The following is a 126,579-nucleotide window of genomic DNA, read 5'->3' on the forward strand; positions in this document are numbered from 1 at the left end:
TGCATATTCCTGTATTTAAGGGAGTTGAACTAGATGATTCTCAGGGTCCCTTCCAGTTCTACAATTCTATTATCCTAAGTGCCCTCCTTTCTTTCTAATTTGAGAACAAGTGGAAGGGTCAGTATTTTATTTTATTAAACATGGATTGATTTTTTATAATAATAAAAAACACCAATGATCATAGAGCTTGGGGAAAAGAAGAACCCCCCCCCCAAAAAAAAAAGCTGTCTGAGAACAAATTGGTAGACTTCTGCTGTTCATGTGTGTGTGTGCAGCACACTAAATTTAGAAAACAATTACTTTCACCTGCTTTTGTCTCTATTCTTATTTGAGTATAACTCCCTCAGACCATGGTGGCTTATAATCCGAGGCAGCCATGGTCAAAACTGAAACAGAGCAATCTTTATTCTGGATGAGTCCTTCCAGAACCCTTTGCCTCTGGCGCCCTGCTGGCATGCAGCCCCACAACTTCCGCCTGGGGAAATGGGACCCTTGACAGCAAAAGGCTGCCCATTCTTAAGGAAGGGCTCAACGGCTGAGTGTCTGTATTGCATGCAGAAGGTCTCTGGCTGAGTCCCTGGCATCCCCAGGCAGAACTGGGAGAGAACTCTGCCTGAAACCCCGAAGAGCGGCTGCCACTCCGTGTGGAAAGTGCTGAGCTAGTTGGACCAAATATCAGACTCACTAGAAGGCCACTTCCTACATGTTCCTATGTTATCACAGAGCAATAAACCCAATTAGTTTAATTTTTAAATTAATCAGGATATCTATCAGAGATGCAGCCAACCTTTTACAGACATCAATTTTCACAAATGAATGAATTTTCAAATAAAGTTCTGGAAAGTTTATAAATTTTGGCTACATTGTGTTCTGACATTTTAATTTCATGAAAGTATTTCTGATACCTTTTTGTTATAATAGCTTCCCTCTAAAAAAGTGTTAAAATGTCTTCTAATCCTCAAAATAGCAATCAGTGTCAAGGCTTCCCGAATTGAAATATCCCTGACTGTATTTAAGAGAAGATATAATAAAGGAAAGCAGTATATTCATGGTCTGCAAGCTGGCTGAACCACAGAGACACTGATAATTCCCTAAGTTTTGGATAAAGTTGCATTATTCATCAGGTGGCTGATAATGAGCTCACATTACTTGAAACTTTGCATCTGTTTATAAGCCACATTGCACTTTATGAGAGTTATCATGATACAGAGTCAGGGCGGCTCTTCAGTACAGAGCCCTGGGCCTGACCTCTGTTTGCCTAACATACGCTACCACAACGCAAATAATGAATTCCTCACTATGGAGATAAAAGTGTGGTGCAGAGTATATTTTTTCAGTTATAAAAAGTCCTTTGTTGCCAAGCTAATAAAATGTGATAGCTCCCCCACTCCCAAGATTCTCTCGGTAATTTTAAAATTTTATGAATGCTCGGATGTCTGAAAAGGAATAAAATGGAAATTGTGAAAAAGGAATCAGATGTGCTTTGTGTACCAATCAGCTGTTTTTCATAGCTGGGAGGATCTGGTTTAGGGCTGTGAATGCAGACGTGAAATGAAGAGTCATCAGCTTCTGATGTTGCTACGGCCACTCAAAAGCAGCATAAGTGACTGCACCATAGAACTTGAGCTAAAGAGACTTCACCTTAGATTGGCCTCCCCTACCCAATGTCCTCCAGCTGTTGTTGAACTGCAACCCCATAAGCCCAGACCACTGGCTAATCTGAATGAGGCCAATGGAGCTGGCAGTCCAACAACATCTGGAGTTGGGGAAAGCTGGGTGAGATGCCATTCAAGAAAGGACTTACAAAAGTTGACAGATTTAGCAATGGTTGTTTAGCAATGCCTTATCCAATGTTCTCTGCTAATCATAGAATCATAGAGTTGGACCACAAGGGCCATCGAGTCCAATCCACTGCCAAGCAGGAAACACTATCAGAGCACTCCTGACATATGGTTGTCAAGCCTCTGCTTAAAGACCACCAAAGAAGGAGACTCCACCCCACTCCTTGGCAGCAAATTCCACTGTCAAACAGCTCTTACTGTCCGGAAGTTCTTCCTAATGTTTAGGTGGAATCTTCTTTCTTGTAGTTTGGATCCATTGCTCCGTGTCCGCTTCTCTGGAGCAGCAGAAAACAACCTTTCTCCCTCCTCTATATGACATCCTTTTATATATTTGAACATGGCTATCATATCACCCCTTAACCTCCTCTTCTCCAGGCTAAACATGCCCAGCTCCCTTAGCCGTTCCTCATAAGGCATCGTTTCCAGGCCTTTGACCATTTTGGTTGCCCTCCTCTGGACACGTTCCAGTTTGTCAGTGTCCTTCTTGAATTGTGGTGCCCAGAACTGGACACAGTACTCCAGGTGAGGTCTGACCAGAGCAGAATACAGTGGCACTATTACTTCCCTTGACCTAGATGCTATACTCCTATTGATGCAGCCCAGAATTGCATTGGCTTTTTTAGCTGCCGCGTCACACTGTTGGCTCATGTCAAGTTTGTGGTCAACCAAGACTCCTAGATCCTTTTCACATGTACTGCTCTCAAGCCAGGTGTCACCCATCTTGTATTTGTGCCTCTCATTTTTTTTGCCCAAGTGCAATACTTTACATTTCTCCCTGTTAAAGTTCATCTTGTTTGTTTTGGCCCAGTTCTCTAATCTGTCAAGGTCGTTTTGGAGGAGAGATGGGCTCAGGATGCACAGGTCAGAGCCACCCCGATAGGGAGGAAGGTTCAGGGGCTGGTACACAAGTTTGGTGGAAAGCCCCAAGACTACAATGCCTTCCGAACGGAAATTCAGTATGCTTTGGAATTGCAGAAAAATGACTTTGCTGATGACGGGGAGAGGGTGGCTTACATTGTGGGACATCTGCAGGATGGGGCGCGTGAATGGATCATGCCCCTAATGGCGACGCAGAATAATGCATTGAAAGATCTTAAGAAATTCTACCAGGGGGTGGATGCGATGTTCTCCAGCAAGGTGGACCAAAGCGTGATGAGACTGGAGCTGATGGGGTGCAAGCAAGGGAGCCTGTCCGTCAGAAACTAGGGGCATGATCCATTCACGCGCCCCATCCTGCAGATGTCCCACAATGTAAGCCACCCTCTCCCCGTCATCAGCAAAGTCATTTTTCTGCAATTCCAAAGCATACTGAATTTCCATTCGGAAGGCATTGTAGTCTTGGGGCTTTCCACCAAACTTGTGTACCAGCCCCTGAGGAGAGGGAACACTGTAACGAAGCCACGGAAATACTCGATTCAAGGTGGTGAGGTCGCCAGGTAGAGTACTTGGTAGCCTGGAAGGGGGAACCTAGGTCGGAAAACACGTGGGTCCCTGCTGAATCAATCACTGACGGGTATCTGGTGGAAGAATTCCACAGTTGTTCCCGGATAAGCCCAAACCATTAGCGAGACTCTGGGAGGAGGAATTTGGACCCACAGACGACGAAGGGGATTTTGTGGGTTTTCCTGCCTCCGAAGAGGAGGGAGAGGAGGTGTCCGAGGGAGAAGAATCAGACTGGGAAGTTCAACCAGCGGGAAGGGATCCGAGCGGATGGGAGGCTGGTTTTGAATCCTCAGAAGATTATGCCAGTTCTTTCAGGGGATTCCCTGCATCGTCGGCCGAGGAGAGGGAGGAGGTTGTGCCGGAAAATCACGCCCGGGGTGGGAGGGTTCCTGAGGAGGAGGTGGATGTCAGGGAACTGCCATCAGTGTCCGAGGGAGAGAGCAAGCTCCAAGGGGATCCCAGAGAGCGTCCCGGGAGTGGGAGAGGCAGCGTCCCGGGAGTGGGGAAGGGAATCAGCGTAGCTCCAGTGGAGAAGGGGGGAAGATGGGGGAATCGGCGAGGCGGTCCCATGACTCCTTGCCGGGGATCAGCGGGGAGAGGAAGAGTCCTCCGCTGCCTACGCCCTCCTTGCGCAGAAGGCTTCCGCGCAGGGAGAGTAGGAGGAGACTGGGCGTCAAAGAGCTTCTTTGCTGGAAGAAGTTTAAGAAACGCCCACTGATGGATTCTGCCAGCGATTGAGACAGCCACGGGTGAGTGGCTGCTCGGACAGGAAAGGTTCACTCAGGCAACCCAGCCAGGTGTTGGGACAAGCTTACGCACGAGCAACCCCTAGAACCATTACACCTAATGATCCTTCCACTTCTACCCCACTAACCAGGTCATCAACATTGGTTAGGACCAGATCTAAAATGGCTGTTCCTCTTGTTGCTTCTCCCACTTTCTGGACAATGAAGTTGTCTGCAAGGCCAGTGAGGAATCTGTTTGACCTTATGCTCTTGGCTGAGTTTGACATCCAACAAATATCCAGGTAATTGAAGTCCCCCATTACTACTATCTCCCTTCCTTTTGCATGCTTGGCCATCTGTTCCAGGAAGGCATCATCTATGTCCTCCGTTTGGCTTGGGGATCTATAGTAAACTCCCACAATGAGGTCTCTGTTATTCTTCTCTCCCTTAATTTTGACCCAAATGCTCTCACTTTGGCTTTGAGGTTCTAAATCTTGGATCTCTTCACAGGTATACACATCCCTGACATATAACGCCACTCCTCCTCCTTTCTTGTCTGGTCTGTTTCTCTGAAATAGATTGTATCCCCCCATTATTACATTCCAATCGTGGGACTTATCCCACCAGGTTTCAGTGATGCCTATTATGTCATATTTAGTTTGCTGTACCAAGAGCTCAAGCTCATCTTGTTTATTTCCCATGCTTTGCGCATTAGTGTACAGACATTGAAGTCCATTAATCATTCCCCCGTGTCTCTTATTTAAGGATTTTTTCCTCCCACCACTAGGTCTGTGTGCTGTTTGCTCCATTTGGTCTATGACATTTGGATGATCATCTTCATCAATTGATAGACTCCTACCTTCAGGAGCACTGTCTCCCTCCCCCACTTTAGTCAGTTTAAAGCCCTCCTGACTAAAGCCGAGGTTTCTGAGATTTTTGGCAAAAACATTCCTCCCAACCGTTGTGAGGTTCAACTGGGAGGACCCTGGGCCACGTCGTTCAACTGGGAGGACAGATGAGATGACAATTTGTGCATTTAATTGCTTCAATTTCCTGCCCAGAGCCTCATAGTCTCTTATGATCTTCTGGAGGCTATTGCTTGCAGTGTCATTGGTTCCGAGGAGCTCTTGTGCTAGAGGCAGGTGAGCTTTAATTATATAATTGTAGAGTTGAAAGAGACCGAGGGTCATCTAGTCCCACAAGGCCTGTTGCACAACAGAGGAATCCAACACAGCAGTTCACCTTGTGGGAGCCAGTGTGGTGTAGTGGTTAAGAGTGGTAGACTTGTAATCTGGTGAACCGGGTTTGCATCTCCGCTCCTCCACATGCAGCTGCTGGCTGACCTTGGGTTCATCACACTCATCTGAAGTCTCTCAGCCTCGACTTCCAGGGTGGCGCCACCGGCAATGGCGGATTCCCTCTGAACTGGAGGGACTAGCTCCGCATGAAACGGGTCTTTTCTGCTGCGGCGTAGCGGGGACCCTTCTGGAAATCACAGGCGGATGAAGCCTGTGACCGTGGGACTCGGCGGGCACCCTTAGCGCCCCCCAACCCACAAAGGAACCCATAAATGGGCTCCGAAGTGAAGAGGGGGAAGTGGCACGGTGCTGTGAGTTAATTGCTTTTTCTGTGGAGCGAAGCCGCATAGCCGTTGCCGGAGAGCGCTGCCTTTTTCCTGGGACAATTTGGCATCTAAAATAACCAACCGTGAGTACTAGAACATTAAATATTTGGACTTCAAATAAGAACTGGCGAAATAAAAAGGAATTTGGACTTTAAAATTAACCCTAATTTGGTACTGAAACGGGAAGGTTTAAACAGGAAGTCACCCTTCCGTTTCCTTGTAGTCAGAACAAAGCAAAGACAACGCAAACTAGAGCCTTAAAAATCACTTTTAAAGGATCAACTTTCATCATTTAAAATCGCTGAACCCCCAAATCGGTAGCTGGAGAATAAGAGGGACTTTTTCCTGAGCCGTTTAAACCTGCAGAAGTGAAGCTAAAGCAAAGTAATTTTCCACCGTCCTGACCCTGGAGCGGGGTGTCAGATTTGATGTTTGAAGCTCATTGACCAGAAATAAATGCTTTGACAGATAGTAAAAAGAAGAGAAACATTGTGACTCCATTGTTTCCTTTCGTCTTTTAAAAGAACAAATATGGACAAAATATCTTTAAAAAGAAACTTTGTTGCTATTGTTTTCAAGGAAAAGAACAACCAGAAGTTTTTCCCCCTAGAGGGGAACTGTGAAATTGTAACTAAATCCTGGGAACTTGCAGCTGTTACTGATTACAACTGTGGGAAAGGATTTGTGACCTTGTAGGACAATGCCTTCAGAAGCACTGTTGGGTGTTTTCTGTAAAATAAATGCCCTATTGGATCAGTTAAGTCAGAAGACAGATTTTATGACTAATGCGGCCAGAACCTTTGAACAGGTAGTGGGAAACTATATGGAGCCCACCCAGGAACCAAAACAGGAGTTTGCCATGACAGAACAACTGAAAGAAGAGGACCTTGCTGAATCTTGGGCGCCAGGGTTGGAGGGACTTTTGGCCCAGCAGGAAAATGAGCCTTTGGATTTGACAAATGAACTTGGAAAAAAACAGATTTGGAAAGACAAAGTTTGGCTGGAAATGGGGGGTTGGACTGACCCCCCTATGCAGGGGTGTTTGGACTTTCCAAATCTGGCAATGGGCCGTCAGAGGTTTGGAGCTGTTGGGACTTCCAATCTTGGAGGGAATTTGAAACATGTTTTAAAATACCACATGGAGTCTAGTCTGGACTATGAGAAAGGGGCTGATTTGTTGAAAAGGGTCAAAAACACTACAAAGCTGGAGTTCCCACGAGTGAAAGGAAAATATGAAGAAGAACTGCGGAAGGGACATGGAAGAGATTTGAAGGCCTCGGATATAAGATCACCAGGTTAATGTGCCAGACTAATGGGATAAAAAGGACTGACAATCCCGGGACTGGGGGGAGGGGACGCTGGAAGAAGATTGGATTGTTTTTATTCTCTTTTTTTATCATCAGAAATGTTTTATGAACGTTGGAAAAATGTTGAAATGAAATTACTTGGCTCTTGTAAGAATGTTTAAAGAACTAGGTAAAAAGGTAATGGTTATGAGAAGCTGGTAAAAATAAGATTTAAGTTTTAAGTTTGAAGGTTTTTTATAAGATAAGATGAAAATAGAGCAAAGTAATGTAATGACAGAATATTATGAATTATGGAAAGGATTTGCTGTGACAATTATTAATCAAGATACAAGAGATGGGAGGAGGAGGAGGTCATGGAAAGAAGGTAATGAAAGTGGAGAATTTGAAAATGATGGTTTTATTTTTTTATTTTTTTATTTTTTTGTTTTTTTTCTCTGTAATTTTGTCTTTTTTTCTTTGTAATTTTAAAAATTCTTTTTTCAATAAATATCATTATAAAAAAAATGAAGTCTCTCAGCCTATCTCACAGAGTGTTTGTTGTGGGGGAGGAAGGGAAAGGAGATTGTTAGCCGCTTTGAGACTCCTTAAGGGGAGTGAAAGGCGGGATATCAAGTCCAAACTCTTCTTTTTCTTTGTGGAATTCCACCGCCAGTTGTGTTACAAGGTTATCAGCAACTGTTCATGCATTCTCTTGCTAAACAACATTCCACTGCTGCAAACATTTCACAAGCAGAGCAAAGTATACTGCTAAGTTGCTTTAACTTAGCACTGCCTTGGATAAAACCCATGTCTAATAATAATAATAGTAGTAGTAGTAGTAGTAGTAGTAAAATTTATACCCCGCCCATCTGGCTGGGTCTCCCCAGCCACTCTGGGCGGCTCCCAACAGAATTTTAAAAACACAATAAAAGATCAAACGTTAAAAACTTCCCTAAACAGGGCTGCCTTCAGATGTCTTCTAAAAGTCAGATAGTTGTTTATTTGCTTGACATCTGATGGGAGGGCATTCCACAGGGTGGGTGCCACTACCAAGAAGGCCCTCTGCCTGGTTCCCTGCAACCTCACATCTTGCAGTGAGGGAACTACCAGAAGACCCTCGGAGCTGGATCTCAGTGTCCAGGCTGAATGATGGGGGTAGAGACGCTTCTTCAGGTATACTGGGCAGAGGCCATTTAGGGCTTTAAAGGTCAACACCAACATTTTGAATTGTGCTCAGAAATGTACTGGGAACCAATGTAAATCCTTTAGGACCAGTGTTATATGATTTTCGCGGCCACTTCCAGTCACCAGTCTAGCTGCCGCATTCTGGATTAGTTGTAGCTTCCAGGTCACCTTCAAAAGTAGCTCCATATAGAGCACTTTGCAGTAGTCCAAGTGGGAGATAACTAGAGCATGTACCACTCTGATGAGACAGTCCACAGACAGGTAGGGTCTCAGCCTGCGTATCAAATTGAGCTGGTAGACAGCTGCCCTGGACACAGAATTAACCTGCACCTTCATGGACACCCTTGAGTCCAAAATGACTCCCAGGCTGCGCACCTGGTCCTTTAAGGGCCCAGTTACCCCATTCAGGACCAGCACTGTCCGGGCTCCATGCAATTGGAGAGGGCACTTCGGAGCCAGACAGTCAATAGCCCTGGTTAACTCCGCATTCCAGTGGGCCACCAGGGACTCAGATGAAAGGCCATCAATATGGGATAAAGCATCCCTTACCACTCTCTGGAAACCATTTGGATCCATTAAGTGGCGGGGGTGGACTATCTGAATTGATCCCACCTCCCTGCAGAGGGGAAGGGTCGCGGAGAAGTCCAGTTGTACCAGGAAGTGATCTGACCTTGACACTTATTTTGTTTCTCTTTTACTTAATGTCAGATCACCCACATCAATAGAGGTGAACACCAGGTCTAAGGCAACTATGAGTTGGACCAAACTCATTCAGGGACAACCCCATGGAGGCACTGCTTTGCACGAAGTCCCAAGCGGCCCCTTGTAAGGTTGTGTTGACATGGATGTTAAAATCCCCTAGGACAACCAAACTAGGTGTCTCCAGGAGAACATCTGCCACGACCTGAAGCAGCTCGGACAGGGAATCCTTGGTGCAGCGGGGAGGTTGGTACACCAAAAGGAATCCTGTACTGCCCCTATTGCCCAACTTCCAGAACATGCACTCAGAAAACTGGGTCTCCCCGGCAGGACGCCTGGTGCAAGCTAATGACTTCCTAAAAATCACTGCAACCCCATCTGCTTCATCCAACCAAGTCTCTGTTACACATCAAAAGATGGGGCTGCAGAATTTCTGGTTTGAAACCCTGGAGAGTCAATAATATCAGACCTCTCAAGGATTACTCATTCTGACACATATCTGGTCCTATTACCTCACTCTCATGTTTACTGAGGCAGGTTGCCACACTTGCCACAGGCTTCTTCCTATGTTCCAACATGAAATGCCCATTATCCCTAGAAGCATCTGTCTGGCCCTTGTGAGAACGCTGAACAAAATAGATCTCTGTCCAATCTGAATAGGCAATTATTATACCTTTCATAACAAAATATCCAACTGTCTTCCATATTTTACTTGTCTGCCTGACTTAATCTTGACATCCTGGATGAGCACCCAAATTTGACTATATTTATCCTATGGGTTTCATGCCAAATGCATGCACTGGAATAAGATACATATTCAACTGTAACATGCATATGTAAATCTGGTTTTTGTTTTTGCTTTGTATGGACTTTTGTTTTAAAAAATGACAGATTAATGCAGAAGGACAAAATCAATGCAAAACTGACTGGAAATGGACCACTTGTGGGATCAACAGGGCGAGCTTGCAAATTTCTGGCTTCAGCATTTATGAACTTTGAGAGAAAGATTCTCAAGCACTCCTGAGACCTAAATGTATCGGAATTTATAGAATGAAAGTACCTGTCTCTGCACATTTTAGGCTGCCAGTATCCAACTCAGGTCACCAAGAAAAGAAAAAAAGAAGCTTCCATTTGAGCCTCTCTATTAGAGCTGGAGATTGTTTTCATTAGGTTGCTGGATGTGTTTAGCCAGAGGGAAGTATTGCTCTCACCCATATTAAGTCTCTGCCTGAAATGAACATCAGAAAATGCTATAGTTGCTGGCCAGAAGCAAGGGCTCTCCCTTCCCTGCGTTTAGAGCTACACTAGAGCTCAGCTGTAGGTGTGGGTGAGGATTATTCGCTCACCAGAAGACAGGGTGCTAATGAACACTCCATGGCTTTTTGTGACCCGTGTCAGAGGTTCTACAACCCCTGTGGGGTGGGGCACCAATTCCTGTCACACTCCCTGATGGGCTGCAGCGAGGGACCAGTTCAGGTGCTAAAGCTCAGGAGGGCAGTGAGAAGTGACCCACAGATGGGCTGGAGGTTAGGTAACAGGTCAGGCGGGTGAGAAGCAAAGACCAGCAATAAGGACAGAGTCAGAACAGAGTATGTACACAAAGGGGCATGTTCCTTCACCTTCAGTGGGAGTGCCTGGAAATTAAGACATTCTGAGATTAAATTGGATCTGAAATACAAAAACATCATACTTGGTCATGTTGAACTTACACCACAACTCATTTTACTACCTATCTTTGATGGTGCTAATAAACAATGTGAAACAAAAGAGCTGTTAACTGCAACCTGTCTATCCATTGCTCCAAAATGGAAAGAATTCAAAAGGATTCATACAAAAACATCTGGAAATGGGCTAACACACAATCTCCATGTTGCTATAATCACAGAGAAGCCAGACACTTTCTTTATGATTTGGTGGCCTTTTATTTCATATATTAATGGCAATCATGGGACAGACAAATTATCATCCATTCAGCCACAGATATGGATATCATAGCATAAACAAATGAACATCAAATAGCATTGCTGTGACAGGCTGCTGGCCTTTCTCTTCATTTCTTTGGGAAATTGTAGTAAAACATAACTATGCATGTGTGCTATGTTAGTGCACAAAGTAGTTAAGACAATACAGCTGGATTCCTAGACTCAGCTAAGTCACACACACCCCTTCTCTGACAAGGGAGGAAGTGAAGCCTTCTTTTGCTACTCCCTCTCTCATCCGTGCCATGTAACTCACCAAGGAAGATGTGCCTAAGCAAGCTCCAAGCTTAGAGCATGAGTTTGAAACTATCTTTCTGTATTTTCTAACCAATAGTTTCTGCCTATGTTCTCCTTGCTGCTGCTTGGATAAATGCATGAATTTGACCTTTACTTACTCTGGAGAACAGGCGAAGTCCCGGCAGACTGGAGGAGGGCAAATGTTGTCCCTATTTTCAAAAAGGGGGAAAGAGAGGACCCAAATAATTATTGCCCAGTCAGTCTGACATCAATACCAGGGAAGATTCTGGAGCAGATCATTAAGCAAACAGTCTGTGAGCACCTAGAAAGGAATGCTGTGATCACCAATAGTCAGCATGGATTTCTGAAAAATTAGTCATGTCAGACTAACCTGATCTCGTTTTTTGACAGAATTACAAGCCTGGTAGATGAAGGGAACGCAGTGGATGTAGCCTACCTTGATTTCAGCAAAATAAAAAAAATTCCTTCCAGTAGCACCTTAAAGACCAACTAAGTTAGTTCTTGGTATGAGCTTTCATGTGCATGCACACTTCTTCAGATACCTGGAACTAACTTAGTTGGTCTTTAAGGTGCTACTGGAAGGAATTTTTTTATTTTGACTATGGCAGACCAACACGGCTACCTATCTGTAATTTGATTTCAGCAAGGCATTCGACAAGGTGCCCCATGATATTCTTGTAAAGAAGCTGGTAAAATGCGGTCTTGACTATGCTACCACTCAGTGGATTTGTAACTGGCTGACTGACCGAACCCAAAGGGTGCTCATCAATGGTTCCTCTTCATCCTGGAGAAGAGTGACTAGTGGGGTGCCACAGGGTTCTGTCTTGGGCCCGGTCTTATTCAACATCTTTATCAATGACTTGGATGATGGACTCAAGGGCATCCTGATCAAATTTGCAGATGACACCAAACCGGGAGGGGTGGCTAACACCCCAGAGGACAGGATCACACTTCAAAACGACCTTGACAGATTAGAGAACTGGGCAAAACAAACAAGATGAATTTTAACAGGGAGAAATGTAAAGTATTGCACTTGGGCAAAAAAAAAATGAGAGGCACAAATACAAGATGGGGGACACCTGGCTTGAGAGCAGTACATGTGAAAAGGATCTAGGAGTCTTGGTTGACCACAAACTTGACATGAGCCAACAGTGTGACGCGGCAGCTAAAAAAGCCAATGCAATTCTGGGCTGCATCAATAGGAGTATAGCATCTAGATCAAGGGAAGTAATAGTGCCACTGTATTCTGCTCTGGTCAGACCTCACCTGGAGTACTGTGTCCAGTTCTGGGCACCACAATTCAAGGAGGACACTGACAAACTGGAACGTGTCCAGAGGAGGGCAACCAAAATGGTCAAAGGCCTGGAAACGATGCCTTATGAGGAACGGCTAAGGGAGCTGGGCATGTTTAGCCTGGAGAAGAGGAGGTTAAGGGGTGATATGATAGCCATGTTCAAATATATAAAAGGATGTCACATAGAGGAGGGAGAAAGGTTGTTTTCTGCTGCTCCAGAGAAGCGGACACGGAGCAATGGATCCAAACTACAAGGAAGAAGATTCCACCTAAACATTAGGAAGAACTTCCTGACAGTAAGAGCTGTTCAACAGTGGAATTTGCTGCCAAGGAGTGTGGTGGATTCTCCTTCTTTGGAGGTCTTTAAGCAGAGGCTTGACAACCATATGTCAGGAGTGCTCTGGTGGTGTTTTCTGTTTGGCAGGGGGTTGGACTCAATGGCCCTTGTGGTCTCTTCCAACTCTATGATTCTATGATTCTATGATTCTAAGTAAAGCATTTTTTTAAAATATTTTTTATTAAGTTTTCAAAAGTTTAACATATATATTTCAATACATAATTTTATCTTTTTCTGAATTCCCATCCCATTTTCCATGGTGTTTCAATTTCTCCCTTCTGCTGCATAATACCTTCTAAAGCATGTCAAACTCACTTAGCATTAGAGAGTGAGTTTATCCCCCTGTGTTTTGAATCCAGGCACCCAGCTGATTCTTTTGTTATTTACTCCACACACAGTGATTCATATTTTCCACCCACTATTTCCACTACGATGGCAAATGAAACTCTACCCAGACTCATTCTGATTACTTGTAGTTGCACGATGAAATGAAACCAACAAGCATTAGAATTTTTAAATGACTTGTATGTAATTAAACAGTACCACCGAGGGCTACAGAGATGGGAGAGTGGGGGGATCTGTGGTGTTTCCTTTTAATTATTATGTTTTCATTTTTGGCTTTTTAAACCTATAGAATCCAATCATCTTTTTTAAAAATAAAGAATAAATTGAAGGCTGCATTCCAAAAAAACAAACATAGGGTTGGAAAGGGGCAATGACCACAGGCAGGCAGGGTGGTAGTGCTAAAGGTAAGCTGTTTGGACATAAGCTAGCTTGGCTTTAAGGCATTATGGGGCCTGGTGTGTCCCAATCAGTTTGCAAAATCAGCTGCCACTGTGCAAGCCCCGGAGATCATCTGATTCTCTTCTGTGGCCCTCCATTTGCTGCTGGACCCCAACTCCCATCTTTCCTCTGCCCATTGGCCATGCTGAATGGGACTGATGGGATTTGGAGTCCCAACAACATCTAGAAGGTCACAAATTTCTCATTCTTGCCCTACAGCCTCATCTACCTGACCTCCTGAAGAGCCAGAGTGCAGCTGCTGCATGAAGGAAGGCTCTAGAGACTGGATACTGGCTGCTCTAGTGTGAGTCCCCATATGCTTACATTGCTAGCGGCGGAGTTCAGCTGTTCAGTCATGCTCAGACGGGGGTGGGATTAGGATATCATCAGCTCTGCATTGTAGTGCATGTATCATCTTCTGACTCACAGCGACAACCACCAGTAAGGCCATTGACTCCCTCTCCTCCAAGACACCTCACTGGCTGCCATCATTGTTTTTGCCCTCACTGCTGCTTCACAAGATCGTGACCCTCCCTGTGTGTGAGTTGACAGGTGCCCCCCCCCCCCCGAGATTGTAGAAACTTGGTGTGGTTCAGAGAAATGGATCTTGAATTCAGTAAGAGCCCCGTCTTTGGTCATTCATTTGTGATAGCGGTTTACTCTCACCAACATCTCATCATTTGATGCTTACCATCTAATAAGCAATGAGCATCCATGCTCATGAACTTGATTCTGAATACTCATTGAAGACATCCAAATGACTAGCATTAAAAGATTCCAAGGAGCATCTCTGTCTCTCTATCTAGCTATGAATCACAGTCTCTTTAAATTACTTCTGTCCATTTGAGATTATAATGCTAGTAAATTCCTTATCACATTCCTATAACAGCTAGCAGCTCTTTAGCACATAATAGTGATTTCTCTGTAAAATCTCCCTCTATTTTCAAGTCAGCACATGTGATTGTGTTCCATTACATTTGAGTGTAAGTTCATTGCATGGAGTATACTGTAGCTCCTTGAGGAACAGAAAAACTGGGTCTTTTAAAGGTGGGATGTAATCAACTTGTGTTCTTAAACTTTCATGTCTCTTTAGGTAGAAACACATGGCCAAATATGGTGACAGCTACTTTCCCTTCTGTTGGACTGCAATGATTTGGCTTGTTTAGTTGCTTTCCCATTACCTATACTCCAGGGATGGAGAACATATGGCTCTCCAGACGTTATTGGACTCCAACTCCCATCAGCCCCCACCCAGCATGGCCAATGGACAAAGATGATGGGAATTGTAGTCTGGAGGGATCATCACTTGGCTTAGAATTCCCATCATCTCTGAACTGCATATCCAGCTATTCAGTGTTGCTGATATGTTTAGATTTGCAAATGATATATAATAAGCACAATCCGTTTCATTCTGAGGCAGAACATTCTATTAAATGTTTTTCCCCAATTTTTTAAAAGCTATTTTTGAAGTTGTCGATACACCTCAATCACCGTGAAGAAAATGAAAATGATTTGTTATTTATGGCTAAATGCTATATAATTATTTCCCACAAAGGGCATCAAAGTTCATTCCATAACTACTACTCTGCCATGAAAGATCCTCTTTTTGCTTGAAGAGCAGGAAACAGATAATTTAGGTATTAATAAGGACTGCATAATAAGTACACCAGCTCTTTGACGACAAGAAGGTTACACAACCAGATGGCTGGCTACCATTTCATGATAGCACTGAGAGGAGGGGGAGATATATTCCCCAAATGTTTATACAGACAAAATCTGAAGTGAAGGTAATGAAACATGAAGAATTGACAGGAGTAATTAAAGCCAGGGGAATATGAATGAGACTAGTGAAGGGCATGGCAGCCAATTCTTCCCCATATCATCGTCAAAATACTTACACCAAACGACAGAGAACTTGGAAGAGGGCGACTGGTTAGAGAAAAGATTTATGCTTTGCTGTACAAGTAATATAATCTACCTTCTTTAAAACTCAGTCATAAAGGTATCATAAAACCCTTTAAAGCCATCTTCAAAAATGCGTACAGAATGATCATTATGTGGCCATTGTTAATAATTTCTCTTCCACCTCCAACCCTTTCCTTGCACTTCCATGTGTCAGCAAAGGAGGAGTGATGTCTCTTGAAAAGAGGAGCATCAGCAGGTGACCATGTCAGACCACTGGACCATCTAGGCAGGTTTTTTGTATTCTGACAGGCACCTGTTCGCCAACACATTAGGCAAGTGGAACCCTTTGCCGCAGGTGGCAGATTGTGAGGGCCATGAGTCAGAGTCCCCTGGCTCATTCACATCTGCCACCTCCACGCACCAAGAGAACCACTCAGTGCTGTTTTGCCAGCTGGCCAATTAAGTGTTGCTGTGGTGAATGGGACCGCTGGTCAACCAGCCACTCCTCCAGGCCAGATACAGCTGCCTAGGACTCTAAGAGCAGCAGCACTAGTGGCTCTAGTGCTCATAAATCCCTGCCTCCCTTACCCGTGCCTTAGTCCAAGGAAGGGACCTTCTGTGGAGTGAGGTGTTTGGAGTGAGGCAACCCTGGAGAGCAGGAGGAAGGATACCATGTCTTTCAGAGCAAGACAGTACTGAGGTTGGAGGAGGAGGTGGGGGCAGGTGGTTAATGGGGGGGGCTATAGCTGTCACTGTGTATAGGGAAGCGGAGGCAGCTGGTCTGCCTCTGCTCAGGTGGCAGAATGTCTTGTGCCAGCCTTGGAGGCCTTTATAAGCATCATCCTTTTTAACTGAAGGTGCCTGGCGTTGGATTTGGGTCATTTGGCACACAAAGCCTGTGCTCTGCTACTGAGCCAGGGTCTCTCCCCTTGATAGGAGTTTGAGCTGAAGCCCAGGAGTTGAGGTGCTGCTTCTTCTCATACTGCGGCTAAGCACTTAACTAAAGAGGAATGTCAACAGCTGCATCTGTGATTAAAAGAAATGTGAAAGTTGCTTTGGTTTCTCAGACCCCCTGTTCTAGAGAATGGAATCTACTGAAAATATTTTTTTCTCTCTGCTCCAACCTAACCTTGTTTTCTTGTTTAAGAAAACCAGAAACTTAAACTGTCATCAAAAACCAATATGGCAAGGCAGAATGAAACTCTAGAAAGAGAGAAAAATATTTCCTTTGGTGCATGGGGCTTAAAATAACCTATTTGCTTGTGCAATTTATTTCTCTATTTACTCTGTTTCACATGCCTCATATTGAGAAATATTAAAGACTATAGTGTGTAAATCGTTTTACACTCCATCTGAAATGTAAATGTGTTTTAGAAAGATTTCCCTGTCTGACAGCAGAATATAAAGCCACTGATTGTTCCATTGCTGTGGAGAGCAGAAGGCTGCAGAATGTAAATACTTATTTACATTCATACTAATTATATGAGTCTTCAAGATATTTCTGATACAGTTGTGCTCTGTTTTCATGTGAGGCAATCAATACTGCTGTTTTTATTTTCCTGCCTTACAGAGAATTTGGGGGGTGTCAGTAGGTCTTGGGAGAGATTGTCCCCATCTGTTGAAGCATCAGCAGAGGGCACTTGAGCACCTTCAGAGACAACCAGTTTAACTAAGGCAGGAAGGACTCATTTCATCCCCAGCCATTTGTGATCTCCCCACCACTTGCGGGGCAGTCCTATACATATACTCCCCACTGAGTTCATATATGCAGCCCATGTGGTTCACAGGGGGGAGAAGAATGAATCCCACCCATCTTGTAAGTCCCCATACACACATTGAACATCTCTGCAAGAAGGAGGCCTATCTCCATACAGTTCAGTCATGCCACACAAGGCAGCATTTATTTCCATGTGCAGCCAAAAACATGGAATATGGGGAGTGTGTGGTTGCAGTGAAGACTAGCTGTGCCCTGCCCTCTGTGTTTTGCTGTCTTCTTTGAATGCCCCAACAACCCTTTCTCTTCTTGCTAGAGACAACACTTTCAAATCTTCCTCTATCTTCAACACCATTTCTTGCCTTTGACCACTGCCCCCGATGATGATGGTGGTGGTGTTATTTATACCCCACCCATCTGGCTGAGTTGCCCAAGCCACTCTGGGCAGCCTCCAACACATATAAAAACATACTAAAACATCAAACATAAATAACTTCCCTGAGCAGGTATGTCTTCAGATGTCTTCTAAAAGTTGTATGGTTATTTATTTGCTTGGCATCTGATGGGAGGATGTTCCACAGCCCGTCCAGTTCAGCACTCTGTCCTCACAGTGGCCAACCAGATGCCTCTGTGGGAATTCTGCAAGCAGCACCTGAGCCCATCCGCATTCCCTTACCTGCCTGAAGTTCCCAGCAACTGGTATTAAGAGGCCTGACACCTCCAACAGGAGAAGATTCAGAACAGGTAAAAGGAAATACTTCTTCATACACCACATAGGTAAACTATGGAACTCACTCCACAGGAAATGATGACCATTAACCTGGACTGTGTTAAAGGAGGATTAGACAAACTCATGGAGGAAAGCCAGTGAATGGTTACAAACCAGGATGGCTCTGCTCTGCCTCCACAGTCAGAAGCAGCAATGCTTCTGAATCCCAGTTGCTGGAAGCCGCAGGAAGGGACATCTGCTTTTGTGCTCAGATCCTGCTTGCAGTTTTCCCAAAGGCATCTGGTCAGCCACTTTGAGAACAGGATGCTGGACTAGATGGGCCAGTGGTCTGGGCTCCTCCCAGGTTCTTATGAGACAGTGCATGAGGTTGAGGTGCTAGACCACCCTTGTGGTCCCACCCCTCCCTGCTTGAAGACTACATCCTAAAACTTTGTCCCATCCCATGCCCGCCATCCGCATAGGAAGAGATCATGCCTCTGAGGTGGGAATGAAATTTCTCCTAATCCCATTACCATTTTAATTTTTCTGCATTTTAACTGTATTTCTGGTCCAATGAGAACTTGTCACTAGAGATTTGTTATCATTCCCCACCCCCACCCCGGCGGCCTTTATTTATTTTGCTTAAGCAGCTTGATTTTTAAGAAAGGACAATCTTCAAACCAAATCCCTTCAAATGATTCTCTACTTCTCCATGCCTTCTCTCCTACTCCCCCCTATGCCTCATTACATGAGATAAAGTTAGAAAGTCAGAAATGTCTATTTTGGCAAACACTATGAGGTAAATGATAAAAGTTCTGGAAATATTGTGACTTCAAAAAGAATAAAGTAAAGGTAAAGGAACCCCTGACCGTTAGTTTCAGTCGTGAATGACTCTGGGGTTGCGGCGCTCATCTTGCTTTACTGGCACAGGGAACTGGCGTACCGGCGAGTCATGTGGCCAGCATGACTAAGCCGCTTCTGGTGAACCAGAGCAGCTCACGGAAACGCCGTTTACCTTCCCACCGGAGCGGTACCCATTGATCTATTTGCACTTTGACGTGCTTTCGAACTGCTAGGTTGGCAGGAGCAGGGACCGAGCAACAGAAGCTCACCCCGGTGCGGGGATTCGAATCGCCGACCTTCTGATCAGCAAGTCCTAGGCTCCACCTGCCACCCACATCCCTCAAAAAGAATAGATCTGCCTTAAAACATAAGCATAAAATTGTCATTAATGGGCTGGATTTCAGTTGTTAAGATGAATGTATTGCCAAAGATGTTATTTCTGTTCTAAGCCCTCCCAATTATAGAGAATGTGAAATGTTTTAAAGAATGGCAGAAAGTTTTATCTAGATTCATCTGGCGGGGGGGGGGAATGACAAGAATTAAATATAAACTACTTATAGACTCTAAAGAAAGAGGGAGATTTTCCCTGCCAGATTTGAAAATCTATTTTGAAGCTGCGGCGCTTTGCTGGATTAAGAAATGGATACAACTAGAAGATACCAACGTTTTAGATTTGGAGGGATTTGACAATGTGTTTGGATGGGATACATATTTATGGTATGATAAAGTAAAGGCCCATAATGCTTTTAAAAACCATGTAATTAGAAAATCTTTGTACAATGTATGGATAAAATATAAAGATCTCTTGGAAAGGAAGACAGCCAGACAAAGGAAGACATTGGCTTTCGCCAATGGAGGTGAAGGCCCAGAAAAAGTTAAATATAGACACCAAGTGGATGAGATATTCAGATTTGCTAGTGGAGGACAAAGAAAGTTATAAATTAAAACCGTTTGACCAAATTAAAGACAAGTTAAATTGGTTACATTATCACCAGATTAATGAATTGTACAAATTAGATAAGAAAAATGGTTTTGCTTCAGAAAAATCTAAGTTGGAAATGGAGTTGTTGGACTCTAAAGTTAAAGATTTGTCTAAAATGTATAATTTACTGTTGGAGTGGCATACAAAGGATGAACAAGTTAAATCAGTAATGATAGACTGGACAAGAGATGTGGGACTTAATATAATGTTTGAAGTGGGAAAGATTGTGGAAGAAAGGGGTCAGGTTCACTGCATGTACGGTGTTAAAGAAAAATATTATGAAAATGATGTATAGATGGTACTTAATCCCTGTAAAATTAGCAAAGATTTATCACAATAGTGATAATCAATGCTGGAAATGTAAAGAAAAAGAAGGTGCCTTTTTTCATATGTGGCAGTGGCGTAGCGTGGGTTGTCAGCACCCGGGGCAAGGCAAGTAATTTGCGCCCCCTAACCCGTGGATTTGCGCCCCCTAACCCTAACCCCCAGATGTTGCGCCCGGTGTGGCCGGCCCCCCCTGCACCCCCCACGCTACGCCACTGATATGTGGTGGACCTGCCCCAAGGTGAAAGACCTCTGGGAGAATAGTTATAATGAACTGGGGGGAAAATGTTGAAATATACACTAACTAAGAAACCAGAGGCCTTTCTTCTTGGAATAACAGGTTTGGAATTGCCCAATAAAGATGTTAAATTATTTTTGTATGCCACAACTGCAGCAAGAATTTTGTTAGCGAAGAATTGGAAAACACAAGAAGTACCAACAGTGAAAGATTGGCAGATGATAGATTTTTTGGAGCTGGCCGACCTGACTGGAAGAGTCCGTGAACAGAAGGAGGAGGAGTACCAGGAAGAATGGGTGAAATTTAAAGACTATTTAGCTAAATATGTTAAGATAACTTAATTGGAAAAGCTTGCAAATAATAGATAGGTTTAGGATTTAAATATGTAAGGATAGGATTTAAGATGTTTAAAGCTAAATTAGAAAGAATGAAAGATGTTAAGTGATCAAGTTAATATTATGAGAAAATCGATTTTGGAAAACTGTTAAAATAATATATAATGAAATTCAACCAAGGGGATTTGAGGATGTATGTTTGTTTGTTTGTTTGTTTGTTTGTTTTAAATTTTTGGAAAATCAATAAAAAATGGGGGGGGGGACCATAAGCATATGAGAGAAACAGCATGGATAATACTGTAATATGCTATTCAAAGCTGCTATCTGGGTTTTTAAAGAAAGATAACAAGTTTGAATGATATGAAATGCATTTTGTAGTGATTCTACAGTACAAGCTAGCTGGTTTAATCCTCTCCCTCCCCACCCCCTATGACCACCATCCAGGCAACATACTCTGGGCTTAAATTTTAATTTTGTTTTTCTCCTAGAAAATTGGAAACATGTATACAGTAAGGCAATCTATGTGACCTTTCCAAAGCAGCAGTTATAAATAAAAATTTTCCCATTGATTTCCTCACTGGAAATTAGTACATTATTACCAGTCCCCCCTTGTTTTCCACAAGGAAGAGTATGCATTGGCAGATCAGGCATTTACGGTCTATGAAACTTTTGCATGTGATCAGTCATAAGAAGGGCTTTTTTTCAGCTGGAACTCAGTTCCGGCACCTCTCAGGTGGGCACCATTGCCATTCTAAGAGAACAAGGGAGGCGTTCAGGGTGAGTTCCGGCACCTCTTTTTCTAGAAAACCCCAAGGAAGGGGAACCTTATGCCCAGAGGTGAAATGCCACCTTCTAAGTCTAAGCCTCTTCATCTGGCTCCCAGGACTTCCCCGAGGCTATACGTCCGCCTCAGCCCCACCCCTTACCCCCAGGCCATGCTGCTCACCAGCCCCACTTTGCAAAAGCAAAAATGCTACCTTTTAGTGTTTCTTCCTGGCTGCACACTTTCCCTGCACCTCGGAACACTTTCCCTGCACTCCGATAATGACTCTTGTTTCCCTGGGTGGGCACCTCACCCGCCCGACCCTGTTCTGCTGCTCTACTGTCCTCCTTGCCAGGCCCCTCAAAGGCCATTTTAGTGGCAGGGATGTGCATTCCAAGTCACTGCATTTGGGGTAAATTAAAATGGCAGATAAGCATTGTCAATGGCAGTTGAACCGGCTGCCCATTCAAAAGTGTTGCTGGCCCCCCTGCTAAAATGCTGCCCCATGTGGAGGGGCATAAGTGATGCTGCTGCTGTGGTGAGTGAGATGGTGGGAGGGGTTGACAACACTCCCCCCCCCAAGACATGCCAGTGTGGTGTAGTGGTTAAGAGTGGTAAACGCGTAATCTGGCGAACCGGGTTCGTGTCTCCACTTCTCCACATGCAGCTGCTGGGTGCATGTTGGGCTAGTCACACTTCTTTGGAGGTGCATTATGTTGGGAAACTGCCAGGGAGATAACGTCCATCATGGCCCCCAAGCCGGAGTTCGGAGTTTCCATCGGCCTCCCGTAGTCACGCAGATCCAACAGTTAGGGGCACAAAGCCTTTGGAAATTCTTAGCCACATTCCTAGGCTGGTGCACCCTCTTTCAGCAGAAACACAGCCAAAAGCTTGCATCACAGAAGAGCATAATTTACAGACTTTATTTAGCGTTTAACAGAACAAAAAAAAGTGACCGTTCTGTGTCAGCATCTCTGGCCAACTGAAAACGAAAGGAATATCAGAACAAAAACATCCTGTGTATAGGACATGCGCAGACTCTGTGACTCCCCAAAGCCTGCTCCCTTTTAAGGTGGAACGGAAATATCCTAACATCCTCCCCCTTTCCGTGTAACCTGTTGTACCTGTGGTTCACCCAATTGCAACCTTTGTACATAAACCTTATGTTGTTCTCTGTTAACAACCTTCGACAACAGATCAGCAGGAATTTCATTTCCTGGCATGTAGGACACCTGAATCAGTCCTTTCTGAATACACTCTCTTGCACGATGTAGCTTAATCTGCAAGTACTTGGTTCTTTGCTTGCAACTCTCCGAGTTCAGCAAAGCCAAACACGATCTATTGTCTTGATACACTTGTATAGGACATTTCACAGACACCCTGATGTCCTTAAACAGTTGCATCAACCATTCACAATCCATGAGTGAAAATGACAGAGCATTGAGTTCTGCTTCACAGGAACTTAGGCTCACTGTTGTCTGCTTCTTGCACAACCAGTCAAACAGGCAGTGGTTGTACATGTAGCATACTCCAGAAGTGCTTGTACCATCCGTGGTGTCACTTCCAAAACTTGCATCGGCAAAGATTTCAAGACCTCCAGTCTTCTGACTGGTGAACCTCAGCCTGTAGTGCATAGTCCCTTTCAAATAGCGGGCTATGCGCTTCAGAGCTTTCCAATCCTGAACCGTAGGATTGTTGGCATGTCTGCTAAGCAGATTACAGCTTACAGCTATGTCAGGTCTTGAACATCTGGCAATGAAATTCAGCTTGCCTAGAATGCATCTGTACAGCGTTGTGTCAGAAAACGCTTCAGCAGTACTGTCTACCTGGTAACCTGTCACCATCGGTGTGTCTGCTGGGTTTGCATCAACCAAATTCAACCTGGTTAACACATCAGCAATTTTCTGTGTTTGGTGTACCAGAAAATTACCTGCTTGGTCCTTCTCCACCTGCAGAGAAAGATAGTTGGATACCTCACCAAGATCCTTCATGTCAAAGTGCTCCTTCAGCTGAGCTAGGGTGCTTTGGTAAAAAGCCTGATTCTTCCAAAACATCAGAAGATCATCAACAAAACATAAACAATACAGTTTGTTTTGCCCCTCCTCCTTGACAAACACACATGGATCAGCTTTGCCCTGGTGAAAACCTAGAGAAAGCAATGTCTCAGTGAGTTTTGTGTTCCAACACCTGGCACTCTGCTTAAGACCATATAAGGATTTCCGCAGTTTACAGACCATTCCCTTCTGTATCTGCAACCCATCAGGTGGAAGCATGAACAGCTGTTCATTCAAAATCCCGTACAAAAAAGCTGTATTAATGTCGTGGTGGGAAACATGCAGTTTCTCCTCCGCAGCGACCTTGAGCATCAGCCGAATGCTCTCATATTTGACTGTGGGTGAGTAGGTCTCGTGGTAATCCTGTCCTGGTACCTGTGAAAAACCTCTGGCAACCAATCTGGCTTTGTGTCTGACTACCTTGCCATTCTGGTCTGTCTTGGCCTTGAAGACCCATTTGCTGCCAACCAGTCTCTTTCCTGGGACTACCGGTACCAATTCCCAAGTTTGGTTCCTGTTTAAGGAATCAACTTCAGCCTTCATGGCATTTAGCCAAGGCTCAGCATCTTTAGAGGTTAACTCCTGAACCTCTTTGAAGCTTGAAGGTTCCCACACCTTCTCTGAGCTACTAAGAACAGCAGTTGCTGTCTTAGCAAACTCATCAGCATACCTCTTTGGAGGTCTGCCCTTGGTCGCCCTTTCAGATCTGCGTACTAGACGCAAGTCTTCTGGACTCATTTCCTCTTTCTCAGGAGAAAAGTGACCAATGGTGAACAGTGGTTCTTCCAGTTCATTGTCAGATGCATCAGATGGTCTGACTGAGGCTTTTGCGCTCTGGTAGTCTGCTGTGTCGTCACTGTCACTGACATCAGCAGCAGCAGCAGCGCCGCCCACTGAACTGGAATCCGAACTCTGATCATCATCATCATCATCCTCATCATCATCATCCTCAGCAGCTTCCTCAGCTTTAGCTGCTTGCTTGACATCACCTTCAACCTCCTCTGGGTAACACTGGAAAATTCCCACATTTTCCCCCCACTTAGGATTGTACTCAACACTCCTTGTGAACTTAATGGACTTAGAGTCAGTCATCCATACCCTGTATGCACCTTTTTCGTACCCCATGAACAAACCATGTGCCCCACGCTTCCCAAGCTTGTTGGTTTGTTGTGTGCGTACCCACATGTCCGAACCAAAGATTCTCATGTGTTTGGTGTTGGGTTTCTTGCCAAACATCTTCTCATAGGGGATACAACCAATGGGTGATGACAATCTGCGATTAACGGTGTAAACCAAATTCCCCAGAGCTTCCCCCCAAAACTTATCAGGGAGATTGGCATCATGCAACAAGGTTTTTATTCCTTGCAGCAATGTTTGATTTGCTCTCTCCGCAAGTCCATTCATCCATGGCGATCTGGGCGTTGACATGTCATGCTGGATTCCCTTCTCAGTCAGGAAAGCTTCAAACTGCTGAGAAGTAAACTCCCCGCCCCGATCAGTAAAAAAACAAGAAATACGTTTACCGTGCACATTCTCCAACCAAGCACAGAATTCCTTAAACTTCGGAAACGCTTGCGATTTCTGTTCGAGCAAATACACATGAATGTACCTGGAAAAAGAATCAATCAGAATCATGAAGTACCTTGCTCCTCCTAAAGAGGGCGCTAGTGGCCCGACCAGGTCCGCATGCACCAGCTGGTAGGGTTTGGAAGCCTGCCTGCTAGACTCCTTGCCTTTTGGAGCAACCTTCACCTTGTTCTCTGCACAAGATACACATTTCATGTGAAATTTACAAGGTTTGATGTTCAAACCTTCAACCACCTCTGGCATCTTGGCCAGTGCCTTCCAAGAGAGGTGACAAAACCTTCGATGCGCATCATGAATGCAACCTGCATGAAGAACTTTGTTAGTTTGTGCAACACAACAGGAATCAGCATTTGACACAACAGCAGTGTCCTCATAAGTTATATGGAACAAACCATCCATAAACTTTGCATGCAAATAGTCCTCTTTGCCTTTACTGATGACACAGACGCTCCTCTTGAAGGAAATCTGAAAACCACGCCCAGTAAGCTGTGGGACGCTCAACAAGTTGCTCGCCGCTCCTGGAACATATAAGACACCGCTGATGGTTGTGTGCAAACTTGCAAGTTTCACAGTCCCTTCTCCAGCAATTTGCAACGTCCTTCCATCAGCCAGGTGGATCTCACCTTCTTGGGGCTTGAAGGAGATAAAGAGATGCCTGTCCTTGGAAATATGGCGATTCGCACCTGAATCCACAATAAATCTGCCTTTGGCTGTTGGAGCAGTCTTTACAGCAAGCAAACCCTTGTTTTCCAGCGGTTTGGGCTTTTGCAGCTTGCCCCCCTGCTGCTCCTGGCCAGCAGACTTGCCTTTAGCCTTTGGAGAAGCTGTGCCAGCAAGCAACGCCTTGCTTTCCACTGGCGTGGGCTTTTGCAGCTTGCCCCCCTGCTTCTGGTCAGCAGACGTGCCTTTAGCCTTTGGTGAAGCCGTGCCAGCAAACAATGCTTTGTTATCCCCTTGCGCGGGCTCTTCACCCTCCCTCTGCTCCTGGCCATCTGCAGGTGTCTGCCTGTGGCTCTGTTTACCTTTGCCTTTCCGGCCTCTGCAAAGGCGATGGCCTTGGTTCCCATGAGAAACAGAGCTCTCAGCTGCCGACTCCTTGGCTCCCCCTGGAGGCTGGAATGCTGCCTGGGATGACGTGACGGTCAGCTCCCCCTGCAGCTTGCAACTGGTGCCCTCAACATCCCTGCATTCATTCGCATTCTGGGAAACAGCTAGGACCTCCGATGCAGTCAAACTCTGGGCTGGGATTATTGGCAAATGAGCTTTTTTCAAAGCAGTCCACATCCCACGTGCAGTGGTGTTGCCAGCCAGCGTCTTAATTTCCTCAAGAGATACGGATAGGACTATTACGTCCATCGCTCTCGAATCATGCGATTTCCATTTCTCTGTCAGAGGAACTGGGGGGGCTTGAGAAACAACATGCCAGACCCCAAACTGACGCAGCAAAGATTCACACCATTTTGCCCAGGATTCATAATTCTGCCCATCCAACTTAGGGCACTCAGCATTTCCATAAGCTTGGAAAAACCCCATTTCCAGCTTTTTGCTTTAGCCGTGAGTCTTCTATGCCTTCAAAGACTCCTTATCTTGGCAGCCCATTAATCACGAAGCCTTTCTGGCTCGGCTCCCAGGCCAATTAATCTGCCGGAGATCAAAGACTCACTGCCGAGGTATAACAGAAAAAGCGTCCGTTTTGCTTTTCCCCCCTTCATACCTCTCAAACGCAGTCTGTTGCAGCTTTACTCTCCTGTAGGTGCCGTGAATCTGGGCCCGAAACCTTGTTGTTGGGAAACTGCCAGGGAGATAACGTCCATCATGGCCCCCAAGCCGGAGTTCGGAGTTTCCATCGGCCTCCCGTAGTCACGCAGATCCAACAGTTAGGGGCACAAAGCCTTTGGAAATTCTTAGCCACATTCCTTTCAGCAGAAACACAGCCAAAAGCTTGCATCACAGAAGAGCATAATTTACAGACTTTATTTAGCGTTTAACAGAACAAAAAAAACGTGACCGTTCTGTGTCAGCATCTCTGGCCAACTGAAAACGAAAGGAATATCAGAACAAAAACATCCTGTGTATAGGACATGCGCAGACTCTGTGACTCCCCAAAGCCTGCTCCCTTTTAAGGTGGAACGGAAATATCCTAACACATTACCCATACAAGTTTTCTCCAAGGACATCTAAAAAGTATAGTCAGAATTGAGACTAAGGACTGCAGTTCATGAGTTTCCCTTGTGCCATAATTAGTGACCTTGTTTTATGTGTTTTTCTTACCACTGGTGGCAAAGCCATGAAATTCAGAAAAGTGTCTCCAAAATGAATAATTGGTTTATGTCAGTACATAAGTTCTTTAACCCTTGTAGGTGTTTACTGAGCACATGTGGATTAGTTGAGCTTTAACTGTTATTTTACTAGGCTGTTTAAAATTCAGCCATTGCCCAATCTGATATACATTCTTTTTATGAATCACAGATGTTGGCTGTCCTTGTTCAAGTGATACATCATTGCTGCACACCTCACAAGAAGGCAACTAACATTGGTGAGCACAAGTGCCATCTGAATGAGTCAATGCAGTGTAGTGGTCAGTGTGCTGGATTAAGAGCAGAGAGATCTGGGCTTAAATCCAATTTGTACATGAAGCTTGCAGGAAGATCAGCTGTTACCTGTCAGTCTGACCTCTCTGGCAGGGTTGTCTTGAAAATTGCATGGAGAGAGCACCTTGTCCCTAGAGGCCCTACAAGAGCAGAACAAAGCCAAGGCCAGTCTCCCCCAGGCTGGTGTCCTCCAGATGTTCTGGACCACAACTCCCATCCTCCTTGGCCATTGCCCATGCAGGTAGAGGTTGCTGGGAATTGGAGTCCCAAGCAACTGGGCTGCACTTAGGCTGGCCTAAGACCTGAATATTTTCTGCTAGCTCTCTATTTTGTATCCATCCCCTGGAAAGAGCTCTAAAGCCTTCTGGAGTTATTGGATGGACTGTGGGAGACCTTTGTCTTCTTTGATATATTTAATGTAATTGTCCACCCTCTCTTTCCAAGCAGATTTAGTCAATGAGCTCTATAAATAATGGTTCCTGGTGACTAACTGTCATTTCCATCCTCACATATTTCCAAGGCTTTGCTAACTCAGCAAGGGCACATTCTGCACTTCGCCAGGAAATAACAGCCTGATTGCATCCTTTTTTTTGCAATGTGATAACTGAAATATATTAGCACATGGTTTCCTCTGGACTACTCTTCTGATGAAAAATAGAGCTGGCATCCATGGGTTTTTTCTAAATGCAACCTTTGGACATCTGTTTCTTGTTCCAACTGTCTCAGCCATTTTATCATCCTCTGTTAAACACAGCACAAATCAGAGACATACCGAAGGATTGCAAGTGTTTAATTCTTATGGGGCTGGGAAGAAAGATCACAAGGAAGATGAAATAATGGCTTTATATGGAGGTGCTCATAGCATCAACGCCCCAGCAGAGATGGCTTCCTGCCTAGTCACAGCTTAGGAGGCAACATACAGAGCAAGCCTGCTTTCTAACCCAGCTGTCACACAACCAACCTAGCTGTTGTCCTTCTATTTGCCACCCAGGGGGGAGGGAGGAGCCCACCTATTTATCCTCCAGCACAGGGTAATACTAATGAAGGTACTTAGCTAGCAAGCTGAGTCATTATCTTAGAATTGCCTAGTTCAACCCAGTGGCGTAGCGTGGGGGTGCCAGGGGTGCCAGCCGCACCGGGTGCAACATTTGGGGGGGCGCGTTTGGCCGGCCCTCCTTGAGGAAGCAGGAACCCCACTGTCCAGGCGGAGAGACCTCCTCCCGCTGCCAGCCTTCGGAAGGCTGCTCCGAAGCCTGGCGGTGGGGCAGAGAGCAGTGGCATAGCGTGGGGGGTGCAGGGGGTGCACGCCGCCTGCCATGCCGCCCTGGCTGCTTCAACCGCGTCCGACAGCCGGCTCGAGGCTCCTTCCGGCCGGGTCTCCCGACGGGGCGCTGCGGGCGGAGGCTCCGGCACCAAGCGCCACGCCGCCCAGGCTCGGGTCGCTGTCTGGACGCGCGCAGCCCGCCAAACGCACCATCGGCGGCGCTCTAGTGCCTGCGCGCCAAGACCACCCACCCGCCCCGACGGGGCCCCCCCTCACCCGCGCCGGAGGCCGGCTGACGCACTGGCCCCAGAGCCGCCCCCTCCCCGCGCCAGAAAGAAGCCCCCTCCCCGCGCCAGAAAGAAGCCGCGTCGGGACTAGCCGGGCCAGGGAGGGAGACTGAGAAGGCTGCGCCGCGACGCCCAAAGATGCGCGTCTTGGCGCAAAGGGGACCGCGGCACCCAGACGTGGAAGGGACCCTCTCCCCCTGACCCGCCACTGAACTGCAATTTCCAGCTCCCTTGGCAAATCCCAGTCCCCAATCCCCAAGATGCTTTATTTGAGGCAGGGGTCCTTTAATTGCAAAAACAACACCACGGAGGGCAGTAGTCACCAGAGTAGAGTCGTCAGTATTAATGACCATGGTTAGGGGTTAGGGGGCGCAAATTACTTGCCTTGCCCCGGGTGCTGATAACCCACGCTACGCCGCTGGTTCAACCAAAGACTCTTCCATCAGATTTTAACCCTTGATGAGTACAGGACCCCAAGAATTGGGAGGGACTCAAAGCATCGTGCAGCCTGACCCCCTGAACCTACAACACTCTTTCTGTGTGTATCTCTGTTTATATTCTGCGATAGCTCAGTTGATAGAGCACGAGACTCTTAATCTCATGTTTGTGGGTTCAAGCCCCAACATTTGGCAAAAGAGTCCTGCATTGCAGGGGATTGGACTCCATGACCCTTGTGGTTCATTCCAACTCTACAACTCCTTGATTCTATGATTATATCATTCTGCCCTGTCCCAAGATAACAAAAAGCAAAGCAGCAAACAACAACCCTACAGCAAAACAGAGCACAATTCAATTTAATCTGATGGCATTTCTCCTTTGTTCCTCTACTTCAGGGGTCGGCAACCTAAGGCCCATGGCCGGAAGTGGCCCACGGAGGCCATTTAACCAGCCCACAAGCCACCCCCGAACCAAGCCACCCACGCGGCGAGTCCCCACGTGCTGCACTAAAGCAGCCCAGCACGGTGTGAGGACTGTCTTCCGTGGCACCGGAAATCACTTCTGCGCATGCCCAGATGCCAAAAATCGCTTCTATACAGGTGCAATTTTTGGTATCTAGCCATGCACAGAAGCGATTTCCAGTGCGCAGATGCACTGGCCTGGACCACAGAGGATCTCTATGGGAGTGATCCGGCCCATGCCCGGTAAGCCTTGCTGACCCCTGTTCTACTTCATCCTCATAGGTCAGACTCTGAAAAACCAGTTACTCAAATCTGGACTTTGGTGGATCTTTGGTGGGAAGAATTTCATAATTTGGGGTGGGATAGTGTAGCAGCCACTGAGAACAGCTGCTCCTCCCCCCTCCCCATAACCCTTCAGGGTCTGATTCCCTGTGTATGCAAAAGGGACCCTAAATTGTATCCTTTCTCATTATTCTTCCAATATTGTCAAGGGTGGACCACTAGAATTTTTAAAACAAGTCTCATTCCAGCCTCAAGTCAAGGCTTAAAGTTGGGTTCCTCTGCCATGGGCCTTGATCTATTGCATTCACTCATGCCGCTTGAGTTTCAGTCAGATGAATAGATTTGACACTTTCCTTATTTAAGGAGAAGGGGAACATTTTCAAATGGTTATTATGGCATGTCTAGTTTCCTCCCCTCTCCCCCCGAGGAGAATGGGAAATCAATGTTGCTACCATCTGTGGAAAGGGGCTATAGATTATTTGTAGACTTGTGACAGTTCCTGGCATACATCATTTCGCAATTCAATTATGCAGTTTGTGACGCTGCAGCAAGGGATATTGATGGCTTCTGAACTCAACTCATGGAAGGGATCCGGGCCAAAAGTTGGGCCAAAGAAGCAAAAAATATAGCAGGGGATTTTGGGGGCCTGGTGAAATCCTGAGGTCAAGAGACTGAGTTCTCAACTACATATCTTGTTCGAAATCTTTATAAATTACTTAGATGAAGAAATCTTTATTCCTTACTTAGATGAAGGAATTGAGGGAATGCTCATCAAATTTGCAGATGACACCAAACTGGAAGGGGTAGCTAATATGGCAAAAGACAGAATCAGAATTCAAAATGATCTTAGCAGATTGGAGACCTTGGGCCCAAACTAACAAAATGAATTTCAATAGGAACAAATGTAAGGTTCTGCTCTTAGGCAGGAAGAACCTGATGCACAAATATAGTATGGGAGACACCTGTCTTACTAGTAGCATATGTGAAAAGGATCTAGGGGTCTTGGTGGACCACAAGCTGAACATGAGTCAACAGTGTGATGCAGCTGCAAAAAAGCTAATACTATACTGGACTGCATCAACAGAAGTCTAGTGTCCAGATCAAGTTATATTACCTCTCTATTTTGGCTTGTTTCAGTCCCCGTGTGGGGACTATGTCCAGTCATGGGCACCACAGTTTAAGAAGAATGTTGCAGAGGAGGGAAATCAAAATGATAAAGTGTGGGGTAATTGAGCATTATGATGAATGGTTAGAAGAATTCAGTATGTTGAGCCTGGAGAAGAGAAGATTGAAAGATGAAAGGATCTTGTTCCAGAAAGTAGGACCTGAACCAACAGATACAAATTACAAGAAAGGAGATTCCAACAAAACATTTGAAATAAGTTTTAGTTGGTAAAAGCTGTTTGACAGTGGAACCAGCTCTCTTGGAAAGTGGTGGACTCTCCTTCATTGGAGATTTTCAAACACAGATTGCATGGGATTCTTTAGCTCTGATTCCTGCATTTAGGGGGGTGGACAAGTGACACAGGGTTCTTTCCAACTCTACAAATTCGATGATTCTGTGAAATCAAGAATTCCAGGTTCAAATTGTACTTCAGCCATAGACCTACTAAGGAAACTTAAACCTGGCTGCCCTTCTGTAATATTAGGAGAAACTGCCATGTATTACGAGTTTATTGTAAAGATTAGAAATTAATATTTCAATGTTAGGTTTTTTAAAGAGGTCTTTTACACCTAGAATTTTAAATTTTTGATGGCTGTTGAAATCTTGACTTAAAAAACCCAACAACATCCAGCTTCCTGGGAGTTTGTTAAGAGGGAGATAGTAAAAGCACAACGTCAGGCAATACCAATGAGACGGAAACATGGAAGGTGCTTAAAGAAGCCAGGGTGGCTATCTAAAGAACTTTTAACTGAGTTAAGATTAAAAAAGGATGTGTACAAAAAATGGAAAAGGGGGGAAACCACCAAAGAGGAATTCAAACAAATAGCCAGCACGTGTAGACACAAAGTCAGAAAAGCTAAAGCACAGAATGAACTCAGGCTTGCTAGAGAGGTTAAAAGCAACAAAAAAGGCTTTATGGGTATGTTCGTAGCAAAAGGAAGAACAAAGAAACAGTGGGGTCACTCAGAGGAGATGATGGTGAAATGCAAACAGGGGACACAGAAAGGGCTGAACTCCTCAATGCCTTCTTTGCCTCAGTCTTCTCCAATAAAGAAAACAATGCCCGACCTGAAGAATTTGGAGCAAATGATTCAGCAAAGGAAACACAGCCCAGAATAACTAAGGAGATAGTACAAGAATACTTGGCTAGTTTAGATGTATTCAAGTCTCCAGGGCCAGATGAACTGCATCCAAGAGTATGAAAAGAACTGGCAGATGTGATCTCAGAACCACTGGCAGTCATCTTTGAGAATTCCTGGAGAACAGGCGAAGTACCGGCAGACTGGAGGAGGGCAAATGTTGTCCCTATTTTCAAAAAGGGGAAAAGAGAGGACCCAAATAATTACCGCCCAGTCAGTCTGACATCAATACCAGGGAAGATTCTGGAGCAGATCATTAAGCAAACAGTCTGTGAGCACCTAGAAAGGAATGCTGTGATCACCAATAGTCAGCATGGATTTCTGAAAAATAAGTCATGTCAGACTAACCTGATCTCGTTTTTTGACAGAATTACAAGCCTGGTAGATGAAGGGAACGCAGTGGATGTAGCCTACCTTGATTTCAGCAAGGCATTTGACCAGGTGCCCCATGATATTCTTGTAAAGAAACTGGTAAAATGCGGTCTTGACTATGCTACCACTCAGTGGATTTGTAACTGGCTGACTGACCGAACCCAAAGGGTGCTCATCAATGGTTCCTCTTCATCCTGGAGAAGAGTGACTAGTGGGGTGCCACAGGGTTCTGTCTTGGGCCCGGTCTTATTCAACATCTTTATCAACGACTTGGATGATGGACTCAAGGGCATCCTGATCAAATTTGCAGATGACACCAAACTGGGAGGGGTGGCTAACACCCCAGAGGACAGGATCACACTTCAAAACGACCTTGACAGATTAGAGAACTGGGCCAAAACAAACAAGATGAATTTTAACAGGGAGAAATGTAAAGTATTGCACTTGGGCAAAAACAATGAGAGGCACAAATAGAAGATGGGGGACACCTGGCTTGAGAGCAGTACATGTGAAAAGGATCTCGGAGTCTTGGTTGACCACAAACTTGACATGAGCCAACAGTGTGACGCGGCAGCTAAAAAAGCCAATGCAATTCTGGGCTGTATCAATAGGTGTATAGCATCTAGATCAAGGGAAGTAATAGTGCCACTGTATTCTGCTCTGGTCAGACCTCACCTGGAGTACTGTGTCCAGTTCTGGGCACCACGGTTCAAGAAGGACACTGACAAACTGGAACGTGTCCAGAGGAGGGAAACCAAAATGGTCAAAGGCCTGGAAACGATGCCTTATGAGGAACGGCTAAGGGAGCTGGGCATGTTTAGCCTGGAGAAGAGGAGGTTAAGGGGTGATATGATAGCCATGTTCAAATATATAAAAGGATGTCACATAGAGGAGGGGGAAAGGTTGTTTTCTGCTGCTCCAGAGAAGCGGACACGGAGCAATGGATCCAAACTACAAGAAAGAAGATTCCACCTAAACATTAGGAAGAACTTCCTGACAGTAAGAGCTGTTCGACAGTGGAATTTGCTGCCAAGGAGTGTGGTGGAGTCTCCTACTTTGGAGGTCTTTAAGCAGAGGCTTGACAACCATATGTCAGGAGTGCTCTGATGGTGTTTCCTGCTTGGCAGGGGGTTGGACTCGATGGCCCTTGTGGTCTCTTCCAACTCTATGATTCTATGATTCTATGATTCTATGATTCTATGAGTGACTGAGGCCGTTTAGGGCTTTCAAGGTCAGCACCAACACTTTGAACTGTGCTTGGAAACGTACTGGGAGCCAATGTAGGCCTTTTAAGACCAGTGTTATGTGGTCTCGGCGACCACTCCCAGTCACCAGTCTAGCTGCCGCGTGACCTTAGACTGCAATTTGTACTGTGATGTATGGAACATATAAAATTGTCTTATACAGAGTCATACCATTGGTCCGTCTAGTTCATGGGTAGGCAAACTAAGGCCCGGGTGCTGGATCTGGCCCAATCACCTTCTAAATCCAGCCGGCAGATGGTCCAGGAATAATCATTTTTTACATGAGTAGAATGTATGCTTTTATTTAAAATGCACCTCTAGGTTATTTGTGGGACATAGGAATTCATTCGTGTGTGTTTTTTCAAAATATAGTCCGCCCCCCCACAAGGTCTGAGGGACAGTGGACCGGCCCCCTGCTGAAAAAGTTTGCTGACTCCTGGTCTAGTTCATTGCTGTCTACAATGGGGTGAGCTCCTGTTGCTCTGTGCCAGCTCCTGCCAACCTAGCAGTTCAAAAGCATGTCAAAGATAAATAGGTGCCACTCTGGAAGGAAGGTAAACGGCATTTCTGTGAGCTCTGGCACTTGTCATGGTCCTCTGTGCACCAGAAGCGGTATATGACACGGAAAGCTGTCTGTGGACAAACGGTGGCTCCCTTGGCCTGAAGCGAGATGAGCGCCACAACCCCATAGTCACCTTTGACTGGACTTAATCGTCCAGGGGTCCTTTACCTTGTTTACCTTTACTTAGGGCGGTCTAGTTCCCAAAGTTGTCAGTGGAATTTCAAATCAGACTTGGAAGCATCTCTTTGAGCAAAATCTTTAACGAATATTGAGGAAAGCCAAAAAATTATTGAGAGTAAGAATATTTTTTCAGTAAGATTTCAAATGCCACATCAGTTATTTATTCATGATGCATTTATATCCTGACCTTCTTATAGATTAGAACTCAGGGCAATGGACATGAGGTTCCTTCCCACGTGGTTGACTTGACTTCCCAGGCATTGACTTGAAACAGACATGCTTTGCTTCAGAAAGTGTGGTTAGATATGCCTTCAGACCATAGCTATCCTTTGTCATCAATAAGATTTTTATCATGAACCAGGACAAAATTCAGGATACGAAGCCATGTACAGTACATGAGTGAAGTGTCAGAGGAGGAGGAAGAACCAGCTTCAGTGATGAGCCCAAGTGACACCCCTTTGCACCAAGAGCCCATCTCTCTACCATCTCCCAGTGTGAGGAGGTTGTACTCCCATCATCCAAGGCTTTTTGCCCAGAAGTCCCAATGAAGCCACAGGGGCCACCATCCCAGTGAAGCTGATGGTTGCTTAAGCAGGCAAAGCCCCTTTAACTAAAAGAGCTAACCATCCAGACAGGTATCACTCTGGGACTCTAGCTGAAGCAACATTTGAACCTGCTCATACAATTTTCCAACTCGAGAGCCTGCATGGGAGCGCTCTCCAGGGCACTAGCTAGAACCTGAACTAACCTTTGCATTGCTTTGCCCTGAGCTTTGCTTTAGTTTCATAGAATCATAGAATCATAGAATCATAGAGTTGGAAGAGACCACAAGGGCCATCGAGTCCAACCCCCTGCCAAGCAGGAAACGCCATCAGAGCACTCCTGACATATGGTTGTCAAGCCTCTGCTTAAAGACCTCCAAAGTAGGAGACTCCACCACACTCCTTGGCAGCAAATTCCACTGTCGAACAGCTCTTACTGTCAGGAAGTTCTTCCTAATGTTTAGGTGGAATCTTCTTTCTTGTAGTTTGGATCCATTGCTCCGTGTCCGCTTCTCTGGAGCAGCAGAAAACAACCTTTCTCCCTCCTCTATGTGACATCCTTTTATATATTTGAACATGGCTATCATATCACCCCTTAACCTCCTCTTCTCCAGGCTAAACATGCCCAGCTCCCTTAGCCGTTCCTCATAAGGCATCGTTTCCAGGCCTTTTACCATTTTGGTTGCCCTCCTCTGGACACGTTCCAGTTTGTCAGTGTCCTTCTTGAATTGTGGTGCCCAGAACTGGACACAGTACTCCAGGTGAGGTCTGACCAGAGCAGAATACAGTGGCACTATTACTTCCCTTGATCTAGATGCTATACTCCTATTGATGCAGCCCAGAATTGCATTGGCTTTTTTAGCTGCCGCGTCACACTGTTGGCTCATGTCAAGTTTGTGGTCAACCAAGACTCCTAGATCCTTTTCACATGTACTGCTCTCAAGCCAGGTGTCACCCATCTTGTATTTGTGCCTCTCATTTTTTTTGCCCAAGGTTTCGTTTGCTGAGCCTTCAGCACTAGTCTGTCCCTCCTCAAATTGCTTGGTTTAAGGGAGCTGTTTGCTTTTGCTGTTGAGTCTGTGTACATTTTTCCACCTGCTGTTCAAACATTGTTTTTATTTGGTTGTTTTATAGTTATTGTACTTTCCCTTTTATGTTCTCTACACGGCTTCCAGAGGCCTTTCTGGGGTGGTTTATAAACTATAATGTCAACTATCAAATAATAAATAAATGTGATGGGTCTGACCTAATGTAGGCCCATTAGCATCTGGTTCAACATGAAGGTGTTTTGACAGAGCCAAATAGCATTATTGAGCCAAAAAGAGCTGTTAAAATGTGGTTTTTAAGAAGGCTGACCAAAAGGTTATCCACAAAAAGCTTCACACCTAAATTTGAGCACAAGAGACATGGAAAAGCGGGGCTGAATGCTACCTGGCAATTTTTAAGGGGGTAAAAATGGGAAAACCATTACTTCACATTACTATTGAGCTCCTCTCAGAAGCCCCATTGGTGACCACACTTTTCTCACCTCAAAACCCCTCTGATGTTACATTACTTGGTGATGTAGTGTCACTGTGATGGAGGCTTCTGGGGGCAAAAAAGGGTGCAGCCATTTTGTTACAAGAGTCCCCACCAGATCATTACTTTGTCATGATGTAGCATAGTTCCTGGGAGGGGGAAGGCAAAGAATATCTCAGTGCTGAACATTATTATTATTATTATTATTATTATTATTATTATTATTATTATTACTACTACTACTACTACTTATTATTGTTATTATTTATATCCCGCCCATCTGGCTGGGTTTCTTCCAACACTCTGGGTGGCTTCCAACAAAACACTAAAATACAATAACCTATTAAACATTAAAAACTTCCCTAAACAGGGCTGCCTTCAGATGTCTTCTAAAAGTAAGATAGTTGTTTATTTCCTTGACATCTCACAGGAGGGCGTTCCACAGGGCGGGCGCCACCACCAAGAAGGCCCTCTGCCTGATTCCCTGTAACTTGGCTTCTCACAGCAAGGGAGAAGGCCCTCAGCGCTGGACCTCAGTGTCCAGGCAGAACGATGGAGGTGGATACGCTCCTTCAGGTATACTGGGCCGAGGCACAGAAGAGTGACTACTCACAGAAGAGTGACTAGTGGGGTGCCACAGGGTTCTGTCTTGGGCCCGGTCTTATTCAACATCTTTATCAACGACTTGGATGATGGACTCAAGGGCACCCTGATCAAATTTGCAGATGACACCAAACTGGGAGGAGTGGCTAACACCCCAGAGGACAGGATCACACTTCAAAATGACCTTGACAGATTAGAGAACTGGGCCAAAACAAACAAGATGAACTTTAACAGGGAGAAATGTAAAGTACTGCACTTGGTCAAAAAAAATGAGAGGCACAAATACAAGATGGGTGACACCTGGCTTGAGAGCAGTACATGTGAAAAGGATCTAGGAGTCTTGGTTGACCACAAACTTGACATGAGCCAACAGTGTGACGCGGCAGCTAAAAAAGCCAATGCAATTCTGGGCTGCATCAATAGGAGTATAGCATCTAGATCAAGGGAAGTAATAGTGCCACTGTATTCTGCTCTGGTCAGACCTCACCTGGAGTACTGTGTCCAGTTCTGGGCACCACAGTTCAAGAAGGACACTGACAAACTGGAACGTGTCCAGAGGAGGGCAACCAAAATGGTCAAAGGCCTGGAAACGATGCCTTATGAGGAACGGCTAAGGGAGCTGGGCATGTTTAGCCTGGAGAAGAGGAGGTTAAGGGGTGATATGATAGCCATGTTCAAATATATAAAAGGATGTCACATAGAGGAGGGAGAAAGGTTGTTTTCTGCTGCTCCAGAGAAGCGGACACGGAGCAATGGATCCAAACTACAAGAAAGAAGATTCCACCTAAACATTAGGAAGAACTTCCTGACAGTAAGAGCTGTTCGACAGTGGAATTTGCTGCCAAGGAGTGTGGTGGAGTCTCCTACTTTGGAGGTCTTTAAGCAGAGGCTTGACAACCATATGTCAGGAGTGCTCTGATGGTGTTTCCTGCTTGGCAGGGGGTTGGACTCGATGGCCCTTGTGGTCTATTCCAACTCTATGATTCTATGATTCTATGAGGCCGTTTAGGGCTTTAAAGGCACCAGCACTTTGAATTGTGCTCGGAAACGTACTGGGAGCCAGTGTAGGTCTTTCAAGACTGATGTTATATGGTCTAGGCAGCCGCTCACAGCCACCAGTCTAGCTGCCGCATTCTGGATTAGTTGTAGTTTCACCTTTGTAGGTCACCTTCAAAGGTTGCCCCATGTAGAGCGCATTGCAGTAGTCCAAGCGAGAGATAACCAGAGCATGCACCACTCTGTCAAGATGGAGCTGATAAACAGCTGTCCTGGACACAGAATTGACCTGTGCCTCCATGGACAGCTGTGAGTCCAAAATGACTCCCAGGCTGTGCACCTGGTCCTTCAGGGGCACAGTTACCCCATTCAGGACCAGGGAATCCTCAAAACCTGCCCGCCTCCTGCCCCCCCAAAACAGTACTTCTGTCTTGTCAGGATTCAACCTCAATCTGTTAGCCAACCATCCTCCAACCACCTTCAGACACTCACACAGGACCTTCACCGCCTTCACTGGTTTTGATTTGAAAGAGAGGTAGAGCTGGGTATCATCCGCATACTGATGAACACCCAGCCCAAACCTCCTGATGATCTCTCCCAGCGGCTGCGTGTAGATGTTGAAAAGCATGGGGGAGAGGACAGAACCCTGAGGCACCCCACAAGTGAGAGCCATGGGGTCTGAACACTCATCCCCTACCACCACTTTCTGAACACGGCCTAGGAGGAAGGAGCGGAACCGCTGTATAACAGTGCCCCCAGCTCCCAGCCCCTCTAGATGGTCCAGAAGGATGTTATGGTCAATGGTGTCAAAAGCCACTGAGAGATCCAGCAGAACTAGGAAACAGCTCTCACCTTTGTCCCTAGCCCGCCGGAGATTATCGACCAGTGCGACCAAGGCAGTTTCAGTCCCATGATGAGGCCTGAATCCCGACTGGAAGGGATCCAAATGGTCCGCTTCTTCCAGGCGTGCCTGGAGTTGTTCAGCAACCACTCACTCAATCACCTTGCCCAAGAATGGAAGATTTGAGACTGGGCGATAGTTGGCCAAATTGGCAGCATCTAAAGATGGTTTTTTAAGAAGCGGTTTGATAGCCGCCTCTTTCAGCGGGTCTGGGAAGGCTCCCTCACAGAGGGAAGCATTCACCACCCCACGAAGCCCACTGCCCAGCCCTTCCCGGCTAGCTATTATAAGCCAGGATGGGCAAGGATCAAGGAGACAGGTGGTTGGTTTCACTCGTCCAAGCAGCCTGTCCACATCCTCGGAGGTAACAGATTGGAATTGATCCCACGCAACTTGACTAGACAGGACTCCAGCACTCTCCCTCCCCAGCCCTGCTCCCACGGTGGAGTCTACCACTTCCCGAATCTGAGTAACTTTATCCACAAAAAACTTTGCAAAATCATTGTAGGAGATCATGTGGCCCGTACTAGGCCCCAATGTAGCAGGTGGTTCCACTAAATTGCGAACCACCTGAAAGAGTCTCCTGCTGCTGTTTTCTGCAGATGGAATAGAGGCGGTGAAGAAAGTCTTCTTCACCATCGCTACCGCCACGTGGTAGGCTTGACATTGAGCTCTAACCCGTGTCAGCTTCAGAATGAGTTATCCGCCACCGGCACTTTAGCCGTCTCATTGATTGTTTCATCGCCCTCAGGTCCATGGAAAACCACAGGGCTGTCTGGGCTCCATGCAATCAGAGAGGGCGCTTCGGAGCCAGACAGTCAATAGCCCTAGTTAACTCCGCATTCCAACGGGCCACCAGGGAATCAGCTGAAAGGCCATCAGCATGGGATAAAGCATCCCCTACCACTCTCTGGAAACCATTTGGATCCATTAAGTGGTGGGGGTGGACCATCCGAATTGGTCCCACCTCCCTGCAGAGGGGAAGGGTCGTGGAGAAGTCCATTTGCACCAGGAAGTGATCTGACCATGGCACTTCTTTCATTTTGCTTTTACTTAATGTCAGACCACCAACATCCATAGAGGTGAAAACCAGGTCTAAGGCATGTCCGTGGCTATGGGTTGGGCCAAACTTATTCAGGGACAGCCCCATGGAGTCCATGCTTTCCACAAAGTCCCAATCGGTCCCTTGTAAGGTTGTGTCGGCATGGATGTTAAAATCCCCTAGGACAACGAAACTAGGTGTCTCCAGGAGAACATCCGCCATAACCTGAAGCAGCTTGGGCAGGGAATCCTTGGTGCAGCGGGGAGGTCAGTACACCAAAAAACGAATTCTGTACTGCCCCTATTGCCCAACTTCCAGAACATGCACTTGGAAAACTGGGTGTTCCCAATAGGATGACTGGTGCAAACTAGTGACTTCCTAAAAATCACTGCAACCCCCCCCTCCCCGCCCACATGACCTGGGTTGCTGTGCGTAAGAGAAACCTGGTGGACAAGCAGCGGCAAGGACAGGCCCATCTGCTTCATCCAACCAAGTCTCTGTTACACATGACAGGTCAAGTCCTCCATCCATGATGGCAGTGGATGGCAGTGGTCTTATGAATCAATGACCTGGCATTGCACAGCAGCACCTTCAGGTCATGTGGGTATCCCTTGCTGATTCTAGTATCCGTCCGGTCAGGACCAGACCCGGAGGCAGGAATAGTCCTCAAACAATGACTAAACCTGCCTCCTCTGTAATGACACGGTCTGGTCTTAGCATAACTCCTCCTCCTACCCGTGATCACTGAGATCGGTTCTCCCAGTGCATCCCCCTTGTGGAACATGCTCCAGCCATTTTGTTAGCTGGGACCCACTCCCCAGCAGCCCTGACCCCTCCCCTTAAGAACAAAATAAAACTCTTTTTTTAAAAAAAAACACACAATAAAACAATACTAACAAAAAACTAAAAATTACAAGCACATCAAAATCAAACAAATTCCCGAGCCCAACCAAACATCCATCCCACCCACCCCCTAAAAAAAATTCAAAAGGGAAAAAGAAAATTTCAAAACATTTTAAAAAGAACTCTGCGCCCCTCCGAGTCCTCCTGGACAGCAGCAGCCATAGCAGCAACCGTCCTTATGAGGCAGCCCCGCCCTGGGCCAAGTGGTGAGTGGCAGGAGCAGGGCCCTCAGGCACTCACGCAGGAGTCCTTCCTATGCACTGGAGATTGCTGTCCATTGGGATTTGTGGGGTGGAAGGAGGAGAGGCCAACAGGATGTGGAGCCAGAGCCAATGAAAGGCAGAACCAATTAATAGCTTTGTCCCAGTCTTCCTCCCTACTGCTGAGATGTAAAAGGGGCAATACTGAGATCAAGGAGGATGGAGCTGGCAGACAAGGCAAGCCCCTTGACTACTTGTAAGTAGGAAGGAAGGCAGGTGGGGCTGGCTGAGGGCAGGCTGAGATTGGTGGGGCAGTTCCCCCTGCCCCCCAGTGGGCCAGCCTCCACTGTTCCTATCAGTAGTCATCAAGACCAAATCTGGTAACCATTTGGCAGGAACACAAATGATCAGAGTTGCCTATATTCTGTATGTACTCCAGGTATGCTAGCTTTCCATGTATGGAAATGAGGACCCGGCCTCTGGTTCTCATCTCTTTTGAAATAAAGACAGTGTCTAACATGTGGGGTGGGAAAGTGTGAAGGCATATAGGAACATAAAAATAAACAATGCAAGGAAGATGCAAATAGACTTAAATAATTTATTCTGGGCACCAGATTTGGTAAATTGGCGAGATGGTGCAGTATACAGAAGGCCCCAGCAGTTGCCAAGGCTATTAACACTGATACTGTCCGTTTCTTAGACTGTACCTCCCAAAAGTAGTTTGCATCCAATCATCCTATATAAGTCAAGTGCACTGAATATACTATTGCTACTTAACATATTTTAATAGATTGCCAACATAAAAAAAAAACTTTTTTGCAAGTCCACAAGTGCAGGTCAAGCAAAATCTTTAGAAACAGCCTCTACAAAATTGGGGGCCGACATTAAGATGCCAATGGTACAAATTATTGTGAAGACCGAAAAAGCCATCAAACAGAGGCGGTCCACAACAGAAGCAGCAAACTTCCATTCATTGCAAATGGCTTCTGCCTCATCCTGGTCTCGGAACCGGTTGGCAATATATCGGACCTCCTCTAGGATCTTTGCCAGTTCTGGGTCAGTTTCAGACGGATGTCCACTGTGAAGGAGGTTGTCTTCGTCAGTCGGGGAGCAAGTCATTCTCCCACAGATCACACCGGAATCAGTGGTAGGGGTGCAATGGACACCTTCCAGGCCTCTGAAGCCTATGTAGAGCATATTCCCATTACTGGATTGCTGCCCACTCACAGTGTTTACATCTATGCTGGACATACTGCATCGACGCTGTTTATGCTGGCATGCTGGTCGCACTTTGTCCTCCCCTGGTCTTTTCATTCTCAGGAACCAGGCACACCAGTTGAGAAGGATGATTCTGGTCTGGGAAACATGTATAAAAACACACCGTAGCTATTATATCTTGGAAGATATCTGGCCCCTTGCATGTTACTTGCTTGTCTAGCAATGGTAAGGTCATTGACCAATGAGCCCTGTGCCTGCACTCCACTCTGGTTCATACATTCAGTTGGGGGCTAGCACTACAAGAGTGTGGAGGAGGAGCAGTCTTTAAAGGGGAGCCCAAAGCACAGTGGAAGAGCACATTCTTAGCATGCAGGAGGTGCCAAGTTCAATGCCTAGATTATCCAGCCGAAACAGGGATGGGCGCCTGTGGCTCTCCAGATGTTGCTAGATAACTTTAGGAAGAAAGTAAGTGCTGTTGGACTATGAAATGGACTACCATAGAAGGTGGTGGACCCTCCTTCACTGGAGGTTTTTAAATGGAGGTTGTATGGCCATCTGCCAGGGATTCTTTAGCAGTGATTCTTCATTGCAGGACATTGGGCTGGATGACCCCTGGGGTCCCTACCAACTCTACAGTTCTATGATTCTTTCCATCCCTACCTGTGACCCTCCAGATGTTATTTGACTCCTGCTTCCATCAGCCAACATGGCCAATGGTAAGGGATGATGGGAGTTTTAGATCAGCAACATCTGGAGGGCCACATGTGCTAGTTACATGACTAGCCAGTCACATGAAGGTCAGCTTACACAATTCTCCCCTCAAAAGAGTGAGGGAAAGATCATATTAATTAGGTACACACTTGGATGGCCCGGGTTGTACTAGATGCTACAAAAAGGCTCCTGTTGCTTCTCTACTTCTACTGCCAAACTGTCCTAGCTGAATGTATGAGCAGGGCTGGCCCACCCATGAGGCAAGATGAGGCAACCGCCTCAGGCAGCAGGATCCATGGGGGCAGCAGATTCCAATTTAGATCTTTCTCTCCCCTCCCCGCCCCATTCCTGATGTAGTTCTTCCCTCACCTTTCTTCCCTAGTGAGGAGAGGGGCTCCGTTTTGGGGTCCACCTCAGGGGCCAAAATGTTTTTGGCTGGCCCTGTGTATGAGCCAGGGTCTTGTGAAATCAAACCTCCCCATTGGCTTCTGAGCCACACATGTGCAAAGTGTCTTCCAGATAAACTACTTTACAAAAACCTTTTTGTTCAGATCTCTCTTTCTTAAGACAATAATGTCTAGGCTTTGCAATTTGCCCAGTTTCCTCCTGTTTTCATCTCAAACTCTCCAAAATCAAAATACTGTTTTCAATCAAATTTAACACACTATTTTTAATCATCTTCAGTTTTGCATTTTTTATTGACAGTTCAAACTCTCTTGGTGCAGGAATGTTTAAAAGCTATTCTTAAACCAGATGTCGGGGATATATATATCACCTAATGCAAAAAAAAAGATCTCACAGAAACTCATAAACCACTTTTGAATATCCTGTCTTCATCCTCTTTACTGTTTGTTTGTTAAGAAACTACCTGGTGATTAGCAAAATCAATGCTCCATCTTGCCTAGCACACTCAGCCCTGACTGGTAATAGCTCACAAAGGTCTCAAGCAGAAGTCCTGAGATCATTTTTATGGGAGGGCATCATGATGGACCTTGATGCCTTATTCCATACAGCCTAACATACTGCCTTTCATTTGACAACATAGAAGGAGTATGTATTTAATCATAGTGAAGTCTGAAGACACAAATGCATACATATGTTTGTTGGGGATGAGTAGAATCTGCTCCAATGGCTGAGATCTGACTGCAGTTTGAAGCACGTCCAGCCACTTCATAAGTAAAGATTTTTAGAAACGTTTTTTGAAGTTAGAAGGATAGGAGACCAGGGGCCAGGCAGAAAAATCCAAGGTTCAGGTCCCCTGAGCCACTCACTAGCAATGCTCCTGACCTGTTGCCTCCAGAACTCCACCTCCCATCATCCTTGACCATTGGCCATGGTGGCTGAAGGGCCACAGGTCCCCCATCTCTGATGTATGGCTGAACTATGCTTGCAAAGATATATGTGCTATCAAACCATTTCTGTTTGCTGCCTCATCCAACTAATATCTGGGGAACAAGAATGACTTGCCTGCTCCTGTAGCAGGACTGTGATCTGCAGGGTTTCAGTTATATAGAGACAGGGAGGGGAAAATATGCATCATCTGGGCTCTTACCCACTTGGGCATTTTCCCCCCATCTGGATCATGGTGGTGATACTGCAAAACGATCACGGTAACCACAACTGAAAGTCCGACAATAATCATGGTGCTTGCAAAATACTGTGCTGCAAATGGAGAGGAGAAGAAGATGAAGAGGAAGAGGAGGAGGAAATAATGACCAGGTTATGGGGAGAATTTAGGCTGCAATGCCACTTCAAATAGCTGTCATTCACCTAATAGTCTAACATTGTAGTCCAAACGCTGTTGGACTACAACTCCCAGCATTCCTGGCCATTGGCCATGCTGGCTGGGGACTGTTGGAAGCTTGAGTCTGGAAAGCCACGGGAGAGAGGACAGTGCAGTTGGTAGAGCATGAGACTTAATCTCAGGATCAAGGGTTTGAGCCCTACATTGGGGAGATTCCTGCATGGCAGGGAGTTGAACTAGGTGACCCTTGTAGTCCCTTCCAACTCCACAATTATTGGATAGCCCTACATCCTGGATCCAAAGGATGGAGTGCACAGAGCCCCCTGTGAATATGGGCATTTTATTCCATCCTGCCAGAAAGTTAGCACAGGATGAGTGCAAGACAGGAAATACTTCTGCACATGTGCAGTATTTAATTCCTTTTATTTATTCATTGCATTTATACCTCACCTCTCCTCCAAGGAGCCCAAGGTGGTGTCTCTGGTTCTCCCCTTCTCCATTTTATCCTCACAACAAATCTGTGAGTTGGGTTAGACTGAGAGGCAGTGACCCAAGGTCACCCAATGTGGATTTGAACCCTGGTGTAACCAAACTGACTCTCTTTTTATAGAATGAATGAAGAGATTAGAAGCCCCTACATGTTGGAGGCTCTGGGTCATGGCAGTAGAATTAACCACTTAATTGGCTCCCAGCACCACAGCATAAGCCTTTTACTTTTAAGCATTGTAATTTCTTCCCTCACCAAATATTTGCCAACTGTGCAATTTCCTACCCCCAAACCATAAGCCAAGACTTCTAAACCAGTAAATCTACTGAACACACACAATTCCTGATCTATATTATTGTGGCCTTGTTGCAAGTTTGAATATAAAATTGCTCACTGAACATTAATACTGCTGTTACTCACCTATTAATGGCACTGAATCAGATGTCGCTGGCATAATTTCGGCCACCAGGAGCATAAACACTGTGAGGGAGAGTAAAACGGTGATTCCTGAAAGGCAAAGTATTGGTATGGAATCAGGACATAAAGGCACTCTCAGGGTTGAGGAAAAGAGGAATGAAATTATTAAGAGGCTCACATACTAATGAAAATATGTATTTCTTCCCCTACAAGGAAAGGTTGCAGAGCTTGGGGCTTTTTTATTTAGGAAAAAAAGGCAAGTAAGAGGTGACATGATAGAAGTTTATAAAATTATTCATGATCTATAGAGAGAAGATAAAGAAAAGCCTCACCCTCTCATATAACACGTGGGTGAGGTCCTGTGGTCAGAAATAGTCAAAAAGAAGGGAGTCCAAGAAGGATGGGAGTTTCTACAAGGAGAAATATTGAAGGCAGACAATTCCAAAGGCAGGCAATTCCAACAAGGATGTGTACGAAATGGAAGAAAGGGGAAATCACAAAAGAGGAGTAGACACAACTAGCCAACAGTTGCAAGGTGAAGGTCAGGCTGGCTAAAGCTCAGAATGAGCTTGCAAGAGAGGTTTAAAATAATTTAAAAGGTTTCTGTGGCTGTGTTTGAACCAAGAGGACCAACAAGCAAGTGGTAGGTCCTCTGTATGGAGAAGATGGAGAAACGCTATTGGGTGACAGAGAGAAAGCAGAACTGCTCAACATCTGCTTTGCCTCTGTCTTCACCCAAAAGGAAAGTGATGCCCAACCTGGTGATAAGAGAATAAACGATGTAAGGAGGGAGCTGCAGCCCAAGATTGGAAAAGAGGTGGTAAGAGAGCACTCAGCTACTTTAAATAAATTCAGATCTCCAGGACCTGATGAACTTGATCAACCTGATGAAGAAGCTTGCGGGTGTAATCTCAGAGCATTTGTCTATGACCTTTGAGAATTCTTAGAGAACAGGTGAGGTCCCTGCAGACTGGAGGCGGACAAATGTCCCCAACTTCAAAAGGCGGGAGGCAGAAAAACCAGGTAACTACTGACCGGTGAGCTTGACATCAATACCATAAAATGTCCTAGAACACATAATACAACAGTCTATCTGTAAGCACTTAGAAGAGGATGCTGTGATGACTAAGACCCAGCATGGGTTTCTCAAAAACAAGTCATGTCAGATGAATCTCATTCCTTTTTTTGATAGAGTTACAAATTGGGTGGATATGGGGAATGCTGTGGACATAGTGTATCTTAACTTCAGTAAGGCTTTTGACAAAGTCCCCCCTGAGGAAGCTAGTAAAATGTAGGTTGAACGAGGTAACTTTTAGGTGGATTTGTAGCTGGATGACTGACTGAACCCAAAGAGTACTCATTAATGGTTCCTCACCATCCTGGGGGAAAGTGACAAGTGGGGTGCTGCATGGTGGTGTCCTGGGCACGTTGTTGTTCAGTGTGTTTATTAAAAAGACTTGGACAAAGGAATTAAGGGAATGCTCATGAAATTTGCAGATGACACCAAACTGGGAGGGGTAACTAATAATGCAGAAGACAGAATCGGGATTCAAAATGACCTTAACAGATTGGAGAACTGGGCACAAGTTAACAAAATGAATTTCAATAGGGACAAATGTACAGTTCTGCATTTAGGCAGGAAGAACCAGACGCATAAATATAAGATGGGGGACACCTGGCTTGCCAGTGGTACATTTGAAAAGGATCTAGGGGTCTTAGTGGACCACAAGCTGAACATGAGTCAACGGTGTGATGCAGCAGCAAAAAATAAAATAAAATCCAATGCTATTCTAGGCTGCATCAACAAAAGCCTAGTGTCCAGATCAAGGGAAGTAATAGTACCACTCTCTTCTAACTTGGTCAGACCACATCTGGAATACTGTGTCCAATTCTGGGCATGCACCACAATTTAAGAAGGATGTTGACAAGCTGAAATGTGTGCAGAGGAGGGCAACCAAAATGATCAAGGGTCTACAAACCAAGCCTTACGAGGAGTGCTTGAAGGAGCTGGGTATGTTTAGCCTGGAAAAGAGGAGAATAAGAGAGATATGACAGCCATCTTCCAATATCTCAAGGGCTGTCACATGGAAGAGGGAACAAGCTGTTTTCTCCTGCTCTGGAGGGCAGGACTTTCTGACAGTAAGAGTTGTTCAGCAGTGGAACAGACTCCCACAAGTGGTGGTGGACTCTCCTTTCTTGGAGGTTTTTAAGCAGAGGTTGGATGATCATCTGTCATGGATGCTTTAGCTGAGATTCCTGCATTGCAGGGGTTGGATTGGATGACCCTTGAAGTTCCTTCCAACTCTACGATTTTATGATTCTATGAGTTGTTGGAGGCTGAAGGGGCAACAGGATTTGGTGAGCAAGGAGAGCCTGTGACAGAGAGCAGTTCTGACTCAGAGGCTGAAGCAGAGGTGGGGGTGGGGCAAAGGCTGCAGAAGAACACAGATTGTCCTACTGTGACAAGCTCCCCTCCCCACTTGTCTCCAAGGACACAGAGTGATGCACAGAGTGGAACAGAGATTGGAGATGCCCCGTTGCAGTTTGAGACTGCTTGGGAAACTTCTGGCAAAGTAGGAGGCTTAGAGGTGGGTGAAGGGGGAACCTCAGTCCTGGCAACTGCTCTACTGGGGCAAAACTTGCTGGGATGTATTGCTGAGTTGTATGCCGTTTCTTTGAATAAAGAGTTAGCTTCTCGGAGAAACTCTTGTTTCTTGCTTGCTGACCTGCATCTGACTCCAGTCCTGACAGCAGGCTTCCTTTGTTTCCTATATGTGCAGCCTTAATTGCATTACTACTACTACTATTACTATTATCATATTCATTATTGACTTGGAAAGAGCCCAGAATGTTTCTCCTGACAAATTGTCATCTCATCTGTCCTCCCAGTTAAACGACGTGGCCCAGGGAGAGAGGGAAAAATAGTGGAAGTGAACAGCTGGCTTCGCAAATGGTGTAAACAGGAACGGTTTGGATTCTTAGATCACGGACTGCAGTTTCTTGAAGATGGACTTCTGGCAAGCGATGGGCTGCACCTCACAACGGTTGGGAGAAATGTTTTTGCCAAAAATCTCAGAAACCTCATCAGGAGGGCTTTAAACTGACTAATGTGGGGGAGGGAGACAGTGCTCAAGAAGGTAGTAGTCTATCAATTGATGAAGATGATCATCCAAATGTCATAGACCAAATGGAGCAAGCAGCACGCAGACCTAGTGGTGGGAGGAAAAAATCCTTAAATAAGAGACACGGGGGAATGATTAATGGACTTCAATGTCTGTACACTAATGCGCAAAGCATGGGAAATAAACAAGATGAGCTTGAGCTCTTGGTACAGCAAACTAAATATGACATAATAGGCATCACTGAAACCTGGTGGGATAAGTCCCATGATTGGAATGTAATAATGGGGGGATACAATCTATTTCAGAGAAACAGACCAGACAAGAAAGGAGGAGGAGTGGCGTTATATGTCAGGGATGTGTATACCTGTGAAGAAATCGAAGATTTAGAACCTCAAAGCCAAAGTGAGAGCATTTGGGTCAAAATTAAGGGAGAGAAGAATAACAGTGACCTCATTGTGGGAGTTTACTATAGATCCCCAAGCCAAACGGAGGACATAGATGATGCCTTCCTGGAACAGATGGCCAAGCATGCAAAAGGAAGGGAGATAGTAGTAATGGGGGACTTCAATTACCCGGATATTTGTTGGATGTCAAACTCAGCCAAGAGCATAAGGTCAAACAGATTCCTCACTGGCCTTGCAGACAACTTCATTGTCCAGAAAGTGGGAGAAGCAACAAGAGGAACAGCCATTTTAGATCTGGTCCTAACCAATGTTGATGACCTGGTTAGTGGGGTAGAAGTGGAAGGATCATTAGGCGCGAGTGATCATGCTCTTCTGAAGTTTACTATACAGCGGAAAGGAGCAGCCAAGCATACTAGGACTCAATTTCTTGACTTTAAGAAAGCCGACTTCATAAAACTTAGGGAAGTGCTGGGTGAGATCCCATGGTCAGTAATACTAAAAGGAAAGGGAGTTCATGATGGCTGGGAGTTTGTTAAGAGGGAGATAGTAAAAGCACAACGTCAGGCAATACCAATGAGACGGAAACATGGAAGGTGCTTAAAGAAGCCAGGGTGGCTATCTAAAGAACTTTTAACTGAGTTAAGATTAAAAAAGGATGTGTACAAAAAATGGAAAAGGGGGGAAACCACCAAAGAGGAATTCAAACAAAAAGCCAGCACGTGTAGACACAAAGTCAGAAAAGCTAAAGCACAGAATGAACTCAGGCTTGCTAGAGAGGTTAAAAGCAACAAAAAAGGCTTTTATGGGTATGTTTGTAGCAAAAGGAAGAACAAAGAAACAATGGGGTCACTCAGAGGAGAAGATGGTGAAATGCAAACAGGGGACACAGAAAGGGCTGAACTCCTCAATGCCTTCTTTGCCTCAGTCTTCTCCGATAAAGAAAACAATGCCCGACCTGAAGAATTTGGAGCAAATGATTCAGCAAAGGAAACACAGCCCAGAATAACTAAGGAGATAGTACAAGAATACTTGGCTAGTTTAGATGTATTCAAGTCTCCAGGGCCAGATGAACTGCATCCAAGAGTATTAAAAGAACTGGCAGATGTGATCTCAGAACCACTGGCAGTCATCTTTGAGAATTCCTGGAGAACAAGCGAAGTCCCGGCAGACTGGAGGAGGGCAAATGTTGTCCCTATTTTCAAAAAGGGGAAAAGAGAGGACCCAAATAATTACCGCTCAGTCAGTCTGACATCAATACCAGGGAAGATTCTGGAGCAGATCATTAAGCAAACAGTCTGTGAGCACCTAGAAAGGAATGCTGTGATCACCAACAGTCAGCATGGATTTCTGAAAAATAAGTCATGTCAGACTAACCTGATCTCGTTTTTTGACAGAATTACAAGCCTGGTAGATGAAGGGAACGCAGTGGATGTAGCCTACCTTGATTTCAGCAAGGCATTTGACAAGGTGCCCCATGATATTCTTGTAAAGAAACTGGTAAAATGCGGTCTTGACTATGCTACCACTCAGTGGATTTGTAACTGGCTGACTGACCGAACCCAAAGGGTGCTCATCAATGGTTCCTCTTCATCCTGGAGAAGAGTGACTAGTGGGGTGCCACAGGGTTCTGTCTTGGGCCCGGTCTTATTCAACATCTTTATCAACGACTTGGATGATGGACTCAAGGGCATCCTGATCAAATTTGCAGATGACACCAAACTGGGAGGGGTGGCTAACACCCCAGAGGACAGGATCACACTTCAAAACGACCTTGACAGATTAGAGAACTGGGCAAAAACAAACAAGATGAATTTTAACAGGGAGAAATGTAAAGTATTGCACTTGGGCAAAAAAAAATGAGAGGCACAAATACAAGATGGGTGACACCTGGCTTGAGAGCAGTACATGTGAAAAGGATCTCGGAGTCTTGGTTGACCACAAACTTGACATGAGCCAACAGTGTGACGCGGCAGCTAAAAAAGCCAATGCAATTCTGGGCTGCATCAATAGGAGCATAGCATCTAGATCAAGGGAAGTAATAGTGCCACTGTATTCTGCTCTGGTCAGACCTCACCTGGAGTACTGTGTCCAGTTCTGGGCACCACAATTCAAGAAGGACACTGACAAACTGGAACGTGTCCAGAGGAGGGCAACCAAAATGGTCAAAGGCCTGGAAATGATGCCTTATGAGGAACGGCTAAGGGAGCTGGGCATGTTTAGCCTGGAGAAGAGAAGGTTAAGGGGTGATATGATAGCCATGTTCAAATATATAAAAGGATGTCACATAGAGGAGGGAGAAAGGTTGTTTTATGCTGCTCCAGAGAAGCGGACACGGAGCAATGGATCCAAACTACAAGAAAGAAGATTCCACCTAAACATTAGGAAGAACTTCCTGACAGTAAGAGCTGTTCGACAGTGGAATTTGCTGCCAAGGAGTGTGGTGGAGTCTCCTACTTTGGAGGTCTTTAAGCAGAGGCTTGACAACCATATGTCAGGAGTGCTCTGATGGTGTTTCCTGCCTGGCAGGGGGTTGGACTCGATGGCCCTTGTGGTCTCTTCCAACTCTATGATTCTATGATTCTGTGATTCCTCCCTTCTGTGTATTTTTGTAGGGTTGTGAATTGTGACCTTTGGCACTTTTTTTTCATTGCTCATCACTTGCACAGGGAAAGATGCCAATGTGAGCCATCTTTTGCAGATGTGTCCTTTCCCAATAATAGCAAACAAAGCAAGAACAAAGGTTTAACCCTGAACAAATGCCCATTATTGTGGTTGTTTAGTTGTTTAGTCGTGTCCGACTCTTCGTGACCCCATGGACCAGAGCACACCAGGCACTCCTGCCTACCACCGCCTCCCGCAGGCTGGTCAAACTCATGCTAGTAGCTTCGAGAACACTGTCCAACCATCTTGTCCTTTGTCGTCCCCTTCTCCTTGTGCCTTCCATCTTTCCCAACATCAGGGTCTTTTCCAGGGAGTCTTCTCATGAGGTGGCCAAAGTATTGGAGCCTCAGCTTCAGGATCTGTCCTTCCAGTGAGAACTCAGGGCTGATTTCCTTCAGAATGGAGAGATTTGATCTTCTTGCAGTCCATGGGACTCTCAAGAGTCTCCTCCAGCACCATAACTCAAAAGCATCAATTCTTCGGCGACCAGCATTCTTTATGGTCCAGCTCTCACTTCCATACATCACTACTGGGGAAACCATAGCTTTAACTATACAGACCTTTGCTGGCAAGGTGATGTCTCTGCTTTTTAAGATGCTGTCTTGTTTGTCATTGCTTTTCTCCCAAGAAGCAGGCGTCTTTTAATTTTGTGGCTGCTGTCACCATCTGCAGTGATCATGGAGCCCAAGAAAGTAAAATCTCTCACTGCCTCCATTTCTTCCTCTTCTATTTGCCAGGAGGTGATGGGACCAGTGGCCATGATCTTCGTTTTTTTGATGTTGAGCTTCAAACCATATTTTGCTCTTTCACCCTCAATAAAAGGTTCTTTAATTCCTCCTCACTTTCTGCCATCAAGGTTGTGTCATCTGCATATCTGAGGTTGTTAATATTTCTTCCAGCAATCTTAATTCCGGCTTGGGATTCAGTACTTTTATTTTTTTACAGAATAACTGTTTCTCTACAATATATTTTTGAAAGTTATTTGTTCACTATGGATTTGGACACTTCTTAAAAAACCAGAAGCAAATTTTACATGATTGTTTTTGAGATCAAGAAGCCGGCTTTCTTCTATGTTGGGATACGGTTGGATGCCATTTTGAACCAAGATGATGGACTGGGGCTGTGTATACACCATACATTTTAAGTACGACTCCTCCCCCCCCAAAAAAAATCCCTGGAAACTATAGTTTACCCCTCACAGAGCTTGAAATCCCAGACTACAGCTCCCAGGATTCTTTTTGGGGATGTCATGTGCTTTCATGGTATGTACACAGTTTGGTCCTTTCAAAACCTGCAATTTTTGAGGGGGCGGGGAGGCTGCTGTTCTTTTCCTACATCTATATTTCCCTGGGTTCATGGCTGTTGCAAGAAGTACCTGTGGGGCACTGAGAGCCTGGGATTTGTTTGCTTTTTTCTTAAATTCAGCCACAGTAGACTTTAAAAAAAGAATTAAAGCTTCATCTAAGTTATATAGAGAGAGATAATATAGATATAGATATAGATATAGATATAGATATAGATATAGATATAGATATAGATATAGATATAGATATAGATATAGATATAGATATAGATATAGATATAGATATAGATATAGATATCTTCCATTGCTCTGCTATAATGATGGTGGTGGTGATGATGATGATTGTGATAAAAAAATCCACACGAAGAGCTCTTGTGAACTCCACAAGGAGAATTCTAGACAATTGAAAGGCCTATATCAGAGGCCTGTGGTCTTTGGAGGACAATTACAAGGCCTCTACAATCCATCATAGAGATGTAGAGTGGGAAGGTATCCCAAGGGTAATGCACTTCAACCCCCTGCAACGCAGAAATAATTATAACCAAAGAACCAAATCTCTTCCCATCTGAAAGTTATTCCTATTGTTGAGCCCAAACCTCCTTTCTTGTAATCCATTGGTTCAGGTTTTGCCCTTTGAAGCAGCAAAAAAGAAGCTTGCTACATCTTCCATATGGCAGCCCTTCAGATATTTCAAGATAGTTCACATCTCAGTCTTCTCTTCTTCATGCTAAACATACCCCGCTCCCTTAATCATTTCTCATAAGGTTTGGTTTCCAGACCCTTGATCATCTTGGTCATCGTGCTCTGCACACCTTCTAGCTTGTCAATACCTTTTTTAAACTGTGCACGCACAGCCGCCAGAGAATTTTGAGGAGGTCCCTTCCTTGAAAGAAATTGGGGGGCCCAATGGCACACCTGCCCACACCCACACAGCCCTCTCACACCTTCCCCTAATTGAAGGCGGTTGGAGTATCTTGACTTCTCCTGTGGTGGGACTGAGTGGCTGTGCAAAGAACAAACAGCAGCACCATGTTTCTGGGTCAGAGGGAGCAGGTGGTGGAGGTACGGGGTGCTGCTATTGCCTGGGTTTAGGGTTAACGAGGCATGGAATGGGGTGCAGCCAACATCATCCTAGGAGAGGGAGGGGAGACACTTTATGTCTGTTGTCCCTACTCAGCCACACATCCCAATACATTAGCAGAAAAATAGTACAATATCCCTCATGAGGGTGGGGATACTTGAAAAATGTCTAGCCATAATTCATGCAACAAATGGATGAATTTAAAATCTGCATTAGAACTACAGACACATTTCCTTCTTTTTAAAAAATGCAAACTGGTGCAGAAATGTAGTGAACTGAACTTCAGAATGGGGGGGGGGGTGAAAGTGAAAGAAATTGCATTTGACAGATTCATCCATCCGATTTCCAGGGTACATATACAGTCTGCACTGCAGTATCCCTCCTTCTGTGATTGTGCCATGAATAGGTTCTGTCCCCTTTTCATTCATCTTCCTTCTCTCTCTATCCCTGGGCCATTCTGTGACTTCTTGAGAGTTTCCACTTGTAACTACTTTCTCCTTGCCAGAAACTGACTGTGACATTTAAGCTGAAAATGCATGGAAAATAGCTTTGCTTATAAACAAATAAAATAATATGTTTACCGAGTGAAATCTTCTCCCCAGAGTCAGCTGGAAGCAGAAAAACGAGAAGGGCAAGAGCTGAGATCAGCACACAGGGGATGAGAAGATTGAGCCCATAATACAGAGTCCTCCGTCGCATCGTCACCGTAAAGGTCACATCTGGATAAGGCTCTTTGCAACAGTCATAGAAAGATTCGGTTCTTTTCCCGGGAACACCTGTGGGGGTGGGACAAAAGGTCTCCTGTGAATTTCACCAAAGCAATTACTAAGAAAAGTCTCCCAGGGTTATTGCTGAGAGCAGATGTGGGCACCTCATGGCTCCCAGGCCATCTGTGGCCCTGGCAGAACTTCTCTGAAGCCCACATGGATCCTCCAGCTGCCCCTCTGTTACCACCAACATCACTACCTGCTTCCAAAGGTTGCTGCCTCCCCATTCAGGGAGCTTAGCAAAGGACAGCAACTGATACAAATAAATGATTATCGGTCATCAGAAATTATCGTTCTCCAGCCTACCAAATACTGCTTTGGTTGTGTGATACTGGCACCCTGTCTGGTAAGCCATTGAGGCTACAAGTCAGAGTAGCAGTATGATTGTGATGGGGATGACAGTGTGTGTCAGGAGAGTCATCCCATGTGCTTCCCCCACATGTAAAACTGCTCTGCCTCCCATCACCCCACCAAGCAGAGGTTTAGCAGCTGAGGGAGCACATCTGTAAGGGGGAAGATAAGGCTAGCAGTGACTACTAGCCATGATGACTATGTTCTGCTTCCACTATTGGCGGTGGCAGGCCTCTGAACACCAGTAACTGTAAATCACAAGTAGGAAGAATGCTGTTGCCTTCATGCCCTGCTTGTCTGGCATCTAGTTGGCCACTGTGAGAACAGGATGTTGAACATTCAGCAGGGTTCTTCATATGTTCTTAGGATGATGCAGAGGTAGCAGGGCTTAACCAACACTCTCCTCCCTGCATATCTCCTTCGTGTGTGTGTGTGTGTGTGTGTGAACCCAGGTCCCACTCACTGCTGACTCCAATCATAGCACCCCTGATCACTCAGCCACTACCTAGTAGCAAAAAAATGTTACTCCTTCCTGGTCAAAATACTCTTGAGGTATCCACCTTGCTGAAGCTAAGCAAATCTAGCTCTGGTCAGTGGTTGGTGGAGGAAACTGCCTGGATTTTGTCAAGCTTTGCTGCCGCTATGTGTAGGCCATCCCTTGGTAGAAGAGGCTTCTTTGTTCTGTTTTAATTTGTTTTGCTAACACAACAGGCAGTGCTGCTTGTAACGGAACAATTCCACTTTCGCTGTCCTAACCACCATATTGTTAACCCCCAAATGACCAAGATTTGTCCTGAGACGTATTGGGGAAGGCAAACTTTTGTGGCCATCAGTGGAGGGTGATCACCCAGATGTTACTCCGACTTGTAGCCTCAATGGCTCACGAGACAGGGCATCAGTATGAACAGTGGGCTCCTCTTCCTCACCCTGGTAACTCACTCTCTTTCCTCAGAGTTAGAAACACCTGGGAGATGTACTTCTACAAGAGACTTCTCAGCACCCGCACCAGTCTACAGTTCCCAGGTTTCCTTGGGGGAAGGCCAGGTCATTCTGGGTGTGACCTGCACACAAGGTGACCAGAAGCCAAGAAAACAAGAGGGAGGTAGAATTACATCTCCTTGGCAGTACACGTCTAAGGTCTTGCAGAATAGGGATCCCCCTGTGAGATCTCATGAGGAAAGGGAAGGCTGTTTTGCCATGAGAATTACAATTTCACTGGGTCTTCTAGGCCACTGGTTGACAGGGTTAGAAAGGATTTCCCCCTCCCAATCTCAGTTGGCCCCCTGGTTGGGATGGGGGTCCCAAGTGGACTTATGTTTAGCATTGAATGAATTCTGTATAATTTGGCAGAAATGACATTGGGCAAGAATAGCATTGGAAAGGTGGGCCCCCATAAGGGGCCTGAGGGGAGTGCTGGCTGAGGGATGCCCTAAGCTCATGCTGGGGCCTCTGCCTGACTGGAATCTCTGTCTCTGGATGCCCAGTGAGAACCTGGATGCTTGGCTTACACCTCAACAGGGTTCAATGCTGTGTGATTCCCATGGAGCGAGGCTGGCACTTCCCCAACCCAGTAAGGTGCCTTTGCAATGGCAGGGGCTGAGGGGAAGGAGGAAGTGATGCTTACCCTACTGCCATGCCAACTCTGCTTACCTTCTGTATTCAAAAAAGATCGGGCCTGATTTCACCCAACACCTGTGCCCTTTCTCAGTTATTACATCACTCTCACTGGGCTGCAGTTTGCATCTACCTGGGCAATGCAAACTCCAGGTAAGTGTGTGGTGCAGAGCAGCATGTTCAAACTGTTTAGCCTGTTTTGAAGACTTGTATAATGCAAGGGGCTAAATTCATCTTCAGGCTTATGAGAATTAAACACTGATAATGCAGGCAATGTATAAGAGCATTAACTGAGATTCTGCTTATCCTTTAGGTGCTTTAGAGAAGAAAGGCCCAAATCCCTTAGCCAATTTTTGCAAGTCTTACCCCTAAGCCCTTTCATTCAAACAGAGCTGTAGCTCTGCAGTAGAGCATCTGCTTTGCACGAAGAATGTCACAGGTTCAATTCCCAGTGGCATCTCCAGGTAGGACTGGGAAATCCCCTCACCTGAAACCCTGGAGAGCAGCTGCCAGTCAGTTTGGGAAACACTGAGATAGATGAACTAAAGGACCAGCTCAGTATAAAATAGCTTACTGTGTTTTAGTTTACTTTCGTTTAAACTGTTCTGAATATTTCATTATAAATTGCTACAATACATTCTGGGAACTTATGGTGAAGGGAGAGTAATAAAACAATTAATAAAGTTTCTACTCTGCCAGACTCATGGACATGCCATGAAGCTGAATGTTGGAAGAAAAAGTACTTCTTCATCATGCAGCACTCTGAACCTTCTTCCCCCAGGAGGCAGTGATGGCCACCAACTTGGATGACTTTAAAAGAGGATTAGATCAATACACAGAAGAGGGCTATCAGCAGCTACTAGCAGGGATGGTTATGCTCTGCCTCCTGTCAAGGGCAGCAATGCTTCTGCATATCAGTTGCTGGAAATCACAGGCGGAGAGAGGGCTCTTGTGGTCAAGTGCTGCTTGAGGGTTTCCGACAGACATCTAAGTAAAGAAGAGCCTGGGCAAAGAAAAACATGTTGACATGATACTGGGTGAGATGGGCCATTGACCTAATCCAGCAGGCTCTTCTAAGGTTCTTCCAGCAAAGCACTGGACCACTGAGGGCTAGCATCCTATTTTATTTTTAAATTAAACATGTAGGAGAAGGAGAGAGGACTGGCCCACCCTCGTATTGTTCAAGGAATATTATGATCCTTCCCTAATCCTTGGAGCACTTTCCCGCAATCTGAAAATCCAAGGAACAGAAATGTGTGTGAACATGATGACAATGATCTAACACTACTTGTGTTTCAGATGGAATTGAAGATTGACATAAAAAGGCTCAGCTAAACATTTAAACAGGACCCAAGAGAGTATCCCGATGCCACTGACAAGGTTCATTCTAAGGCACATCAGTTCCATCTCTGGAAGCGAATCTCCCTGACTGAACTGAAGGCAACTGCATTTAGGAATATCCATACAGCTTACCGACTAAATCCCACTCGCCATTTGAAATGTATCCAGATATTTCTGCTTCTTGCATTTGCAAATCCAAAGACCATCCACCGTAAGTCCAGGATCCAAACTTCAATTTACATTTCTGGACATCAAAAGGAAACCAGCGCACATCTATGGAGCAAGAACTCTTGAATATTCCTAGATGGATGTTTCGGATGAAGGGAATATATGTATATATATGAGCAGACATTTCTCAGCAATTCTCTCTCTCCCTTTTGTATAGCTGCTCGCAGGAAAATGCCCCCACCCTCTGACATTTAAAACAACTGATCTGCTTGAAAGTGTTTTCCCCCAAAGCTGAATGAAAATAAGGGTATCAAGGTCAGCACCGTCGTTATCAAAACAGTGACATTCTGTACTCTCTCATTTGAGGATTGTTGTTCATTTCGCTTTTATTTCACAAAACAACATTTCCACTTACACCCAGCCAGCCAGCCACCACTGAATTATTTCATACGCACATAAATGCTCAACCTCAGGTATTTCCAAATGTGAACCTCACAGATCCATTGCAGCTGCAGGAACAAAGGCATCACTTCACATGATTATTTGCAGTTGTGACTAATTCACACCTTCAGTGAATTCAACACACTGAAATGATCTTGTGTGAATTGAGATGCCAGAAAAATTCATATGGTTAGAAAATGAACTCTCATAAGATTTATTTATGTATGTTTATTGCCTGTCCATAACTGAATGGCTCATGGAATATCACAATTTAAAACAACATATAAACTGTTCAAACTATTTCATTGAAACTACAAAGCTTGATACCATTGCAAGGGCAGCAAAACTGGAGGGCAACCCAAGCACACCAACAGGGTAAACATCCACTCACCCAAAGCCCTGGGTAAAGAAAAACACTTTGACATGATGCCAAAAACGGTTCCATGATGGTGCACCTCAGAAGGGAGGGCGTTCCACAATCTGGGGGCCACCACCACCAAGAAAGCATTCTCACTTGTGCTGAAATCTGTCCTCCAATTTCTCAAAAATGTATTCCCCTGAGAAAGAGGCTTCCATTTTCATTATTAAAGAACATAATATTCTTTCTAGCTTCTTTTGAATACAGTATTGGGGATAATGTTGAATTCATCTGCTCATTGCAGATGAATTCTGTGACCAAGGTATTTGCATGTGTGTCTATTTCCAGGAAGCATTTCCATCACACCCATAAAGGAGACCCAAGGCACAATGACTAAAGTGGGGAAAGGTTATATCCATTTAAAACATAGCAATATAGAGGATCTGCAGAAAAAAAACCATTCACCAAAATTGAACGTAGTCCAAGCAGAAAAGTTCCCTAAGGAGGGAGGAATCATCTCCCTCCCAACTCCTGGGCATGTTTCCAGGTGTCCCATGTGGCCACACAGCAAGGGCTCAAGCGAATTCTTCCTCCCTGCTGCCAAGACCTTGGGTCTGTTAACCTGACAAGCGCATCATGGCTCTGCTGGCTTATCATTCATCCTGTGCACATGCAAAGCCCACAGGGCATCCCCAATAACCCGCCAAGCAAATGCTGTGCAGGGTGGCCAAATAGTGCCCTCACTGCATAAATGCCTCAGGATTTTAGCCCACTAGATCTTTAATTTCTCTTTCCTACCCAAACCAGACACCAGATGGAAAGAAATTAGATGCCATTCTGAATACATTACTCCCAACTGTATGAAGCAGGCAAAAAGAGGAATTCCAAGGCCAATGAGGAGCTATAAAAAAGAAAATCCTACTCAGTCCCTTTTACGGGTGACTAGCAAAACCCACACTGCATGGGGAGGGAGGGTGCCACAGTGAAGAAGAGGGGGAAGTTTGGGGAAGAACTGGCTTATAAATTCACCCCAGGAGTGGGAGTGGTCTTTCCCCAGCACTTTGCAGCCTCCCTGGCTGTCTAGACTTCCTGATCTGAAAAAGGAGGCACTTCATGATTTGACTGACACATGGGCACCAGGAAGGCTGCATAGAGCTGGCAAAATGATTTGAAGAATGAAAGGAAGGACAGTCACAAACACCTCTTGGCCACCTCAAAAGAAAAAGAAAAACACGACACACACAAACAAAATATTCCACCCAACCCAATCAACTAAATTTTCTCTCTCCTTGCATAATTTTTGAATGCAATTTCATTTTTCATTAAATGATGGGGAATGGTTGGGTAGGAAACACAGCACTACCTTCAATAAAAAGGCAACCACTGATGCTTTGAGTTTTCTTTATCTTGGGTTGCATTTAATCTGAGCCAAAGAAGAATGTCTTTCTTCTTCCATCTTGACATTGCTGAGGTGGTGGCAAAAGCTGTTATGGCTGTATAAGGGACTTCTGTCTGCCTATTGTCTGACTGATTCCTGATCTCCTCTCCTCATCTATGAAAACACACCAGGTTCCCTGCAAAGCAGAATTTTCACACGGCAAAATAACATTCTTACCTGGGGGGAGATACTGGCAGTATCCTGACGAGTTCACCAAAACATTGGTATGAAATGTAGCATCAAAGCGCTCATCAGCACTAAAATGAATAATGAAGAAAAGCAAATTTAGTCCTTCAGTTTAAAAATAAAACATGGTTTACTGCAAGGTGTGAAGCCTGGGTGGTATAGCAGTTTGAGTCTTAGACTAGGAACTTGGAAACCAGGGATCAAATCCTTCCACTTGGCCAGGAAGCTCAATGCCTCTCACCTTTGGGCAGTCATAAAATCATAGGATTGTAGAGTTGGAAGGGATCTCAGGAGTCATCTAGTCCAATGCAGACAATGGAGGAATTTCAATTAAACCATCCCTGACTTGTGGCCATCCAACCTCTGCTTAAAAACCTCTAAGGAAGGAGAGTCCATCACATTCCAAGTTCCACTGTCAAACAGCTTACAGCCATAAAGTTTTTCCTTTTTAATTTATTTTTATTGAAACTTTTCAGCATATATTACAATAAAAAACAGACTAGTCTAAATAAAAATGAAAAAAGAAATAACAAAAAAGAAAAAAATACAAAGCCCTCTGTCAGAGGTAGATCTTAACCCTTGTCTCACACAAAGGGTGTGCCCCCTCCCACCTCTCACCTGGGAGCTTCCCTTTCTTCTCCCACCCTGGGAAATCTTCCCTTCCCTGCCTCTCATGCAGGGTCTTTCACCCAACATTCATCACCTTCCTGTGTGTACTCTCCTTAAACCAGAATAGAGGACCTCAAAAAACAAAACATAGGCAAATAGAATGCATAGGAGAAAGAAAAGGCACAAGAAATAAAGAAAAGGGAATAGAAAAGGAAAGCAAGAGAGAAGGAAAATAAATAAAGAGAACTTCCGATTCACCATCTGTCAATTATGTGTGTAAGTTATTCAAAGTTTTCACTCCAGAATGGCATCCAGCTATATTCCAAGGTAATATCCAGCTGTTCCTCAATCTGCTAGACAGTATTTTCCTAATCTTCAACCCCATTCATTTTCTTTTCCACACAAAAAGTCCAAAGGGGGCTCTTCAATTGTTATTGTTGCTAAATGTTGAGAATAGTCTTTTTCCAGTCCAATATAATGGCTTTATCTTCAAGGAATTCCAACACCCATTATTAGGATAATAACCAATAGTTATTTATTTGTTGTATATTCATTCATTCATGCCATATCTTCCAATCCCATTTCCTGTTGGTCATGATTTCCCATCCTCATTTAGAAAAAAGTTCCTCCCATTTCCTGTTCTTCCATTATTTTTCCAGAATAATTGCCAGAGGCTTGCCAGGTTTTTCCTCTGAAGTCACTCCAACTTGTACACAGGATCCTTTCTCTCTCGGCTCGATCTCTGCCATCTCAAGATGTTTCTTACTATCTCTGTCAATAGTTTCATCTCACTCCTTTGGCATCACAACTCTGTCATTTGTCTGTTTCACTCCTCCAGGCAGGTGGAGGTCTTCCATCCTCTGCTACCATTTCACTCTCCTGCCCAGGCAATCTTGATCAGTATTTTCCCCCAAAGGCCCGGTTTATTATTTGGTCTGAGCATTTTACACATCTTAGCTCTGAGCTCTTTCAGTTGCTCATCGTGTAATTGTCACATGATACCAACAGTGGGATATTGGGAAATATCTTTGCCATATTGGTCTCCACCTTAACCGTCTCTGCCTTGAAAACTTGTGTCTGTCTCTTTAAGACAGAAGTGGCTTCCCATGCTCAGGAATGTAGCTTCACTTCTGTAGCCAGCATCCCAAAGAAAGGATGGTTTTCAAAGTAATATAAAATAACCATTCTTAATAAGCAGAGAAACCTTATCCATTTGTAATCTTTCTTACTCTCAAATAATTAGATACACTTTCGCATTATTTTTCAGCCTGCTGGTTAATGTTAGTTAATGTATGTTTATGCCAGCATTCAATTCACTTTCTAGGTGAAGTTTAATTGGCAGACAGATTACCCAAATCACAGCTAGTCCCAATTCCAGAAGTAGTTAAAACAGTGGAGGCTTAGCTGACCTGATGCTAACCTTCAAGACTATTGGTGTCTGGGCACAAACCTATTGTCCTCAATTTGAAGAACAGTCTTCTTCAGAGCATGTGAGGTTAACCCTTTATCTCCCTGTCTCCTTTTATGTCTTGGTTGTCATTAATCACCACATAATTACCGTATCTCTGCCAACAACTAGCCAGGGATCTTTTCCTCCTGGAAGTACAGTCAGAAAATTCTTCCTGGTGCCACTCATTATAACCTACCTCACAGGGTTGTTGGGGGGATTAAATGAGGATGGGGAAAGCATGTACAGTGGTACATGCGGAAGTTGAACAGAATTCGTTCCGGAAGTCCGTTCGACTTCCAAAACGTTCAGAAATCAAGGCACAGCTTCCAATTGGCTGCAGGAAGCTCCTACAGTCAATCAGAAGCCACAGAAGCCCTGTCGGATGTTCGGGTTCCAAAGAACGTTCGAAAACCGGAACACTCACTTGGCGTTTGGGAGCCAAAACGGACAAGTACCAAGGCGTTTGGGATCCAAGGTATGACGGTATTGCACTTGAGCTCAGTCAGTAGAGCATGAGACTCTTACTCTCAGTGTTGTGGGAACAAACCCCATATTGCACAAAAGATTCCTGTGCTGCCATCCCATCAAGTGCCTTTATCTTCCATGAATTTGTCTAATCCCCTTTTAAAGCCAAGTTGTTGATATCCACTAGTACATACTGTGGTGGAAAATTCCATGGTCCAACTATGCACTATGCAAAGAAAGTGCTTCCTTTTGTCTGTTTCATTGGATGACATCCACCCCCCTTTTGAAAGATAAAAACTTATTTCTGCCTACTTTTTCCACACCATGCATGGACACTTCTATCATGTTCCCACTTTCTTGCGTTTTTTCTAAATTAAAAAGCTCCAAATAAAAGAATTATTGTTGATGTAGTTGCTCCAGCATCCTGATAATTTCTTTTGCATTTTATGCAACTTTTCCAGCTCTCTCTCTCTCTCTCTCTCTCTCTCTCTCTCTCTCTCACACACACACACACACACACACACGAGGTTGACCAATGCACAAAGCCCCTGTGGTATTCCTTCAGTTTTCTTTAACTTGGAGAGAAACCAAATTTACAAGGGGGCAAATGATTTCAACAAGATTAATCTAGAACAGAACACCTGCTCTGAACATCTGCTAACCCATCTCACACCTGAAAGGTTTCAGAGGACTCTGATTTCCTCTCCTCCGAAACTTATCTATGCAGAACCCAAGCCATGACCCAAATGCTTAAGCTTAAAACAGCCATTGGACTTGACAGATGGATGTGGTAGGCACAGTGAACCTTAGAGCAGGGTTCATCCCAAATCATTTAACATAAAGCACACTGCAGGGAGAGGTTCTCAGAGTATATCAAAAGCAAAGTGGGTTTGTCAGCTTTGAGAGAAGGAGCATTCAGGAGGGTGACAGAAGACCCATCTTCTCCACACACAGTGAAAGCAATATTACGAGTCAACACCACCTGGAAGAGCAACATTAATCAAGTGGGTGGGTGGAAGGAGAAGGCAGGTGCAGCTGTAGCTGACATACTGGCTATTCTAAGTAGATGGGAAACCCAAAGAAAGATGCTGTTTGAGATGGAGAGAAGCAATGTGGTTTCTTTGTACCCAGCAGGGACGCATTCAATCAACAGACATATGGCAAAGAGAATTGAAACCTCCACAAGGCAGCAGGGTGACCACAGAGTTGTGTTGCACCACAATGGATGAAAAACGGTGGAAGAAAAGCATACTTTTGATGTGGTGCAAAAACAGATGTCCTGATTGTTTTATCCTTTCAGTCTTGGACCTGGGACATGACAGGAGATGGGAAGATAGTGTCAGTTGCTCAGGGCCTTTGGCGTGGTTCCTCAACTGCAGTGTCCAATCAACAGTGCTTCTCGTCTTGGACACAGATCCTAGATAAGATGTGCAGCATCTGCTTCAAAGCCCTGTTGAGCCAACGCGGTGCCAATGCTAGAGGGTTGGGCTTCGATGGGAGAAGGGGATAGATAGAAATGCCCAGTACCAAATTGAAAAGTTTTAGCCGAGGCAGGAAGGAATCCATCCTCCTCTATCTAAAACAGGGATAGCTTATGAACATCATCCCTGACCATCTGCCTTGACAATGGCCATGCTGGCTGGGAATGACAGGATGTTGGAGCATCTGGAGTGTCACTGGTTCCCCAGCCTTGGTATTAACATGGCCTGGGGAACCTGTGGCTCTCCAGATGTTGCAGGACTCAAGGTGCTATACATGGTTCTCCCAGTCCTCATTTAATCCCCATAACAACACTGTGAGGTAAGTTAGGAGGAGAGAGAGTGACCAGCTCAAGGTCCCACCTTGTTCCCAGGGCCCCCACATTCAAATTTGCACTAAGTAGCTTGTTGCCTGACTGCAGCTGAGGTTTTTTTGTGCACCCCACCAAGCTGAAAGGGACTTGTTTCTCTGTTAGAGGGCAAGGGATTGCTGTCCAATCCCCTCACAGCCTAAGATGAAGGATGAATGGGAATCTTAAAGCAGCCTCACCCCCACTGGCACTGTGGCACTTTCGCTTTCACCAAAGGTAGCAAGTAAAATCATATGAAAACTAACAGGGGCTTTTGATCTTCAGCTATTCAAAGCCAGTAATAAATTAAAAAACGGTTCAGTGCAGAACACAGACTCCAGATGAATCAAGGGCTATGCTGCTATGGAAATGTGTTGAATTGCTAAAGAGAAGCAGGGATCCCTTTGATCCTGCAAAAGCTACCCAAGAAGAACTGACATCCCCAAAAAGCTTATATTATTCTATGTTTTTACTCTAGCCAAGGCAGGACCAAAGAAAGCAAATTTTCTGTATCCTCACAAAGGCAGGCTCCAAATTATAATGCAGTTCTGGTAGTTCACCTTTAAGGATGTTAGCCAGGCAGTGTCTGCTCCAGGTTTAGGGTGGTCCTTGTCTTCAGGGACCTCCCTTCCTGAGCAGACTGTAGCTGTAGCTCAGTGGTAAAGCATTTGCTTTGCATGCAAAAAGTCCCTGGAGAGTACAAAGGAACAAAAGAGTGAAAAGCAAGAAGACAAGCGACCTGGGAATATTTAAGCACCCTGTCAAGCTTAATCCCACTCTCAGACATGCAGTCACAAGGCAGGCACTTCTCTCCAGCGCATAAATATCAGTCACTGTGCATGGATACAGTGTCCAGCTTGGCAAGATAAATGAGCATGGACAGCCATGAATGCAGAACATCATTTCCAAAGGGCAATTTGCCAGCTAAACAGCAGGAGATGAGAAGGCAGCTTTGGGGAAGCTATGGCATAAGTTTTTAAATGATGTGCCTCAGATGTTTTTATATATGTGCACACACAGAGGGAGGGAGAGAGCTTTGCCGTTTCTCAGCATTCAGCAAGGAAGTTTGAAAGAGCACAGGGGTTCCATGCTGAGCACCCAACTCTTGCATCCCAATAACTGCACTTCCCATCTACCAGTATTTGCAGAAGCACAGCCTGTACACGGTGGCGGAGAGCACCTGTGGGGGCAGGGCACCCAGCGCGGGGGGGGGGCAGCCACTATGGAACCCCACCGGGATCGCGCTGCCCGGGGCAGTGTGCTCCCCCCATCCCCTCTTCCTCCACCAGTGCCTGTACATGTCACAGGAGCGATCAGTATAGATCTATAGATCTGCTAGGCTTAGAACTGCTGTAGCTGCCCTCCAAGCTGAAGGTTTGCTGCCTCTATAAGGGATTTCCAACTGCCGGGGGGGGGGGGTCACATACATAAGCTAACATAAGTCCGCATGCAGATACTTGCAGATATATGGGTATACAGTGGTACCTTAGGTTACATACGCTTCAGGTTACATACGCTTCAGGTTACATACGCTTCAGGTTACAGACTCTGCTAACCCAGAAATAGTACCTCGGGTTAAGAACTTTGCTTCAGGATGAGAACAGAAATTGTGCTCCGGTGGCGCAGCAGCAGCGGGAGGCCCCATTAGCTAAAGTGGTGCTTCAGGTTAAGAACAGTTTCACATTAAGAATGGACCTCCGGAACGAATTAAGTATGTAACCACTATATGTTTTTCATTTATTTTGTGTTTTCTTTTGTAGTTTTGTAGTTTGTTTTCCACATGCCGTGTGTGTATGTGCTGTAATAATAAGTTAATAAAAAGCATTTACAAAAAAAACAAAAAAGCTACATGAGAATCTATGAAATTTCATGCACATTTCTCTGAACACACACGTTTTTGTCCAACAGATGCATTTTTGCAATCCATTTCCCCCAATATTATTCATTTTTGCACACCAGTGGCACTAGTATACATTTTGTGCATTCTTTCTCCTGAACTACACATCTTTGGTTGTCGAACTGCATCAGAAAATTCAAATGTAAGAATTTTGAACAGCAGTTCCAGTTTCTCTGGACAACCTGTTTATTCAGCTTTCATCCAGAACTGCTTGCATGAAGTTTGCATGGTGGGTAGGCTTTGTCTGGTTGTTCTTGAGAATTCATTGTCATTTGTTTGTAAGGAACTTATACATCCTAATTTGCTTGCAGGTATTTATCTGGGTTCCTGATCATCATTCATTCATCCCACACTTTTCAATGCATTTACTCATCACTTTCAAAACCAAAGTGGATTTGCTGTGCTAGGTTGAAAAAGCACACTTAGGACTCTTCCAGACTTCCACACAGGTCTCGGCTTTAAAACTCCTTGTCCAAGCATTGTTGCTTTTTATCCTGGTGCTTTCCCTGGGAAAGCCCATGTTTTACCACTGAATCAGAGCAAATGGCAACCAGGTTTTCCATAGATTGCTGTTTCCACCAATTTAGTGAGAAAATGAGGGTTTTCCTAGGGAAATCACAGGGATAAAAAATTACCCATACACTCTCTATCTGCCTTCCATGCTGCAGGTATTGGATTTCTTCACAAGCGTACACATCCCTTACATATAATGCTGCTGCTTCTCCCTTCCTGTTTGGTTGATTCCTTTTGAACAGATTATACCCCTCAATTCCTACATTTCAGTCACGAGTCTCATCCCACCAGGTTTCAGCAATGCCTCCAGGTCATATTTGCCATCCTGTAATAAGAGCGCAAATGCTTGTTTCCCATACTATGTGCATTTGTGTAGAGACAACTGAAACCATGAGTTGTTCCCTCCAGCTGCCTCCTTCTTGCAGTTTCCTCCCCTTTAGCAGGTTTCAGCAGCAGCACATCGCTTTCCTGTGCATCAAAGAAGCTATTATTCCCGGTACCAGGTATTCCCCTTTTATCTGTAATACTGTCTCCATCCTCCTCAGGATTTAGTTTAACACTCTCCTGATCAGGTTCACAAGAGTCTTAGCAAACACATTCTTGCCAACCATTGTGAGATACAACCTATATCTTGCCAGAAGTTGTTCCTCATGGAATTGGGACCATGGTCCAAGAAGCCAAATCTTTTCTGACAACATCACCTGGAAGCATGGATAAAGCCAGGAGGCAGCTGCCCCCCCCATCAAGTAAATAAATAAAAATACCGAACTAACTGCTGTCCTTGCTCCTCAGCAAGGTGTCTGAGGTGAAATCGATTTTGAAACTACAGTGACATAGCATGGCTCCTGACAGTCCCACTTCTGCGTGTCACATTCTTCCAGGGATTTGTCTCCTGCATGGAGTGAACGCCCTCCTCCCTAGAGGCATCCCCCCTGCATCTCTGTCCCAAGAGAGTCCACTCTGGTATCGTGATAATTTCTGCATCTTGCCCAGTAGCTCGAAGTGTGGGTAGGAAGACCTCAGGTTGCTGTACTTTCTCTTCCAGCAAGGCAACCAGCTTGCACCTGCTGCAGGTATAGTTTTGCACTTTCGCCAGCAGAAATAGAAACATGGCACAGGTGTGGTAGGTCACTGCAACAGCTCCCTCACCATCCATGTTTCTTGGCCCTGTACACACAGTGAGGCCTCCTTCTCAAAACGCCCTTGCGAATGCCCTTCTTACAAGTCCTGTTTGTGAGCTCCCAGAAGCTGTATTCAGCTCAGTATAACAGAAAGAGATGGTACTTATTACTTGATGCTGCAGATTTGTGCTTAAAGTGTCTTTGATCATGGATTTGAGACTGATTTTATTGTATATTTTTTGTACTCTGTTGCATATTCTATGTCATCAGCTATCCTGTGTTCCTATCTTGGAGTAAGGGCAGGGTATGAAAACTATGTATAACAACAACAACAACAATTCCCACCTTTTGCACCATGTAAGCCTACCTGTTATATAGAAGGATATCCGGCTTCCATATCTGGCCATCAGGAAAACGGACGTTCTTCACTCCAGGATATTCTGACATATTCCACTGTAAATAGTAGTCTGTCCAGTACTGGCAAATTAAGAATAATAAGCAAACACGCACAGGTTAATTTAATTTTCTACTAGCAGTAGCTTGTTCCTTCCAGAGTATGGCAGAGTTAGGACTCAGATGAGTGTCTTGCCTGGAACTCTCAAGAAGTGGCATTTTACTTGCAAAAAAGCCCCAGATTCTACAAACTGTGCATTTAGCAACTGAGGCGGGGGTAGAGGGTTGGGAGAACAACTGAAGGCATTACAATTTCATTTTTAGGTCACCCAGTTGCACACAGCAGCCTGTAAAAGAAATGCCACTCTGCTTGTGCCTTACAGTTTGTGCCATCTCAAGCGTGAAATTGGAATATATATATTAAAGGTCCCACAGAGGAAATAGGAAGCTGCCTCAGATGGTTCATCTAGCTTCTCTCCTGCAGCCTTCCCCAACAAGTGTCATCCAGGGGTTGCTCAGTTACAGTTCCTATCAGCCCCAGTACGACTACTGGTAAGGGATAATGGGAACTGTAGCACGCGGGAAGTGGCTGGCACACCAGCCCCCCACTCATGATGTCAGCCTGATGGGCAGCTGTAGAGAGATGAACCAAACAAACCAGGAGAGGCTAGGCAGGTTGGCCCTGCCAGAGAAGAAGCAATGCTAAGCCAGCTGGAGGATGAAGGTGTGGTGCGTGGCACATTAATAGAAGGACTCAAGCTGGGCGGAGGAGAAAGGATGGAGGTGGAGTGGTAGAATAAGGAAAGAGGAAAGAGCTAGGCTGTTTAGCAAGCCTTGCCACAGTGACTTAGGACACAGCAGGAGAGAAAGGAAAAGCCAGCAGTTCTGGAGCTAACCAGCCCAGTGGTGAGTCAAAGAAGAACATAAGAAGAGCCTTCTAGATCAGACCAATGGCCATCTAGTCCAGCATCCTGTTCTTACAGCGGCTGACCAAATGCCCCAATGGGAAACCCACAGGCAGGATTCAAGTACAAGAGCAGTCTCCCTTCCTGTGGCTTCCAGAACCGGCATTTAGAAGCATTGCTGCCTCCCACTGTGGAAGCAGAGCAGAGCCATCCTGGCTAGTAGCCATCACTAGCCCTCTCCTCTTTGTCTAATCCTCTTTTAAAGCCATCTAGGTTGGTGGACATCACTACTTCCTGTTTAACCATGTTTAACCATGTTAGCTGAAGAAAGCAAGTGGCTTCTTACACACCTGATAGAGGACTTAAGGGGGAAGTGCTTAGCTAAGCAGATCTCAGAAGGGCATCTGAGTGAAGAGCTCACGTGTTGTTTTCTGAAGGAAAGTTAAGTCCTGGGGCTCTGAAGACCCTTGAGATCCCTAGTGGGAGAGTGGAAGCTCTTAACATAGTCTGACTTCATTCAGAGAGCATCAGGTGGAGAAGACTGGTCTACTCTCACCAGCAGTGAATCTCCAACATTTCATACAAGGGTCATTTCCCAGCCTTGTCTGGACCTTTTACACATCAGGCCCTCCCATTGTGGCATGTGATGTCACACATGTGTGAGATGTCACGTGTGTATGCTGGACACCCACAATGATGGATGGAACCTGGTGAGCCTAACCTGAGTTGCTGTGCTCATTAAGCCTGACACTCCTGTGCAGATCCTGTTCTGCTAATAAAGAGTTAACTCCAGTTTGCTTGGTTATTTACTGCTGGCTCACCCTTGTTGCTATAGGAATGTTAAGGATTGTAGGAAAGGATATATTGAATAAATATTATCCTTCCTTCACTCACACTAGTGAGTGATGTAGCAAAGCAAATTCCCCTTAATTTAGCTGGAAGCTAGTTTGCAGATTTGTTTGAATCTCTTAGTTAAGATTATTTCCTGGTGTCCCCTTTGATTCCTCTTAAAAGAATAAAGACACAAGTCTTCCTGAGTAAAATAACAAAAAGTTTACTCACATTTCGGTTCACGATTTGATCCCTGAAAGGCAGGCTTTTCTTAGCAGTTACAGAAACAAAGGCAAGCAAGAGGCCACCTTCCAGCCAGGCAAGAGCACTTGAACAGAGCATGGTGTGGGGCTCATGAGGGGCAGGGCTTGAAGAGAATCCTGTGGGCCAGAAGAGGAGCCTGGCAGGCCACATTCCCGCCCTAAATGTTTGCAAGGCTCCTCCTCCTTTGCATTGTGTTTGTCTTGACTGCAGCCTTGTGAGCTACCAACCTCAACCAACGGGGGACAAAGAAACATGGTGGGCTGAAGATCCTGTACTGATTTGCACTACCCAGCCAGCTTCTGCGCAAGGTTAAGTGGAGATCACCTAAGGCAGGTTCCTATAATTTCACACCAGTGCTCCAATCATTGGTTTTAGCTTCAGAAAGTCACACATTTCCCCCAAATGATTGTTTTGCTCCACGCAATGCATGAAAGCCTCATTCCGGCGAAATTTGACCTCTTCTTTAGCTCCAATCTGCACTATGCTTTTTCCTTTCATTTGTATTGGGCAGTTCTTTTGCAACTCAGTATGCTGTTTACAACCCTGTCAAAGCAGCAAATGACCAAAGCGGTTCTCCTGTGTGTCCTCCAGCTCTACAGATGTCAACTGCTGGAACTCGTCTCCAGTCAGGATGCCCAGTGATTAGCTCTTGTCTCTCCCAGTGCTTGTGACACTGATAAATCTGTCCTTGATTAAACTGCCTGGGTTCTTCTGGGACCAGTTTTTAAAGCTGATGAAAAGTTTTCTTACTTTTATAAATAACTTGTGCCTTTTCCACATCTTCTTTTAAAATGCAATGGCAGCAAAAGACAAACTTCTTTTTTTGTCTCATCAGTATCAATCAGCCAATATGTTTAACTATGCAACACATGGTTAAACCTTGGAACTCACTGCCGTGGGAGGCAGTAATGGCTACCGAGCTAGATGGCTTTGTAACAAAAATAAATATATGAATAAAGGACTTAACCATGTGAGGCTGACATAAAAACCCTGCAGAAGCACTATGCAACAGAACGAAAGATCATTATTTCCCCTCCTCTCACTTTCCCCCCCAATAACGTACAGTATATAACAGTGTCTCATACTGAATGCAAATGAACTGTGAAAAAGACTATGAATTGAAAGTGGAAACACTATAGGTACCCCTTTTTGTTTATTTGTTACAGAGGAAAATCTTTAATAAAAACTATAAAAAGAGGATTAGAGAAATTCATGGAGGAGATGGCTGTCAAAGGCTCCTCTCCAGGATGGCTCTGCTCTGGCTCCACAGCGGAGGCAGAAATGCTTCTGAGAGCCAGTTGCTGGAAAACAAGAGGGGCAGAGAGCCCTTGTCTTCAGATCATGCTTTCCCCCTTTTCTTCCTAATGTAACACTAATGTCTCAACAAATGAAACTGATATGTAGAAAATGTAAATTGACATTGCACATACTTTTGTAAACCAAGAAATCTTTAATAAAAAAATGTTTTTTAAAAAATCCAGCTTGTATACTCATATTTCAAATAATCTAATTCAAAGTAGTGCAAAAGCCTTGTCTTCATTTTTCAATAAATGCTTCCTAGTTTGTTTCAAAAATATTTTGCCACTGTCTTTTTCTGGTTTATTTTTATAAAATGTGTTAATGCTGTCATTGACACAAATTCCCAGTGTTTATCAATCCATTCTATTGATTGGTTGGTTTGTAATCTTCACTTGCTTGCATACAGTAACCTTGATGCTTTCAACATATAAGAGACAAGTTCCTTGTGTCCATTCCTTACAATGCAGTGTTTTTTAAAATCATACATTGATAAAAGTGCTGTGAGTGCCAGCACAAAATGGCTGCCATGGGCAGCAAAAACAGTACTTGGTACTGGGGAGGACTGTAGAAAGAAAGGGGAGGAACCTTGCATATATGTAGCTGGTCTCTTATTAAACTATCAACTTTTTCCCGTTTTTAAAATATACTGGTGTTTCCACCACATATGAAAATAATTCCCATTTTTTTGGCATTTCCAGTTGAATAGTTCTTTATCTTCCGCAGTGTCCCCTGTTCTGCATCCTGTAACACTCCCCTCAAATTGTTTAAAATGGAGTTGTGTAAGTACACTTCATGTCAATTTATAGTAACACCGTTATGTCACTGTGTCCTGCTGCTCAAAGCACCGTGCAACATCTGAAATACAGTCAGCTGTGAGCAAAGAGCTCTTTGATGTAACTGATGGTTGATACTGAAGGTGTTATGTACTGAGCTTGGATCCTAGAACAATAGGTAGGTAAGATCCTAGAAGGCAGCAACTTGATTGGTCTGCAGGAGCTGCCCAATCCGGGTCCAGGAGGAAGTCAATCAGCAACCTGACTGGGCTGCAGGAGGGGAATTGAATCAGCCAATCATGCGGGACCCATTGTGTAAATAATGTATATATAGCCAGAGGTTTTTGGGGGAAACTCATTCACTCACTGATGACCATGAGCTGAAATATAGAGCATGAAATCAACACTCAACTCCAAGTATATTTCAGAAGGAAATGAATGCAGTGAAAAAAGTGGTGGGATGGGGAAAGAGAGTAGAAATTTATGAAGTTAACTTCCAGATTCAGACGAACTCAGGAGTCCTTGTGAGCACTCCTCGCTTTTGATTAAGGGATGTTTGCTCATTTGATGTGTGTACTATCCATGTCAGTGGCAGACCTTGGGGTTTCAAATTTCAGTGGTGCTCTGTACAACACCAACATTTGGCACGCCCCCCCCCCCCCGCCTCTCACCTTCCATTACACATCGTAGTTGTGGCGCCACCAGAGGAAGGTGAAAGTCAATACTGTCCATTTGGGACAACATCTGATAGCTGGCCTACCATAGTATTTGGGATTTCACAGCTGACTTACTGACACACTCAGCATGTCTGACCATATTTGACAGCTGGCATGCAGTAACAGTTAATGTCTGACACTCTCTGATATATATCTTACAATGGAAAAGAATCAATATTTTATTAAATGAATTCATTCACTAAAGCAATCACAAGGAGCAAATATTGGGCTTGTCATGTTCTGTTAGCCTTTAAGGTCTTTTTGCTTTTTTTACTGTAGAACATCTGCTTTGCATGCAGAAGGTCCCAGGTTCAATCCCCAGCATCTCTATGTAGGACTGAGGAAACACTCCTGTCTGGAAAACTGGAAAGCTGCTGCAGGTCAGTGTGGATGATACTGAACTAGATGGACCATTGGTCTGGCTTGATATATAGCAGCCTTCTGGGTCTCTGCAGTTTCACTTTCCATGGTGCCCACATGTTTCTGTTAAAGGGAGGAGCTGTAGCTCCATGATAGAGCCTCTGCTTTGCATGCAGAAGGTCCCAGGTTTAATCCCCAGCATCTCTGGGAAGGATCTGGAGCTAGATCTTGGCATATGAGAACTTCCTAAGTTACTGATAAAATCACCCTCTTAAAGGAAACTTCTAAACTTTAACACTCACCATGTGTAGCCAAATGTTGGTGGTTAAAACTTGGTTCTTTTCATCCTGCCAAAGGAAAGGAACAAATCAATGTTGGTTGTTGTTCTTTTTTTTATTTTTAAAAAGCTGTTATGAAGAGTTATTGAAATAGCTTTCCTCTGCTATGAATCTCAAATAGCTGCCTGCTCAAAACCAAAGGATCCTGCTTGAAAGACATCTAGTTCCTTCATAATACCTTGCATCAAGCACTTTCAGAAATAGGTCACTGACTAATGTGAATTATCATTCTAGTTGATACAGGGCATCAGGCTTATTTATTGCTTATGGGTTATCCTGTGTGACAGCTCAACCAGATCCTCTACAGCAGGGATGGGTTCAGGCTTTTCAGATCAACTCTGGAGTTTTAATAGATCTACTGGAGGTGCAAAAAGCACACAGCTAGAATGAATGAACTGGGTTCCTTTGCGCACATTCTGAACCTAAGTTATTGTCTGCCATGCCAGACCTTAACTGGGGCCACAGTCTTTGTGCACAGAAAGCCCATTCCTGGTTAGCATTCTTCATTTCAGCTGCTTAATTGCAGTGGCAAAAGTCATATCATTGTTAAACAATTTGGAAGTCCAGAAACACTCCTTGATCAACTGTAAAGCACCCAGAGATTCTACTCTGCCTCCTGCCCAACCCTTCTCTGGAGAAGTCATCAGGTGAACTTGGAGACCAGAAGCAGCCAGCAGGGTGCGCTCCGGCTGTTACTGGAGTACAGTTCCCATCATCCTTGACTGTTAGCCATGTTGGCTGAGGCTGCTGCAAGTTGGAGTCCAAAAACATCAGGAGAGTGCCATGTTGACTACCCCTATCCTAGGCTGAGAGTTGCTTTCAGACATTGAACAAATTAGCTCCCCACCAGCTGAATCCACAAAGCCCAGGAGAAATTAGGGATGTTTACATGTGTTAAGTGAAGACATGAGAGGGACTGGAACTCAAACTGGAACGTGTCCAGAGGAGGGCAACCAAAATGGTCAAAGGCCTGGAAACAATGCCTTATGAGGAACGGCTAAGGGAGCTGGGCATGTTTAGCCTGGAGAAGAGGAGGTTAAGGGGTGATATGATAGCCATGTTCAAATATATAAAAGGATGTCACATAGAGGAGGGAGAAAGGTTGTTTTCTGCTGCTCCAGAGAAGCGGACACGGAGCAATGGATCCAAACTACAAGAAAGAAGATTCCACCTAAATATTAGGAAGAACTTCCTGACAGTAAGAGCTGTTTGACAGTGGAATTTGCTGCCAAGGAGTGTGGTGGAGTCTCCTACTTTGGAGGTCTTTAAGCAGAGGCTTGACAACCATATGTCAGGAGTGCTCTGATGGTGTTTCCTGCTTGGCAGGGGGTTGGACTCGATGGCCCTTGTGGTCTCTTCCAACTCTATGATTCTATGATTCTATGATTCTATGATTCTATGACTGGTGGTGCTCACCCATCCTGTACTCTAATGCTGCTGTGTCTACTGGCCACACACCCTTGCCAGGTATACACTTGACATTGCTAAGAAATAAGGATCACTTCCACATGTGTCCACTTATAATTCCACTACATTTCTGTATTAATAAGATTTATAAAAAAAACAACTGCACAATTTATTTAAATAGGTAAATTTCTAAATACATTTTCTCTTAAACTGCACATTTTTTAAAAAAAATGCAGTTTTCATTTTCTTTGCTTCTTCACTGCATCAGAAAAGCTGAATCAGTTCTACTCTAGTCCAGAAGGTGTGGAAAGAGTCAGTTCATAGCAGAATCAGAAGATCAAAATCCTCAAGAACTCTTTATAAAAAGGGGGGGGTCTTAGATGGTGGGAGGGAGACGCTGAAAGATATGTTGATGTATCTCATCCCATGAGATACAAAAAATGTCATAGGAGAACTTTTGGTTCAACTCCAGTCTCACCACCTGCCTCTCAGGACTAGCCCCAAACTAGAATGAGAGCAAACAGGTCATCCTCTGAGGCTTTTGCTGTCACCAGCCCTACATGTGGGGAGACCAAGTGAAAACAGAGGCCTGACAAAAAGAAGAGCTGATCTAGACCCATCATAATTAAGACGGAGAAATCTATGTTACAGAGGAGTGATGGCAACAAGTGAATACCGACTGACCCATCCACAGCTGGGTCCAGCATCTGCCCATGCATACCTATGTATAGCTGGATCTCACCCACCCACCCCGCCCCGCTTAACAATGAATAAAAATACAGAGGTTCCATATGGGCAACAGACCAAGCAAATGAGCCTCTGGATTTGGGTTTGCAGGTCAATTTGGCATCTGTGCCTCACAGCTCAGGTGTCCTCTTGGGTGGATATTTTGTCCACGAAGGTTAACAGCAGCTGTACCCACAGTCCATCTGTCACAAATAAGCACTGCCTTTCAGCCAAATGGTTATTTAAGAACCTTGGTGAAAATAGACTTTCTTTACCACCAGGACTCCCACTGATGCCTGAGGAAAACAATCCATCACTCTTTATCTGTGTTCTGTTTCCTTGAAGGCTTTGTTCATAATGGCTTCCTAAAGGTGTGGCTTGTTACCACAGCGATTCACAACCATACCTGATCCATCTTAATGGCAACATTATTACTTTCCATGCATACAGAAATGTGTGTAATTCATCAGACAAGCAAATGGCTATTGAAGGGAGTAAAAAAATGGAATAAATGAAAACCCTGCTTTCCAAGGGGATGAATCCATTAAGCCTTGAACACCTGCCTGGTTAATGACATCCTCAGAAAAGCTCCACGTTGGCTGCCCAGATGCTTCTGAAACCAATTCAAGGTGCCAGTGCTAACTTTAAAGCAGAATGGGAGGGGGGTGAGCAGCCCTCCAGATGTTCTTGGACTCCAGTTTCCAAGAACATCAGACAATCTGCCAATGGTTGGGGGGGGGGGGAGTTGGCTGGCATTCATCTGTCTTGGGAGACAATGGAAGAGTGTGGCTTTGGGGGTGGAGTCAAACTATTGGAGAGTTACAGAACCTGCTGGGGCTGTAGAGACTGATACGGGAGAGAGATGTTTTCTGGCAGCTGGGGCAGGTGAAGGCATCCGGTTGTGCTGATGCAGTTGTGCTGTGGCATTTCTTCTTTCTGTGCTCCTCCCACTAGTCATTCCATCTCTGGTCACTGCTGTAGATACATGACCTGACTGAGGCACTGCGTCTTCTGCAAGGCATTCCCACGTGGCAGTGTTAATGTTGCCAGCTGTCATATCTCATTTGCAGATTTTTTTTATAATGCAGAGGTGGTCTGTCAATGGGCTTGGTGCCTAAAGCCAGCTCCCCATAGAGCACGTCCTCGAGGATCCTGCCATCTTCCATTCTGTGGACATGAGCAAGCCAGCATAGATGTCACTGAGACAGGAGTGTGAATGTGCTGGGGATGTGGGCTTAGGGGAGCACATCTTGGTTTGAGACTGTGTCAAGATCAGTTGAGAAGGCCCTCCTGGTCATTTCACCATCCTCAAAAGTCTGTGGGTGGCAGTTAAGGACAGGGCATTCTCTGTGGCAGCCCCTAAGCTGTGGAATCTCCTCCTCATTAAGGTGCATCTGGCTACTTCATTGTATTGCTTTGCTCATACGTTCAAGACATACCTCTTTAACCTGGCCTTTGACACCTAGGAGAGATAGAGCAGAGCTGATGTCCTGGACTGGCTGGATGCAGAGGAGTGGGAGGAGGCACCAGGTAGGGACCCCTAGAGGAAGAAGTGGTGGTGGGATGATGATAAGTGGTCAGAGGGAGAAGAAGGAGCAGACTGGGAGGAGGTGTTTGAAGCAGAAGAGGTAACAGGGTTTATGGAGCAGGAAGAGGCTGTGACAGAGAGCAGTTCAGACAAGGCTGGAGAGGAGAATGGCCAAGAAGCAGAGCTGAGACAGCCTGCTGAAGAATCCAGGGAGTCTCCCCCTCCAGCTCCCCTTCCCCCTGCTCTCCCAGAACAGAGATTGGTTGCGCACAGACACAGTTTGTGAATGCTTGGGAAAGACCCTGGAGAGCAGAAGCCTTAGAAAGTGGTGGGAAGGTGGGGACTTCAGTCCTCACCACTGCTTTGTTGAGGCAAGACCTACTGGGAAGAGCTGCTGGGGTCACTAGACCTGTGTTGTTTTGGTTCCTTTGAATAAAGAGCTACCTTCACATACACCATGCTTTTCATTGCTGACCTATACCTGACTCCAGCTCCTGGCAGAAGCAGAGATATAGTGACGGGCAGGGTGGGTGTATTTTTATATTGTTGTCCCCTGCCCTGGAGCCTTGTGCTTGAAGGGCTGGTAAGTAAGTGAAGTGGGACTCAAATAGCTGAAGGAGCACCTCTCACAACGCTAGCCTGCCCATGTCTTCAGATCCACCATAGGGGTTTTGCCCCGTCACTGGGTGAAGTTTGTGATGTGGCCACAAGGGAGAGAGACTTCTCATCCACTGGATAGTGTTTGTGATGTTGGTGCCAGGTCAAAACTCACTTATTTGTCCAGGGTTTGTGCTTAGTCTGACCTGTCTGCCGGCTGCTTGTAGTGTTTTTATTTACAAGAATGCTGCTTTGTTTTAAAATGTGTTATATTGGATTCATTTTGTTTTTCCTTTTCCCCCACGTACTACTTGCCCTCTGGTGGAAACAGGAGAGGAGGGCAGGCAAGGAGGTGAGGACACCATCCCATACCTGCCTGTGGATCAACTCAGAGCTGGCCCTCCTGCTGCTCTTTTCCTTCTCCATTCATGTTCCAAAGAATTAAAAGGTCCTCCATTTTCCCAGGAAGAAGACTTAAGACAACTTATTAGGTTGAAATATAATGAATCAGAGACTCTATCAATCAGCCAAATAACTAAGTACGGGAGGAATCAATGATGACATAAGAGGGAAGCTGGGTTTGTAAGCCAGCTGGTTATTTGCTCCTCAGCCAAGGGTGGGGAAAGTGTCTCCCTGCTGTCCAGGGTTCACCGTGATGTGCAGACCAAGTACCTGCAAGCCTCCACCTGTGGGTGATGACACAGGAGTACCCCTTACTCTACCCATCATGCCTCAGGGGAGCTGTGAATTAAGGGCTCACCTTTCCTCACCTGCTGCACTGAATGCCAAAAAAGGCAAAGAATGCCAAATCAGCACAAACTGAACAGTGTGAAACAGGCAAAAGCAGGAAGTCCCAAGTTCCAATTAGGAGCTCCCCACCCCCATTTCTACTCAGCACCATAAAAGACGGCTAGCCAAAGTCCACACTATAAAGGGAAGGAGGGAGGGCAGTGTAGAAGAGTGGGCAGAGTAGCCTTAAATACCAGACTAGCCTGCACACTCCCACTGGTCTCTCAGGCCCACCTGGTTTCAGGCCCTGTCCCAAAGAAAAAGACCACCTTGAGGTCTCTTTCCCCAAGTGGGGAGGCATGAGGCAAATCCACATGCACCACTGAAATACCCATTCAGCCATGACGCTCATTGCGGTGAGCTTTGGCCCATCACTGCCTCTCTCAGTGTAAGCTACCTCACAGGGTTGTTGTAGGGATTAAATGAGGGAGAGAAGCATGAAAAGCTCCTTGGAGAAAAAGGTGAGAGACAAATAAAATAAATAATACAAGTGTGGAAAGCCATTAACTTTCATTTCTTTCTTCTTCTTCTTTGCCTTTTATCATTCTGTTTTTCAAAGGCTCTCGTCTCTCCCCACCCCAATGCATTTTCTTGTGGGCCCATCCCTTACATGGCTTTAATTTTTAAAATGAAAGATTTGTAGCTTAACCACTGCATTTTAAAAATGACTGTTGTACATTGCTTTGGGGGCTTTGGTCCAGCCAATGACTGGGATATAAATCAAATGACTGTCTGTCTGCCTAACTGAAAGAATGAAGACTCAAGTGCCTGGATTATTGTTTTTTATTCTCTCAGGGAGTTATCCTGAGTTTACATGAGCTCTTAAGAGCCCCATGACTCAAATGTCATGACAAGGCATCAAGAAAAACGGGAGTGGAGAACCATGTACCTTACTCTTGTTCCTGAATCACTAATTTGTACAGTTTGGCAGAGCTCACAACTGAGCATCAGTGATGAAGAAGCAACTCCAGGCAGTTGCTGCTCACTCTCTCATTTGTGCATTTCATGACTTTTAAAATTCGGGATGTGTAAGAGAGCATTCTTGGGCATAATAGCTCCCTCTCAGATTACTGCACCAAAGATTCCCTTCCCTCAAAATGAATCTTCCAGCCCCTTGTTACCCAGACATAAAAATAGCACAGCAGGCCGAAGTGCAACCAATAATGCTGCTGCCTGCCAAACAATGAACAGGATGGGTTCTCCTTTTGCAAAAATATCAGTCTTCATATTGGCAACAAATAAGATGACTATTGAAGGGTGAATAATTCCAATGGGTTCTTGTTGTTGTTGCCAGCGGGAGGGGAGCCCACAGCTGCATACAACATCTTAATGAGCAGAAAGACCACAGTGCCTCAGTGTCAGGGAACTGCCATCAGTGCCGGAGGGAGAGAGAGAGCTCCAGAGGGATCCCAGAGAGCGTCCCGGGATTGGGAGAGGCAGCCCATCTTCTGGGGAAGGGAATCAGCTCAGCTCCAGTGGAGAAGGGGGGCAGATGGGGGAATCTGAGAGGGAGTCACATGACTCCTTGCCTGGGACCAGTGGGGGGAGGAAGGGTCCTCCGCTGCCTACGCCCTCCTTGCGCAGAAGGCTTCCGCGCAGGGAGAGTAGGAGGAGACTGGGCGTGAAAGAACTTCTTTGCCGGAAGAAGTTTAAGAAATGCCCACTGACGGATTCTGCCAGCGATTGAGACAGCCACGGGTAAGTGGCTGTCTGGACAGAAAAGGTGCACTTAGGCAACCCAGCCAGGTGTGGGCATCGGCTTACGCACGAGCAACCCCTTGAACCATTACACTCAGGAAATCATCTTCCAAAGGCCAAACCATGTGTTATCCCTTTGCCATAGAACATCAGCAACAGTTTCAATACCAAAAGAACATGTGAACTGAAATGCAGCCATCCTTTGAAATTTGCATTTCTCTGAATTGCAATTCTCCTGCCACATAATGTGTGCAAAAAATACTTCCCTGCAAAGGTAGATAAATGCTCAAATAATCTTCTTTGGAAAGGTTCTGATGAAGAACAAGATGAGTCAATTAAAGACTTTGTGAGGAAACAGAATGTGGAGTTCAATACAAGGTGACACAGGAAAGGGAGGGATCTGCCATACAGGACTAGCTCCTCATGCTACAGATTCTACAGATACAACTTCTATAAAAAATGGCCTGTAGTGAACACATACTGCAGCACACACACACCATGCTGGTGTCAAAATGGCTGTTCTGTTGTGGTTTGGCAATCTATTGTGGATGCTTTATTCAGAATTCCCTGCAGGCACACATAGTAAACAAGGAGGTGGGTGAAGCTAAAAACGTAGGATAAATTGCTTTGTGTAATGAAGTATTCATTCAGAATAACACAGTGAATTTATAAGCTCAAGAACAGGTCTCACTTCATGTATCACCCACCAATCTACCTGCAAGGCAGAGTTGCAAATACCCAGGTGACACCATTAGAAAAAAGTATATGGTACAGATAGGGATGGAATGTTCTAAACATCTTGATGTGGGCTAATCTGCACATTTCATTGGAGATGTGTTAAAGCTCAGTGGTTGAAAATCTGCTTGGCATGCAGAAGGTCCCAGGTTCAATCCCTGGAATCTCCAGATGGGGAAATAATCTCTGTGTGAAATTGTGGAGAGCCGCCATATAGATAATAATGGACTAAGGGGTCTAACTCAATAAAAAGCAGCCTCCAACATCAGCTGGACTCATTTGGTTATGTTAAAATCTACATTTCTTAAAATGAACAATTACAGTTGTTGGATCACATATCAGGCACATGCAATGTATACATATAGGGCACTGTTTGTGTTTTGTGCAATATACAAATTCTGTACATAGTTCAATATATACATTACTATTTTTCTAGGAAAAAACGAGGTGGCGGAGTGCCTCCCTCATTCTCTTAGAATGGCAATGGCACCCACCTGAGAGGTGCTGGAACTGAGTTCTGGTGAGTTCCAGCTAGAAAAAAGCCCTGAATATAAACTCACTGGTTTTTGTATTCCCAACCACAATAACTTCAACTCTAACTCTCCTCCCACCCAGTCCCAGGCCACATCTACTGATCATCACCAGGCTGAGCTGACAAAGACCTCATCCTGAAACCTTAGCGCATGGATGGGGAACCTGTAGCCCTTCAGATGATACTGGACTCCAGCTTCCATTATCCTAGACGATCAGCTATGCTGCCTGGACCTGATGGAGGTTATAGTCCAAATGCCTGAATAGCTCAGTTGGTAGAGCATAGGCCTCTTAATCTCTCAGGATCATGGGTTTGAGCTCCAGTTAGGGCAAAAGATTCCTGCATTGTAGGGATCCCTTCCAACTCTATGATTGTATGAAATTTGGAAGGCATCCTGCTGCTTCCCCCTGGCCAAGAGTGGATTGAAGGACATTTTCCTCCATCCCTATCAAACAGACAGGAAGTAGCAATGAGTCTACATCATCAGTCAGAAGTCTCAAGTGGCAAATATAATTTCAGGACCACTGACTGAGGCTAACATGCAATTGAACAAAGAGCCAAGAGCAGGGGGAGCTAATGTGGTCTGTCCAGATGTTTTTGAACTACAACTCTCATAATACCTGATCATTTGCCATGCTGGTTGGGGACGATGAGAGTTCTAGTCCAGCAACATTGGGAGATGCTACATTGGCTACCCCTGGCCTAGAGTATAGCTCCAGAATTGATCAGAACCCTACTGAAAGTTTAAATAGTAATGCACAGGGCAAGGGGGTGATCTTGGCCCTGCATTTCTGGAGAAGAACCATCATTTGAGGGGGAAACACTTGGAACTTGTAGCCCTCCAGATTTTATTAGACACCAGCTCCCATCATGCCTGGCCATTGGCTATGCTGTCTGGAGCTGATGGGTGTTGGAGCCTAAGAACATTCCTGGCTCTCAAAGCAGACAAATGTGTGCAAGATGGATTCAGAGCTCTGGTTCAGTTTGAGGAAGCTTCTTTATGACTTCTTGGCTCCCTGCTCTTATTTGTTTGTTTGCCCATAGGATGAAAACTGTCGTCTTTGGCTAATGCATGCCATAAATCAAGGAAGAAGAATTATGGATGCAAGGGAACTGCTGTGAAATTATCAGTGAACCCATTTAGCTGATGAGAGCAGCTTTTAATTTACTCTGCTTTTATTTTCTGCTTTCTTCCAGCCCTTCCAGAAGCAATGCTAACCCTTTCTCCTCCATCAGTCATTGACCAAGTAATGACCCTCCAACTTTCAGGTTAAATTGTTGCACAGTTAATTGCAGTAATAGGTTAAGACCAAATAATTAATGAAGGGATGTTCATTGTGGCCAGTCAGGCATGGGAGGCCATAAATTCTGTCTAACAGAGTTGAGTGCCAGCATTCTTGCATGGACAATAAAATGAACTCTGGGCAGGAAAGAGGTGTTTAAGCATTAAACAGTGTGGCCTTTTCCAGCGAAATTCTCATACATTGCTACTTCATCCTTCACTTAAATCAGAATAAAATGAACAGGGGAGGGGTTTCTATATTTCTGAGCAATAAATAAAAGCATCTTGCTAATATTTGCTTTTTGAGGGGTAATTAAATTCAAGGTTTGGAATTGAAAACAAAACTGCAAATATGGTAGTGCCATTATAAAAATCATTGGTACACATTGGTATAGTGTAGAGTTGAAAAAGTTTCAGAAGAGGGCAAGCTCAGTGATCGAGGCAATGGAGCAACTTCCCATTGAGGAAAGGCTGCAGCAGTGGGAACTTTTCAGTTGAAAGAGAAGCAAGTGAGAGCTGAAATAAGAGAAGTTATAAAATTATTAATTGCATGGAGAAGGTGGATGGAGAAAAGTTTTTCTCCCTTGTTCAGAACACTAGAACACACGGCCATCCAATGAAGCTAAATGCTGGAAGATTCGGAACAGATAAAAGAAACATAGCACATAGATAAACTATGGAACTCACACCTACAGGAGGCACTGATGGCCAACAACTTGAGAGGCTTTGAAAGAGGACTGGGCAAATTCATAGAGGATAAGGCTGTCTATAGCTAGGAGTCACAATGGCTCAGCCTCAATGGTCAGAAGCTCTAATGCGTCTGAATGTCTGGAATCCATGGAGGGGAAAGTGCTCTTGTGGTCAAGTCCTGCTTGCGGGTTTCCCACAGGCATCTGGTTGGCCATTGTGAGAACAGGGTGCTGGTCCAGATAGGTCATTGGCCTGATCCTGCAGATTCTTATGTTCTTAAGTCTCACTGATTTCAATGGCGGGGGGAGAGAGAAGCTGTGCATTTGTTTAAGGCTGCAGTTCTATGCACTCTTACCCAGGAGCAAGTCCTATTGAGCGCAGTAGACCTATGTAGTATTGCATTTTGACTCTCTCCCTCCAGAATCAGGTGTCCTAATCTGGTCAGATTATATATATATATATATATATAGAGAGAGAGAGAGAGAGAGAGAGAGAGAGCTTTTTTTAAAAAAAAAAAAAACACCTTAAGGTGGTCTGATAATGAATGGCCAAAATGAGGCTGCAGTCACACCCAAAATGCTACAAGCAGAAGATAAAATGATTAAGGCAACAGCACCACTTAAAAGGATCAGTGGAATTAAATTGATCAAAAGCAGATTATTAGATTCATAGAATCACAGTATCATACAATTGTATATTTGGAAGGGGTCCCTAAGGATCATCTAGTCCAACCTGTGTAGTGCAGGAATCTCAACTAGATTATACATGACAGATGCCACCCAACCTCCACTTACCGTATCTCCTCACAGTCTCCTTTTTTCCAGGCTAAACACACCCAGCTCCTTCAACTGTTCTTCATAAGGCTTGGTTTCCAGACCCTTAATCAACTTGGTGGTCTTGCTCTGGGCACATTCCAGCTTCTCAATATCCTTCTTAAATACTGGACACAGTATTCCAGGTGTGGTTGATCCAACAAGCAACACACGCCCTTAGGAAATGGGGTGAGCACAACTTCCATGTGGCAAGCGTGGCTGTTCTCTGAAATGGGTAAGCAAACAGGAACTGCTTCTGGAAGGCTGGGCGTGAGGTCTCTGTTTATGCCTGTGCTGGTATCCCTGTGTTTCAGGCATTACTTTTGGACAGAGTTTTTCTTCCCCAAAAACCTATGTCATATCACCTTCCATTTGTTTAGCACATTTAAAGAAAGCTTCCCTTCTCTATTTCATTTTCTAAAATATGTTTTTATTGATTTTCCAATATTGTTCCAATATCAGCCTCATTATAACAGTACCAATTTTATCCAATTGATGCAATTATTAATGCCAATTAGTCCAATATAAAATTATATAATTTAATCAAACTGGCCTCCCTGCATGCTAGATTTGTTTACAGTTGTACTTCAGGTTAAGTACTTAATTCATTCCGGAGGTCCGTTCTTAACCTGAAACTGTTCTTAACCTGAAGCACCACTTTAGCTAATGGGGCCTCCTGCTGCCGCTGCGCCGCCGGAGCACAATTTTTGTTCTCATCCTGAAGCAAAGTTCTTAACCTGAAGCACTATTTCTGGGTTGTACCACTGTACTTATTATGCATTTTTGTGGGGTTCCAAAATCTTAATTTTCATTCCATTCCATTCAGATATAATAATCCTTTCTATAACAGCTGCAATCTTGTGATTTCATTCATGTTGGTATAATAGGTAATTTATAAAGTTTCAGGTGAGGAACTCTAAATGTAATCCTTATTCTTTTCTGTGTGTGACAGTTCCCCCCCCCCCTTGATGTTTTCCCGTCCATTGTGTTATATTCTTCATTCCTACAACTGTTGATGGTTCCCGTCATGCCTCGGGAAAAGCAGTTATCTCGCAGTTTCCAAAAGTCACTGCATCACTTCGTCCCATGATTTGGCTTCTAATAAACAAGCCATCTTCGCCATATTTCCAACATAGGAAGAATGGTCTGAATTCAGATTGCAAATAGTTAATCCAAAAGCTTCTATTCCTGCAGCTGATAGACACATTTCTTGCTTACTGCTGATTTATGGCCAATTGTCCTTATCTCAAACACATTCCTTTGTGGATAATGGAGGTTAGGGAGGACCTTGCTCCATATTTTCAAAGTGTAGTGTCCCCCCCTCTTCCCTCTCAGTTCCTTTCTCTCACACACATAGTTCCAGTTTTGTTAAATTCCATATTATATTCCAATTTCTCCCTTCCTCACTTGTATAGATATTTTTTAAAAGAACTTGTATTCAAGGGAGAGTTGCTGTATCATAAATGTAGAGAAAATCTTTGATATAAGCAAACTGTAGGCTCCCCTCCTCCCATCGTCTCGTTCACTGAATGAAAACCCCTCTCAATCCAAACTTTTTTAATCCTTGTGGCTTGGTTCATTTTTGCAGTTTATTATCTCACTGTCTCTAGCACATACCTGTAAAGGTAAAGGTAAAGGGACCCCTGACTGTTAAGTCCAGTCGCAGACGACTTTGGGGTTGCAGCACTCATCTCACTTTATTGGCCAAGGGAGCCGGCGTACAGCTTCCGGGTCATGTGGCCAGCATGACTAAGCTGCTTCCGGCGAACCAGAGCAGTGTACGGAAACGCCATTTACCTTCCCGCCGGAGCGGTACCTATTTATCAACTTGCACTTTGACGTTTTTTCAAACTGCTAGGTTGGCAGGAGCAGGGACCGAATAATGGGAGCTCACCCGTTGTGGGGATTTGAACTGCCAACCTTCTGATCGGCAAGCCCTAGGCTCTGTGGTTTAGACCACAGCGCCCAATTAAAAAAACCCAATTATCAGAATAACCTGTGCTTCCAAGAATGGGATCGAGGGGTCACGGCAGCCAGAGTGCTCCATGCACTCAGTGCCTTTGCCTGCCTTCACATTCCATAGGGGAGCAAGCGAGTGCCAGACCACCAGGCAAACTACAGGTGAGAACCAGGTTCCTCTTCCAACCAAAGAGGAATTCAGAAAATGCAATTCCCCCATCATTTTCTGATTATCGCCATCTGTCTCTCTCCACAGTGTTGGAAGAGGCACCCATCCCCTGGTGCACAGGAAATAGGAAGCCTTCCCTTCTCTATTTTGTAACACTTGGAAAAGTGCTCTGACAAGAATGGATGTTGGCTTTAAGACTGACATAATGGCTAACCAATCAGTGTTATGCATAGCCCTGCTCTGAGAAGAAGAGGTAGCTTCACAGTTGATACAAGGACCAGCCAGATAGCACTGTGAACAGCCCACATAATAATTGACACAAGGACTAGCCAATTAGCACTGAGCAGAGTCCAACTCTGAGAATGAGGCAAGGTAGCATCAACCAATCAGCACTGTACCAATTTAGCTTCCACTGACTGGAAAATCAGGTCCTTCCTCAGCTTGTTTGTGTGCTCTTTGAGTCCTAGTGGAGGGTGGGGGACAAGGCAAGCCGCTCAGGTTCCTATTTTGATTCAGTATAACAAGGATGGAGAACCTGTAGCCCTGCAGTGCCCACCCAGTATGACCAATGGTCAACGTAATGGCAATTGTAGTCCAGCACTATCTGGAGAGCCAAAGGTTCCCCATCTCACTACCTTCACTACCACACTGACTTGGTTAATGTCCATCTTTAGCCACCCTATATCATATAAACCTGCTTCCTGGATGGGTGTAATGAAAATAAAATACCACTCTGAGCTCAGTAGGGTTAGATGTAAATGCACCAATAAATAACCATAGGCTTCTTAGCGGGAGCCTTCTAGCCTCCAAAACAACATCCCATAATGAGAGCAGTGTGAGATGTTTCATTTGAGTATTAAGAAAATGGCAGGCTGCCAATGGTACAGTGGCTCTGTCTCACCTCATATAGAGAGCTACTGTTACTTACTTGAATGTTATCATGCTTAAAACCAGGAGGTTAATCAGTTATTCTCAGCATCTTTAGATATAAAATGTTCATTTATTGGTTCCTGGTGGAGGTTCCTCTGGCTCATGAGTAGGCAAACTAAGGCCCAGGGGCTGGATCTGGCCCAATCGCCTTCTAAATCCAGCCCACGGGTGGTCTGGGAATCAGCATGTTTTTGTTAGGGGACATTCGGCACAGAAACATGTGTGTATACCTTTAAGAAGTTTCTAGGATTAATTGGCTGCAGCTGGCCATTGCTATAAAAGAAAAAAGCTGAGTTTTGTAGCCTGCCTGCAGGAATAACACCCACCAGAGTTTGTGTTTATTGTTTTGTAATAAAGTCTTCACTTTAGTTTGGGTTTTTACACCTATGTCTCCTGGAGTCACTCTGTCCTCTGCCACCGGCTGGAAATCCCCCTGCAACAGGTTATGGGCCCAGTACCCAGTCCTGAGTGGGCAGAGACAGAGAGTGAAAAGAACCCAGAGACTGGAAGCAACTTAGCATTTCTCAAGCAGCTGGCTGTGTGAAGGCATCAGCAGGGAGTGTCTGTTTGAGACCAGGAGCTGAACATTTCTTCAAGCCACGTGTGAGTAAGCTGAAAGCTGGGTGGAACCATAGCTGGACTTGGAACTGGAGCTCAAGGGGGAGCTTCCTATTTTCCAGTAGAGAAACTGGGAGAGTCCAATTATATGTCATGCAGTTTACAGATGCAGGCGTTTTTAAAGAAAGAACAATGTTGGACTGTTATTGTTAACCCTCCTGTAAAAGAGGAGGATGAAGAAATAGATGAAGCAGACCAAAGGCTGGAGGACAAAGCCTATGCCAATTTAATTTTGAGTTTAGAGAAGTCTCAGTTATCTCATGTGCGAGACCTTGAAACAGCAAGTGAGATTTGGCAAGCACTGAGAGCGATACCCATTAGAGACACTGCTGGCAGCAAAATTACTCTAATGAGAGCTCTGTACCGAGCCTGTCTAAGTGAGGGTGAATGTGTTCAAAGAATGTGTGATTTATTTTCACAGTTAAATGAACTTGGGGAACATTTTTATGAACAGAGAAAGGTTTACATTGTGCTGTCTTCACTTCCTGAGTCATGGGACAATTTAGTGATGACTCTGGAGGCAATTCCAGAAAGCCAGTTAACAATGCATTTCTTAACTGGGCTTTTGCTTGATGAGGAGGAAAGACGCCATGAGAGGAAGGCCACAACCCCTCACCGTAACTCCAGAAATGGGAGGCAGTCCAGTAAAAGATATGCAACTGATGAGGAGCGGCAACCTAAAGAGGTTGTAGACCACAGAGAGGAAGCAGCTTTCACAGTCAGAAGATGCTATTGTTGTGGGTCAACCAAGCATTTAGTACGTCAGTGCACTGTGTCTGTGGGAGAAAACACAAGAAAAGGGCGGCCTGCGTTTGCTGGGAAGCGAGGAAACAGGAAGAGTCGAGTCCAGTATGTTTCTGCAGCAGTTCGAGGCACCAGTCACGACGTTGGACAAGACTGGATTTTAGACTCAGCAGCGACAAACATTTTTGTTAAGTCTGCACAAACCCGTGTAGAAAAGCAGCCTTGTAAATCTGTAAATGTAGTACTAGCTGATGGAACAGTGCATGAGTTCAGCTGGAAAGGGTAGTGTGAATATCAACTGTTTAAGCACCAAGTTTACCAATGTTTTATGTGTACCAAGTTTAGAAAATAATTTGCTTTCAGTTACAAGTCTTGTTAAGCAGGGATTTAAAGTAACCTTCTCTGGTTCAGGCTGTAAAATAGAGAAAGCTGGGAAAGTGGTTACAGCGTCACTACAAAATGGTTTGTTTGTTTTGAAAGACCAGCTAGTAAGTGAGTCTGGGGCATGTGTTAAAGCGTGTAATAGAGCCTTGCATGATGAGTGCCAGCATCTGTGGCATCGTCGTTTGGGGCATGCCAATTTCCGCAGTATTGCAAAAATGCCAGAATTAAGTAAGGGAATTAAAATAAAAAAATGCTCAGTTTTTCTGGACTGCAATACCTGTAAGGAGTCTAAAAGTAAGCGAGGGTCTTATCCTGAAAGTACTAGAATTAGCAAGAGGCCATTTGCTTTAGTACACTCAGACCTTTGTGGGCCATTTGCAGAGTCTGAAGGAGGAGCAAAGATTTTTTTTGTTCTTGTGGATGATTATAGCCGATATACTTGGGTATACTTGTTAAAACACAAAAGTGATGAGACAGGCTTAACAGCGGTTAAGAAAGTGAAATACCTGGGGATTAACATGACGGCTAAAAATGGGAATTTATTTAAAGACAATTATGAAAAATGCTGGACGGAAGTGAAAAAAGACTTAGAAATTTGGTCAAATTTGAAGCTTTCACTGCTAGGCCGTATTGCTGTGATAAAAATGAATGTATTGCCTAGAATGTTGTTTTTGTTTCAAACATTGCAAATTTTGGATAAAATGGACTGTTTCAAGAAGTGGCAGAGAGACATTTCTAGATTTGTCTGGCAGGGCAAGAAGCCTAGAATAAAATTTAAAATACTATTGCAAAGGAAAGAGGTGGATTTGCCCTGCCAGAACTTAAACTTTATTATGAATCAGCAGCTTTTTGCTGGCTGAAAGAATGGCTGCTTCTTGAAAACACAGACATTTTGGATTTAGAAGGTTTCAACAATGTATTTGGGTGGCATGCATATTTGTGGTATGATAAGGTCAAAGCACATAAAGCATTTAAAAACCATATTGTCAGGAAAGCATTGTTCAATGTCTGGATAAGATATAAGGACTTACTTGAAAATAAAACCCCAAGGTGGTTGTCACCAATGGAAGCGAAGGCTCAGAAAAAGCTCAATATGGAGGCCAAATGGCCGAAATATTGGGAAATTTTGGAACAAGAGGGAGATAAATTGAAATTGCAGAGCTTTGAAAAATTAAAAAACAAAGTGCGAGATTGGCTTCATTATTATCAGATAATGGAGGCATATAATTTGGACAAGAAAATTGGCTTCCAGGTGGAAAAATCAAAATTGGAAACAGAACTGTTAGACCCTAAAGTTAAGAATTTGCCAAGAATGTATAACTTGCTGTTGAAATGGAATACTCAAGATGAAACAGTGAAATCTGCTATGATTAAATGGGCACAAGATGTTCGATATAACATTATGATGGCTGACTGGGAACAGTTATGGACCACAGGTATGAAGTTCACGGCATGTAATGCCTTAAGAGAGAATATTATGAAAATGATATACAAGTGGTACATGACACCAGTCAAGCTTGCAAAAATTTATCATTTGCCCGATAATAAATGTTGGAAATGTAAAGAAACTGAAGGTACATTCTTTCACCTTTGGTGGACGTGCCCAAGGATTAAGGCTTTATGGGAGATGATTTATAATGAAATGAAAAAGGTATTTAAATATACCTTCTTGAAGAAACCAGAGGCCTTTCTCCTGGGCATAGTAGGCCAATTGGTGCCAAAGAAGGATAGAACTTTCTTTATGTATGCCACAACAGCAGCAAGAATACTCATCGCAAAGCACTGGAAGACACAAGATTTACCCACGCTGGAAGAATGGCAGATGAAGGTGATGGACTATATGGAACTGGCGGAAATGACTGGCAGAATCCGAGACCAGGGAGAAGAGTCGGTGGAAGAAGATTGGAAGAAATTTAAAGACTATTTACAGAAATACTGTAAAATTAATGAATGTTAGAATGATGTCGGAATGAAGTTAAGTGGTTTTTAGCAGTAATGTTATAAAGGAATACGTAAAAATGGTTGTTGACAGGTGAGAATCTAAAGCTATAATATATTAAGATAAAGGATTAAGATAAAAACAAAGAGGGAAAGGATTTGCTGAATTAATTAATTGAACTGGAATACAAAAGAGGGAGGTGTGAGGAGGTCAGGGAAACAAGTAAATGAAAGACAAGATTTGGATTGTATGTTTTCTTTTTTCTTTTCTTTTTTTCTTTTTTTGTAATATTTGGAAACTTTAATAAATATTTGGAAACTTTAATAAATATTTAAATAATAATGGAATAATGGAGAGGAAAAAAAGATCATCCTACTTGAAAAAATAAATAAATAAAACACAAAAGTGAAACTGGTCAACTGATTAAGAATTGGGTCAACTATATAGAAAGGCAGTTTCCCTACAAAGTTACCCAGTTGCAGAGTGATCGTGGAGGCGAGTTCATGTCTGAAGCCCTCCAGGTCTGGTTGAAAAAGCGTGGTATTAGTCACCGTAAATCGTGTCCGTTTTCGCCTGAAGAAAATTCAGTTGCAGAACGCAAGATAAGGTCTTTGCAAACAATGCTAGATTCTATGCTATGTGATTCTGGCTTATCCAGGAAGTTTTGGGGGGAAGGAATTCTGTGTGCTAACTACCTACAGAACAGATTGTTTCATTCTACCATAAACAATACCTCTCATTTTTTGCTTTATGGAAAAAAAACCCTTTTTGGACCATATTAAAACTTTTGGTTGCTGGGCTTGGGTTCACATCCCAAAAGGACAGAGGAGGAAAGGAGAACCCAAGGCAAAGAGACTTAGGTTTGTTGGCTATCAAAGTTGGTCAAAGGGGTATCGTTTTGCACTAGGGCATGGCAGAGTTGTGATATCAAGACATGCAGAGTTTTATGAGCAAGATGGTTGGGCTCATTTACATGGGAATTGAGAAATGTTTACTATACAAGAAGTTAAAACTGTTGCTGTGAAGAAAGAACCTTGTGATTATGAGGAAGTTTTAAAGTTACCACACCAGGAAATAGTAATGTGGAAAAATGCAATGAAAGCAGAAATGAAATCTTTAGCCTTCCTCTTTTGTAAATAGAGCAAAGACGTTGCAAGCTAAAGTCTGGAAAGCCTTTTGTAAAGGATTAAATCTCCATCGGTTAAAATTACTAAACCCCCCTTGGAAGCAGGAGAAGATGATTATTAAAGGAGAAGATGATTATTAAAATTGACAATTTGGGACAAAAAATGACTGATTTGGGACAAAAAGTGAATACCTATACAGAAACTACTCAGGAATCGATTCAGGAATCTGTTTTGACATGGCAAGCTGTGGAGAAGACGAAGGAGAAAGCTGTTGTTGAACCTCAAGTAATACAAGTGGAGAGAGCCCCAGCCTTACAGAGGCAATTTGATGAACATAAGCTGTTGCCTTTTACGATTGAATCTAGAGAAAGCCAGATTTGGAGGGATGGAGTCCCGCTTGGATTGGAGAAGGAAAGTTGGATAGATCCCCTTATGCAGGGATGTTCTGGCTTTTGGGATCTGGATTTGGGTCAGGGGGAGATTGGAGATGTGGGGGCCTTTAGCTTTGGAGGGATTTTGAAACACGCTCTGAAATATCTTTTGGACTTTAGTTCTGACTATGGAGAATGGGCTGACCTGTCGAGAAGGAATAAAGACATTGTTAGGTTGGAGTTTCCCCAAGATCTACTCCTCAGTGCCAAAGGAAGGAAATTAAGAACAAGATCAGCAGAAGATAAAGTAAAGTGCATGTATAAATATGAAAGAGATCTGCAGAAAGGACATGGAAAAGAGTTAAGAGCCTCGGACAGAAGATCACCAGGTTGATGGACCATATGGAATTAATAGAAAGGACTGACAGAATCCGAGACCAGGGAGAAGAGACGGTGGAAGAAGATTGGAAAAAAGTTTAAAAATTTATTTAGAGAAATATTGTAAAATTAATGAGTGTTAGAAAAATGGTGGAATGAAATTATACGGCTTTAGTAGAAATGTTATAAGGAGTTAAGTATAAATAAGTTTTAGGGTTTTAATGGTAAGATAAGGTTAAAATAAATTAAGACAATTAAATGACAGAAAACAGTGAAAGATGGAAAGGATTTGCTGAAATAATAACTAGAACACAAAAAAGGGGAGGTGTGAGGAGGTCGATGAAACAAGTTAATGAAAGATAAAGATATGGAAATATTGGATGTGTTTTTAATTGTTTTTGCTTTTGTTTTTGTTTTGATGTATTGTGTCTTTATATATATATATATATGTACTGTAATGTATTGATTTGTATTGTTTACTTTTTCTCTTTCTTTTTTACTTCTTTCTGTAACTCTTAAACTTTTAATAAATATTATTTTTTTGAAAATAAAATAAAAGAAGCTTAGCTGATAACTGCTTGTACACTAAAGGAAAGGGTGATAAACAAGAATTATGTCTGTCTTATGTTGATGATTTGCTTTACTCTACAAAAAGTGGCAAGCAAGTGGAAAAGTTTGCAGAACAACTAAGAAAGGAATTTAAAGTAAGAGATTTGGGTCCAGTAAAAAATTATCTCGGTCTAGAAATTCAAAGAACAAATGATGGAAGTTTTTTGTTGAGTCAAAAAGACAAAATAATGGAGTTACTTGAAAGAAACAATATGCAAAACTGCAAGGGAGTAGAAACCCCAATGGAAATAGGTTTTTTCAAGGATGAAGGAGAATGCACAGAACCTGTAAATCCTGAAATGTACCATTCAATAGTTGGAAGTTTACTATACATTTCATTGTGGAGCAGACCAGATTTGAGTTATGCAGTTGGAATACTGAGCAGACCAGTAAGCTGTCCCACAGAAAATGCCTGGAAAGGTTTAAAAAGTATTTTCCGGTATTTAAAGCAAACACTTGATTATTGTTTAAGATTACCATCTTCAGGGTCTACAAAATTGCAATGTTACGTTGACAGCGATTGGGCCAACCTGCCTGATAGAAAATCAATTTCTGGAATGGTATTTCAGTTTGGGGATTCCTTGATCGGTTGGACATCCAAAAAGCAAGGTATCGTGGCCACATCTTCAACAGAGGTTGAATACTGTGCTTTATCAGAGTTGTGTAATGAAATAAAATTTTATGTTCAGGTCCTCAAGGATTTAGATATACAATGTGATTATGCCCCACGGAGAGCCTCAAGGTCCATAAATAACAACACCCTAGTAGTCCCAGGCCCTAAGGAAGTTAGAGTGGCTTCAACCAGAGCCAGGGCCTTTTCAGCACTGGCCCCAACTTGGTGGAACGCTCTGTCTCATGAGACCAGGGCCCTGCAGGATCTGATTTCTTTCCACAGGGCCTGTAAGACAGAGTTGTTCCGCCTGGCCTTTGGATTGGAGCCAATTTGATTCCCTTCCCCCCCCTTTTCTTTTTTCTTTTCCTTCTCCTGCAATGAGGCTACATTTTAATATTTTAATGTTCCATTATTTTAATGTTGTATTTTATTTTTGTTTTTAAGTTGTAATCATTCATCTTGTTTTTATTATTGCTTGTAAACCGCTCTGAGCCCGGCCTTGGCTGGGGAGGGCGGGGTATAAATAAAATTATTATTATTATTATTATTATTATTATTATTATTATTATTATTATTATTATCCAGTTCAAATATGGGGAGACAATCAAGCTGTAATAACTTTGGCTGGGTCTGAGCAGTTTAGAAACAAATCAAAACATTTAGAAATTAAATATCAAAATGTGGCTGAAAATGTGAAGCAAAACCTGATAATGCTAAAGTATTGTGAGAGTATGCAAAATGTGGCTGATGTATTTACAAAAGCACTAACTTTTGAGAAACATGCACAACTAGTGGCAAAATTAGGAATTATTGTGCGTGATGTGTAAATATGTTCTGTATATGTTTAAAGTACTGTTGTTTCTGTTTGAATGAGAGGGGGTGTTAGGGGACATTCGGCACAGAAACCTTTAAGAAGTTTCCTGCCTGCAGGAATAACACCCACTAGAGTTTGTGTTTATTGTTTTGTAATAAAGTCTTTGCTTTAGTTTGGGTTTTTACACCTATGTCTCCTGGAGTCACTCTGTCCTCTGCCACCAGCTGGAACTCCCCCTCCAATAGTTTTTCCATGAGTAGAATGTGTGCTTTTATTTAAAATGCATCTCTGGGTTATTTGTGGGGCATAGGAATTCGTTCATTTTTTTTCCAAAATATAATCTGACCCCCCCCCCACACACACACACACAAGGTCTGAGGGACAGTGGACTGGCCCCCTGCTGAAAAAGTTTGCTGATCCTGTTCTGGCTTGTACCTGAGGTGACTGATGTTTACTCAGCTACTGAATACCCTTAAGGAATGCATTCTGTATCCATTTTTCTTCAAGGTATTCCTCTGCTTTGAGGATGCTTCTGTGCATTACAATGGATTTTGGGATATCCTCCAGAGTAAAGGTAGCCAACATGATGCTTTTGAGTTGGAGTCCAACTCCCATCAGCCCTGGCAAGCAGAGCCAATGGTCAGAAATTATTTGAGCTGGAGTCCAACATCTGGCAGATGTTGGAAGATTCAGGACAGATGCATTAAAGTGTTACTTCATGCAGCCAATTCTAGTAGGAATCTGCTCCCACATGAGGCAGTGATGGCCACCAATTTGGATGAATTTAAAATAGGATTAGCCATGATACCACCACTGTATGCCTCTGAATACCAATGGCTGGGGAACTGTAAGTGAGGAGTTCAATATCGTACTCAAGTTCTAGGCATCTGATTGGTCACTGTGAGAGCAGAATGATGGACAAGATTTCTCTTTGGTCTGACGCAGAAGGCTCTTCTTATAATCAGTGTTATTTTTCTAGAAAAAGAGGTGCTGGAACTCACCATGAATACCACCCCTTTTCTCTTATAATGGCAATGGCGCCCACCGAAGAGGTGAAGAAAGCTATATGGGATTTATCACAATGGCAGTCCTGTTCTAGAGTGTGGGATCAGTTCAGTGGATCCCAGCCAGGTTTGTTGGGAAATGTGCTGAAAATTGTGTGTGCCCTAGAATGTACCCTCTATTTAGAAGCTACTGCTATTCAAAGGGAAGATAGTGAACAACCTTTATTTGCTAACTATTATTTGTCTTCTTATTGATGATCCCCTGATATGTTTTTAAAAAGCCACAATGGTCCACTGAAAAGTATTGACTAGGGCAGATCTAGGAAACTCACAGATGTTGCTGATCTGCAACTCCCATCAGCCTCAATAAGCATGCCCAGTAGCCAAGGATGATGGGAGTTGTAGTTCAGCATAGGTTCTCCACACATGAGGTAGGGTATGACTGAGGAGGGGGGAGATATTTGTTCCCTGCTTTAATTTGCACCCAAGCTAATTTGCACTTCTTGAGCTGCAGTTCTATTTCATTGCATTTTTCTGACATTTGCAGTGCTGTTCCCCCTTTTTTTAAAAAAAAAGTGCATATTAGCAGAAATGCACCCAAAAATATGTATGTTTGTTGTTGACATCCATCTGCCTTCAGAGACAATAGAGTATCCCTCAGGGAGATGAAGTCAAATTGCTGTGTTAGCCTCACCAAAGTGACTTCCTCAGGATGCAAGTCTGGACAGTGTGTCTGGAGGTCCTTGGTTGCCCAGACAATAAGACCACCCTCTTGGCCTTGCTGATGTGGTCTAAAGGAAAGCAGAGCAGTATGTTTGGCACCAGCTTGGCTGCAAGAGTTGCCAGAAGGATGTATACAAGGAGCTATCCAAACCTCTTAGGGACTCCACTCCAGATTTGTGTAGGGTTTACTCCTTAGCCTTTTCTTTTCCCAAAGATATCTTGCAGGCAGTGGAGGTTTAGGATCAGAATTTTCCTTCTCCTAGATGAGGTACCTTTCCAGGTTGACAAGCCCCATCTGCCCATGTCCCTCTGTAGCACCTGCAGAAACTGTCTTCTTGACCCACTCTTGGTCTCATCCACTCCATCCACTGGAGCCTGTCTTCACATGCTGGGGTAGTCCCTAACTCACTGAGGGTTTGAGACCCATTGGCTACCTTCACCAGGTTTAGCCAGCCAGTCAAAGCCATTCCGAGGTGTGGCTGCTGTCACATGCTGGCAGCTTCCAGGAGCCACAGGTGAGAGATGAGTGCAGGGTGCCAACCAAAGGTGGGCAAACTATCCCAGAAGGTGCACAATGTGTCCCCCACCAGAGGTGCTACCCCTCCCCTAGCACCCAATACACCCCATGATTTTTGATACACACCTAAAACCCCAAAGCTCCGACCAATGTGGAGATGGGGTAAACTGAACTCATGACTGGAAAAAATAGGAACTTGAAACTGACATATCTGTCTACCCCCCCCCCCCATGTACGTATAGCATGGAAGATATGTTTAATCAATGGCTATTAAGACGGCAGCCAAATAGAACCTCTTCTCTTTTCAGAGTCAAGCCTGTGATTCTGCAGGGGGAAATGACACCATCCAAGGAAGAGAAGTGGGGCTGCATGGAGACTTGTGGCAAAACCTTGAAACCCCTCCCTTCCTCACAACCAGAAACAAACAGGAACATTTCCATCTACATGTTTGCAAGAATGCATCAGCTAAGCTTTGAAGCGGCTTCCTTGCCTTAAAAAAATGACAGGTTTTGCTCCTTCTAGGTCAGACTTTCATTCCAGAGTGGAGACATCTGGAAGGTGTCAGGCTGTGTGAGACATATGCAAATAAGGCTCTTCTACTAGTCAGGAGTGGGAGGCAGAAACCCTTGTTACAAGTTCTGCAACTCGAATGACTTTCCTTGACTTGGAAGGGTTTTGCAAAATGAACTGAATTTTAAAAGCTGCTAAAGACACAACAGCTTTTTCCACAATAAACAAAAGTTTTCAATAGCCATCTCTAAAATATTGTTTTAAAAAATCATATGAAAGCAGGTCAACAATGGCTCCTAGACATATTTGCATATTTCATGTCTGCATTTGAATATGAAAATCTGTGCCAATGTTGTTGTCTCACAAAGCAGAGCAACATTGTCATGGCTGATCCCCCCTTCCCCCCACCGCCCTGCATGCATTGCCAAGCACTGCTCAGAAGATTTTAAGGACGTTCAGATAGTCAACGTCTACAGATCTCCAGTGTTTGAAAATTTCCCACATTCTCTCGAAGACCATAGTTTATACATTTTAAACAAATAATAAAGGTTTGATCTGCTACATACTAATGTATCTTTTTTACTGCTGCAAGGCAAATTATCTTGCTTATTAGGTAAAAAAAAATAGTAAGGCAGTATCTGTGGAAACTGTATTTGCACTTCCACACATAAATTGAAAGTTACTATTGAAAGCTAAACTCATATTTTCATTTTGAAGTCAGAAAGTTTCAAATAACTATAAGTGTATGGGTATTAATAACATTTTTTAGAAGTTGCAAAGAATGTTTTGCAAAGCAGATGTGCATGTATAATACTATATAAAGCCTTCCTTCCAGATGCTGCTAACTACAACTCCCATCAGCTGCACTCATCAAGGTCAATGGTCAGGCATGGTGGAAGTTGCAGTCTACAACATCTTGAGGGTACCAAGTTGAGAAGACTCCTGTAAAGAGCATGGTGTGCTTCATACATAAGTCTTGCTCTTGCAGATGTGTAGATGGATGGTGTACATGACATATATCTGTGTGTTTGTGTGCATACAGAGTGAGCACGGAGCATATCAAAGCATGATTTGTTTCCTGTTCTGTGATGTGGAAATGCAAGCCAAGGTCCAACAGGGGTATAATGAAAGATGTGGTTTCGGTGGGGTTCAGACAGCGCTCCAGGAACACAGAGCTCCAAAGTTGTTCCAGCGAGCAGCTAGCTGAAATGGAGTCCTTATTATACACCTGCAAGCTGCTGATTGACCTCAAGGAACTCAATGTCCTCCTGCAATCTCCTGCTACTATGGAGCAGGATGGGCAACATATTTACAATGGCTGTAATGTCAGCTTTGGGGGCAAAGACCTGATTGAAAAGATTTTCACCAGTGAAAGGTCAGCTGATGGTCAGGGCTTGCATAGCACTGTGCTCAGAAACTCTAATGATCCACTGATTGTTTTTTGCTTTCAAACCCCACTTTTGGCTCAGTTGTGTCTTTACCTGCTCCACACCTAACATAAAATGTGACATCAACAGTGATGTCAGGTTTACAGCAGGTGGGTGTGGCTTAACCATAGACCTGGCAGGAGGCTTGGTGGGCTGAATTAGGTCTGTGGGTTGGAGGTTCCCCACTGCTGATATATGGTAGGTCTTAACTAGTACTTTTAATGATGCTTAGAAACATACTGGTAACTTTTAAAATGGGAGCCATCCGTTGCTGGCATTTGTCTGCCTCAAGAGACAATGGAGTGAACCTGGGGGGGGGGGTGAAGTCAAACTGCTGCATTAGCAGCAGCAAAGTGACCTCCCGAAGGCACAAGCCTGGGCAGTGTGTCTGGAGGTCCTGGGCTGGACAAGACCCCCCTCTCATGGAGTGCTAAGTGTAACTAAGAGTCCTCTGCTAAGTTTGCTCTTTTTTCTTTTCTCTTCACATCCCTTTTTCCTTCTGTGTCATATTTTATTAGACTGCAAACCTCCAGACTCTCTTTCTTTATAATTCCTGTACAGTGCTTACAAAATTGTATAGACTTTAAACATGTTTTATAACCCTAATTGAGGGTGGCAGGTGGTGCTGTGGTCTAAACCACTTGGGCTTGCCAATCAGATGCTCAGCAGTTTGAATCCCCACGACGGGGTGAGCTCCCATTGCTCTGCCCCAGCTTCTGCCAACCTAGCAGTTCAAAAGCACACCAGTGCAAGTAGATAAATAGGTGCTGCTGTGGCTGGAAGATAAATGCCATTTCTGTGCACTCTGGTTTCCGTCACAGTGTCCTGTTGCATCAGAAGCAGTTTAGTCACGCTGACCACATGACCCGGAAGGCTGTCTGTGGACAAACGCCGGCTTCCTTGGCCAGAAAGTGGAGATGAGCAACATACCCCATAGTCAAATCTGACTGGACTTAACCAAAAGGTAAACCATCCTTTACCTTTTACCTTTTTACTTTTAATAGCAATAATAATACACACAGCTCTGTCGACAGTTTTAGCTTTCAGAGTGGTAAGACGTTTCTAGGCACACGACCCAAGGGGACTCTACTCCAAAACCTTTGTATTGGGTCCCAGATCTCCTGCCTCTCCCCCATTTTCTTTCTTTCCTTTTTAAACCTATTTTATTATTATTTAGGTATTTATTTAATTTGCTTACAGGGCAGCTGGGTGCCCTGCAAAATACAGTGCCAGTGAGATCCCACCCACCTGACAACTTAAACTGCCCAGAGGCTAATTAACCCCTGAGAGTTTGGCTTCTCCCCCTCTGAAAGTCAGCCTAAATTGGCATGTATATCTCATGCAAATTTGTATCATGGATCTGTGACCTCAGATCTTTTAAGTACCTGGACAAGAGCCATCAAATCTTGCACAGCTAACCAAAGGTGGCTGCATGCCCAGAAAAGCAAATCCAGGAGGTAGCATCCCTGTTCTGTCAGTCAGTGATTGTTTGCCTGCCCTCCATTCATCATCCTTCCATTACCTGCTTGGGCTACATTTAACTGGTGCCTTTTAGCAGCACAATTATCTCATCAATCTGAACAAGGATTTTGTTCTCAGACAGCATGATGGAAGATTCCCTGGGAACCTTCCTGAGGCTTCAGAGCTAAGTAACACTAGAAAACAGTTCTACGCAAAGAACAAACCTATAAAAAGATTGTTAAGCTGCTCTGGAGATAAACATGTCCTGCAGTGCATTTGCCCAGAGTGTTAAGGAAGCTGATCAATCACTTTGTCAGAAGGAACATCCACTCGAAATGCAGTAAGAAAAGAAGAACCGAGAGCCATTTTCACAGCGGAAACTCCTCCATACATGCCTGCCTCGAAAAATATTACCACCATCCTGTTGTTGTTGTTGTTGTTGTTGTTGTTGTTGTTGTTGTTTTAAAAAAACCCACTTTAGGTTAGATCTTTTCTTGTTTAGTGTCAAAGCCCACAGAAGAAAAACTTCCCAGCAGCAAAGACAGAACTTTAGAAATTGTCCAGACTCCTGTTTCATGATAGGAATGCAGAGCTCAACCTACCCCGTTTTCTGCCGTTTTTTTAGAAAAACATTGTACTTTCACATTTAAATTGTTGATCTTTCCTTTAAAAGGTCACATTTTTGTATGAATGTTTCTGAATAGACACATTTCGCATGTCATTTCCATCTACAATATGTATTGTGCATGTTTCTCTATGCAGTCTCCTAAAATACATTTACACTGTAGAATATATACATTTATATATGCATTTTAGAAACTTGAAAACAAACCTGAAACAGCACTGCAAATTATATTATATGAGTATTATATGAGTAATCTGATCAATACTGTGTTCTGATTTGCAAATAGGATTGGAAATTGCAAATTAGCTTAGTTCATTTTAAATGTGGGTTGAATGAAATTCTCCTCCATCCCTATAAAACAGTCAGGAACTAGCAGTGAGTCTACAGCATCAGTCAGAACTTTCAAGTGGCGCAGGTAACTTCAGGACTCTGGACAGAGGCTGGCATGCAAGAGATCAGAGTGTCCAGAGCAGGGGGAGCTAAGCATTGAGCAGAACCGTACCAAAAGTTCAAACAGTTAAAATAACAATTGTAATGCTAACAGTATTCCTGCAGTAGTGTCCCCATTTATGGGAGAGAAACACTTTGGTTGTGGAAATAGATCTGACATATCTGGAAATGTCATGGTGGTGTAATTGGGGATGAGGGGGATTATGTAGGCAGGAAGTCATTTAGGAGGCAGAAGCTAGAGGAAGCACAGTAATACTAAATGTGGGGGTTGTCTCCCTTGTCGTTGATGCAAAAGCTCCCCAGTGGCTGCATCCTAAGGTGGGGGGAATGTGTGTATGTCTATGTCTTGGGGTCCACAGATCCCTCTTAATCCAATGCTAAGATTTGTGAGTCTGGACACTGGACCATAAGGGATCCCTTTTGTTTTAGATTTCTGTTCCACTTATTTTCTAGTGGGACACAAAGGCTCCAACTCTGCCCACTGTTGCTTCCTAAAAACGACCATTCAATGACACACTGCACCTGAACATGGAAACTCAGGCTGCCGCCAAAAGACTTCTCCTCCGTGAAGTTGTCCAAGTCCCTTTTAAATCCATCTAAGCCAGTGGCCATCATTGCTACATCTTGTGGAAACAAGCTCCACAAGTTAATGGCACGTTGTGCAAAGGAGTCCTTTTTTTCTCTGTACTGAATCTAGGGAGGACCAATTTCATCTGGTGACCTTGAGTTCTCATGAGCTGAGAGAGAGAACAAAACTTATCCCCACTCACGTCCACCACATGTGCCATTTTAGAAGCTTCTGTCTATAGCCCCCTGTCTTTTTCCTAAATTAAAACAGCCATAAATGGGTTTTTTTCTACCCAGTTTGCAAGGGGACAGCTCTCCTCCTCCTCTGCCTTGTTTGCCACAATTACTATTTCCCAGCATTAGTTGAAGGTCACTGGGAAAGGTCTTACTCCCCAGCAATGTCCAGATTGCAACTCAATAATGGAAATAATGTGTAAATGTTGCATGCTAATTAGCAGCTGCCCTCCACTTAGTTTCTGATGTGGTAGCCCACTCTGCTATTCCTTTGCAATTGGATATATTTAATCCCCCCAAAAAACTTACATAAAACGGAACTGACATGAGCAAGGGACACTTGAACCATGCATGCCCGAGGCATAAAAATTACACAGAGAGAAGTAATTCTGTTAAGCATTAGCTGCTTAATGGTGACCATAACTATTCCTTGCCATGTGGATTTGCTGATTCTGTTGTTTTAGTAAGAGTTCTAGTGTTAAATGGGGAAGTTTTATGATCTGGCCCCAGTAGCCTATGGCAATCAGTCATGTACAATCTGTACAATGTGCCTCTGTACCTGCTTAGGAAATGTACAACTAGAGAACTTTGTAGCCTGATCATTTGCAGATTTGCTGCAGATCATACCTTTACCATTAAAGATTATTAGCAACAGAAATATTTTTTTACATTTTGAATAGCTCTGATGAGCTCCTGGAGGGAATTGTGTCCTCAGTTACACTGACCACATTTAAGATCCTCCTGCCAGAGTGATCCAGTTTCTGTTGGCTTCATTTGCAGTACAGGCAGGATTTCCCAAAGTGGTCGTCATTAACCCTGCACAGGGCGGGAATAAAATCCTAGGTGTCAAAAGGAGGTGAGAAAGGAGTTTACTAGGTATAATGTAAAAAATAAATAAATAAACTATGAGCCTCAGAAATGAAAGGCATGGACATTTACAGGGTACATCAGCCTTGTCAGTGATGTGTCTATGTTTAACAAGTTGATTCCACAATACAACAAAATCCCTGTTTGTTTGTTGGTTGGTTGGTTGGTTGGTTGGTTGGTTGGTTGGTTTTACATTTTATGATTTGTCATAATGGCAATTGACTATTAATAAATGTTTATTATATATTTATATTTCTTGACTTTTTTCTTTTGCATTTCTAGGTTTTTGCGTAATGGTCACTGACAATTTTATAAGGGGTCAATGAAACCCAGGTCTAAGTACAAAGAAAGAAGTGGGCCTTTTCAAGGGCACAGGAAGTTGCTTGCAGGATAAAACTGAATCATAGAATCATAGAATCATAGAGTTGGAAGAGACCACAAGGGCCATCGAGTCCAACCCCCTGCCAAGCAGGAAACACCATCAGAGCACTCCTGACATATGGTTGTCAAGCCTCTGCTTAAAGACCTCCAAAGTAGGAGACTCCACCACACTCCTTGGCAGCAAATTCCACTGTCGAACAGCTCTTACTGTCAGGAAGTTCTGAAGAGTCACTTGTTCCAACATCCTACTTACTACATTGGCCAGCCAGATGTTTCTCAAAATTCTTGAGCGGGGTGTGAAAGCACTTGCCCAACCTTTCTTTTTCATATGTACTGGACCCTGAGATCATCCTCGGAGGCCCTTCTTCATGTGTCTCCTCCACAAGAGGTCCACAGGGTGGCAACATGAGAACAGGCCTTTTCTTCATGGGCTCCTCATTTGTGGTATTGCTCTCTCCAGGGAGATTCACCTGGCACCTTCATTATATATTTTAGGGTATCAGGAAAAACACCTCTGCAACCAGGCCTTTGGCTGATTTGAAAATATGTTGGGGCGGGGGCAGGTTATTGGATTGTTTTTTTATTATTATGTATTTTCTGTTTTTATATTGTGATTTCATGTTGTAACTGCCCTGAGACCTGCAGGTATGGGGCAGCATACAATAAATAATAATAATTTGTTTTTACCCCTGGAATCTGGTATTTGCACCTACACTCTCAATAAAGAGGTGAGACACTTGCTATAAGACAAACTAGGAACACAATTATATTTACAAAGCATGGAGATAAGGCAATCAGTCAGTGGCAGAGCACCTGGTTTGTATTAAAAAGCTCCTGGGTTCAGTCTCTGGAATTTCCAGGTAGGTTCTGATGTGTCTGCAGTCTCAAACTCTGGATATCTGCTGCCACTCAGCACTGACAATACTGAGTTAGATAGGCCGTGAATCTGACTTGGTCTAAGGCATCTTTCTATGCTCCTCTACTCCTGTTCAAACATTGTGTGGGAACCTACCCAAAACAGGAGTCACCTCTGAAAGTCTGATGCCATTCTGAGCTGAAAGCAATAAACTAACTGCTTCTGTCCCATCTGGCTCCCCTTCTTCTGGCTGGGTTGAAGGATGCCTCACAGAGCTCACACACACTAGCCCCAAAACTCTGGCTGTGGGTCCCTTTCCCTGCCTCCAAGTCTCAAACCCTAGATAAGAGACTTGGAGACTCCCTGCTCACCATCCTGGTGCTTTTGAGTGTTCATCAGTGACTTAACTGCAACTTAGTTCCTCACAATCTATTCTTTTATTGACTTACTTACTTAAAGTTAAGGGGACCCCTGACCGTTAGATCCAGTCGTGGCCGACTCTGGGGTTGCGGCGCTCATCTCGCTTTACTGGCCAAGGGAGCTGGCGTACAGCTTCCGGGTTATGTGGCCAGCATGACTAAGCCGCTTCTGGCAAATCAGAGCAGAGCACAGAAACGCCGTTTACCTTCCTGCCGGAGCGGTACCTATTTGTCTGCTTGCACTTTGACGTGCTTTTGAACTGCTAGGTTGGCAGGAGTAGGAACCGAGCAACGGGAGCTCACCCCGTCGCGGGGATTTGAACCAGCAACCTTCTGATCGGCAAGCTCAGGGGTTTAGACCACAGCGCCACCTTACTTACTTACTTATACTGCCCTTTACCAAAAGATCTCAGGGTTGTTCACAGCATAAAAATACAAAATAAAAACCCAAGATACATAATAAAAACAAGCACAAAACAAACCAATAAATACCACCCCTTCACAAACACATTTAAAAGGACATAGATCCACCATAGGAAAAGGCCCTGCTCTCGTGTTGCCACCCTCCAGACCTCTCATGGAGGGGGAACACAAGGAAGGCCCTTGGAGGATGATCTCGGGGCTGGGTTGGCTCATATGGGGAGAGGTGGTCCTTCAAGTATGCAGTCCTGAGCCATTTAAAGCTTTATAGGTCAAAACTAGCACTTTGAATTGGGCCCAGAAACTAATTGGCAGCAGTGCTTTTGAGCCAGGATCCGTGTGAGATGCTCAAACTGTTTTGCCTCAGTGAACAAGAAATGCCTGCCAGTTGTGGTCAAGGCCCTTGTCTATTTAGTCCCCCCCCCCCATCATTAATCTCTAATCCCCCTTAAACATACAGTATGAAGGCAGAGGGAGGTGGAACCTCGGCCCACTGGCCAAAGGCAGCCCTCCAGGCCTCTTGGTCAAGCCCTTCAGACTTCCTGAGCTAAGCTCCCTCCCAAGCCCCACGACTCCCCAGCCCTGCCTTGCACTGCAGATGAGAGTTTTTAATAGGCTGGAATGCATCCTTATTGTTTTATTTTATTATTTGAAATAATAAAATAATCCATGAGGTCCCAGAGCAAGTGACAACCATTTAAGCTCCATTCAAGCAGAGTCCTCGGATGCTGGCGAGCATAGAGAGGTGTGCAAGCACATGCAGTAAGAGGCCTGTGGGCAGAGGCTAAAAATGCCACCCTTGCTCTGCCTAGTTTTGCCTCTGGTGCTGCCCACCAATGGCCTGTGGCCCCCAGAAGGTTGTTCAGAAGGGAATGTGGCCCTTGGGCTGAAAAGGGTTCCCTGCCCTTGGTGTAAGGTGAGCAGCAACAAGAAAGAGCTCCATCCACCCCACCCCCAGTGGCTAATTTGGGAGACACCCAAAGCCAGCCACCCTCCTAAACATCCAACCTAAAATAATGACAACCATATTTCTCTAGGTGGCACGGAGAGAGATACCTGCAAATCTGAACACTATATGAACTAAAGAATCTTCCCATGCTGAATGCAATTGAACAGGATCTTCCTGTCCCTTAGAGGCCAGTAACTTATGTGTTGCTTTTTTCTGCAATAAACAAATTCCAGGTATTTATATAGCATAAGGATATAGTCAAGTTTTTAAAATGGCTTACACTGCTGTGCTACAGAATTCCTGGCAGCATCCATGTCAAAAGTTCCTTTTGGCAAAATATCTTCAAAGTACACATCCACATATTTAGTAGGGAAAACTGGGAATAAATTTGAGTATGTGTTTAGTATTCTTTGATAACTCCTGATAAATTTCATTCCAGAATAAAACAACCCTGTGATCCTTCCCATGGGGGATGAGGGGGAAAGTGCCTTTATTCCAAATTGTATTGATAACGTTTTATAAAAAGGTGTGTCTGTAGAATATTTAACTGCTTGGGATGGACCATTAGTTAGAAATATGTTTGAATTTTAAAAACAACTACAAAACTGATAAATCTCAACTTGCCTCCTAAGAATGCCATTTCACCATTGGGGGGTGCAAATTTTCCGCACCCATCCTCTCCTGGAAGATGACAAGACAAGATGGAGACAGTTATTGCCTGATGGCAATTTTGCCGAATGGGGAGAGGCAGGGCAGGGGATTTAAGCCTGCTCCACCTGTACTCTATCTTCTTCTTAATTTGACACCCATTTTGCAGTGTGGACCTTAAGGCAAGTTGTCTGTTTCCAAGGGGCTGAGTAGTGGATTTAAGGGGGGGGGGGGAGATCCTGACCGGCTTTGGGTCTTCTCTTGTTTGCCTCCTCCACACTAATTAGCATGTAGACTAGGAAAGATTAATCTCCTACCTGAGGTAGTGTTGGGGTGTGGGTATCTCTTAGTTGCTGTTGCTCCCCAGGTGCTGGGGGAGGGGTGCCCTCTGACCAGGCGGGCACATGGGGTGAATGTTGGCCAAGGGAGACATGATGTGCCTGGTGGGCTCATATACCCCAACTATAGCTCTTAACTTGCACAGGTGATGTGGGTTGAATTACCCCCATCTATTAAAAACTACCTGCACAAATTTGATTTGGTTACATTGATTGAATTTGGCTAATCAATTTTGTTTTGCAGGTCCTCAAGTTGTTAAATTTTAATAAAATACCTACATTTCATTGTCTTGAGTCTTCATCCTGGTGTGGTGGCAAATTGAGGAGGATTGAGGTTTCACAAGGAAAAATCTCAAAATAGAATGGTGGATAGGAACGATAGGTCCCCCCCCACTCCAATCTGCTTACAAAACTCAAACAATTAAAAGAACAATGTTGATTTGATGAGCTTCTCCTAAGGCTACTATAAGTAGGAGAGGCTGCAGAGTTTTGATAAGCAGCTTATATATCTTCTGGGTTCCACTACCAAATGTGCCTGCTACTTTAGCAACGGTTTGCTTTCCCATATTTTCTTCTCCTTTTGAAGAGGGGCATTTTCCCCACAGAAGCCATTCTCATCCATGTGAATGCCTGGCACATCCAGCTGTGAATTAACAAGCAAGGGGATGAAGGAATGAGAAGGCCAAAGGACATTTGCTATGAGAGAACCAGATGAGCAATGGAGCAGGATCCATGTCAGAGGAGGCATGCAATACCTCAAGTCAATGATTCCTTCTAAGTATGCAAAGCAGAGAGATAAAGTAATTGGGAAGTTTATGGCTAGCAGTGGATTCTACTTTGGGGGGTCTTAAATGCTGAATTATTGGGGACTGCTACATTCCACTTCAATTTATTCCTAAAACTTGTCTTTAGAATCATAGAATTGAAGACTTCTAAAGGATCCTAAAGGTCGTCTAGTCCAACCCCCTGCAATGCAGGAATATCAGCTGAAGCATCCCTGACAGATGGCCAGCCAACCTCTGCTTGAAAACCTCCAGGAAAAGAGAGTCCACAACCTCCCAAGGGAGAGAATTCGACTGTCAAACAGCTCTTACCACCAGAAAGTTCTTCCTGATGTTTAGTCAGAATCTCCTTTCTGGTAACTTGAAGCCATTGGTTCAAGTCCCACCCACCAGAGCATTAAAAAAAAATATCTTGCTCCATCTTCCACATGACAGCCCTTGAGATATTTTAAGGTAGCAATCATATCTTCCAGGCTAAACATACACAGCTCCCTCAACCTTTCCTCATAAGGCTTAGTTTCCAGACAATTGATCCTCTTGATTACGTTACTCTGCACACGTTACAGCTTGTTAACATCCTTCTTAAACTGTGGTGCACAGAATTGGGCACAGTATTCCAGATGTGGTCTGACCAAGGCAGAATAGAGTGAGACTATTACTTCCCTTGATCTGATGCAGCCTAGAATAGCATTAGTGCTTGTTTGTTTGTTTGTTTGTTTGTTTGTTTGTTTGTTTGTTTGTTTTGCTGCTGCTGCTGCTGCTGCTTCACCACACTGTTGACTCATGTTCCAGCTTGTGGTTCACTAAGACCCCTAGATCCTTTTCACATGTACTGCTAGCAAGCCAACTGTCTCCCATCTTATATTTGTGCATCTGGTTCTTCCTGCCTAAGTGCAGAACCTTCACTTTTGTCCCTATTGAAATTCATTTTGTTAGCTTGTGCCTAGTTCTCCAGTCTGTTACGGTCATTTTGTATCCTTATTCTGTCTTCTGTGGCATTAGCTACCCCTTCCAGTTTGGTGTCATCTGCAAATTTGATGAGCATCCCCTCAATCCCTTCACCTAAGTTGTTTATAAAGACGTTAAACAACAACGGGCCCAATACAGAACCCTGTGGCACTTTTAAAAATGTATCTGTTACTACCCCTGTGCATGGCTGGGATGGGGAAGATGTTGAACTATTGGTCCCAACATCCCTAGTCATTGGTCATGCTTGTGGGGCTGATGGGAGTTGGAGTCTGACATCTGGAGGGCCACAGCTTCCTGCATCCCTGATGCTTCGCCACCTGCTCAATTTAGTATGCAAAACATGCCATTGTTAATGGATTTTATGAAGTACATCATGAAACTCAGGTGCCTTTCAGGGAGTTTAAATATGATGTGAGCCAAATTGAGCATTATTTTGACAATAGAATGGTGGTTGAATAAAAATTCTCCAGATAAATATGTGGGTGCAGAGTGTTATCCTAATCAGCTGACAACCTGCCCTTGATTTCCATCTACTGTGGCTATTGTTAAATTTTGCAATCCTATGTCTGATATACCCAGGAATAAGGAATCACCAGATGTTGCCCTTGCCTGTTGGTCATTCACATATCAAGCAGATCAACTGCAGAATTTCTATTAGTGTCACACCGGGAGGAAAAACTTCAGGAGTGTTTTTCCCCAAAGTGTCTGAAAAAACAATTTCACAGCTTTAGACAACAAAAACAGTTACATAACTCTAATCATTTTTCTTAGATTGTTCCCCCCACCCACAAAATATTCTACTTAAAGGAGCAAAATAGCTTAATCCATCCTATAAATAACAGAAAGTTTATTGCCTTGCTATTAAAGCACAAGAGTATTTGCTATGGAATATAGAGAGCAGAAGCCAGAGGACGGAAATGCAATGTTTTAGCAGTCTTCTTTAAAGTCATAAACCAGAAATGGAGGAGAGAGGAGGCCTCTAAAGTATGGTTACCAGATGTCCCTGTTTCCCGGGGACAGTCCCCGGATTTACAAATCTGTCCCCGGACAAACTCCATCCCCAGATTTCATTTAATGTACCCGGATTTATATTTTAAGTGTTGTAGATTTATTAGTAGGGAATGAATGTTGTGATTGGTTCAATGGCACAAGATACATCATATGGAGATTCCGGCGAGGCAAAATGGTGGGCGCCACGGCAGTGAGCAGCCCCTGAAGCCAGCCAGAGCCAACTGCACTACCAGGCTGGCTCTGGGCTGCTGAGACTGCCACTGCTGCCACCACTGCCGAGGGCGAACTGGGGATGCCTGGGGTGTCAACTAGGGCAACCGCTGACCCCCCCAACCCAAATCAAGCCGGGAGCGAGAGCAACCAGCCGACTGCCAAGCGGTGCTCCGGGGTCAGGAAAACCCCAGAGCTGATGCAGGGAGAAGGAGGAGAGGAGAAGGAGAAGGAAGAGAGAGAAAGAGCAAGGAGAAAAAAGAGAATCATAGAATCATAGAATAGAATCATAGAATCATAGAGTTGGAAGAGACCACAAGGGCCATCAAGTCCAACCCCCTGCCAAGGAGGAAACACCATCAGAGCACTCCTGATATATGGTTGTCAAGCCTCTGCTTAAAGACCTCCAAAGTAGGAGACTCCACCACACTCCTTGGCAGCAAATTCCACTGTCAAACAGCTCTTACTGTCAGGAAGTTCTTCCTAATGTTTAGGTGGAATCTTCTTTCTTGTAGTTTGGATCCATTGCTCCATGTCCGCTTCTCTGGAGCAGCAGAAAACAACCTTTCTCCCTCCTCTATGTGACATCCTTTTATATATTTGAACATGGCTATCATATCACCCCTTAACCTCCTCTTCTCCAGGCTAAACATGCCCAGCTCCCTTAGCCGTTCCTCATAAGGCATCATTTCCAGGCCTTTGACCATTTTGGTTGCCCTCCTCTGGACACGTTCCAGTTTGTCAGTGTCCTTCTTGAACTGTGGTGCCCAGAACTGGACACAGTACTCCAGGTGAGGTCTGACCAGAGCAGAATACAGTGGCACTATTACTTCCCTTGATCTAGATGCTATACTCCTATTGATGCAGCCCAGAATTGCATTGGCTTTTTTAGCTGCCGCATCACACTGTTGGCTCATGTCAAGTTTGTGGTCAACCAAGACTCCGAGATCCTTTTCACATGTACTGCTCTCAAGCCAGGTGTCACCCATCTTGTATTTGTGCCTCTCATTTTTTTTTTTGCCCAAGTGCAATACTTTACATTTCTCCCTGTTAAAATTCATCTTGTTTGTTTTGGCCCAGTTCTCTAATCTGTCAAGGTCGTTTTGAAGTGTGATCCTGTCCTCTGGGGTGTTAGGCACCCCTCCCAGTTTGGTGTCATCTGCAAATTTGATCAGGATGCCCTTGAGTCCATCATCCAAGTCATTGATAAAGATGTTGAATAAGACCGGGCCCAAGACAGAACCCTGTGGCACCCCACTAGTCACTCTTCTCCAGGATGAAGAGGAACCATTGATGAGCACCCTTTGGGTTCGGTCAGGAGGAGAGCCCCGACCTTGCTGCGCCACTGCCGCCGCTGAGGAGGAGAGATAGGAGAGCACCGGGAGGGCAAGGACATGTGGCTGAGCCCAAGCCTGACCCAAGCCTACTCCACGGTGGCTAGTACTCCAAGAGAGCAGGCCGGGGCCCAGAGGAAGGCCACGCGACAGAGGAGACCACATAAGAGAAGATATTACTTCTTTTTAAAAAAAAAAATTAAATAACTTTTTTTCTCTCTTTTTTTTTTAAAAAAGTGTCCCCCGATTCTTTGAAAAAAATCTTGTAATCTTACTCTAAAGGTGTACAATGGACAATTTATTATGGCCCAATGCATTTCATAAGGTGGCATGGGTGTAGCCAGGGGGCGGGGGGGGCAACTAAATCAAGTAAATACATAAAAATACTTAACTAACTGACCAGTTGCATTGCAGGTAATATCTCAACCCTGCAATGAAGGGCTTCAATTTTGCCCATTGACTTTGTGTGGCCCCAGTACCACAAATGTATTATTGTGGATGCCAAAGCACCCGCGGCCCCCGGAATTGGTTCCAGTGTTTGCCAGTGAACCTGCTACTACATAAGACCTTATCAGTCACTGAGATCTGGATTATACAAATGAAAAGACTTACCACATCCATGATTTGCCTGAGGCTGAGGCTGAAGGAGACAGTGAGCGGCTGGGAGTCATTGGCCACAGGCCTTTCCAAAGGGTTGTAATTCTTCAGGAGTTCCTTGTAGAGTTTCCTCTGGTACTCTCCCTGCAGGGACACTGGAGAAACAGAGGCAAATAGAGAGGAGTTTACAAAAATCTCACTGTCAACTCAATGTCATTGACAGGTTCAAAACTCTGCTCAAATCAGCAATGGGTAGAGCCAAACAGCTAAACTGCCATGCTACTGAAAAATCTTACTGAGATCTGGTGACAGGCAAGAGCTCAGAGTGCAACCCTTGAGCCAGAAAGGCTCCATTTAAATCTCAACTCCACAAAGCACTCTGTAGGTAATGTCAGGTGCGCTTCCACCATGGTGTTTTGAACCACAATTCCCATCAGCCCCGGTGCAGGCAAAACAAATGGAGGCTGCCAGGGTTGGCATAGACTGCCTTAGGCAATCCACTGCTTCTCAGTCTAGCCTGGCATCTGCCCTGTGAGAGTAATAAGACACAGTGTGGTATAGTGATTAAAATGAATAGGGAGACTTGAATTCAAATCCCTGCTCAGTTCCAAAGCTCACTAGTCATCTTTGGATGCAGTGCCCCGTCTCTGTCTCTTCGCCTGATCTTGGCAGTTTTCCCAAAGTAGTAAAAAATCTGATTATCAAAAAAATGAAAGAAATATGCAACTTTGCTCAGTTTTAATCATTCATCTTGATTGCAGAATTCTTCTTTTCTTGGTGCAGAATCTGGATGTGGACTTTTAATTTTGCTTTAGTTCAAAGCAGAGAGAGAGAGAGAGAGAGAGAGAGAGAGAGAGAGAGAGAGAGATTCGCCTAGGACCAGATCACTTCCTTGGCCCTTCTAAATCAGGCATCTTTGGAAAGGCGCAAAGCTTCATTTAATTGAGAGTTGTATCAAGGATGAGGGTTGGGTGAGATGCCGTGGCTTTAAAAAGATGAAGAAGACTCCAACCATAGATGTAGACACAGAGAGAGAGAGAGAGAGAGAGAGAGAGAGAGAGAGAGAGAGAGAGATTTCTTATTCCTGCAGCCAAGAATATATTACAAGCTCAACTACACCACTGAGGTCCAGGAGGATGACCAGGGAACACAAAGTATGCCTTCAGCCAGAGATAATTTGGGAATTACCAGCAAAAAGAGCCCTAGACAAGAGTGGGAGTGTGAGGTTGGCTAGAGTCAAAATGAGCTGTCAAGATCCATTTAAAAAATCATCCTGGCTTCTATAAATCCATCCAGTAGGGTCTGGACAAAGTGTACATTATTCAGGGGAAAGGAAACAGAGCCAGATCTCACAAGTGCACATGATACTAAATATTTAGGTGGTCAGTTGCTGCTGCTGTAGACCCTGCAAAGGTCACTTCTCTGGGTTGCTGCTGCAGCTGTTGTTATTAACCTGAGTTATTACCAGCCCTTCCCTATAAGCTCCCGGGGGGAATCACAATCATTATGGGAAAGGAATCCCGCAATTAAGGGCTGCAGCAGAGAATGCCCTATCTCCTGGACCACCACCAGCACTTCTGCCAAGAGGCCCCTCTGATGATCTCCGCACCCAAGAAGGCCTCTAGGGAAGGAGGCAACCTTTCAGGTATTTGGGGCCCAAGTGACTTTGGGCTGTAAGCACTAGCATGAGCACCTTAAATTGGGGCTGGAAACCAACTGGCAGCCAATGCAGCAGTTTTAAAATGGGGGTTATAAGAGTTCTGAATGCAACCGCTGCCAGTAACCTGGACACTGCATTTTGGACCAAGTGAAGGTTATTAGCATGCATTGTGTCTGTACAGGATTACAGTTGTGAGAAGAAGTTTCGGTGTCCAAACAACATAGCCATCTCTTCTCAAGTGCTTTCTCCATGTACATCCTCTGAACAGTGGGAGACACTCCTCCTGATTACTTCCCTTGCAGAAGAAGTGGGGAACATCCACCCCACAGGCTAAATTGGGCCTGGTGGGGCTCCAAATTTGGCCAATAAGTCAATTTCCCCCAAAAGCACACCTACTTGCCCCTCACACCTGACTTCATATGTGTCATCAAGTGTGCATCAGGTGGTGATGTGGCTTCTGAGGAAGAATGTTCAGGACAAATAAAAGCAAGTACTTATTCACACAGTACATAGTTAAACTATGGAACTCTCTCCCACAGGAGGCAGTGATGGCCGCCAACTTGGATGGCTTTAGAGGAGAATTGGCTACTCACCATGATGGCCCTGCTCTACCCCCACAGCTGGAGGCAGCAAGGCTTCTGAATAGCTGTTGCTGGCAACCACAGGAGAGGAGAGCTGCTCTTGTGCTCAGGTTCTGCTTGTGGGTTTCCCACTGGGGCATCTGGTTGGCCACTGGGAGAAGAGGATGCTGGACTCGATGGGACATTGGCCTGATCTAGCAGGCCCTTTCTATTTTCTTATAATGTTCCCAACTGTTCCTTGGCAAGGAATGCTTGCAGTCAGTGCCAGTCAGCTGGCTGGAGGCAACTGCAAACAGGCTGGAACTGGGAACTTCATAGCACAGCTGATGCCTGCCCAAAGCAGCCTTGCTAGAAGAGCCAAAAACTTGATCTGCTGTGCTATAGAGTTCCCAATGAAAACTTTGTAGCTCAGCTAATGCTTGCCCAAAGCAGGCTTGCTGGAAGTGCCAATCAGCTGATCAACTATGATAACAAGCCCGCTGGGATTGCTATTGAGTTTCTCACTGGGAACTCCATAGCATGACCAATATCTGCTCAAAGCTGATTGGTTAGAAAAAATTGCGCTTAGAGCAAGCCCACTGGGGGGATTGGTATTTATAAGAAGCCCTAAAGCACAGCTTGCTGTAAGTACTGTACAAACATTCCTTGTCATTGGTAGCTTGAATGAAGGCCAATGATGCAACGGATCTCTCTCTGCTCAGGGTTTTTGGCTACCATTGGATACTAGCCTTTTCACCAGTTTGACATTTCTCTAATTAAGAAGATAGCTTTGGCAAACTGGTGTCATTCCTCACATTGTGTTCCTGTATATGCATTGACTTATGCATTTTGTAATGTTTGTTTATTTATTTAGAGCCTTGTACTCCTCTGCTGAAAAAGCTCTCAGAGCAGATTAGATATGATCAATTAAAGTAAGACTGTTCTTGTCCACAAGCTTACACTCTAAGGGCATGACACAAAAGGAAAAAGGGATGGGGAGGAAAAATATGAGGGACCACACATTTTATTTGTCATCCCAATGCATATGTTATAAAGTGCTGCTGCTCTTGTATCTCCATCTCCTTCTCTTCCCCATCCTTCCTCCTTCCCTTAATTATTTCCCTCTGCTTCTGAAATTCAGATTGTATTTGATTTTATGACTTCTACCAAATGTCATATTGATTGATGGGGCTATTATAGAAAATAACAACATCAATCCTCACATCAACTCACATGTCACAAATGCACACTAGCATAACCATGTACACACAAATGCATGCATTTTGATAAGGATCTGCATATGTGGAAATATCATGTCAGAATTAGACCCTCACTCAAGGGCTTTGAGTCAAAATTGAAACATTTCAATGAGGAAGGTTGATTTGGTCCCAAATGGGTGTATGAATAATTTAGACAGGGAGAGTGAGGATTCCCCACAACCATCCTGCAGTTCTTTAGGGGGTTGGGTGCGCTGCTTGGTCACTGGTTATCTGACGGGAGAATCCTTTCCCAGAACACTTCATGTGCTCACCTTTTAAAAAATTGCACACTTAAGCAGGAGCATCAAAAGCTGCTGTGAGGATAGGAACTGAAATGAAGATTCACACAAATTTGAAAACTGGCAAACTTTTCAGAATTCTTTTTTCTTTTTTCTTTTTAATGTCCACATTTTCAAAGTTTCCTCTTGAAGTATTGGTGTCTTTATATAGTTTCACAAAACACACACACACCCTCACACACACAACCATATAAATGAACATAGTTCAGTTGATAGAGCATGAGACTCCTAATCTCAGGGTTCTGGGTTCAAGCCCCACATTGGACAAAAAGATTCCTGCATTGCAGGGGGCTGGACTAGATGACCTCATGGTTCCTTTCAGCTCTATAATTCTATGAATCTATTATTCTAATAATACATATCTTTTATGTTAAACTTCACAGAAATGCTAAGAATGGACCAACTGTATCTTTGTGGAAATTCAACTTTTGAAGGATACTTTTTAAAAAGGGAATTAGTCTTCCTAATTCATTTTCACACAGTTGCACTAACAGTGCAATCTTTTGTATGTCTACTCAGAAGTAACCCCTATCAAGTTCAATCAGGCTTCCTCTTAAGTTAGTTTTTCAGCTTCACAGCACAACTACAACCTGTGTGGAAATAACTAAGTCCCACTGAATTCAACAGAACTTTACTCTCAAGTACTGGATTTCAGGCTTTGTATCTATTTGATGAAGCCAAGATTTGTACACCTTGGGCTTGATGCAAACTCAAGTACTTCAGGAGAGGTTAGTGCATCCTCAAATCTCTCCAAGGAAAATCAAGGACTTAAAATGCTTTGCTGTAGCCCTTAATCTATGGGGGGGGGGGGCTAAATCCAACAGTATCTGTCACTGAGAATGTTACCAAAAAATCATATTAGAACAACATAACTTTGAAATGCTGAAATGCTTTAGTGACTTACTTCTGTTAGTTACATGATTATCACTGCCTATACTTTTCTGCATTCAATTTCCCACTGAACTCCCGGTTTACAATCACCCACCCACCCCCAAAGCCATGTGTATGTACACTCAGTGCTTATATACACTTAATGCCATGTGTGGTGAAGCAGTTAAAGTATTGGCCTAGGACCTGGGAGACCAGGGTTCCAACCATTCAGTCAAAAGTTCATTGAGGGGCCTTGGTCAGTCACTGCTCCTCTCAGCCTAACCTACCTTGCAGGGTTGTTGTGGGGATTCAGCAAGGAGGAGAAAGAACCATGTACACCATATTGAGCTCCTTGGAGGAAAGGCTGGGATATAAATGCTATAATTGCAATAAAGATAGCCTGACAAGGTGGACTCGTCCATGGAAGTTTATGGCATCATAAATGTGTTGTTCTTTAAAGTGCCAAAAGACTCTTGTCCTTTTAAGCTCTCATGTTCTTAAGCTCCTAATGATCTTCAAGCTGAATTAGGAGTTGATAATACAAATCTTTTACCTTACCTGCTGGTGCCCATTATCTTGAGCACCTTCCTGATACCCTGCAATGATCAGGTGAGCCAATTCCAGGCTTTATCCAGAGAGACATGCAGAGCAGGTCCAAAATCATGCATGCTGAAAGCAATCCATACTTTGTCCTTGTTTGGCTAGTATATTATTTTTGTGATTCTTTCTTTACTTACATCATTACTATGGAGGTTTTTCAGGGAGGGATGGGTTCTCCACACCAAAAACCCTATTAAAAGGCAGGCTCTAAGGGTCTTAAAATACACACCATACATAAATAAAATAAGTATCATCAAAGTACGCCCTCTTCTCTGGAAGCCACACAAATACCAATAAGCAGGGGAAATATCAGGAGGTGGAAATGCTCCCACAAGCTCAGAGGAAACTTCCTCTCTATCCAGACTAGATCATCCAAACTAAGACAGAATGCATGTGTTTGGCGATGGGGGGGGCGGGGGCGGGGGCGGGGGCGAGCAATGCCTGTGAGACGTGTGCGGTCCAGACCAAAAGTCCTGGTCGGACACTCCTAAGCCACCCCAGCAAACTCTCTCCTTCAGCACCAAGGACGGCTCCTCGCTCGGAGGAAGCGGCTCACCGTGCACGAGTCCCCCGGCGAGGATCAGCACCACGGACAGCTCCCGGGTCCCCATCCCGGGATCCGGGCGGCAGTGGAGGCGGCGGCGGCGGCGGCGGCGGCGGGTCTCTCGCAGCCTCGGCAGCCCAAGCTGGGTCTCCCGCGGTCTGGAAGCGGCGGCGCTTCCGCGCGAGGAAGGGCAGGCGGCCGGCGGGAAGCTCGGGGATGCCTGGCAGGCGGCGGGCCGTGGAGCCCCGCGCTGGCGGCGCCGGGCTAGATGGAGGCTCCTCCTCTCCGGGCTGATCTCCGCTTCTCTTCTCCGCCAGCTGCCGGCTCAGCCGCGGCGCCGGAATGCCAATCGCCTGGCGCTGCTTTCTTTCCTCCGCGACCACCCCCTCCTCTCCCCACGTGACGGGTTTCCCTTCTTGCGAGTAGATCCACCGGCGAGGACCATCCGTTGCCAGAAGGAGGCTGATCCTGCAGCAGCGACAGGCAAGAATGCAGCACCCCAGCCCGGGCAGAGCCGCCTTTATAGGGGGAGCGCCCAGGCTGGCCCCCGCCTCCTCCTCTCTCGTCCCTCCCTCCTTCTCAGCCATCAACCCACCTCTGGTCCCTTCTGGCTTGGCTCCGGCTCAGTCCCTTCCCGCTCCAGAGTCTGCCTGGGGGAGTTGGCGGCGCTTCCGCAGCGGCGTTTGGTCGGTCCCAACCTAGAGCGGAGCCAGGCGCACATGGCAGGCGCACGCTTCCCCCGGGGGGGGGGGCTGCGGGGAGGAAGCCGTTGGATGTGTTTAGGGCTTCCTCCCGAGCCAGCGTGCAAAGGAGGCTGGCAGGATTTCGGCGCATTCCTTTTCAGCCTGAGATCCGATTGCACGCCCATCTGGAGTCCCGTTAATGTGACAGCGGCTTCCGAGTAAACGTAAATGGACATCGAGGATCCGGTTGTCAGAGCTGCGCGGAGGCAGCTTCGTAGCGATGGAGAGGAGCTTCTCACAGCCTCGGAGGCGCTCTCGGTGCGGTGTGCTGCAAGATGTAAAGATCTGCTATAAAATAAATTCAAAATTAAATTGTCACTCACACGGACACTTTAAGGCTGCAATCCTGAACGTACGTATCTGGGACTCAACACCCGCTGGCTACTTCATTATAACCATGTTGACAATATAAATCTGCAACTTTTCTTTTCTTCAAAGGAAAGAGTTTATTGTGCCCTTTGACATGCAGGCTCCACAAATAGACAGGTGAAGTTTTTCATAGAATCATAGAGTTGGAATAGGCCACAAGGGCCATCGAGTCCAACCCCCTGCCAAGCAGGAAACACCATCGGAGCACTCCTGGCATATGGTTGTCAAGCCTCTGCTTAAAGACCTCCAAAGAAGGAGACTCTACCACACTCCTTGGCAGCAAATTCCACTGTCAAACAGCTCTTACTGTCAGGAAGTTCTTCCTAATGTTTAGGTGGAATCTTCTTTCTTGTAGTTTGGATCCATTGCTCCGTGTCCGCTTCTCTGGAGCAGCAGAAAACAACCTTTCTCCCTCCTCTATATGACAATCTATATGTCCCCTTCAGGAGTGTCTATATGTCCCCTTCAGGAGTCTCAAAGTGGCTAACAATCTCCTTTCCCTTCCTCCCCCACAACAAACACTCTGTGAGGTGAGTGGGGCTGAGAGACTTCAAAGAAGTGTGACTGGCCCAAGGTCTCCCAGCAGCTGCAGGTGGAGGAGCGGAGAGACGCAAACCCGGTTCCCCAGATTACGAGTCCACCGCTCTTAACCACTACACCACACTGGCTCTCAGAGACACTGAAACATTTTCATTTAATATTAATATCAAATAACCCAATGGGATAGTGTCATTTGTCTGTGAAATGTTGTCAGTTCTCATGAGTGTTTGATAGGTAATGACCTCAAGCATGGGATCTCACACACACATATGTGCACACGCACGCACACACACAAGAGAGAGAGAGAGAGAGAGAGAGAGAGAGAGATACAAAAACGTAGATCTTACTTAAAGTGTCTGTCAAGAGCAGACTTACAAGCAGGGAGTTCCATTTGTCAAAGAGCCTTATGAATCTTTTATTTATACAGATTAGCATCAGCAGGATATTTCACAGTTCACTAAACCACAACATACAGTAAAGCCACATTTCCAAGGGAAACAAACAATTAGGCTGCCATCTTTAAATCACAAATTCCAAGTAATTAGTGTGCAGGGGAAAAAGAACATCGACTGAATATGCTACTTTGGATTGAGCTGGCTAAATGCACACACACACACACACGCCAAAGGCAGATGTGAAATCTTGAACATATGGAGTTGTTTTCTTTAATATACGCTGCCTTCTGCACTGGAATTCCTCCCATGAAAAACCCTATGGAGAGGGAGATGGATGCAATTTCATAATGCGGCAATATAAACATGTGCATTCTGAGGGTTCCCTGCTCTGCTGTGATGTCAGAGCAAAGTTGCTACAGCTTCTCTGGCTGTTATGGGTGGTTTTGAAGTCTTGGTCCAAAGTCATAGTAGACATTAGTTCTACATCCATCCATACAAACAAATCAAGCATAATTTTATTGATCCAACCAGTAAAACTGCTCTCTGACAACTGGGTCCATTAAAGGGAACTGGAAAGCAAGTGAGAACTAAAGTCTGCTGGGGGATGCTCACAACCTGACAGACAGAACCATAGAATTGTAGATTTGGAAGGGACCTCAAAGCTCATCTCATTCAACCCCTGCAATACAGGAATCACAGCTAGAGAATCCCTGGAAGATGACAATCCAACCTTCAGAGGTAGTCTGTTCCATATTGAAAAGCTCTTACTATCAGAAAGTTCTTTGCAGGCTGCACTCATAAACCTCCACAAAAAGGACACAGCTGCTCCCTGTATACAACTATTGTCTACTTAATATGAAAGTAACACACACATACACACAGTGCAGCCAAAACCCAATCTCCTTACAGAAGCCCCAGCTCATATTTCTACATAAAAGCACATTGGTCAACTCAGTAGTGAGGTGGCCAAGGAATGGAGTTCCACAGGCAGGGTGCCTATGCAAGAAAGGCCTTAGATCTAATGCTCAGTCACTGGATCATCACCATGTTATGGTGAGTGGGCTTGCACGTTCCTATGACCCTTGTGAGCAAAGCCGTCAGGAATCTCGTACCCCCAGCAGGGTCACCCAAGGCGGTAAGGTCAAGGGGAAGGAGCTAGACAAAGAATGATCCAAGAAGTCCTTCATGGCAGAACAGGCGGATAATAACAAGCAGTATGTTACAACGGCTGTGAAGGTGGATGAAGGCTGCAGCAGATAGAAATCTACCTGTTTGTTGTGACTACTCATGCCATTGGAACAGAGCCCTACTGCGAAGACTGTGCGTTGGTCAGCGTGTGAAGTGACGGACATGAGGCAGGAGTTGATAATGCAGGTGAGCTGCGCACAGGTGGGCTGCATGCGAGCTGCCAGCCAGCCCTGTGGAGCCTCCTTTTATTGAGACAATGCAAACCAGGCAGATACATTTTGGGCTGTGACCTTTACATATCTTCTGGTCCCAAGATCGTGGGGTGGTACAAAGTTATTTTGGCACCTGTTTCCACTGCGTCATTTTCCCCTTGCACAGTGTATGACAAAGGACACGAAAGGTCTCAGAGACAAAGGTTACAGACAGGAAACCGCAGACTATTGAGACCGCAAAAGGTTAGACAGAGGCAACAATGTTCAGACAGCCGTGGCTTTGTCTGTGAGGGGTGTGTGTGCTCCACACCCCAAGGTCACGCATGCAGGCAGGCTGAGGCTGCCTGCCGGTGGCAAGTGTGCTCCCTCCGGACCCCACTCCCTACTCCGCAATCATCCCTACAAGCGTGCACTGATCTACATGCATAAACAAAACAGGCATCTTCCAAAAACCCATCCCAAACCCAAAAAGTCCCATGGCATTCGGCAAATGGTAATGGGGGCAGGATTGTGAAATCTGGAAGCCCTAGTCATGAACCAGCACATGGGCGGTGGATACAGATTTAGTCGTTCCGATTCAAAGAACGAGGCAGTTGAGCAGCTCAACAGCTGTATCCACGACTGAGCAACCTTTTTTAGGATCAACTCTGCTCACCCCAAAAAGGGGGAGGAGCTAGAATAGGTGCCCTAAACATAGTCTGCCTCCCTTTTTCCCTGACTGGACCCCCAGTGGGGTCACCACCTAGCAGTCATAAAAGACAATTGAACTTTGCAACATGGAATATACGGACTTTGTCAGATAACACAGATAGTGAGCATCCTGAACGCAGAACTGCCATCATTTTCTATCTCACTCGGCTACTAGTGATCACCAGAGAAGAAGATCTACCAGCATTGTGGCTGGGTTTTGGGGTTTTTTTCCAACTGACTGTTTCGGGGGTGAGTAGGAATTGGGGAGGAGCTGATTGACCCTGGGACTTCCCTTTTGCACTTGCTTCATACTTTGGGGAGTTTCTATCCTGGTGTCAGGGCTGGAGTCAGGCATAAGTCAGCAACAAAACAATAAATCAACTGAGGCCTGTGAAATTAACTCTTTTTCCAAGGAAACAAACCACAGCTCCAGCCTAGCGGTCTCAGCAACTCTTTTGAGGAGGTCTTGCCCTGATGAAGCAGTTGTGAGAACAGAAGATCCCTGCCTTCCCAGTGCCCACTAGGACTCCCCCTCTCCAGGGTCTTCCCCACACACTCAGGCTGCGTCTGCATACACACGCCCTCTGCTCTGCCTGTTTCATTTCTCGGTGAGTTGTATGAGACTAGGGGGGAGGGGAGTTGACAACACGTAATTGATAAGTATAAATTTGAAGAGTGGGAACTTTTGAGTTTTATAGATACAATGTCAAACACAGCAAAGAGAGCTGAGGGAGGGACACCAATAGAAAGAAAGGCATCCAAACAGGAAACAGACTTCAAAGCAGATATTTTAAGAATGTTTGCGGAAATTAAACAAAGTGAGAAAAACCTAGAAGTAAAATTAGAACAAGTAGACAATAAAATAGGGAAAATGGACAAAAAAAGGGACGAAACAGTTAATGTACTAAAAGGGCAAATAAAGGAAGTATTTAGGAGGACACAAGCTGTAGAAGAAGGTTTAAAAAAACAAGATTAGAAATGAGAGAGGTGAGACGTGAAGAGGACAAATTAAGAGCAGAGGTGTTAGAATTGAATAAAGTGCAAGAAGATATGAAAGATTCAATAGCTATGCATGAACTAAGACAGAGGGAGAATAATTTGAGACTTAGGGCGGTACCAGAACCACAAGGAGAAAACATTAAAGAGAAATTAATAGCTGAGTTAGCACAATGGATGGAACTACCAACAGATGAGATAGAAAGGACGATACAATCTGCCTTTAGACTAAAAGTGAAAACAACTAGGGCTAAAAAATTTGTGGGTGATTGTCTGATTACATTTAGAGATAAGGAAATGAGAAACATGATCCTGCAAAGAAATAGAGAAAAAAGGTTGTGCATCAATGGAAATTATATAATAATTTTTAAAGACATACCAATCAGAATTCTGAAACGTAGAGAGTCGTACAAGGCACTTGTGCAAACATTAAAGAAAAATAACATTGAGTTTAAATGGGAATTCCCGGAAGGGATCTCATTTACTTACAGGAGTAAGAGGCACAGGTTGATCAGTCCAGAGGAAACTGGGAAATTTTTGAGAAAATATAAAGAGTTGAGGTTAGAAAAGGAAGAAGAAAAAGGGGAAGAGGCAGCAGGGGGCCCAGACTCCGAGGAAGAAACAGAAAGTAGAGGAGGAGAAGAAGAGGAACAAGAGGTTTAAAAATCAGTCAAAATATAAAAGGGAAAATAAGTAAGACTAAATTCATTTATTATGGTATTAAAAATTTGTAGTTGGAATATTAATGGGATAAATGATAAGAAAAAACAAAATAAAACTGTACAAATACTAAAAAAAGAAAACCTAGACATCATCTGTTTACAAGAGACACACATAGCAAGAAGACATAAAAGAGTACTGATAAACAAAAGATTGGGAAATGAGTTTATCTCCTCAGATAAAGATAAAAAAAGAGGAGTGGTCATATATATTAAAAAGCAAATCGAAGCGCAACAAATTTTTAAAGACGAGGAGGGAAGGATAATGGTGGTCCAAATTAATCATAATCGGGTTATATGCTCCAAATGATAACAAGTCAGATTTTTTTAAAAATTTAGAAGAAAAACTAGCAGAGTACGCAGATCAGAAAATGATGATATTGGGTGATATGAACGGGGTGGTGTCCTTAGAAATGGACAGACTTAGGGAGGGAAGTGGTAAGGATGGGAAGCTACCCAGAACTTTCTTTTCATTGGTTAAGAACTGTAACCTGATAGATAGCTGGAGACTCAGACACCCACTGGTAAAACAGTTCACGTACTATTCTGAACCTAATCAGTCACAGTCCCGAATCGATCAGATTTGGACCTCAAATGAGCTGACTCCAAGAATTTTAAGGGTGGAGATCCAAGCTAAAACTATATCTGATCATAATCCAATAAAATTGGAGTTGAAAGGCTGGGAGGAGAGAACTTTTAGGTGGAGACTAAAAGACTATCTTCTGGACGATCAAGAAGTGGTTGATAAAGCCCAGAGAAGGTTGATAGATTATTTTAAGGAAAACATGAATAAGGGTACCAAAACAAAGGTGGTATGGGATGCAAGCAAGGCAGTAATGAGGGGCTTCTTTATCCAGCAAAACACGATTAAAAATAAAGGAAGAGAAAAATGGAAAAAAGAGATCTTAAAGCAGATAATGGATAATGAACAAAAGTTAGTCCAAAAACCAAATAGCAAGAGGATAAAGGAGAATATTAAAGCATTGCAAGCGCAGTTTGCAATGTTGATAAAT

The 126,579-nt window shown here is 44.5% G+C and overlaps 1 protein-coding gene across 5 annotated transcripts; it reads right to left on the minus strand.

Annotated features, from left to right (window-relative positions):
- Positions 1-42,182: 42,182 nt before the first annotated feature.
- On the minus strand, positions 42,183-120,400 carry CHRNA7 (cholinergic receptor nicotinic alpha 7 subunit). Of its 5 annotated transcripts, none has more exons than XM_083475867.1 (10): positions 120,310-120,400; positions 113,938-114,077; positions 75,137-75,181; positions 69,661-69,770; positions 61,402-61,481; positions 58,952-59,119; positions 55,328-55,522; positions 46,179-46,265; positions 45,080-45,189; positions 42,183-42,954 (listed from the first exon to the last, which is right to left on the minus strand). In XM_083475867.1, the coding sequence occupies exons 2-10, from the start codon at positions 113,944-113,946 to the stop codon at positions 42,436-42,438; spliced, it is 1,323 nt and encodes a 440-aa protein (XP_083331993.1). In that variant the 5' UTR covers positions 113,947-114,077; positions 120,310-120,400; the 3' UTR covers positions 42,183-42,435. The 5 variants fall into 5 exon arrangements, with proteins under 5 accessions (XP_083331993.1, XP_083331990.1, XP_083331992.1 ...); XM_083475864.1 differs by having other exon boundaries at positions 119,727-120,394; XM_083475866.1 differs by lacking the exon at positions 58,952-59,119 and having other exon boundaries at positions 119,727-120,394.
- Positions 120,401-126,579: the final 6,179 nt, after the last annotated feature.

This window comes from Podarcis liolepis (assembly GCF_965112155.1).
Source record: "Podarcis liolepis genome assembly, chromosome: 14".
Classification (NCBI taxonomy): Eukaryota; Metazoa; Chordata; class Lepidosauria; order Squamata; family Lacertidae; genus Podarcis; species Podarcis liolepis.

What these genes read in the sequence shown, in the direction of transcription:
- CHRNA7 (XM_083475864.1), bottom strand. Translation starts at nt 119,781, where the DNA reads ATGGGGACCCGGGAGCTGTCCGTGGTGCTGATCCTCGCCGGGGGACTC. An exon ending in TGGCGAGTGGGATTTAGTCG is followed by an intron (nt 55,523 to 58,951) that starts GTAAGCTGTATG and finishes CCACCCCCACAG; the next exon opens with GTGTTCCCGGGAAAAGAACC. An exon ending in TGATTCAGTGCCATTAATAG is followed by an intron (nt 45,190 to 46,178) that starts GTGAGTAACAGC and finishes CTCCATTTGCAG; the next exon opens with CACAGTATTTTGCAAGCACC.